Raw genomic sequence first — 121,896 nt, 5'->3', positions numbered from 1 at the left:
TTAAATATATATATATATATGTAAATGTAAATTTTTTTTTTTATATACTTTTAATCTTCCTTCAAACTAACTTACAAACTAACTTCCTAACTTACAATTGGGGCTCAAAGAATTTCTGTAGAGTAAATTATGCATACCCATACAGTTTTTAGGATGGTGGTGTACTAATGCAGCAGACAATCAAGTTGCCTGTTAGTACTTTGTACAGTGTTTTATTTTTTATATTTTGATTTGATTGTATATACTGTTCAAATGCAAACTGTCTTTTTGCATGACCTTTGGGGGTCAGAGTGCAGGTTCAACCATTGTACAGCACTCATAGAGAAATTTTTAGGTTCAGGACCTTACTCAAGGGCCCAGAAGAGTAGGATCCTTTCTGGCAGTAACAAGATTTGAACCAGCAACCTTCCAGATACCAGCACATGGTCACTACTTGGCTCATTTTTAATATAATTAAAATTACTTGCTTCTGAAGAGGTGCTGGGTCTCTTTGGAGTGCTCCTTCCATAAATCTCCTGCAGAAAGAGTTACAGTTTCAGTCAAATGCTCTCTGGTGTGTACTTGGGTTTCATTTTTTTAAATGTGAAGTAATTAATTTTTCTTTATATATACTTTATTCACTGTAATGAAATTTTCAAAAAATGAATGGGTTTCAATGTAATAAGTATTATTTTTTTTATTACATGAAGGATACATTTTACCAATTTTGTAATCATTTTACACTGGTACAGAATATACCGCCCTGTGAAATTAACCCATAGGAATAAGAAAATAAAAAAGAGATCTCAATATCTTTTTAAGTTTCTTCTAGACAACATTGACGTCACAACAAAATAAAATGAAGACATTTTCTTTTGTCTTATGTTTCTCAGATTTTTCTTGTGAGAAAAAATATCCCGGTATTCTCACCAGTGTCTTCTCTTGAGTTTCATCAGAGATCTCAGCAAAGTCACACAATGGGCTCAGATTCGCCAAGTAGTGCCTTGACATTTTATTTTGCAGTTTGAAAGTATTTGCATTGTGTAGTCAGTAAGAGTTGGTGAAATGTATGAACAGTTGTTTGTGGTAAAAAAACACTTCACTATGATTACAAAACTGTAGTCCTTGCTTTTGAATACTGTAATACTATTAGTTACTCAGCTTTATTTAGTTGTGCTCCAATTAGATTACACTCATTGTAGAAGAAAAGGCACATAGTATGGCATAATGGTTAAGACTTAAATTCCTGAGGCTATAGGTTCAAATCCCACTACTGTCACCACAATGTAACCCTGAGTGAGTCACTTCACCTGCCTGTGCTCAAGTAGGAAGGAAGAACAACAGAAATGTGACTGATTGTATCTTGAGTGCTGTAAGTCACCTTGGATACAGACATCAGTCCAATTATAAGTGAGTAGTATGACATCTTGAAAGAGATTAAAATAAGACTACATAATAATCTTATAAAAAGCTTTTCAAACTGAATTCATAACTCCTTTTACTAAAGTTGTATCTCATGCTCATGTCTCATTTTTTTCTAAAATTCTTTTTTCATAAGGAATTTTAGAAGATAAACATCTGTGATAAACTTGATTCTTAAATTAAACATAAATAAGAATCTCTTTTAAGTCTCATCAGCCATCAATAATTAACCTTTGATTAGTAAAAAGTTCCTATAGGAATTTACAATTAAAAAGGTGAAGTTGCCCAGTGATGAACTATTGGTCAATCAGGGGTTGATTTCGGGTTTCCCCTGGCCTCCTGTGGCTTTAACTTGAATTAAGCAGACTTAAAAACAGATTGTTGGATGGAATTGGACATGGACAGGATATTTATACGCCTTCTCCAGGACACTTCAGCTTCAATATTCTTTGAGGTCTGTTTTGTATGTCTGCAGAATGACCTGTTTATGAAATTATTAGAGAGGATGTTTTGATTTGCATACAGTTTTGGTAATCTGACATTTAAATTAGTTTCTTTGGTGATTTTGTAATTGCTCATAACTAAGTTTTTGGAGTTTTAAAAGTTCTATTGGCATAGACAACAATGAATGTTGCTGTATAAAGAGTAATGCAGGTAATTGCTTGCACATCAGTAAAATCTATTCTATTTTATGCTCCTGATTCACATCACCGTGGAGGTGGAGTGCATTTTTTAAACATGTGACTTGCTGCATATTTTTCAGACAAAGACACACTAAAAAGCACCACCATGAATATTACTGCATTTTCTCCACCGGACTGCCCTTTTCTGCTTCTTGATTCCTGCACATGACAGCTTGCGTCATGGAGTCTTTAATGCCAATATTGTCATTCTCAGTGCAAAATGGGCATCACTGTATGTACTACCAGAAAAACCACAATGCATATATGAGGGTGTAATAAGAGTATAAGTTTAATGTCACTGTGCTCTGTACAAAAATTATTTTATAAATCCACTCACATGTACAGGGCAGGCCAAAGTTAACATTTAGAATTGCTAGGCAAGCATTTGAAGAGAGAAGGTACAGCTATGAAAATGGGCATTGTACTATTTTTGTATGTTAGAGATGAAATGTGAATCCTCTCCTTCCCTTGTTTGGAACCTAAGAAAGGGCCAGCATGTGGAGAAACCAGTATAAAATACTTGGACAGCAGCCAAATACCTCGAAGCCGACGGATGGATGGGTGATATCGTCACCCGTCCTGAAAAACGAAATGCATCTCCGAAACATTTCTAGACTTCTTCCTGTTCTTATGCAACACAATACTGAAGTATTGGTTAATGCCCGAGTCAACCACAAAAACGTATCCATCGCTTACATCTTCTTCGAAATTCTGCTACCAGGATAATAACCTGCTGTTCTAAACACCCTTCACCCTCTGCAGTTCGCATACCAGGAGAAGGTGGGAGCGGAGGATGCCATCATCTATATGCTTCACCGATCCCTCTCCCACCTGGACAGAGGCAGTGGTGCTGTAAGAATTATGTTTTTGGACTTCTCTAGCGCCTTCAACACCATCCAACCTCTGCTCCTTAGAGACAAGCTGACAGAGATGGGAGTAGATTCACACCTGGTGGCATGGATTGTGGACTATCTTACAGACAGACCTCAGTATGTGCGTCTTGGGAACTGCAGGTCTGACATTGTGGTCAGCAACACAGGAGCGCCGCAGGGGACTGTACTTTCTCCGGTCCTGTTCAATCTATATACATCAGACTTCCAATACGACTCGGAGTCCTGCCATGTACAAACGTTCGCTGATGACACTGCTACTGTGGGCTGCATCAGGAGTGGACAGGAGGAGGAGTACAGAAAGTTAATCAAAGACTTTGTTAAATGGTGCGACTCAAACCACTTACACCTCAACACCAGCAAGACCAAGGAGCTGGTGGTGGATTTTAGGAGGCCCAGGCCCCTCATGGACCCCGTGATCATCAGAGGTGACTGTGCAGAGGGTGCAGACCTTTAAATATCTGGGAGTGCAGCTAGATGACAAATTGGACTGGACTGCCAATACTGATGCTCTATGTAAGAAAAGTCAGAGCAGACTATACTTTCTGAGAAGGTTGGCATCCTTCAACATCTGCAGTAAGATGCTGCAGATGTTCTACCAGACGGTTGTGGCGAGTGCCCTCTTCTACGCGGTGGTGTGCTGGGGTGGCAGCATAAAGATGAAAGACGCCTCATGCCTGGACAAACTTGTTAAGAAGGCAGGCTCTATTGTAGGATTAAAATTGGACAGTTTAACATCTGTGGCAGAGCGACGGGCACTAAGCAAACTCCTGTCAATCATGAGGAATCCACTGCATCCACTTAACAGTGTCATCTCCAAACAGAGGAGTAGCTTCAGTGACAGACTTTTGTCACCGTCCTGCTCCACTGACAGACTGAGGAGATCGTTCCTCCCCCACACTATGCGACTCTTCAATTCCACCCGGGGGAGTAAATGCTAACATTAATTTTATTTTTATTTTTTTCAGTTTTATTACTATTTAATTTAATATTGTTTCTTTGTATCAGTATACTGCTGCTGGATTATGTGAATTTCCCCTTGGGATTAATAAAGTATCTATCTATCTATCTATCTATCTATCTATCTATCTATCTATCTATCTAAATCCACTGAACATATTACACCTACTCTCACTCAACTTTACTGGCTCCCTGTTAACTACAGAATACAATACAAAATACTGCTCTGAACATTTAAAGCGCCCTCCTATCTCACTGATCTCCTACAGACTGACAGTCGTCTCGCTCACTCTGATTCTCATCTGCAGCTCTACTTTCTGTAGCACACACCAGACTCTGTGCTATGGGAGCTCGAGCGTCTCTCCTAGTGTTCCTCAACTCCGGAATTCTCTTCCCTCTCATATACGTCAGCTCGATTCAATAACATATTTTAAAACTGCCCTCAAAACTTATCTTTTCAAACTGTTATACCAATTGTGAATTTTGCAATGTTACTGCCAGTTATCTTTGTTTGTTTGCTAATTAGTGCTTTTTGATTCATCATTCCCTTCTTTTAATTTTACTAATGTTGTTTAATTTTATTATATAAAAAGGGTGTACTGGCCTCAAAAAAATTAAAACCAGACCAGGATTTCACTGATATACCTTAGAAACAGGCCTCATCCAATACAGCCTGGCCCAAAACACAAAAGGAAGGCTTTAATTCCTGAACATCCCCCAAAATGGGTCTCAGGCTTAGCAGTTTAAAATATACTTTACATGTTTAAAAAATACACAAAAATACCCATCAAGGGAAAGAATAAACTTAAAATATCTTGCTCGAAAAAGACAAACAAAATAATGTTCCGTAAGTTTAAAGAATTAAATAATGAAGGAAGTACATAAAAGGCAAAGCAAGGAATAAGGCTGGTGCCTTGTCAAGATGCTGAGCTGGCCTTTCCATCTTGATTTCTTTTACAGTTATGGCAGTTGCCCTATATATATGTAATGAACTCCTATCAAGAATTGTTTCATGTCCAGTGCTCCCAGTATAGAGCCCAAAGTCTGTTCACAATGTAGGATAAAACAGTCTATGGATGTATCGCTACAGTAGTGTTGTAAAGTTTGTGAACGATAGGGGGCGCCCTCGCTCCCTTGAACCCCTGTCCACGACTCCAGACACCAGGTAAAAGTCCTCAAGTTGACTTTATTTTCTTGCCACAGTGTACAAAGCACACTCTCCTCCACAATACTCATTAACAACAATAATACAACAATAAACCAATCCTCCAGCTCCCAGACGCGTTGCCACCCTTCCACCCAGCTCAGCTCGTTGTCTGGGAGTTCCCACAGTCCTTTTATACCTCCTGACCCGGAAGTGTTTCTGCCCAATAGTCCACAAGTCCTTTTCCCTTCCGGGTCAGGGTAAATCGTCCCTTTCTTCAACCCGGAAGTCCGTCGCTCTTCCTGTGACGAACCTCCGGGTCACAGGGGCAAAAGCCCTCGGTCCTCCCTGCAGCTCCCTCCTGTGGCCCCCACGGCATCCAGCAGGGCTTTGCATAAAAACTCCAATGTCCATGATGCCCTGCTGGTCTTCTGGGGACCTCCTCGCTGCAAGGAGGGCTCCACCTGGCGGCTTGGGGTATTGGCGGGATAAATGGCCGCCATCCATTACAGTATTCCCCAGCGACAATTATTATTCGGGCGCCCTGCCCCGAGAGGGAAGTCTTCCTCCAAGAGGACGTCCTGGTTGAGCCTTGATTAAACGAACATCTTGGTCCCTGGAGAACCTAGGGGGAATATTATTCCAAATTGACCTCTTGTCCCCCTCTCTCCAAGGACAGTTCCGCCAAATATGGCCCAACCTTCGCACCCGTAACATTGCCTCTGTCCTCCTGGCATTCTTCCCCGGGACTGAAAACAATAAGGAACTGTTAGGTCCGCCCCTTTTGCTGGGAGAGAACCCCCTGCCGCCTCTACTGGTGCTTTGACTTTTTCTGTCTCTTTTCTTTCTTGTCAGGAGACCCCCATTTTATCTTAGAGCCCTCCTGTTTAATCTGGGGCTTATATACAGTCTGGGTCTCTCTATTACAAGAAGAGAGCCCTTTACTGTCTGCCCCTCTTGATTTATAAATTACGGCGGCGTCTTCAGGGCTGCCTCGCTCCGGAGTCAGCACTGTCTAGCTGCCCCGGATCGATTAGCCCTTCCGCCGACCACTCGGTTAACGCATCGACCTCTCTTGTAGGGTACGCCGTGTATTGGCACCCGATACTTATTAAACGCGGGCCCGGATCACACCGCGTCCCTCTATTATATACGATACGGGTCTCGCTCACCTGTATCGCCGCATCATTCATTACGGGAGGCTCCTCACCAAATCGCCGCACGTAGGCCCTCACCTTCTCCAACGGCTCTCTGGCTGCCGCTCCCAAATCCCCGACGATCTTTTCAATGGTCGTCAGGACCTGTAAGATACTCGCCACGGGCTCGATTAGTTTTTCGAGCTCCCGTAAGTCTATATAATTATTAATTTCGACCGGCAGAACACTCACTTACTCGTTCGTGTTACCTGCCGACCGGGAGCCAATGAGCACGCCCGCTTCAGGCACGTGCTCTGACGGTCGCGGAGGCTTCTGGGACTTGGAGTTCTCGGAGGGTCGAGTTGCCTTCTTCGGCAAACTGCGGTCTGTCTTTAATACTTTAGCGACATCCCGATCAGCTACTTCCCGACCCTCCTTACCTTCTTGTGGTTTGAGCGATGCCTCGCTCGCCTCCCCCTTCCCCTTCGGAAAGACCAAGTCCGTTTCTTCGGGCTTGAAGGTGCAAACAGCAGGACGCGGAGCTCCTCCTTCCCAGATGCACCGGGTTTGCTACCGTGTCCCTCGTCGGCTGCCATCATGCGGAAGTCGATTTCTAGGTGCTCTGGCTTCGACAAGAGAAGGCCGTCGTCTTCGGGGCAGTCTCCTTTTCCCCTCGGAGCCTCCAGGTGGTCATCTCCAAGGTACATGCACGGGACAAGGTGAGAAACAATAAAAGGATTTTTAAAGTCGTTCCCGGCACGTACCTTAGAGGGATCGTTGCTTCCTGGAGGTTTCTCCGGACTTGTAAGGCCTCTCCTTAACTCCTCCCGAGCGTCGGCCATTGCACCTACGGCACTCCCGCTGGCGTTGTCGCTTTGCTTGCCCTTCTTCTTTCCCATTTTGGACTCGGTTTTTTCGGGTTTTGGCGATGCTGTAGTGATTCCTGATTCCGCAGTCTTCTCGGGGTTCGTTTCCCACAGAAATTTTTGATTCAGGTCCTCTGCAAATGACGCTAGAGTATCCTGCCGACTACGCCACTGTGAACGATAGGGGGCGCCCGCTCCCTTGAACCCCTGTCCACGACTCCAGACACCAGGTAAAAGTCCTCAAGTTGACTTTATTTTCTTGCCACAGTGTACAAAGCACACTCTCCTCCACAATACTCATTAACAACAATAATACAACAATAAACCAATCCTCCAGCTCCCAGACGCGTTGCCACCCTTCCACCCAGCTCAGCTCGTTGTCTGGGAGTTCCCACAGTCCTTTTATACCTCCTGACCCGGAAGTGTTTCTGCCCAATAGTCCACAAGTCCTTTTCCTTCCGGGTCAGGGTAAATCGTCCCTTTCTTCAACCCGGAAGTCCGTCGCTCTTCCTGTGACGAACCTCCGGGTCACAGGGCACGAAAAAGCCCTCGGTCCTCCCTGCAGCTCCCTCCTGTGGCCCCCACGGCATCCAGCAGGGCTTTGCATAAAAACTCCAATGTCCATGATGCCCTGCTGGTCTTCTGGGGACCTCCTCGCTGCAAGGAGGGCTCCACCTGGCGGCTTGGGGGTATTGGCCGGGATAAATGGCCGGCCATCCATTACAAGTTAAATTGACAGTAGATGGCAGCATATCATCTTTTAAAATACCATTCACAGAGAAAGCTGTAGTGTTATATAATACACATAGAGATTATTTGCTAGATTTTATTAAAAAGAATGAGACATAATATTGAATAGCATTAACATTTTATTTCATATACAATGGCAAGGAAACTGCAGAATAACCATTATTTCTTAAGCTTAATTTAATAACACAATTCCTACTTAAAAAATGTCTATGCAACCTTCCTGCAAATAAAAACTAAAAGATAATAAATCAACCCTTCTTGCAGGTTCACTGCAAGGAAGAGTTGAGTATATGAAAACGTTTGTGGTGAGAAATGTCAATACCACCATAATACAGAAAATTTGTATAGAAACGCAAAATAGACATACACACATCCACACAACCACAAACACTGAATACTGTATGTTAAATGTTTATGCAGAAATAAGTGGGATACACATGGTTTAGAAAAAAATGATCAATAGTCTCTTCTGTGTCCACAAATTAGTTTTATGACATTCTTCTGTATATACTATAAAAAAAGCTACATAACAGAGGCAGAAATACAAAAATTAAGACCATCATTCATATGTTTTCTACTTAATGATTTTCAAAGTGTTTCCCAATTACAAAAAAAAATGGACTCATTAAAATAATTCATAATAATATTATCATTCAGACATTCCGTCATCAATAAAAATAAAAAGCAAAAATGCAGGTGTTGATGTTTTCTTGCATTAAAAAGAGATGCTCAAGCTCTTCATAGCTCATCTCCTTCAGTCACCTGGATGAAAAGAGTATAAGGTTTGGTGAAATGTTCTGTAGATAGAGGTCTTCTTACTATTAACTGGGACTGCCACCAAGTGTTCCGGGGAACGAAATGAGCCTCCCATGGCAGCTTCCCGGATTCAGTACCAAAGGGGCATCCCAGCCAGGCATGGGCCCTGGCCATCCGTCACACTACCTAGAATTGGCCTCACCCCAGGCAGACTGACATTGTAACCGACAATGAGGAACTAACTTCCAAAGTTCAAACAAACTCCTTTATGTCCCAAATTCTAAACAATGCACAAAAATGTTCTTCTAGGGTAAGGAACCATAAAACTATAGGATAGGAATAACAAGTACAGAGCAGAATGTTTATAAATGTGAATTTGATATAAATAGGTGATAAAAATGCTAATAAAAGGCAAAAAGGATTTACCTACAAGGTAACCTACGGCAAACAAGTCTCAATACTCAATTCAAATGCGAGTCTCCACAAAACAAGCAAAGAATTCAGAAACCAGAAAAATGAACACTTAATGTTGTGATATGGAGTGATATGTGATATGGTGTCTCTGGCATGGTGAAAAGGTGTGAGACCCCAAAAATCATCAAAAAGCAAGGTAGGACCTTCATTAGCCAGCCCAGAATAGGTTAATTCCTGACCAGTTTGTTCCCAACAACTACCTACAGGCTTCAGCCTAACCAGGCCTACAATGGGCAAACTGGTTTTCGATGTTCAAAATCGTAAAAAAGCTACAAAAAATATAAAAAATGCCATACAAGTGAGAGAACCATCAAACTCTGGCTTATAGAGATAAATCTGAAAGTAGATAACTCAAATTATTTATCACCAAATAGAAAAATAAATATAATAAATGCTCAACAAAGGCAGAAGAAAATCCTACCGCAAACAAGTCCAAATTCCACAAATCCAAAAGCAAAACTAAAGTCGCAAAAATAAGTCATAAAAACAGTAAATCCAAATTACATTGCATACATATAAAACAGATTCCAACTAAACTCAATGAACCACTGCTGAGATCCTCTTCTCTGTTTTAATATTTAGACAGAGTGAGATCTCAGAAGGAGCAATATCAGGATAGTCCCTGCCTCATTGGGGTACCATACATAGAACACAAAGGAACAGCATATAAATAACAAATAGTACACAAACCTACAGAAGTAACATAAAACATTAAAAAATAACAATTACAAATTAATAAACAAAAAAATTATACAACAAATAAATACATGTTAGGGAAAAAGACACAACACTTACAAGAGATGCACTCAGTGAAATGACAAAGAACTGATGAAGGATCCGCTCTCAGCATTCAAATTTAAAGGCTGCAGGCAGTGTACGTTCTAAAGATATGTATGTCAGATTGATCATTGTGTCTAAATTGGCCTTAAGTGGGTGAGTGTGGGTGAGTATACCCTGAGATGGACTGGTGCCTCCTCCAAGGCAAGTTCTGACTGTGTTCCTACTCACTTTAAAGAGTAACATAATGTATAGCTGGAAGTAATATTTCACACATGTATGTACTTAATTCCAGAAAATGTTGTGGATAAATGCACTGATCATGAAACTTACAGCAGCTATATGACTCACAAAAGTAGCAGCCCAATATGACTGTTAAAATGTTATCTATCTTAATATGCAACACTCTTAAGGCATTTACATTTTAACTTGATGTATTTGATTTAAAAACCACAGACTTCAAAAGGAGAAACCAAAAAGGAAATAAGCAAGAGGGAACCCAGGGAAACCAGAGCAGATGCTTGCTGCTAGTTGCTGACAGTTAAATTTGAAATCTGAAGAGGCATTCTTTTTCTTTATATGTATCACAAATAAATAACTTTTCCTTCCTGTTCACGACCAAAGAACAAAATATGTAGATTAAAGGCTTACACTAGAAATCTCATTGGTCAGAATTTAGAGGCGGGAGGAGACAACAGCAGTCCTCTGAAAAATTTAAAAACAGGAAATGAGTCGCTCACTCCAAAACAGATGTAGGAACTCAGGTGTACATGACTGTACCAGTGAAGAAGATAAATATGTATTGGTTCTTCAGTGTTGTACTCTTTTCTCCTTCTCCCAAATGATGTGTGAGGTATAATGTTCCTTTCATTTTACATCTTCCCCAGTTGAAAAGGTATTGAAATTGAATGGGTCATCCTCAGCAACAGCCTCCTGGAGAGTTCATAGAACTTCCTAAAATATGCCCTGAGCTTCCACCCCATCCCACTGTGCCATTTCCAAATCACCTCCCTCACAGGATGGCTTTGGGCAACCAACCTTTATGAAACTCATATTGATTAAAGGTTATCCCATTCTTACCTTGTTGGAATGTAAAAGCAAAACTGGAGTACTCAGAGAAAAAAGATGTGTATAAAGGGAGAACATGCAAACTCCACACTGGCAGGAAGAGTTTAACTCGAAGACTCTGAACTTGTAAAGGCAGCAGTGCTGACCACTGCACCCCTATGTTGTGGCATTACTCTAAGCTAAAATATAAATATTGAATATATAAAGACATTAACATGATCTGTACTGTTAATGAGTGTTATTAATCAGTTATTACAAGTTAAATAGAACTTAACTTGTAAACAGTTAAAGTAATTATCCAATGAAGGAAAGGTTGGCTTATACCCTACCGAGAGGAGCATTAAATGTCGACATGAGTTCTGTGTAAGAATGTGGTTTTCATTAGATGAACAGGCTTTTTTCAAACTGGTCCCTAAATATGTTGAAGTTTGTTAAATAACAATTATGGGATTAAAGTCATTTTTGTCACATGCATTGCCTTCCTTTTTAACAATACTAGGTTTTACCTGCTTTGAACTGGTAGGGACTAGTAATGCACAGAGGACACAAAAATGTATTCTCTATGAATGTGCCCTGAAAGAGATTTGCTTTAAATTTTATTTAAGTAATTAACAGAAGTGTCCGAGTCTAAGGGGTGGCAATAGGAGGGGCTTTTTACATCATATACATATGCCTGACTGCAGAAGTTATTATGGAGTGACTTAGAAACTAGACTCCAGGTGGAGATTAAAAGTTCCTCCTAGCCAGACCTCCAGTGAGTTTGAAGTCAGGAAGCGAACAGGACAAAAGTTCAAATGGCAGGTGGAAGTAAGGACAGAGAGATATGGCAAGGCGAGGAAGAAGTGCTTAAAGTGGACTGCCTACCCCTCTAACTGTAAGGCCTTGAGAAGAATTACTGTTGTTTCTTTTTGTCATTTCATGTATTATTTCCCTCACTTGTATTTTTTTATTTTAATGTATATTTTTTATATATTTTGGCCTCTCTAGCATTTATTCTGTATTCAGAAAAACCTTAAAAGCACTCCTTATTTTCTATGCCTTGTTGTATATTTCATAAATACGATTTTTTTTAACCCTACTCAACCCCAAGCAAAGTATGGATGAATGGCTAATGTCATCCTAACACCATTGAAATGACTGCACAATTTTAATAAAAATCTAAAGCTTTTAATAATAATAATAATACATTTTATTTATATAGCGCCTTTTTAGGAATATGACATTTCATACCGTTGATCTCTTTCTTATTGGCGTAGTCTTCTACATCAACATCATCATAAAATATCTCCAGCTTTAGCTGCTCCTCTGAACTTGGAGATTTGAGGAGCTCCACATCGTCATACCCCGCTGTAACCATCTCTTCTACAAAGAAACCACAAAAAAAAAATCTTCTGAAATAATCGTAGATGCAGGGAGAGTAATGATCCATTTAAATTTAAACACTTGCATAAAAGGAGAGATTATTAAAAGTGATGTTTTTTTGGCAATGGAGGCAATAACCAAACTCAATAAAAAATTCAAGATTATGGACCAGTTATCTTTTATTCTTAATGAGTTTATAATTCAGGGACAAAACCTGAAGTAAATGGTACCTATTAAGGTGGAGGAAAAAATGTAAGGGTTGATTCTTTGAGTAATTGATCCTAAACATCTACTGAGTCTAAAAACAGGATGTTCTTTAATAGTGTTAATCAGCTAAATTCGCCAAAGCAGTTTTTGCAGTGAATATGCCGTACTTGCTGTTGACCTTGTTCGTTGAATATTTTCCTAGAAATTCATAGTGTGACTGGCTTAGATGAACATGACATGTATGATGCCATGACCCTATTAGCACTCCAGCCTTTGTTTCTTAGTGCAGAATTGAGTTGTCAGCAACATAACATCACCAAAACCAAGGAACTGGTTTTTGACTTTTGCCCCATCAAAGAGCCTCTATGTCTGGTCACTATCTATGGTGTGGATATAGAGGTCGTGCTCTCCTACAAGTACATCAATGACAGGTTGGACTGGTCTCATATTACAGTGGAATTCAATAAGAAATAGCAGAGCAGTCTCTTTTTTTAGGAGACCATGTTCCTTTAATGTGGATAGTGACATCCTTCACATCTTGCAGAATTATGTGACTACCTTTGTAAAAGATATATCAGCAAAGATGACACATGATGATCCCAAATACATCACCACACATCAAGATGTTCACAAGAAATTCCTGACAAAGTGAAAAGTTTAGCATAGTTGAGTCAATGTCCTAACTGGGAATATACAACATGTTCTGAAAAGGAAGCTGAAGGGCGAGACTACTTTAAAACAAACAAAAAAATGAAAAAAAATAAATTATCAGAAGAAAAGTCTTGGTAAAGCTTCACGAAAGAAGGAACCAAGCATTGAATGACATCAAAGGTTTGCATGCATGATAAACTTACAGCATGAAAAGTTTCAGCAAGAAAACACTAACATTTATAGTACTTTAATTTTACTTTAACTAAAATTTCTTCTGCTCACCTGGAATATGGAAAAAATGTTATGATTATTAATACTATAACAATAATAATGTAATCATGTAATGCAGAAATACCAAAAGAAAATCTGAAATTTGCCATCAAACAGATATTTTTATTTCAAAGCCAAAATGCTTGTGGGTATAAAGTCAAACCAAAATTGTGAAGGTATATTTCAATTTCCAACAGGACAATTTTGGTCTAGTTGAAGCAGACATTACTAGAGTATTTACGGCCTTCCAAGTAATATTCATCACATTTAGAAAGATTTCATTTCATACCATTCTCCTCTTTATCATTGACGTAGTCCTGTGTTTCAGTGTCATCATAGTTTGTGTCCAAATCTGGTTGTTCCTTTGTCGTCTTTTTCTCAGGTATTTCGACATTTTTATACTCTGTTGTTGAAACATCATCTAAAAACAAGAACAAAGAAAGCAGTATTGTAAAATGACAATATTTGTGGTATAATATATATTAATTAATATAGTAAGCCCTGTGATGGACCAATACTATACTGTGAGGAGGTGAATTAGGACCAGAAGGATAAGCATAGTCAGATTTAACTGATCATCTGTCTGTCTCATTATTGTATGCTTACACGGTAATGAAAAAAAACTATTTTGGGTTCTGAACCCAAAACATCAAGTCAGGTAAAATGAAGGCAGAAAAATGTGTTCAGTTAGGAGCGGCAATTGGTTAGTAACTATCAAAATGGCTGATACAAAAGCCTGTAGCCACCATGGACCTTGTGGAGTTTAGTATAAGGTTATATGGCAAACATTTACACAGAAATGGATGGCTGTTATGCTTTTAAGCATAAAGTGACACATGTCAACACAAAGACATTTTTTTTGCCGACATTTAGTAGAAACAAAAAGTTTAACTACTAAACTGTGATCATGAATTGCGATTTAAAGGATTATAGGGCCGTTTTTGTCATATGTACAAAGTGCAGTTAACGTCGTACTTGCATGTGCTAATCAACACGCAACACCTTGCCAGTCTCCAGCACCGTGATTAATATCTACAACAACATTACTTTGGAATCTCCATCTTCCTTACCTGAAAAGTCTCAGAACACAGTTTATAGTATAGCCTGTTCTGATTATTAACTTTATCCTTTGTAATTTTTTATTGTTTTTCTCTTAATTAAAGATTACTTATTTTCTGTGTTGAGATTAATGAAATACATAAAAGCAAACAACATTAGCAGGCAACTGTGGCTCAGAAGTTTCCCCACATTAGGCTATGCAAGCTGTAGGCTAATCAAATATGGCAAAAAAAAAACTTTGGCATATAATCATCCTAATTTTTGAAACAAAGCTACTACCTCATACATAAATCACATAAACCACACTATGCGACTCTTCAATTCCACATGGGGGGGTAAACGTTAATATTATACAAAATTATTGTCTGTCTGTTATACCTTCATTGTTATCACTTTTTAATTTAATATTGTTCTTTATCAGTATGCTGCTGCTGGAGTATGTGAATGTCCCCTTGGGATTAATAAAGTATCTATCTGTCAATCTATCTATCTATCTATCTATCTATCTATCTATCTATCTATCTATCTATCTATCTATCTATCCATCTATCAAATCAGACTTTCAGATTCATATTACAGCGGATACTTAAGACCAGCTATTTATTCTTGTTTCTAAATGATGACTGTTTAAGCCATACATTACTTTAAAAAATAAAAACCTTTCATAAATTAAATGTTTTACCATATTTGAGATTCAGTTCCTCCACAGGTAAAGTAGTTTTATCAAATAAACTTTCTATCACCGTATGAAGAGATTAAAGGTTTATACTTACTTAAGGAATCATACTTTTCATCCAAGTTAACATTTGCCTTCTGCTCTATTTCTTCATACACAGCCTCATAGTTTTTGCCATATTCTGTGTAGAAACAACCAATTAATAAATTGAATGAATTTTTATCTCCTAAACTGTGTCTATTCCCTTTTTCTGTAAAGTCCTACCTTGTTTCTTGGCATTGGCACGTACTTTGATGAACAGGGCAGAGGACACAGCACATAAACATACACCTAAAATCAGGCAAGTCACTCCAAAGGGGAGCAGCCATTTATTCTGATCACCTAAAAAATAAGACCAGAGAATCACTTTCAGCATAGTCTTCTTCCATCACTTCTAAACTTTTATTTCATATTAAAACCTTAAAAACTAAAAATCCATCCATTCATTTTCCAACCCGCTATATCCTAACTACAGGGTCACGGGGGTCTGCTGATGAATAAGTGCCTTCTTATTGTGAAGAAATTTTTAATGATTGCATATTGCTCAAAAAAATCATTTTTTTTTTTTGTTTTTTCATTGACTTCAGTCAATGGTTTGAGAATGCAGTTATATTTGTATGTTTTTCTGTTTATATTTCAATCTTATGCTTTCTGCTCATGTTGCATTTCTCTTAATCACGTGCAATGAGTTATTTAAAATAAAATGTACCATTTCACTTTTTTCTTGTGAAGGTTGGCTTTCAAAACTCTTTTGACAACTTCAGTTGATTTAAAACCCTGCAACTAAATCTCCTCAGATGTGCAAAAGCCAGCACACAACATCTTTTCTTTACAATTCTCAGAAAGTACTTGAGACTCTTTTTCCTTTCTTTTATACAAAGTATAGGGAAAGTATTGGAATCGTCCAAAAATTAGATGTCGAGATTTTGATGACTCTTAACGTTTTAGACCTCCCTGACTTTCTTGTATGCGAAGTATAGGAAAAGTACTGGAATCCTCTAAAAATTCAATTTCAAGATTTTGATGAATCTCGACATTTTAGACCTCCCTGAGACTGAAATTACCATTTGTGGAATTATGTCTGTGTGTCTGTGTGTGAGTAAACATGATAACTTGAGTGCGCTTTCACGTAGGTCAACAAAATTTGGCATACAAGTATTAGGTACAAAATGTAGATTTCTATCAGTTTTTGGGCTATTTCCGCTAAAGGATGTGGTATACTCAATTTTATTTTTTCTATTCATGCAGCTCCAGAGTCCGATTTATTCAACTTTACTTTTATAATAATTGTTACATATATTATAAATTGGATTTGATTTGCTGTTGATGATTCTTTAATGTACATAATATAAAAATATAATCATTGTCTTGTGGTTTACTCCTCAAATATCCATCCCCATATCTGAGTATACGAGAAAGTCGAGGGGAGACCACTTCAAATTTTTTGACCTGATTTTAACACCTCCTCTTACTCAAGGTGCCCTGGGCATCAAATCTATCACCCAAACCGGTTTTACACTGACGGACCATCTCAACCTGTTGGTCCACCGATTACCTTAACTTTTAGAATGGATGACATTTGGCTTATTTTATTGGTTTTGAACAAACAAAGCATCTTAAATGCAGCTGAAAATCCATTAAAGTCAAAAATGGGTCAATCCAACCAAAGAACATGGCTCGATCGAAAACAACACTTACATTATTCTAAACGTCCAAATACATGATAATGTTTAAGCCAATAGAAAAACTTGTTTTATGTATTTAAAGAATGCCAGTTATTTTAAATAACTGTTTTTGCAATGATGCAAAATAAAACTATATTTATTTATCCTACCATATATTAATTGGGAGATGTGTAAGAAAAGTCACAAAGTTTCATTGTGAATTGTGAATTGTTTTTGCCTTTGTAAAGTTAGGGAGTTTTATTAAAAGTTTTCACATTTCTGAGTTAAAAGAGTTACTTTTTCATGATGCTTACTTACATACTGTACTGTAGGTGGTAAATAAACAAAATAATATAAATGAAGAGTCAAATCTATTAAAGTCTATGGTGGGCCAAAACTGACCCAAAAACATAGCAAAGTTAAAATTTTTCAGAAGCTGTAAAAATGATGAGATGTTTACCTTTTATAGTAATCATTGAAGAAAAGTCATAATGTTTCATCCTATATAAATAACCTTTAGAGCGCTTTCACCAATTTCATACACAACCTTGTGAAAAGCGACCCGAAGATATTGTAGGGGTTAAGCAGACTGGATGGAGGTGCACTGCCAGCAAATGGAGAGGAATTATTGTTTAAAATGCTCTTTGCTTTGTCCTCAGCTCCAGTCAGCTCTAGTTATCATTAGTTTATTATTAATCCAGTGGTTAGCCATTTATAAAACCAAATGTAGAATGTATTTTAAGGCAGTGAATGTCTTACCTTTTGACCATATAAATGATAATGATGTATTTCAACCTTCTTTAACCTATGCAATACTTCAGTAATGCAAGTAATTTAGGATTGTGGCATTCAGAGATCATTCAGAGGTTCAAAGACCTCAGTATTCATCATGTATTTGCATGTTTTGAACTATTATGATTGCTAGTTAGTTACATAATACAATCTAATTCAACATATGCCATGCACACCATAATTCAACTAAAATACATTTAATTGTTCACACATATCTCGTTTGAAATGTACCCAAGACATCATCCAACCTGTGAATGATTTCATTCAGCGCCTGTGTTGCTAAGTCACATTTCTTGAGAATGTCCTACATTTAAATTATTTTTTGTGTAAAAATATCTACATATGTCTAAGATAGCATTGATTTGAAATCATTCCTAACACCTCATCAGCAATATTTGGAGTAAGGCCAGATGGAACAGAAGAAAAAAAAAAATTGTCTATACTATACCATACCACTTGCACCAAGACTTATTTTGCTCATCTGGAAAAATTCTTATTCTCTGTTCTTCCACTACTGTCCATGATCCATGTTACTGAAATTTATTTCGTATTTAGAACAGTATTTTTTTTCCTGGGCTTTCTAGTACTAATCTGTTATTTATTGATATATTTATTCATTATTATCTAATACTTATTAGTTTCTGTGAAGTGTTGCTTTATGTGACTTATTTGACAAGCATCTATAAAGAAATTATTATAAGTGAGTTGCAGGGTTGGCCATTTCCGGTCCTGGAGAGCTGCAGTGGCTGCAGGTTTTTATTCCAACCATTTTCTTAATTAGTGACTAGTTTTTGCTACTAATTTACTTCATTTAATGTATTTGCTATTTAAAACTCAGACTCTGTAAATCAGGGGTGAGCAGTGTTGGTCCTGGAGGGCCGCAATGACTTCAGGTTTTGCGTTCCAAGCCAATTGCTTCATGAGTAATCCTTCATTGCTATTGAAGCACTTTTTGCTCAAGTTAAATGTTTCTGGTTCATTTTAGTTGTCTGGCCTGTTAGGATTTTGAACCCTTAACTGCTTATTTTAGTCTTAAACATCAGTATTCATTGTTTCAACTGCTCCCAATTAGTAATATGATGCAAATGACAAAATAACCAGCAGTTCTACATCTAGCTTGCCTCCATTACCACCCATGTGTATTCATCATTCACTGTTTGGTTTAATTAGGTCCTCGGTAGGAAACTGAAGGGAAAGTGAAGAACTGAAAATGACTCATCCATTTTAGGCTTCAGATCACTTGGATGATACATATATCATTAAAAAGGGAAAAAATCTATGATTTAAGAATGAACCGACATGGTAGAGTGATAACACTAACAAGCCATGAAATTAAATAAGATCTGTTATTGGTGAGGATTGGCTTCTTATTAATCAACTGGAAAAAAAAAACCTGCAGCCATTGTGGCTATCCAGGATCAGAGCAGGCCACCCCTGGCCTAGACACTGACCATGAGTTCTTTCCTCTAGGTAATTTGGTTTTCTATCTAATCAGAAAGACATGTTTTAAGTTATTTGGCCACTCTAACCAGCCCTTTTAAGAGTGAGCATAAGTCTACGCATGACTGTGCCCAATAATGGACTGCCACCCTAACAGGTCTTCCTGGTCTTGCATCTGATGCTGCCAGGATAGTCTCAGGAATCTATAACACTGATTAATGGGTTAGGTGATGTATTATTATTGTTGTGATTATTTTTATTATTGTTCAGACTTTGCTCATTAAAATGACACGGCTCTCAGCAAGTGTTCTGTGGATCTGGGCTCAGTTCCTGGCTCTGTCAATGTCTATGTCGGCCTGGAATGAGTGAATATAGATATGTCTGCCCTATGATAAGCTGGAGTCCCATTCAGGACTGGTTCCTGTTTTGTGCATAATGCAACCAGCAAAGTTTCCAGCACTTTACTATCCTATAATGGAAAAAAGTGGTTTGGGGTAATAGATGGTCTGGTGGAATTTTCCAAATTCCAGTTTATTTGCAAATAAGGAAAATGCTTCTATGCCAGCATGAAGTCTTCTTAGTGGCATATCATAATTTGCTAAATAAACCAATAAGAAACAGAACTCACCAGTGCACATTTCAAATTGTGCAGAAGCTGTCATGGTGGATCTTTCAGGTGAAGCTGTTGTGGGAGGTCTTTCAGTAGCAGCTTTGCAAATAAAACAGAAAAATTAAAGTTATACACATTGGCTGTTTAGAGGGTGAGATTTTTGTGTTCACAAGATATACTGGATACCCAAGCCATAAAGCGGCATTAGCCACTTTTAAATTTGAAAAAGCTGAACACCACATTGTTAGGTAAGGAGCTGTTTGCTGCCATATCACATCTGGGCCAGAAAATCAAAAATACATTGCTGCTGCACTGTATACGCCTGCTAGAATAGATTTTTTTATTTAATATATAATAATCATTTACAATCAATTACAAGTATTCTGTATATATAAAATCTCAAAAAAATTAAATGAACGCTTTAAAAACACATCAGATCTCAATGGGAAAAAGAATCATGCTGGATATCTCTACTGATATGGACTGGGTAATGTATTAGGAATGAAAGGATGGCACATCGTTTGATGGAATGAAAAGCACGAAAACCAAAGTGAAAAAATGATGCGGCAGGCTAGTCCATTTTGCTGAAATGTCATTGCAGCAACTCCAAATCGTTCTCAGTAGTTTGTATGCCCCACCCCCCTACGCTTGTATGCATGCCTGACAACATCAGCGGGGCATGCTGCTAATGAGACGGACGGATGGTGTCCTGGGGGATCTCCTCCCAGATCTGGACCAGGGAATCACTGAGCTCCTGGACAGTCTGAGATGCAACCTGGCGGCGTCAGATGGACCAAAACATAATGTCCCAGAGGTGTTCTATTGGATTTAGGTCAGGTGAGTGTGGGGGCCAGTCAATGGTATCAGTTCCTTCATCCTCCAGGAACTGCCTGCATACTCTCACCACATGAGGCCGGGCATTGTCATGCACCAGGAGGAACCCACTGCACCAGCATAGGGTCTGACAATGGGTCCAAGGATTTCATCCTGATACCTAATGGCAGTCAAGGTGCCGTTGTCTGGCCTGTAGAGAGGTCTGGATATGCCTCCCCAGACCATCACTGACCCACCACCAAACCGAATAATGTTACAGGCAGCATAATGTTCTCCACGGCTTCTCTAGACCCTTTCACATCTGTCACATATGCTCAGGGTGAACCTGCCCTCATCTGTGAAAAGCACAGGATGCCAGGGGTGGACCTGCCAGTTCTGGTATTCTATGGCAAATGCCATTCAAGCTCTGCGGTGCCGGGCAGTGAACACAGGGCCTACTAGAGGACGTCGGGCCCTCAGGTCACCGTCATGAAGTCTGTTTCTAATTGTTTGGTCACAGACATTCACACCAGTAGCCTGCTGGAGGTCATTTTGTAAGGCTCTGGCAGTGTTCCTCCTTGCCCAAAGGAGCAGATACTAGTCCTGTTGATGGGTTAAGGACCTTCTATGAGGGGCCCTGTCCAGCTCTCCTAAAGTAACTGCCTGTCTCCTTAAATCTCCTCCATGCCCTTGAGACTGTGCTGGGAAATGCAGCAAACCTTCTGGCAATGACACGTATTGATGTGCCATCCTGGAGAAGTTGGACTTCCTTTGCAACCTTTGTATGGTCCAGGTATCGCATGATGCTACCAGTAATGCAACTGACCATAGCCAAATGCAAAACTAGTGAAAAAACAATCAGAAAAGATGAGGAGGGTAAAATGTCAGTGGCCTCCCTCTGTTAAACCATTCCTGTTTTGGGGGTCGTCTCATTGTTGCCCCTCTAGTGCACCTATTGTTAATTTCATTAACACCAAAGCAGCTGAAACTGATTAACAACCATCTCTGCTACTTATCTGACCAGATCAATATCCCAGAAATTTCATTGACTTGATGCTACATTCTGATTAAAAAGTATTCCTTTAATTATTTCAGCAGTATATATTTATATAACATCCAATAACAGAATGAATTATTAGCATAACTGAAAGGAATAAATGTAACTTGAAGCTTAAACACATGATGTCACTGCCTCATCTTTGAGAAGCCACCAACATAATTTTCCAAGGTTAGAATGAGGTTAATGAGTAACAAATCCCCCTCCAGAAAGCAGGGGTAAGCTGATGGGAAAACCCATACACCACCCTCCTATGAAGGGGTGCTAAGATAAATAGGACAATCTGCACATCACCCCTCTTAATGAAGCAGTGCTCAGAATTATGGAAAAATCGACAATAGTCAAAAATTTTTACTGGTGACCTTAGTTGATTGGTAGAAATGATAAAGTTCTGCATGTTAAGAGTCAGATGACATGATGTATTAGGCAAGGTGATGGTAATTAGAAAAACATGTAAAAGCAGACCCCTCCTTGAGCCGTCACCTTATCGTGGTGGAGGGGTTTGCGTGTCCCAATGATCCTAGGAGCTATGTTGTCCGGGGCTTTATGCCTGGTAGAACCACCAAGGCAAACTGGTCCTAGGTGAGGGATGAGACAAGAACGGTTCCAAACCTCCAATGAAGAATAAAACTGTGGACGACGTTTTCCCTTGCCGGACGCTGGTCACGGGCCCCCTCTGGAGCCAGGCCTGGAGGTGGGGCTCGATGGCGGCGCCTGGTGGCGGGCCTGCACCCATGGGGCTCGGCGGGCACAGCCGAAGAGGTAACATGGGTCCTCCTCCCATGGGCTCACCACCTATGGGAGGGGCCAAGGAGGTTGGGTGCAGTGTGAGTTGGGTGGTGGCGAGGCGGGACCTTGGCGGTCTGATCCTCGGCTACAGAAACTGGCTCTTGGGACGTGGAATGTCACCTCTCTGAAGGGGAAGGAGCCTGAGCTAGTGCGCGAGGTTGAGAGGTTCGGCTAGATATAGTCGGACTCACCTCGACGCACAGCTGGGACTCTGGAACCAATCTCCTTGAGAGGGGCTGGACTCTCTACCACTCTGGAGTTTCCCCTGGTGAGAGGCGCCGAGCAGGTGTGGGCATACTTATTGCCCCGACTTGGAGCCTGTGCATTGGGGTTTACCCGGTGGGCGAGAGGGTGGCCTCCCTCCGCCTTCGGGTGGGGAAGGGTCCTGACTGTTGTTTGTGCGTATCGCCGAACAGCAGTTTGGAGTATCCACCCTTTTGGAGTCTCTGGAGGGTGCTAGAGGGCATACCTTCTGGGGATTCCCTCGTTTTGCTGGGAGACTTCAATGCTCCGTGGGCAATGACAGTGAGACCTGGAAGGCGTGATTGGGAGGAATGGCCCCGATCTGAACCCGGCGGTGTTTTGTTATTGGACTTCTGTGCTCGCCACGGATTGTCCATAACGAACACCATGTTCAAGCATAAGGGTGTTCATATGTGCACTTGGCACCAGGACACCCTAGGCCTCAGGTCGATGATCGACTTTGTGGGTGTCGTGGACTTGCGGCCATATGTCTTGGACACTTCGGGTGAGAGAGGGGCGAGCTGTCAACTGATCACCACCTGGTGGTGAGTTGGCTTCGATGGTGGGGAAGATGCCGGTCAGACCTGGTAGGCCCAAAGCGTGTTGTGAGGGTCTGCTGGGAGCGGCTGGCAGAGTCCCCTGTCAGAAGTAGCTTCAACTCCCACCTCGGCAGAACTTCAACCCGCCCCGAGGGAGGTGGGGACATTGAGTCGAATGGGCCATGTTCCGTGCCTCTATTGTTGAGGCGGCTGACCGGAGCTGTGGCCATAAGGTGGTCGGTGCCTGTCACGGCGGCAATCCCCAAACCCGTTGGTGGACACGGCGGTGAGGGATGCCGTCAAGCTGAAGAAGGAGTCCTATAGGACTTTTTGTCCTGTGGGTCTCTGGAGGCAGCTGATAGGTACCGGCAGGCCAAGCGGAATGTGGCTTGGTTGTTGCTGAGGCAAAATTCGGGCATGGGAGGAGTTTGAGAGGCCATGGAGAGCGACTTTGGACGGCCGAGGAGATTCTGGTCCACCGTCCGGCGTCTCAGGAGGGAAGCAGTGCAGTGTCAACACTGTATATGGTGGGGATGGTGGGCTGCTGACCTCGACTCCGGACGTTGTGGGTCGGTGGGGGAGTACCGAAGACCTCCTCAATCCCACTAACATGCCTTCCAATGAGGAAGCAGAGCCTGGGGACTCTGAGGTGGGCTCTCCCATCTCTGGGACTGAAGTCACCGAGGTGGTCAAAAACTCCTTGGTGGCAGGGCCCGGGGTGGATGAGATACCGGAGTTCCTTAAGGCTCTGGATGTTGTAGGACTGTCTTGGTTGACACGTCTCTGCAACATCGCATGGACATCGAGGACAGTGCCTCTGGATTGGCAGACGGGGTGGTGGTCCCCTCTTTAAAAGGGGACGGAGGGTGTGTTCCAACTATAGAGGGATCACACTCCTCAGCCTCCCTGGAAAAGTCTATTCGGGGGTTCTGGAGAGGAGGGTCCGTCGGATAGTGAACCTCGGATTCAGGAGGAACAGTGTGGTTTTAGTCCTGGTCGCGGAACAGTGGACCAGCTCTACACCCTTAGCAGGATCCTGGAGGGTGCATGGGAGTTTGCCCAACCAGTCTACATGTGTTTTGTGGACTTGGAAAAGGCATTCGACCGTGTCCCTCGGGAATCCTGTGGGGGTGCTCGGGAGTATGGGGTACGGACCCCTGATAAGAGCTGTTAGGTCCCTGTACAACCAGTGTCAGAGCTTGGTCCGCATTGCCGGCAGTAAGTCGAGCCCGTTTCCAGTGAGAGTTGGACTCCGCCAGGGCTGCCCTTTGTCACCGATTCTGTTCATAACTTTTATGGACAGAATTTCTAGAGTGCAGCCAGGGTGTTGAAGGGGTCGGTTTGGTGGACTCAGGATTGGGTCACTGCTTTTGCAGATGATGTTGTCCTGTTTGCTTCATCAGGCCGTGATCTTCAGCTCTCTCTGGATCGGTTCGCAGCTGAGTGTGAAGCGGCTGGGATGAGAATCAGCACCTCCAAATCCGAGACCATGGTCCTCAGCCGGAAAAGGGTGGAGTGCCCTCTCAGGGTTGGGGGGAGATCCTGCCCCAAGTGGAGGAGTTCAAGTATCTCGGGGTCTTGTTCACGAGTGAGGGAAGAATGGATCGTGAGATTGACAGGCGGATCGGTGCAGCATCCGCAGTGATGCGGGCTCTGCATCGGTCTGTCGTGGTGAAAAAAGAGCTGAGCCGTAAGGCAAAGCTCTCAATTTACCAGTCGATCTACGTTCCTACCCTCACCTATGGTCATGAGCTATGGGTAGTGACCGAAAGAACGAGATCGCGAATACAAGCGGCTGAAATGAGTTTCCTTCGCAGGGTGTCTGGGCTTTCCCTTAAAGATAGGGTGAGAAGCTCAGTCATCCGGGAGGGGCTCAGAGTAGAGCTGCTGCTCCTCCGCATCGAGAGGAGTCAGATGAGGTGGCTCGGGCATCTGATCAGGATGCCTCCTGGACGCCTCCTTTGTGAGGTGTTCCGGCACGTCCAACGGGAGGAGGCCCGGGGAAGACCCAGGACACGCTGGAGGGACTATGTCTCCCGGCTGGCCTGGGAGCGCTGGGATTCTCCGGAAGAGCTGGAAGAAGTGGCCGGGGAGAGGGAAGTCTGGGCTTCTCTACTTATGCTGCTACCCCCGCGACCCGACCTTGGATAAGCGGAAGAGGATGGATGGATGGATGGATATAAAAGCAGATGACTGCACTGAAACATCTGTGTAACTGCCTGCTTTGATGGTAGTTTTTTCTATGACACTACAAAATTTAGAATACTGCTCACTGTGAAAGGTTCTAGAAACTAGGCTTTTTGTTCAATGGGCATGCTCACCTGAACATCGGATCCTTGCCTCTTCACCATTTTGGCACCTATTTTCTCCCCATGGCAGTGAGGGGCACTGCCATACGGCAAGTTCGTGTCCATAACAGGTCACTCCATCCAGCCATTTTACTTTGTTACTTGCTTCATCATATTTACCCTCTTCCAGTAAACCGCTGTCTCCACATCTCAGTTGCTGACAGATAATGTTGATTGTGACTGAATCCATTCCATTAGAGCAAACATCTCCCCACGTTCCATTGTAGAAGACCTCCAGTTTCCCAGCACAAACATACTCAGCACTAACAAGGCGAAGGTCCTTGAATTCTGTCACATGATTAAAATATACCAAGAAATATTCTTATCCATCTGGCAGCTCTTAATTCCCATTTAAGACTACATGCACCACCTGATGATTGAATTCTTACCTGAGCAAACAACACCAGCATCTTCTTTGTGCTCATAGTTGTTTTCTCGCCAGCCAATTGAAGGGCACTTCCATAAGGCCAACTCATCTCCTCTGCATTTTACTTCATCCAGCCACACTGGTCCAGAACCTTTTCCAAATTCTGCAGAGACAGCAGTGCGAACTGCGTTGCCACATCCCAGCTGTCTACACACAACCTGTGCATCAGTCAAATCCCAGGAATTACTGCCGACTGTCCCCCAGGTGGCGTTGTAGTACACTTCTACTCTTCCAGTGCACTGGCTGCTGTGACCGGCCAGCCTGACTTTGGTGTGTTCTAGCAGATAAGGAAAGAAGCAGAATTAAGGTGCCAGGATTTAGTCTATTTTTGCAAATTTACTTAAAAAGTGATGACTAAAGCCTGATGATACAAGCATGTTGTATTTACAAATAAAACAAAAAGAGTAATCAGGTGATTTTTTTAACTTTGCTTATTAAACTATGTCAATACAGCTACAGTACCTGAGCAGAAAACTCCTACACTGTCACTGATGTTGAATAGTTCAGACATAACAGAAACATAGCAGTTCTGTAAGGACAATTCATCTCCAGCACAATTAATGTCAGTTAATATGACTGATCCTCTCCCAGAAATGTATCTGGAGATGCTCTGTGGTTTAACTGCCTGACCACAATTTAGCTGAGCACAGACCACACTGGCATCCTGCAAATCCCATTCAGAATCCAAAATCTGTCTCCAGGTGCCATTCAGCATCACCTGCACTGTGCCCTCACAGCGGCTTTCTCCACCTTTCAGCTGAAGCTGCCAGTCAGCATCTGGAATCAGAATACAATCATTTAAAACAAGCATTGGCATTCTGGCATTGATTTTTAAAGTAGTGAACTTAATCCATGTGTTTGTAATACTCAAAAATTAATTAACATAAAATGTAAAATAAACACATTTTGTTTGGATTGAACATAAGAATCCAAGGTGTTTGTTTTGCATACAGTTTAGTAAATCATACCTGAGCAGATGATACTGGCATCATTACTGTGATCACAAGATGCTTTGTCCCAAGACACCGTACACTCCCCCAAGCGTGACTCATTCCCATTACACTGAAAACTGTCTCTCCAGATGGGGCCCTTCCCTTCCCCAAAATGTGCTCGTGAGGGAGTTGATACAGCTGCCCCACAGTAAAGATGCTTGCAGATCACATCTGCGGTTTGCAGGTCTAGGTTCTTGTCACAGAGTGTTCCCCAGGTGTTATCATATAAGATTTCTACTCGTCCTGAACACCTTGAGGCACCGCCCACCAAGCGAGGGCCACCCTTTCCTGCAGTAAAAGGGAGCAAAACAGAGATATATGTAATTTTATTTGGTTTATTTGATAGACTCCTATGCCCCAATTTATATCTCAAAGACAAAGGACATCATATTCTACTTAAAATTAGATGAGGTCAAATTTTATCTATGAAAAGGTTAGAATTAGGCAAAATATCATTAAGGGTTGTTTTGTCTTGGTAGAGTAATATATTACTCTACTTTCCCCTTTTGTATTATTAATATGTAGCCTTTGTCAGCATGCCTCAAATCTCACAGACTTACCACTGTTTATAAGGTACTGTACCATATAACTTCTCTCCACCTTCCCTTCTTCATCTATAACCTCAGGCAATTAGGTGTAGTAAAGGACAAGCAGGAGTAAGTTACACTTTAAATAATGTATTATTGATAATATTCATAAATAACAATATGCAAAGTACATTAGAATTTTGGCAACCATACAACCTGATAAATGTTGATGTGTAGTTTCAGGCGGTACACAGACTTGTTTGTTACTTAAAATGTCTCTAGCTAAGTCCTCATTTTTGGTCAGCTCTCTTCAGACCAGACCGCATGCCTGTCTCAATATGGCTGCCGAACTGTGCTCTTCATTGTGTTGTCCTTTTTAGTTCATGGTGTATGAGATGGTCTTTCACCCGATATTTGTAAGAAAAATAGGGCGGGGTAAAGCAAGCAAATTTATAGAATTTCTGTCCAACCCCTACAGCCAATAGGGCATCATGATACTTAAAGGCTTCTGATACAAGCCAATTCCAAACAGCCATACTTCAGACCAATGGGGCAGAGAATACCTTCATACCTTCCCCCATGAGGCTTGCCAACTAGGCAGTCTGGCTTTCCTGTGGGGGTTGATTGAGATAGCCCTGCAGAGAAACATTTGCCAAACTTGTTTGAGGCATTTCAACCCAGTTGTAAAATTCACTATCCTGACTTAGTCCTAGGGGGTAAACATGAATGCTCACTAATGAAATACTAATATTACATTGCTTTGCCTAAGTTACAACATATTTATCAACCTGTTTGCAAAATTTTACACCACAATAAGGGTGTACTAAAATAAATAGGCTGGGCCTCTTTTAAGCTTATGATGTGTCAACATATACATATAGTGCCCACCATAATTTTGTGACCCTGTAGTTAGGATATAGCAGGTTGGATAATGGATGGATGGATGCACATTGCGGACTTCAGTTTAAACGCATTTGCATGCATCATGGTCAAACAATTGGTGCAGCAGGTGTTTTTTAAATGTTGTATTGTGATGGTGTAGTGAAGTATAGTTTGTAGTTTTTAATTTAGCTTTTAATTTAATGGTAAGTCTACATTTGGCCACAGGCTCATTGTAGTGAACAAAAAATGAATCTGCAAGTACAAGTAGCTGTTTTTTTCCAGATTGAGGAGCAAGTCAGGTTGGGGAGCATGCACTGGTACAGTGTGTTGCCGCACCCACTACACGATGAAACAACTCGGGATCCTGGTTTGCAACCCCCCAGGCTGACACGCGTTCCAGTCCCACCCTCCAGAAATAACCCTCTATCTGCCACAGTCAGGTGTTACGTGGGCCACCCCTTGGCCTGGTCCAACCATTTGGGTCCCCAACAATGAGGATCTTACGAGCTGGATCACCCGCGGGGAAACGCGCCACATGGCCGTAGTGCCATAACTGATGCTCCCTCATAATGCAGGTAATGTGCACCATTCGAGACTCCATGAGCAACCACTCATTCGACCCAAAGTCAAACCAATGGTGCCCAAGGATTTTCTGGAGACACACAGTACCAAAGGAGTCCAGTCCTTATCTCAGGTCACTGGATAGCATCCATGTCTCGCACCCATATAGCAAGACAGGAAGCTCCAGGAGTAAAGATTTGGACCTTTGTCCTTTTGCATAGATATTGGGAGCGCCACACACCCCTTTCCACTGACCACATGACCCCCCCATGCTCTCCCAATCCGTCTACTGACTTCATAGGAAGAGTCACCAAAGACATGAATGTCACTGCCAAGGTAAATAAACCTCTCGACAAGGTCAACACTCTCTCCTCAAACAGACACACTGCTGATGGCTGTGCCCAAGAGGTCATTAAAGGCCTGGATCTTGGTTTTTATTTTGGACACTCTTAAGCCCAGACACCCAGACTTTCGCACAGTCTCTCGAGCACCCCGATCAGAGCCTCCATTGACTCTGCAAGGATTACGGCATCGTCAGCAAAGTCAAGATCTATGAATATTTCTTCACCAACAGATACCCCACAGCCGCTGGACCTCACGACCTTGCCCAACATCCAGTCCATACAAGCATTAAACAGAGTAGGATCAATATATTCGCGTTTGCGCTCCATGAGAACCCTCAGTGCCAGGATGCAGTCAATGGTAGACTTCTTAGGTGTAAAACCAAACTTTTCCGGTTGCTGGTAGGTGAGCAAGTGATCACAGATCCTATTGAGGACAACAGCAACAACATTTATTTATATAGCACATTTTCATACAAAAAATGTATCTAGGACAACCCTAGCAAGGACCTTACCCGGCACTGACAGCAGTGTTATCCCCCTGTAGTTGTTGCAATCCAGGTGATCACCCTTCCCTTTCCAGATAGGGACGACAAATCCCATTTTCCAGTCAGTTGGGATGATGCCAGTCTCCCAAATGGAAGCAAAGATTGCTTGCAATGCCAGGAGGACAGCCTTACCACCACAGCCTGGAGAAGTTCACCCTAGATACCACAGATCCCTGCAGCCTAAACCAGCTGGTTCACCACCTGTTTCATCCGTAAGGACCACTCCATCAGCCCCCCTGACTGCGACTGATTGAGGAGCCTGCTGAGTTATTTTGAGCATGTATGTACAATGCCTCCTTAGAGCCTTCATTAGGAGATGTAAAAGGCACAGGTCACATACAGAAGACTGAGGAGCAGACCCAGGACACACTGGAAGAATTATATCTCTGGATTGTTCTGGAAACATGTGATGACTCTCTAAGAGAGCCTGTTGGGAATAGGAAGGCCTGGTCAGCTCATTTCTAAGTGTTGCTACCATGATCCTCACCAGAAAAAGCACAATGAAAAGGATAAAGATGATGATGAAGATGATAGTGATTTTTAAATTGAACATATTCAAGAGTCTAATCTTTTCAATGGTTAACTTTAAGTCTGCTTGGCTGGAAGCAAATGACTCTACTGGAACAACAGTTTTTATTTATTCCAGGAATAAGAGAAAACTTAATGAATTTAGATCAACCATCAGGGAAAACTAGCTTAGGTTACAGCCACACTACTACGTTTTCATTTAAAGACAATATTTTTAAATGAAAACAATCTCTGCCCATACTAGTGTTTTCACATTGTTTCCTGAAGTATTGCCATCTACACTAAAACAAGTGAAAACACATATGACATAAAACAGTCACCTACACTGGGCATGCACACAAAATCTTTGAGGGGACTGTGCAGTTAAAAATTCAGAGCACCATGAAATTTAGATTCCCTTTTGTTTTATGTGTTCTCAAAATTATAAGCACATGTAGGACTTTTATAGTCATTCACAGCATAGAAAAAGACATTTATTAAAGGAAACTCAGTGAATTGCCCCGTGTCATGTTAATCTGTTAAGTACAGCTGAAAATAACGGTCTTCTGAACTGGTGATGGTCATCTGAGCCCAGAGCGGATCAGCGAGCGGAAGCACAGAGCGGATCAGCGAGCGGAAGCACAGAGCGGATCAGCGAGCGGAAGCACAGAGCGGATCAGCGAGCGGAAGCACAGAGCGGATCAGCGAGCGGAAGCACAGAGCAGTGGCGTCTCCCACAGGCACGTAGCCCTTCGCAAGCACCCGAGCAAGTTCATCTGAGGTAAAGCCGGCAGCTGACCAGTAGAAATAACCGGCAGTGAGAAATTAAAGTCGATCGCTCAGCGGGTGGTGGAAACTTAAAGCGCGGCGGTGATTCAGCTGAACACGGAAAGCGCGAAGCACCTATAAAACGCAAAGATGACTTCAACATTTAATGTAAGTTCTATCTGCTCTCTGCCCATCGAGGGCACGTTTATATGTTGTGTGTCCTGCAGTATGTACAGCTCAGGTTTTCCGGCCGACAGTGCAGATAGCTTCACCTGCCAAAAGTGTTTAGTTAATTTAGAGTTGGTCGGGAAAATACGCGAATTGGAGGACCGCGTTAGGAATCTGATAGCGATTAGACAAACCGAAAATTGGATTGACTCAGTTTGTTTAGACAATTCGGCTGCTTCTGATTCGGCTTCAGTCTCTCCAGGTCCCACTGTAGTCAGTGCGGCGAAATCAGCAGCACCAATTCAGCCACAGGGCGAGTGGGTAACAGTAAGACGGGGGTCTAAGAATCCAGATTGTAGTCCCCCGGCACCCAGATCACCAATTCGGACCCAGAACAGATTCTCAGCTCTCCGCGCTGTGGAAACTGAGAATAATAAAGTGCTCATAATTGGCGATTCCATAGTGCGGAATGTTAGAATTCCAAACTATGTTAAACCAGCAGTTAATGTTAAGTGCCTTGCAGGGGCCAAGATTTCTGGCATAAAGGCCGCATTGGACCGTGTTGCGACGATGAAGTATCTACCTTATTGCTGCATGTCGGCACTAATGATATTTATTTACAGCAATCTGAGGTATTAAAGCGAACTTCATCTCTCTATGCACCAAAGCTAAAACAAAATGTCGGAATTTAATTGTATCTGGTCCCTTACCAAGATTATATAGAGGGATGTGATTTATAGCAGATTGCATTCCCTTCACTGCTGGCTAGAAACCTGGTGTGCAAATAAAAGCATAGCATTTGTGAACAATTGGGATGATTTTTGGGAAAGGCCTGGATTTTTCAGAAGAGATGGTCTTCATCCTAACTGGAGGGATCTTATGTATTATCCCAAAATATGGCAGCAAAACTGCCTGGTTGACTGATTAGAGCACCATCCAGGCCGCAGTCATGTGATCTTAAATCACAGGCTGTTGTTTATCCCACCTGTTATTTTCCTGAAGCTGTTACCCATAATCCCTGTTGTGGGGCATCCAGTAAATTTAGTCTTGATACAAACCATAAATTAATTGATAACCAAAAATAAGGTGTATAATTAGACCAAGGGATAAAACCAGACACTCCACCAGGGGCATCTGTAATAGAAATTTAATTCAAATTAAAACAAAAATATATCAGCAGTTCAGAAAGAACCATGCAGTTTTAAATGCTGTTTATTGAACATTCGCTCTCTTGGCACTAAAGCTGTTTTGGTAAATGATATATATTAAGTACAAAATCTGATCTGTGTCTTCTTACTGAAACCTGGCTTAGTAAATGTGACACTGTTCCTCTAGCTGAGGCGTCACCAGATGGATACTCGTTCCTTCATAAGTCTAGAGAGGAGGAGGCCTTGGAATAATTCATTGTAACAAAATGCAAATCACTCCTAAAAATTTAGGCAACTTTACATCCTTTGAGGCATTCATTTTAAATATTAAAACAGATTCCAACACAATTATAGTGCTAGTCTACAGACCACCAGGGCCATATTCATTGTTCATGACTGAATTTAGCAACCTTCTGTCTGATTTGGCTATAAATTATGATCACGTAGTTCTGATGGGGATTTTAATGTACACATTGATGTGGAAACTGACACTTTTAGCAAATGTTTTACTTATTTGTTAAATTCAGTAGGATTTTGTCAGATTGTCAAAGGTCCAACTCATAATCATAACCATACATTAGATTTAATTATAACTTACAAAGTTGAAATTCAAAATTTAAATATTACTCCATTAAATGTAGTTATTTCCGATCACTTCTTAATTACATTTGATTTAGTTCTGCCCATGCCAGCACTCCAGATTAAAACAAAGACAGTGACATCTAGATTGTAATTCTGCTTCAAAATTTATAGATACCTTGAGTAAGTCGAGTGTAATTGTGGAAAACCATTTAGATCAGTTAACATCAAATGTAAACGTGGAAAACAATTTAGATCAGCTAACATCACATTATAATGTGACCTTGAGAGATGCTCTGGACACAGTGGCTCCCCTAAAACAAAAGTGATCAAAGCACATAGAAACTCTCCCTGGTTTAATGAAAATACTCGAGCTCTTAAATTAGAGTGTCGAAAACTGGAGCGCAGATGGAGAACAACAAAGCTACATGTCTTTCAAATTGCATGGACAGAGAGTGTTAATAAATATAAAAAAGCCCTCTTTAAAGCTCGCTCAGAATACTATTCTACATTAATAGATAGCAATAATAAAAATCCTAGGGTACTTTTAGAGCAGTGGCTAAATTAACAAATGGGAATTCAGATCAACAGTGCAAAATACCAACAGATATTAGCAGTACAGACTTTATGAACTTCTTCAATGAGAAAATTAAAAATATAAGATCCCAGATCTCAGCATCACAGTACAAACCAAATACTAGCTTAGCAGACCCTGCTCACATTGCATTCAGCACTTTAATAATTTTAATCCTGTAACTGAGCAGGAAGTCGTAACTTTAATTACTAAAATGAAGCCCACTACTTGTTCCCTAGATCCAGTGCCAACAAAACTAGTAAAAGTGCAATGGATGTTCTTGCAGCCTATTCTAAACATTATCAATAGTTCATTACTGCATGGCACCGTACCTGATGCACTAAAAGTGTCAGTCATTAAACCTTTACTTAAAAAGTCAGACCTAGACCCACACATACTAAATAACTATAGGCCTATTTCAAATTTACCATTTCTCTCTAAAATACTAGAAAAGTAGTCGCCAGTCAGCTTCAGTCACACCTTACGCATTACAATTTATTTGAGAAATTCCAGTCTGGCTTTCGCACTGGTCATAGTACAGAAACGGCACTAACACGGGTTGTAAATGACATTCTGATATCCTCTGATGAAGGAAATTCCACTGTAATTATGTTGTTGGACTTAAGTGCAGCATTTGACACCATTGACCATTCTATTTTACTGCACAGGCTAGAAAACGATGTTGGGCTTACAGGCCCGTGCTCGCTTGGTTCAGTTCTTATTTATCAAATCGATTCCAGTATGTACAGAAATGTGCTGACAGGACTCCATCATTATACACAGAAGTTCAATATGGTGTCCTGCAGGGCTCAGTACTGGGACCTTTACTGTTTTCACTTTACATGCTTCCACTGGGATCTCTCATTAGGAAACATAATGTTAATTTTCACTGTATGCAGATGACACCCAGTTATACCTTTCATTTAAATCAAATGAAGTTTCTCCGATGTTGTCTTTAATTAGTTGTGTTAGTGAATTAAAGGAATGGATGAATGAGAACTACTTGTCTTTAAATACAGATAAAACAGAGATGTTAATTGTTGGAGGGAATGACGCTGATCACAGCAATATTTTGTCATCATTTAACTCAGTTGGAATCCCAATTAATTTTACTGAATCAGCCCGCAATCTAGGAGTTATCTTTGACTCTAGCATGTCATTTAAAGCACATATTACAAAGATGTCCAAAACATGTTTTTCCATCTTAAAAATGTTAGGAAATTAAGGCGCTTTCTAAATAAACAGGATTGTGAGAAATTAATTCATGCATTTATCTCTAGTAGGATTGACTACTGCAATGCGGTGTTCACTGGCTGTTCAAACTGTTCTCTATACAGCCTCCAGTTAATCCAAAATGCGCTGCAAGAATTATTACAAGAACAAGAAAATATGAACACATAACCCAGTTCTTAAATCTTTACACTGGCTCCCAGTTAAGTTTAGGGCAGATTTCAAAATCCTCCTTTTAACATATAAAGCATTAAATGGCCAAGGTCCGCTTACTTGTCTGAACTTATCATGACTTACAAACCTGAGCACATTAAGATCTCAAGATGCCGGTCTGCTTAGGATTCCAAGGATTAATAAAATAACAGTGGGAGGTCGAGCTTTTAGTTACAGGGCCCCTAAACTGTGGAATGGTCTTCCTGCTTCCATAAGAGATGCCCCCTCGGTCTCAGCCTTTAAATCCCGGCTGAAGACTCACTACTTCAGTTTAGCATATCCTGACTAGAGCTGCTGATTAACTGTACATACTGCATCTCTGTTGTTAGTCATTAGCACTAAACATAAGTAACATGATAATTATATTTGAATACTAACCCTCACCTATTCTGTTTCTTTCTCGGTACCCAAATGTGGCATTGGTGCCACGCCCACCTGCCAAGTTGTTTGCCTGCCTATGGTAAAGTCATCCCTGATGGAGGATCACAGGAATCATGGGAAAGAGGGGTCCTTTCATCGGCAGCAATGTTTCAGCCGTGGCATGGCCAAATGGGAAGGCAGCTAGATGGATGAGGTCTCCAGGACTCTAAAAATATCCAAACCTAATTATGTCATATCATCTACTGTTAAACCGTACTTCTAAAATTTTTATTATTATGCTGTCTTAAGGAATTGTTCTGTTCTGTGTATTGTATTGTATTGACCCCCTACTTTTGACACCCACTGCACGCCCAACCTACCTGGGAAAGGGGTCTCTCTTTGAACTGCCTTTCCCAAGGTTTCTTCCATTTTCCCTACAAGGTTTTTTGGGAGTTTTTACTTGTCTTCTCAGAGAGTCAAGGCTGGGGGGCTGTCAAGATGCAGGGCCTGTTAAAGCCCATTGCGGCACTTCCTGTGTGATTTTGGGCTATACAAAAATAAACTGTATTGTATTGTATTGTATCTTGTCATTAAATAAAAACACCGCACATGTTAAAGAGACATTTTTAAAAAAAAAAAGTAGTTAGCTCTATGATAACATGAGTGCTTGCCATCTATCGAAATTTTCAGATGACTCATTTATCATTGGCTGCATTAATAATGGAGATGTGTCAGAGTACAGGAAGGTTCTGGGGGAAAGACAAAAGAGCGGGAGATGGACTTCCGGTATACCAAGAAGAAACCACACACCATTTAGGAGTAGGATGTGGAAATGGTACAGAGCTACAAGTACCTGAGGGTTCACATAAACAACAAACTGGACTGGTATGGCCACACAGTGGAGCTGGACAGAGCAAACTAGGCTTCCTAAGGTGTATGCAGCAAGCAGCTGGTAATTTTCTGGCAGTCCATAGTAGCCAGTGTGGTGTTCTACACTGCAGTCTTGGGGGGAAGTAACCTGAATACAAAAGAAGAACAATGCCTGAACAAACTTATCGAGAAAGACTGGTCTCTCACAGGGCAAACCCTGGACACACTGGAAGCTGTTGTGGAAAAGAGGATGGTGGCAAATTTGGATTCCATCATGAAAAATCCCATCCATCCTCTCCAGGAAGTGCTCTCTTGGAACACGTTTAGCCATAAGCTCATTCTTTAACGGTGTGCTAAGAAGAACCTCGGGGGCTTTTCTGCTAACTGCTATCAGGAAATCAATGCTTCCACCCGATGTACTCATTTATTTATTTAATTGGGGGTTCCCCGACCCCCACAGCCTGCACTACACGCCAGCCACCTCACGTCTATGCCGCGCACGTTGTGAAGAGGGGGGCTGAAAGCAGCCCAAGGAGACGCGGTTGCTCCTCCTAAACCCCCTCTTAAACGGTGATACAATGGGAAACAAATACAGGTTTTTTTTACCTCCTCTTTGCTCGATCAGCTGCTGGCTTACTGCTGCTGCCGTGCCACCTGACCTGCATCTCGCACAGCACTTTAAACATTTAAAAGCCTGTACAGCAGCAGTCCTACTCTTTGTCTTTTATTTCCAGTGTAATTAAATCTTTTGGCACAAAGTCTCGTCTTGCAGGACATGAGTTCCTGATATTTTTTAGTTCAGAATTTAAAAACAGAATAAGAATCTGAAAATCTAACAACATCACATTAAAGTTCAGTAAATTCTGAATAGAGTGATACCAAACATATATGTGTAGGTTTTAAAATAAGCTTGATTTAAAGTGTGACAAAAAAACATGACATAAAAAGTCACATAAAATCGTTGCAGAAAATCGTTGCACTTTTAGGATTAGAATTTTATATAGAGAGAGCAGATTTATTTATTTAGCGATATGCTTGTTTTTTTATGTTTCTGCTCCTGCATGCATTTGCATATCTCCTTGGGATTAATAAAGTTTATCTAAACAAATCTAATCTAATTATTTTGGTTAAGATCTGGATGAGTAAATAAACTCACACAAAATCATTTCCATTATTTCCATCTAAACTTTTTTTTCATGTAGTAATAAATGTAGAGAGGTTTGCTGCCACTGCTTTCTGTACTAGTTGCTCTAATTTGCTCACAATGTTATAACTCTATTTTTACATCGTTTTATTTTATCTCAACAGTAATGTGCAGTTTATCAAATAATTAAATAAGTCCTAAATTTCAATTCTTATTTACTGTGTAATGCCACACCTCTACCTTTTTAATTTGACCTTTTAATCTTTGCATTTTTATTCAGTCCACTCTCTTGAATTTAATTAGGTTTTGTTGATTGCTATAATTTCATATTGATGCAGTTGTCTTTATAATACTGAAGTTAGGTAAAATTTGAAAATAATTATATATGTTCCTTATCACATTTGCCTACCTGAGCAGATCACTCCAGCATCTCTTCTATGGGTGCAGTTTACAGCCTTGGGTGGTGACTGAGGACAGTCATAGAGTATGGATTCATTACCCTTACATTCAAATTGTCGGTCCCATACAGGTCCACTTCCTTCATCATAAACTCCTGTCGAGGTGGCCACTGCAACTCCACACTGAAGCTGATGACAGACCACATTGGCATCCTCCATGTCCAAGTTAGAATCACAAAATGTCCCCCAGGTCTCTCCAAACTGTACCTCCACACGGCCAGAGCAGGGGTCCTTATCGCCAAACAGTCTTGGCTTAATGTGAGCTGGTAATAATAAAATATATTTTTCATTGTTTTCCCTTTTGAACAAGTCAATTTGTTTTATAAATGTGTAGAGCTACTCAGCGTTTAATCACTCATAGTACATAATATCATTATTTACATTAATAAATTATATTTAACTTGATATATTACAGTAGAGAGCTCAAGAAATTACTTACCAGAGCAGACCATTCCAGCAGATTCATATTTGGGATCTTCAGTTGGTTTATTTTTAAGAATGATGGCAGTAAAGCACTGCCACAGAAATGACTCATTACCATTGCAGTGAAAAGGGTAATACCAAGGGTCTACACTTTTTATTCCAAAGTAAGCTTCCTTTTTAATTGAAACAAGTGATCCACATCCAATGTGCGTGCACACAACGTTGGCCATTGAAACACCCATTATATTATCAATCATAGATCCTTGAAGTACAGAACTTCTTAGAAACATTTGCCCTGCACAAGGACTTCCCCCATTTTCTAATGATATATTAAGAGCACCTGAGAAAGAAAGAAAGAAAGAAAGAAAGAAAGAAAGAAAGAAAGAAAGAAAGAAAGAAATACTATTAATAATATAACAGCACAATCTAGCACAGGATTGCAGAGATTATCCAGCTATAGACACAATGAAAGAAATGGCCCTGGAAAAGGTGCCAAAATCTCACAGAACACCAGGAATAATTCTTTAAAATAAACAATGCTGTGTTTCAGGACTTGTGCTTATGTAACATAATTGAAAGGATGCTATTTGAGTGTTGCTTTGTTATTCCAAGATAAAGATATTTGCATGTCATTGTGAATGTGCATCCATTTAGTGTATCCATGAAATATTAAGTGTTCTGCTTGTGACTAGTGATAAACAAAACAAGTTTCATTTCAAATACAATTTTATGAAATTAATGGTATTATGTGTTTTGCATTAAAAGCATAAAAAGCTTCCATTGCCCCCAAAGCCCCAAATAAACCACAATGTTTTAGCCCTTAAAGGGTTGTTTGGGTCAGTAGCGTTCTGTGAGCACTCTGTTGGCATAAGAAGAAGTTATTCCAAAGAGCACACTAGCAGGGGAAGCAGACATCATATGAGGCCATGCACATGGTTCTATTTGCTTATTTTTATGTTAATTTATATTTTTCAATGCATGGCCTCCATTGAGTCCTGCGTACACCCACTGACCCCATACCACAACTGAGATGTGATCCAGTGTATGCCTTGTGACAATTACATTTAAAGACACATTGACATGTGTCTTGTGTAATGTATAATTTCCTAGTGCAGATTTTCTTTTTCAAAGTTCTGTGAAAGAAAATGTAATTACCTTGCAATCCCATTAAATGTATATTGTTCACATTAAGATTTTTAATAAATACTGTAATTGAAAAATACCTTTGCATATAACTGCTGTGTCCATCATGTGATCACAGTCATGCTGACCCCAAGGATCTGAAGGACATTCCCACAAAAAGGTCTCGTTTCCAGAGCAGCGAACTCTGTCCTTCAAGATGGGCAAGTCAATAGGAGGTATGTGAAACCTAGTAAGGGTTTCTGCTTCTCCACAGTTCATTTGCTTGCAGATGAGATGAGCTTCTCTCATTCCCAATCCAGTAAAGCAAACTGTCCCCCACTGACCTCTGTAATAAATTTCCACTCTTCCTGTGCAGGTACTTACAAAGGACATAAATCGCATTTTGATGTCTCCTGTTAACACATAGTTTAATTACATTATTGCAAAAACAGTTATTTGAAATGACGGGCATTCTTTAAATACATAAAACAAGTTTTTGTACTGGTTTAAACATTATCATGTATTTGGATGTTGAGAACAATGGAAAAGTTGTTTTTATAGATACAGTAGATAGATAGATAGATAATTATTCCCTAAAGGGATAATAAAACTTTAATATTATAATAAACAACAATCAAAATCACACATAAAAATCTTATTGCTTGCATAATAAGGAGGCTGCTGTCGATTGCTGGCTTATCAGTGGAAGTAAGATGTAGTCAGACTTGTCCAGTTATACCACAGGTTTACATTTAAAGGAACTGGCATTTGATGGATGCATTGCTATTTTTGGTCATATTTGTGTAATATTAAATAACTGTGATAATCATTTTATAACAATAAAGCTAAACCTAAAATTGTAACAAGCTAAACAAAAATACCCAATTATTCATCTGTCTGTTTTCAAATCAGCTTAATCTAATATCACAATAATTGGGGTGAAAAGAATTTACGTGTCAGTTTATTGCAAGTGTCTGCAGAGAACATGACACCTTAACTAAATGTATATGAAAGGTTAATACCCATCAAATGTGCCTAAAACAAAAATCAGTATGTGAATGTCAATTTTTAAATGGTGATTAAATGCATTGTTTACCCTTGTAAGAATTCTGTGGTATGGTATGAGAAATGTTTTGTAAGACCAAGGGGACTATTCACAAAAAATAGAACAGAAATAGAATAGAAATAGAACGTTTTTGGTAAAGCTTTTCATAATTTAAAAAATAAATTACTCCTACTTTTTGATTTGCCTCATATTTTAAAAAATATTAGGAACAGCATTCAACATGGTCAGTGATGTGCAAAAGAGGAAAGTTTTAATTTCAAATAGTTTCTTGAAACTGGTCTTAAAATGAATTTATAATTGCAAAATGTGAAGCTCACTACAAAGAGTTTTTAGGGGGGGAGTTTAAAGTTTTTGGGATAGAAAACATGGAATATTAATTCAGTGGCGGCACAGTGATGCAGTGGGTAGCGCTGCTGCCTCACAGTTAGGTGACCCAGGTTCGCTCCCCAAGTCCTCCCTATGTGGAGTTTGCATGTTTTCCCCGTGTCTGCTTGGGTTTCCTCCGGGTGCTCCGGTTTCCTAACACAGTCCAAAGACATGTAGATTAGGTGCATTGGCGATTCTAAATTGTCCCTAGTGTGTGCTTGGTGTGTGTGTGTGTGTGTGCCCTGCGGTGGGCTGGTGCCCTGCCCAGGGTTTGTTTCCTGCCTTGTGCCCTGTGTTGGCTGGGATTGGCTCCAGCAGACCCCTTTGACCCTGTAGTTAGGATATAGTGGGTTGGTTAATGAATGGATGGATAGATAGTAGATAGTAGATTTTTCATTTGCAGGATAAACAGTAATTATACTTTTACCTTTGTCTTCTGATGGTTGCTTATCTTTTGTAGAGTCTAAAAAAAGAAAACACTATTTTTTATTAATAAGAAATGATTGCTTAAGAACAAAAGTGTTGTCTTGATTTGAGAAATAAAACATTTTAGGAGAAATTCATCAGCCATCTTAGTGTGCATATATCATGTTTATTTGACAAGCTCCATGTAGTAGAAATGGAATCACTTTGATGTGAAAATCTAGAAATTATGTTTTTGTTCCTTTGCATTCAAAGGTTTTCTCCTCTAAATGTAAATGCATACTGGATTTCATATTTAAAGTATATCTTGGTTACACTTGTGTAACAAGGCTTAATAAGGGCTTATTACTACACCTCCACAGACATTAGTGCTAGAAGCCTCTCAGACTACAGCCATATGCAAAACTCAGCATGATTGTTACTCATTCTTGCTTCCTGAAAAGAAGTTAGGAGGGGAGCAATAGAATCTGAAATGGAGATGGCACATAAAATATTTAGAGGAGATTAGTAGTACATTGGTTTGTTAAACATGCACGGAGAAAAACTGTGGAAGACAACTGTAGTAGGGGAGAATGCAATGGTCCTCATATAGTATGGAATTTCATCTAAAATAAAATAATAGGCATTCACTTCAGCAGAGTGACATGTACACCTAATTTTAAAAAGAATGCCCTGAAAGATTTATGATACAAAAGATATAAATTAAAAATTGAACAACTTGCCTGATGCTGCCGTCTCATCACTGCAAATAAATTTCAACACCACTGCAGCCACTCCAAGATGTAAATAAATGTAGAATCGAGTTCACTTACCCATAAATCATCTTCTGTGATGACACATTTCACTACACTAGATTAACCCGAGGGACAGGGGTAAGGGGTAAATCATGTGACATTGAACCCAGAATCATGTTTAGAGACAAGCCAAAGAAATAAGGAAAATAAATGAAAAATATAAATAGAAACAGCAAACAGGAAAAGAGGAAAGACTGATGGTGTTTGACTTAATATTTTGATTTTTGTCATTTATAACTAAATCAGGACCAACCCAAGGTTTAATCTCTCCAGGGAGTTTTTGGTTTTATTTCCTTTGCAGTAATGTTACTGGACAGATATTGTTAAGTTCCAGGGGTGGGTGATACATGCAAATTTATATATCTTGATATTTACATACTTTTGGACGGTAGCAGTATATCATGGAATTGACTTTAAATATTCCTTCTGGTTTAATTATATCAAGAGTACTGGAGTCCTTTTTAAATATGAATTGAAATAAGATTTATTTTTATTGTCTTTGAACAGCCATGTAAACCACAATGAAACAAATCAAACTAAGAACAAATTTGCCCAATATTGAATGCTGTTTAGAATGAAACCTGTCAGCCAGCAGAGCAATTATGTCTTGAATAAAAAGCCTACGATGTGACCCCTTGCAAGTAATGCATTCACACAACTTGGAATGCAAAGCCAGCATCCAAGTATGCCAAATGTCTGAGAGATGCACACAGCTAGTACCAATCTTACGTGGGGAAAGGAGAACACACAAGATGGCACATTGTGGAATGAATAAACTGTGCACAGCACTGAAGAGCACAGCACACATCAAATTGATGATGGCTGTGTACTTTGTATTCCAAGGTGTGTGATTACATTACAATGCACAGCACTGTATACCCAACAATGTATGCAAAGCAAGAATAAACAATCCGCTTTTTTGCTTTTGTACACACCTGCGGTAATACCAAGTGTGTGTGATTCAATTCGTCTGGCAACATTTCAATATAACTGTACTAAAATATTTTTTTTTTCTAAAAAAATCCTCATTTGTTTCCAAGTACCTCGTTCCACCAGTCCTTCCATATTTACAAAGAAAGCCCACTGTTCATTCTGGTATTTGCATACATGATTGGTTCTACCAAGTCTGTGGAAGCAGCTTGCTGCAGCCACAATGTGCCACCTCACATGTTCTCCTTTCCCCATAACAAATTGATGCTGGCAGTGTGTTTTGTGATGTGTACAGTTGAGTTTATATAATTATGTATATCATTTATATAAATTTCGATAATTGTTTTAGCTAAATGAAATAACTGGAGTACATATAGTTTTCAGATTAGCGCATTACCTTTTTTATTACATGTACTGAAAAAATATAAGTGGTTATAAGTGGTATTTTTACTGTGATAATTGTATACTTGTTTGGAGGAGAGTGAGACAGCAATTTATATTTAGGTAGCACCATAAATGTGAGAGTGTGAAATTGACTCGATACATGCACAACCATTTCAGTATAGTTGTACAGAAATCAAATTTGTTTTTTTAAAAGGCACGTCATTCATGGCCAAGTACCACATTCCTTCTGCCAATTCATTTTCACAGACACAGTTCTCTGTTCATTCGCTCTGTGCTGTGTTGTTTTAGAAGGTAATGGAAAGCCCACTACTCACCATGCCACTGCAACACGTTGGTCAGTTTTGCGACAAGTAACAAAGGCGGTTTCCCGATGTGCTAAATCATGCTAAAAACAATAAATGAAAATTCCTCCTGGTTTACAAATTTTAATCAGTCATTTCATTGTGTGTTTATATGTGTATTTATTATGTAATTAGTATTTTATAAAGTTTGTAATTGCTCTGAGCCTGCACTTAGTGAAGAGTGCTATATAAAACTAAACCAAACTGAACTATGGTGAGAGTGAGTCAGGATGAATGCATTGTTTTTTATTATTTAGAGGTTGTCCCCTTCACCAAGGAAACAGGCAGTAATATGGCTCCACTTATAAGGTGACAACTTTCATTCAAAGCTACGAGGAACATTTGGACTTATTCAAAAAAGCCTCCCCTGTGTTGCTCATTCAGCAGGTTAACATTTTAATTAAGTCATTTCATGGAAAGTAACTTTTAGCTACTTAGTGCTTGCTTACATCCTAAAATACAAATGCACATGGTAATATAGCAAACCAAATTTTGCACAAAGCCACTTTTTATATACATCTTTGCAAATAAATTTCCATTCAGCAGCTTCACCAAATATGCAGGTAAAAATAAAGGCATGATTGAAAAAGGGCTTGCCTGCACAAATGACACCTGCATCCCAGATATGCTGACACAACATTTGATCCCGAGTTCTTGAGTCACACTCTCCGAGCTCAGTCTCATTCCCATGACACTTCACACCAGTGAGCAATCTGTCGTCAGGGAGATTTTGTGGATGAATATGATGAGGTGCAGAAACTGCAGTGCCACAGCCCAGCTGATGGCAGACCACCTCAGCATCAGGCAGGTCCCAGGAGTAGCTGCACACATGGCCCCACCGACCATCATGGAAGATCTGGACTCTTCCAGCACATCGAGTGCTTCCTTCCAGTCGGACCTGAAGGGCAGCTTAAAAAGGTCAAGAAGAAGAAGAAAAAATAATTTAGAGTATATAGCACCTTCTAAATAATTATAATGAATAGCCAGAGAATCAAACATAAATAGGCAAGCAGAGGGTAGTGCTACCAGCTCCTGGATCCATCATTCTAGGTTTTGTTATGCTGTGTCCAGATGTTGCCTGTGTGGAGTTTGCACATTCTTTCCCTGTGTCTCTGTTTTTCTTCCCATTTAATTAAAAAATGTGCAGGTTTGGTTACATTTCAATTTCAAATTGGCCCTTTGAATGTGTGTGTGTGAATGGGCCACGTAGTGAACATGTGTCCTGTCCAGTGTTTTTTTCCTGCCTTATGACCAGTGCTGTTGAGATATGCTCACACATCCAGCAGCCCAGTTATACTCTGTAGATTCTACAATAAAATATAAATAATAAGAGTAATAAAAATCAACACCCGAAAGCGGATAGTAGATGTCAAGTGGTATATGTGTACCAAATTTCAGGTCAATATATCAAATTGTTTGTGATCTACAGGTGATTTAAAATCATGGACAGACAAACGGATAGGCACGGTAGCGTATTATATAACAAAGATTAATAATTTTTAATATATGACAAATCAGCTATTTCTGGATATTGCATTTAGAGAAGTGAATGGCAATATGACAAATAGAAAGACTATACTGATGATTCCTAATCTAAAGGTTTGTACTTTAAATTAGCCGAAAACACCCAAAATGCAGCTCTTATCTTAATTGTCAGATTTAATCAAGACCTGCATTTTACACTTTTAACTAATACACCATTTTTTTGGCTTGGGACATAGAGTCGGAATGGACTGATTGAGGCAGCTGCAAGGAGCAGTGACAAAATGTTGTTAGTGCCCATCATGGTGACAACCTTAGCATCCATTGGTGGCCACCAGCAGTAAGGAAAGCTGTTAAAGTCAAGTTAAAGAAAAAAGGCTTCCATTAAGTGTTCAAGTTCAGATTTATTGTCACATGTTCAATGATTTGCAAATATTACTACCTTGATACCACTGGAATGTTCTACTCCCAAATATAATTTATAAATAAAATGAAATAGGTACAGCATTGTGTAACATCACACACACTGCAGCCTCCATGCGATAGGCCAGATAGGCCAAAAAGGTAGCAGCTACAATGTTGGTTGAAGTAGTGGCCTGTGTGTGACTGGATCTTGGTGATGCTACACAAGATGACTTTCAAACATCCCCAAAGAGGTTCTCACAAACTGTTTGACAACTGATTAGAGATGTCACAAGCATTGGTCGTGGTTGGGTCCACCCCAGTTGCTGAAGGTGTCATGGTGGATTGAAAACACTGGAAATAGTCCCAGGTGTTTTAGCTAATATACCTTTCAAATGTTATGTGTGATTTCAAAATATAAGACAAAAGGATATGTTCTAAGTACCAGGGGATAACTCTCATCAACCTCTCTGGGAAAGTCTATGCTGGAGTACCGGAACAGCAGCTTCCTCTAATAACTCAGGAGGAATGATAATTTTCCACCATGTGTCAGGAATAGTAGACCACCTTTTTGTTCTTGCCGAGGTATGTAAAGAGTACTGGGAGCTTCCTAATTCTTTGTACATGTGCCTAGTAGACTTGGAAAAAACGTTTAACCATTTAACACAGGATATCCTCTGGAAATTGCTACAGGAGATTTTGGTGCCACTGCTGCAAGCCATTTGTTTCCTGTATTTGCAGAGCAAAATATGTGCTCACAAATATTTGGCATTTAGTCAAGTGCATTCAGTGTGGCTGCTGGACACTAACAAGGGATCTTCTTATCTCTTCTTGTGTTCTTCATTTTCACTGAAAGGTTATCAAGATTCTGGATAGATTTGGACAGTATCCAGTCTGGGAACCTAAACGGTTGTATATCTACTCTTTGCGGATGCTGTTGTCCTCTTGACTGTGTGTACTGTGGTGGTGGGGTTGGAATAAGAATTACCACCTCCACATATTTTCTTTTTAATAATTCCCATAATGTGAGATAGTCCTAAACTAAGATGACATTGGGAAAAGAAATAGTGATTAGTTTATAATCATTTATATTCTTTTTAAAGCCGTGTTTATTTGGAGTAACCGTACATTGGGTTAAGCTCACCACCAATAAACATAACATGATTTCCTATACTACATTGTTAGCACATTGGCTAATTTTTCTATGCTGTAAGAATTTTAAAGCACCCTGGGAGCATTTTATCTTATATCAGGGATTCACAAACCTTTTTTAAATCAAGTTCCAACACCAAAAAATGTTGTATCATCCATTTCTGAATATAAATCTTATGCTTCAACATCGAACATGAGCTTGGATCTTGGTTACTGCTAAAAGTACTCACACAGCATAAGATCAGATAGTAGTAGAGCAAATGCCGAACTACAGCAGACTGGTGACACACATTTGATCAAATGGTGTGTAATATCCCTTGGAATTCACAACCTTTCTTTTTGGTGTACTGACAACACCCAATCTAGGTGTTGAAATGTTTTGAAGTGCGACAATTTTTTCTACTGTCCTCTTTCTAGGGATAACCAAAGGTAGGACTTTTATAAACCATCCCCTTACACCCCCAAATTGGATCTGGGGAATTTTAACAAATAACTACATACAGTATATATATGTATATGGTTGCAAGACATAGACACTCTCCAGTGACTTGAGACGAAGACTGGACTCCTTTGGTATTGTGTCTCTCCGGAAAATCCTTGGGTACCATTGGTTTGACTTTGTGTCGAATGAGTGGTTGGTGATGGAGTCCATTAAGTGTTCAAGATCAGAGGGCATTGTGAGGGAGCTTCAGTTATGGCACTACGGCCATGTGGCGCGTTTCCCCAAGGGTGATCCAGCTCAGGGGATCCTCATTGTTAGGGACCCGAGTGGCTGGACCAGGCCAAGACGTCATCCACGTAACACCTGGATGCGACAGATAGAGGGTCATTTCCAGAAGGTGGGACTGGACTGTGTGTCTGCCTGAGGGGTTGCACACCATGATCCCAAGTTGTTTCGTCGTGTAGTGGATGCAGCAACGTACTGTACCAGTGCATGCTCCCCAACCTAATTTGTATGTTTGGGTTTGTCAATTTTTTTCTTTTTTTTTCATTCAGTTATTTTAATGAAAGATCAGGATTATTTAAAGATATAAATGGAAAACCTAAAATGTCCTTCATTTTAATGTATAACATATATATAAGTTCAGATAAGAAGAAATTAACTCATACGTTGCATGCAAATTAAAGTAAAACAAACTAAAATAACTAGAAGTTAAGTACACCAAAAAAGTTGACCAAAACCAAAAAAATTGACTGGACCTGAGAGAAATAGAGAGACATGCTGTGCAGACTCGTTCCACGGGGGTGGTTTGGGCCAAGGAGATGGTGAGAAAGACAGTACTGGCCTCTTAAAATGCGTGGTTTCTGACAGTCTAGATCATGGCATGGATCACCTCAAAAAGATGGGGAGCTGTTACTGCAGACCTCATGTGACTGCTGGGTGACTTGGAATTGGCACGGGTCGGGGTGCAGCCCTGCAGTAGGATCACAATGAGATGAAGCAGTGGAAATAAAAAGAATGTCGAGCATAGAGACTCAGGTTTGGCTGCCGTGTAACCAACAGTCATTTTAAGGAGAACTTAAAACGTTATTTGTTTATGTATTTGTTTCCTCAAGTATCACCTGATAGCTTCTAATGTACTATGCTGAGTGAGAACTGCACCTTTAGTCAATAAATTGAATGATAGAGGATTAATGTCATGCAGAAATTGAAGAACATTTTGAGTTATGTTTATTTAAAATCTACATGAAGTAATTTAAAGACCATTTTAAAAACGTACCTTTTTTTAATAGTGTCAGACGTGCCAAGACGGCCTCAGCCTTCCTAAGGACGGGCTAGCATTGCCCCCCATTTGAAAGTCATCGTCTTATATTAACTAAAACTGGAACTAAATACCTTTCTTTGTGTGAAACTGTGTAGAACTTCTTCAGAGTCTGGCAAGAAGTCATTAATGTAATTTAAAAACAATCAATTTTTTAATAACTTCAAAGTTATGTTAGTGTTTTTGTTGCACATAATGTGGCGCTTAAATGTAATTATTCTTTATTTCAAGTTCTTGAAAAAGACTAAGACGGTTTTATATTGGATGGATGAATGGATATTTGGAATTATTTGTAAAAGACGTATTGCAGCTTGGCTGAGTGTTTTTAAATGCTCTTTATAACAATACCTTATACAGAAATAATGATATTCTTCGGGTTTTTTTTTAGAAATCTGTGTATTTTTAGATAATTAAAGTTAAATTAAACCATTTTGTAAAGTAGTATTAATGAAAAACAGACAAAATAATGTCAATACATCAAGTTATTTTCTTAATGTGTTTTATTATGGGCTACGTGAACACATACCAGCAGTCAGTATGGACCAACTCTGCAGAAGTAAAAAGGCTATCAGAAAGAAAAGCACAATATAAAAAGTATGTTCTTTAAGTTCTATTTGTCAGTAATCCATAATATCTTTCACCAAATGTTTTATGAAAAAAAGAAAACATTTTTTTTTTAACTTTACGTCTTTGAATTTTTTTGCACTCAGCAGTAATAAACCAATAAATACAATTGTCAAGAAAATATTTTATTTAAACTTATTTAAACATATTTTAAACTACTTGTAGGTTTAACATAATCTCTCCTTTAAAATCTAAAGTGGGACAAGATCTGGATTGTCCTTCTGCTTCTCTGCAAGCTATTTAAGTTGCAGCTATTTGTTCATATCAAAAAATATCTCAAAATAGTACGCCTTGTTTAAGACCCAATCAATGGAGATAATTTAGTCATATATTTTTGTAGACTATTTTATTTAATTCCAACAATAAAATGCTTCCAAATGGATAATAAAATGAACAACTCCTTCATACTACATTTAACAAAATATATCAAAATTAGAAAGAAAAACTGTAAACTCACAAGTCTACTCATTAATGCAGTCTCTTGCTTTTTTTTTTTAAATAATTCCCCATTCATTATAGATGTTTAGTTGCATTCTTAATTATACCTTAGGGCTCACACTCAGTATAATTTAGTTAACAGATCAATTTAAAAATTAATTTTAGTTTCTGAAAAGTCTACTTTAATTTTGAGCATGTTTGCTGGACCATCTTAACATTTGCTTTAAAAAGTCTGTATTAAACTCATTATATCGATTTGTAATATAAGGATAATAACTCTAATGTGAATTTCCCTTTGGGATTAATAAAGTATCTATCTATCTATCTATCTATCTAATATGTGAATTTCTAAAAAAGGTAAAATGACATGTATTTAATATTATTACCGAACAAGTGCCAGATACTTTAAAAATTTAATTCTTCACAAATGGTAAAATCCTTAGTCCCCTACAGCACTGCACATTGATTAACAAGAGGGAAAGTGTTATATTATCTCAAACTGGAAAAAGATTAAATTCACTTAACACTAGAATTACCAGAGCCTACGAGAAAACTTCTAAATCCAGCCCACCTTAAATCCGTTTGCACCTCTCCATCAGCGTCTTTTGTCCTGTAAATGTGCAGATTAAGACAAGCAGCCAGCTATTCCATCCCCACCGTCGCAGAACATTCACTAAGTTTTCCCAGCTCATGCCTTGTTTGATTAACTGGGAGTGAGTGAACTGCTAGAGTTTTAGAGTGGAAATAATAGATCATTATTTGGAACACATGCATTTCATGTGTGTTCCGTTTCTACAGTAATCTGTAAGTGGGGTAAGCTAAGACATTTTATCTTATATGGCAGCTTCTACTGACATTGTGTGGATACCACACCACTTATCCTAGAAGCAGATGCAAAGACTGCTTTTTAATTTACTCATCATTTCTTGGAATAAGGAATGGTATTGACTGGTTGACTATTTTTAGTTATGTAATCTCAAAATAAATATATATTTATGTAATACTTTCAAAAGGTTTAAAAAGATACACTCAAAAAACAACAGCAGGGAAAAAAGGAAAACAATTTTTTATAGTTATATTGTACTATGCCTTTATCATATTTTATTAAGTGATAAGTTTGTGCGTTATGAAATATATTGCAGTAAGAGAGTACTTTGATGTTTGAAAAAAAAATACTTAATTCTTGAGATAAACACCTGTATATAGTCATTTTAAAAAATATTCATCACTAAATTGAAGATTTTTACCAGCATAACAAATTTAAATTAGAAATATTTGTCATCAAATATTAAAAGTATGTGAAGGTATTGTGCCAAACTGCAAAATTTTCTTCAAACTATTACATTTTTTAGCAAATTACTTACATTTTAGGTTAACAATGGACCAAAGAGTATTCTGGCAGAACTGGGGGCAAGACAAGAATGAATACACGGATTGAACTTCAGTGTACCACATTGTACATTCATGAAGAGTGTACACCCATCAGTACAGGACAGAACATCTGTTATATATGTGTATAGCGTAGATGTATCTGCTTGAATACATATAATGTACATATCCTGTGCATATGTACATAATCATGGACAGGCAAGTATATTATACTCGCCATATGTAACATAACATTCACAGACCCGCTTTAGTCCAGTTGAGTGTCGCAGAGAGCCAGAACCTGTCCTGATAGAACGAGGAGCAAGGCAGGGGCCAGCCCAGCATCTGCATATTATTATGAAAATATATAGTTAAATAAAAAAATATAATGAAAAGCAACAAAAACACAAAACATTAACTGTAGTTGTAAATTCTTGTATTAGATACACCATCATAAACAAATGTACAGTATGTTTGCCTGCAGTTTTTTTGTACTATTATAAAAAGAAAATGAGCATGATAATATACTAAGTGTTTTAGAATGTAAAAAAGTCTACTTCTAGATTTTGTCTGTCCTAGGACTTCCAGCTGCATGACAGGTTCTTTGTGATGTATGAAAGTGCAAACACACCACAGTCCATGCACAGCCATTCTTGATTATTGTATTCCAAAAATTTAAATAAAATATACTTATAAATGTTAAATATATATATATATATAATATATATATAAATATATCTAAATAAAAACACATACAAATAAATGTAAAAAAAATAATATATATACTGTATATAAAACATTAGTATAATTTGAAAGCCATTTTTCTCACGCACTCACATTGGACTAATTTGCAGTCATTAATGAACATAACAAACAAGTGAGAGTGCATATAGTACATGTGTTTGGATATGAAACTGTAATATACACAACATAAAACTACACGCTCACACATATATATACTGTGTATGTATGTGTATACACATAGTTGTACAGCTTTTACATTAAAAAGTCAGTTTAAGAATGTCCTTTATATACATGTTGCTGAAAATTAATTGTTCCCTTAATCTTTGAGAGACAAATTTATAGTCAAGCACACATGTCTTGATTTTTCTTAATGCTTAAAAACAAAGCAATACAACTTTCTGTATTTTATAAATAGTTTCACGCTGGCTCTTTTTGAAAGAGGAACAATCCAGTCAAATGTGGCATTAAGAGAAGGTAATTTTTATTTTATAAGCTTTACTGTAATTCTATCAATGAGAAAGCTGCTGAGCATAATTGAAAATAATTACATCTGTCATTTTTTTGTAAACAAAAGAAAATTACAATCTGTAAAATTTTTCTCTACAGTTGAAATGAACTGAATGGCATATGTTATCCACGTTTATCACAGGAATTTTGCTAGTCCATTAATCTCAAAGTATAATTTAAGTCATTTTAAACCCAAAGCTTTCAGTTATTCCCATTAAAGTTAATAGCAATTGCATACTTACAACTCATGTGAAGGACACACACAAAGATAGTCCAGAAAGCCAATATTCGGTACATACTTGCACCCCAAGAACCTTCACACACTATGATGACTGACAGACTGTAGTAACCGGAGTAAATTGGAGGATGAAATATAATAATTTTGCACATGCTCTTTTACTTTGCTACCATGTTTGGTACTACTATAAGATTTTTTTTAGCCAATTACAAGAAGACTATCCACAAATCGCCATATATGTACAAGAAGGAACGACAAACAGTTGAAGATGCAAGAACATAAATTTCTGATTATCTCTGATTATGAGGCACAGAGGTAAAAAAATAGAAACCGCAAAGTATAAAATAGATCTTGTACAGTTGAGATCTTGGGTCAGCAGCAATTGTGGTTAGTAATAAAAAGAACATGGAAAACTAATACTTTGTAAAAATATAATTCAGACCAACATTTTTACATGTACAATTACAAAGAGGACCTTTTGACTATTCAACAAACCAAAAAATTTTCATTTATTGTATGGCTTGGGTTGTGAAAACGTGTTGTAACTGAAGCAAAGTCTTATTAAAACCTCACCAATATCTTATCTTCATTGATGCATTAAAAAGTTCCATTTAATTGTCCGCAATACTTCAAGCTCCACTTTGCTCTTTACATTTTGCTTACAGTAGACAGATATGCATGTCAAAAAAACATCATAATAGAGTGAGGAATTACTTCAGTGAATACTTGGTAACTTTAAGCTCTGCAGAGTGGGAAGCACCTGCTCTGACAACCACCAGGATGAGATGAATTGAGATAGCAGAACCATGAATTTCTTGGTAGAACACAATGTCGGTAATTATAACGGCCCTCGTTTTAGATAAGTGTAGAGCAGACTCTGTAAAATAAGGCTGATTGCTTCGGACTGTATTTTCACCCTGGAAACTCTGGGTCTTTGTTCTCAGTCTATAGTGGCAGCTTACTTTTTAAAAACAGTCTCCAACTCCCTGATGAGATGGATTACTGTTGAATATTCTGTAGGCCATTGTGTCATGGCCTAGTAGTGACCCGTTCTTAACCACAGGCAGTGTGATAATCAACAGAATCTTTCACTACTATTTATTAAAATTGTTTCTAACACATGGACATCCACACTTGCAGTACTGCATTCTGTTCAGTTTATTTTATTACTTCTTGCTATAGTTTTAAATAGTGTTTTCTCAAAGGCATGTTGTACAAGTATATTGCACATTTCTTTTATCTTCATTAACTCTCTTTTCATTTTTTTATTAATATGAGAACAAGTAGTGAAGAATTTCGAAGTACTGAATACATATGGTAAAACAAGAAAGCTTGAACTTAACTAGAATTGTCATGAAAATGAATAGAGCCTGTTGTTTCCATGTGGATTTCAATTAGCTGAACTGTACAATTCTGGAAAGACACCACTTTGCAGTGTCATTTGGTTTTTTCATTACTCCTGCTACATTCAAGCAATGGATGGTGTGTACCATAACCATCATTCATAGCAAAATGCTTGTATGCATTTGGATGATATTAGCAGCTAATTTTAGAATGGTTCTTCACAACCTCAAGTTCTGAAACAAGTGCAGCCTCTGCAAGTGTGACCTGTCCTGAAGAAGTAGGAACCTGCTCTTCCTGTATTTTGTCAGGAATTCTGTCCCCAGGCACTTTAACCACATACAGGTTGTACTTGAGCCATCTGTGAGCTTGATGGGAGTGTCAGTGAAAGATGGAGCCTGATACAGGATTTTCACTGTAGAATTGCACAATCTGCCTTTGTGAAAGTCTTTGTTCTGGTGTTTTGCATTTTGACTCATATTGTTTTCCAGGTCTGCCTCTGCATTTAAGGCTACTCTAGGCAACGGTGTAAACAGTGCCCCAAAAACATATATATATATACTAGCTGTGTAAGCCCATGCTGTAAAACGTCCAGGGTCATAGAAACTATTGAAATCGTCAGAAAAAAAAAAATTAATGTAGAGATGTCAGGTAATTGAAAGGAACTACTCTGGGTGTCTCTCTCTCCTAGGAGGTTTCGTTTTGCCGATGTGCTCGCATCGTTAGTGCATTAGCAGCTAAGCAACTTTGTCTTTCTTCTGAGGTTTTGTCTTGCCAACGTGCTTGCATCGCTTGTGCATTAGCAGTGGGAGGAAAAGTAAAAGGGATACCGCTTTGCCGATGTTAGTGGCTAAGAGACTTTGTCTTTCTTCTGAGGTCTTGTTTTGCTGATGTGCTTGTCTTGCTTGTGTTATTAGCGGCTAAGTGAGTTTTCTGTTTCCTCTGAGGTAGAACCCTTACCCCGACTCCACCTCTCACTACTGGGCCAGACAGACACACACACTTCCAGGCATAGACGTTTATATATATATATATATATATATATACAGTGAGCCCTCGTTTATCACGGTTAATCCGTTCCAGACTCTACCGTGATAAATGAATTATCGCAAAGTAGGATTCTTTATTTATAAATCGAATTTTTTCGCAGTTAGAGTATAGAAAACCTGTTTACGACCTTCTAAATACGTTTTTTAACATTATTAGAGCCCTCTAGACATGAAATAACACCCTTTAGTCACAATTACACTCGTATTACCCAATATATTAGACAAAATAAGAGAAAATAAGACACATTAGACGTTACAAATATATTACTAGCAAAATACCAACGCTTCGCAGCGGCGAAGTACTGCCTTAAAATATTTATTAAGAAGAAAATTAAACCTTTTTAAACTGAGGGAAAATATGCCAATAATTATTTGTTAAGGATCTCCTTGTAAACCACATTGTCAGTTCAGCCCTCTGGTTGTAATATGACCAAGCTGTGCGCTGAGCTTACTCTTGAGCATGTAACTTACAGTTGGCCATGTGAACAGTAATCTTGTCTCAAATCTCACAGCTTGAATTGCTGATGTCATAATCGGTTTGAATTTCATGGTTTGTTCCAATTACGAAAGTATTTGCAGGACTTGTGTTGAAGGGACATTCGGCATCTGTCAAGTGTTGTAAGCATACGACCGGTTTCATCGATAACTTCACATCCAGCTTTTGAGAGTTTAAACATTCATAAACATCAAAGTGTCCACTACTGAAATCGTCACCAGTGAATCTAAGATGTTTAAGAGGCATTGAAGGTTGTTGAAAGGTGTAAAATATTTGGCCATTTCGGTGCACTTGAAAGCGACAACCGAACAATTCAGCGGCAGCCATCAACTCACATGCAGAACCATAGGTGAAGGGCTTAAGCATTTCATTCTTATAGTGCTCCTGTGTAGTATAATTACCTCCTGTACCGTCATCAGTCCACACCTTGAACCTGTCCCAGTCATTCAATACATAAGACACAATGTTCCTCCGGATATCAAGAGTGAGCCTGATATGGCCGTGCAATATGTAACACAGAAAATGGAAAAGGCAGGGGCCATCTCTGGGAATGGAAACCACTCGGTAAGTGAGAGTTCTTTGATCAATGGTGATCACCTCGATAGACATGTTAATGGGGGTACGGTTGGAATGATAAAGGAAATGGGTACCTGAACAATGTAAAGTAAGTCTAAAATACCTACACAATAACTATAATCGTAATAAATGAACAATAAAACAGCGGAGAAGCCGTGGATTAAATAAAAGGCTGTAGTTATCAGCAGGGAGACGTGAATCCCGTGGCGAAGCAAGGAAGGGAATGTAGAGACTGGAGTGACGGACGGCCTTATATAGGCAGGCAGCCAACAACGTGGGAGGCGTTGGGATCCAACGCCGCCTCACACGGTGACCGAGCTGCAGGCTATGGACGATATATATGTACGTAAGTAGGATTCAGTTAGCGTTGGGAACCCGCGTACCAAATTTCTTGAAGATGGGCCCATAAGTAACAGACTGTTGAAAACTTCAATATGGCGGCTGACAGTGGCATCATACTACCAAAATAAGTACCAAATTTCAGCCTTCTACCTACACGGGAAGTTGGAGAATTAGTGACGTTGGAAAGTTCAATATGGTGGCTGACAGTGGCGTCATACCACCGAAATAAGTACGTACATTGGTTTCGGTTAGCGCAGGGAAGCCGCCTACCACATTTCGTGAAGATGGGGCCATGAATAAGAAAGTTCAACATGGCGGACATTGTTGACCGTTATGACCATTACATGTAGAATTTCAAAATGAAACCTGCTTAACCTTTGTAAGTAAGCTGTAAGGAATGAGCCTGCCAAATTTCAGCCTTCTACCTACACGGGAAGTTGGAGAATTAGTGATGTTTGTAAAATTCAATATGGAGGCTGACAGTGGCGTCATACCACCGAAATAAGTACGTACATCGGTTTTGGTTAGCACAGGGAAGCCACCTACCAAATTTCGTGAATTTGTGTGCGCTCCATGTGTACATCAGGCATGTAAGTGTAGGGAATGAGAACTTCAAAGTGCCCATTCATATCATCTTCCAAAAACCTAAGTTTTTTTTTTATCCCCTCAAGTGCCTGTCCAAAGTCGTACAATGTCAGCCCGAATATGTACCGCTAAAGACGGAGATTAATGCACTAAATAAGCTATAGATGAGAATAAGCAAGCACCATCTCCCCTGATATTTACTACGTGGTGAGGCATTTGTACTCCGTCAACATTAATTATTTCCAGAGACATAATTTTGTCTATTTTTCCAGCGCATCGCGCACAAAAGCAAGGGAACGATGAGAGCACCAGAACTCTACTCACATGGCGTCACTTCGTACCTCAAGCTGCAAGTAGTAAATCTGTAAAAAGCGGAATACTGCTACGCTTTGCACTCACGGGACAGAAGGACAATCCTGAACGCTTTTATATAGTAGATTATTGTACTGTACATTTAATTGCACGCAACCACTAACCTATGAAGGCACGACGTCAGTAGGAGAGTCTTCAGAGGTGGTGCAGTATCTTCAGCAGGTGCGTTGTTGTCTTCAGTGAAGAAGTACTAGGAGTAGGCAGTGGGTGTCTGGGTGCGTGGCTGAAGAACATCTTGATAGGCAGTTGCTGGCGCTGTCTTTTCATATGCGTGAGGAGGCTTTTGTAGGATATTGCCATCTTTAATCATATCCAAGAGTTTCACCTTCTCCTGGATAGTAAGCATCTTCCTCCGGCGCTTAGTTTTATTGTCAGAAAACTTAGAAAAAGCAGCACGTTTAGGAGCCGTCGTAGGGCTTAGATAAAAATTCTCAGAAAGCGTGTATGAGAAAAAAATCGCCATAGAGTGAAGCCGCGAAGCCACTCTTTGCTCTGATTACTTTTTTACTCTCTCTTGGCATTCTCTCGATGAGCTTCAACAGGTAGTCATAGGTAGTCACCTGAAATGGTTTTCACTTCACAGATGACTACCTGTTGAAGCTCATCGAGAGAATGTCAAGAGAGAGTAAAAAAAGTAATCGGAGCAAAGAGTGGCTATTTTGAAGAAACTAGAATATAAAACATGTTTTCAGTTATTTCACCTTTTTTTGTTAAGTACATAACTCCACATGTGTTCATTCATAGTTTTGATGCCTTCAGTGAGAATCTACCAATGTAAATGGTCATGAAAATAAGAAAACACATTGAATGAGAAGGTGTGTCCAATCTTTTGGCCTGTACTGTATATATATACATATATATCCTTATTCATACAGTATATGGGGCCTCAGCATCGCGAGGGCATTGTCATAAGCATTTTTGGATGTGGTGATAAATATATATTATATTGAAGAATTGCTGATCCCCCTTGGTGTTTCGGACAAGAAGATATACAGTATGCATATTACATCAAATAATGGGGACCTTGCTGGTTTATAAGTCAGGGTTTAGATGTAATGTTTAGAAAGAATGCTGAACCCCTCCCAGACTATGCCACCGTAGGCGACTGCCTGCTTTGCGTAAATGGTACAGCCGGATTCTTCATGGCTTTTGACCTTTCCCATGCTTTTGCTTTTGCCACACTTATATGACACATTTTCTTGCATGTCAGCATCACATACTTTGTTAATAAATTATTCATACACTATAATATATTATAGGTTGTCAGGCCTCTTATTCTATGAAATTGTCCTGATGTGCACACCAGTGTTCTGGCTGTATGCCACGCTTTATAGGGTGCTGTATCACACTTCTGTCCAATTCTGAGACAAAAATGGAAATAGATGAAAGGATGAGTGGTGTTATCGCCTCACATTAGGAAGCTGTTACACATTATGTTTTAGTGTGACACTTTAGAATGCATAGATACATTTACAAACCTCTTTAATGTAGTTCAAGATCATCAGGCAGCTGGAACATCTGGCTTAAGAAATGAACCAACTATTCATGGTTCATACGGTTTATATCAGTAGAACACATACAAACACAGCCTCACACATCCATAATGAATACATTTAAATCACCCTAGCAAATACAACTTTGGGATAAGCAAGAAAACTGTACAGAAAAACCAATGAAACACAGTAGTAAATATTAATCCTTCACAATGTCAATGCACCAAAATAGCTAGAGGGAGAGCCATAAGCTTATTTGAATGTGGTCCTTATGTACTAATTACCCATAAATAATGATAACTTGATTTACTCATCAGTTGCTATTCTAAAATGTCAAAAAATGTAAACTATAAGTAGTGAAACAATCTACAAAGTGTTTTTGGCAATTTCATTTTATATTGCATACAGACTACATATTTTACCAACCATGTGGTAATAGAATACATTTAAAAATATTTGATATCTCTTGCCCTAGGTCTACCTTCAGTCCTCTGTATCTGCCTCTCTCAATCACAGTCCAATAAGTCTGCTTCTCAGTCTCTGACATTTTGTGGAGCCTTGTTCGCCTCCTGTCCACTTAAACACTTCCCTTTCTCTGAAGGTGACTGTCAGCATGCCTCCTTCATCTTTACTTTTCCTCATCTGTTTCACACTCTCACTTCCTCTTTTGATTGTGACATCAAAGCTTCACTGACCAATCACACCAAAGCTAAACTGACCAATCGTATTGCTTAGAGGAGCTGGACATTCACAGAAACCTTATTGTTTTATTATATAGTAGATAGCAGATACAAAAAAACAGAAGCAGAGGCAGTAGGATATGAATTGTTATTATTTAATTGTATCTAAAAATAGATGTTACAAATTATTTGCTTTAACCAGAACCAAATATTCGCCTGCTTTATATAAGCCTATCTGCTTTTCCTGTATCCTGCACAGGTGTTACCTGCAGATCTGTGCAGCAGCCAGCTGATTATAACTGTACTACCCACAAAGTAACATTTACAGTTTATAAAAAACACTTTAAAGGCTTTAAATTGTAATATCGGTAATAAGATATTTTTACATTTTATTGAATAAGTTTCACTTCAAATACATCTCAAACAGAAAAATAAATGAATGGAAAGCAAAGTCAAATTTAAGTGCTAATTACTTACAGAGTGCATAACTTGAATTTTAACATTAGGCTCAGGTTCTGATTTTTTTGCCTCTGTACATATATTTACATGGTCACGTGAAAAAGCAAATACACACCATGGAAATTGTTGACTTTATCAACATATCAGGACAGACAAACATTAGATGTTCATGCTAACAGTGCCTACGAAAAATGATCTACTTGAACAAATGATACATAAAATTGACCTGATGTATTCATTCTCATAATTTAAATGAACAAAAATGCAGATTTGCAATGTGGGAAAAGGAAAATACTCCTCTACATTTATCACCGCATCATATTCATATAATTAAAATCAGGAGTTCCAGATGACATGCCAATGATTAGACCTCCTTATTGAGCATGTAGATGGACCCTCTTTAATTTACTCCACATATCTCGAGGGTCTGGTGGTCTCTTTGCTATTGACATGTGCGGTGTCATCATGCCAAGAATAAAAGAGCTCTCTAAGACCCTCAGAAAGAAGGTTGTGAATACCTATGAGGAAAGGGATTTAAAAAGATTCTTAAAAAACATTTTAAACATCTTTTCAAAGCAGCATTCATTTCAGCTCTTGTATGAAACTGCATCAAATGTGCTCTGGTTTACCTTTAGGATCCAATGTGCCCCTTTTTCATGGCATATCAGTCACCACTGTTTTACTTACAAAAAAACTCACATCTAAGGTATTCATAGATAAAGCACTTTATTTACTTAATTTTAAGGCTACAAAAACATAATTCAATATATCTAGCTTGTGGTACAAACGTAACACAGGCAAAATGAGAAAAAAATGAATGAAATTAAATGAAACTGAAAAAATCCTTGACTGATCTTGTTATACAATACGATTGATAGACTGAATTTGTGCAGTTATAGCAACTGGAAAGTCAAGTGTCGCCTACAAAATCACACTTTTGGGTAAAGACCCTATGCTTTACAGTAATCCCCCGCCTATTGCAGAAGTTACATTCCAGACCCATCAGCGATACGTGAAAATCCGCGATATAGAAAGACCATATACTGTAAATAAACTTTTTTTATAGTTTAAGCTTTAAAATACCCCTCCCACACGCTTTAAACACATGTAAACTTATTAAAACACATGTAGGGCTAAGATATATATATGAGGTGGCACAGTGGCACAGTGGGTAGCGCCGCTGCCTCGCAGTTAGGAGACCCAGGTTCACTTCCCATGTCCTCCCTGTATGGAGTTTGCATGTTGTCTGCGTGGGTTTCCTCCCACAGTCCAAAGACATGCAGGTTAGGTGCATTGGTGATTCTAAATTGTCCCGTGTGTGTGCTTGGTGTGTTGTGTGTGTGCATGTGGTGGGCTGGTGCCCTGCTTGGGGTTTGTTTCCTGTCTTGCGCCCTATGTTGGCTGGGATTGGCTCCAGCAGACCCCCGTGACCCTGTAGTTAGGAGATAGTGGGTTGGATGATGGATGGATATATATATATATATATATATATATATATACAGTACACATATACTGTATATATATGTGTTTTTATGCATATTTTCAAAGTATATCAAATTTTTTATTTTATATACAATCAATCTTCCTTGAAACATACTTCCTAACTTATAATTGGGGCTCAAAGAATTGCTGTACAGTAAATTATGCATATTCTTACAGTTTTGACAGTGGTGGTGTACTAATGCAGCAGAGAGTCAAGTTGTCTGTTAGTATTTTGTACAGTGTTTTATTTTTCATATTTTGATTTGATTTGATATACTTCATTAATCTCTGAGGGGAAACTGTCTTTTGCATGACCTTTGGGGGTCAGAGTGCAGGTTCAACCATTGTACAGCACCCGCAGAGCAATTTTCAGGTTAAGGGCCTTACTCAAGGGCCCAGAAGAGTAAGACCCCATCTGGCACTAACAGGATTTGAACTGGCAACCTACCAGATAACAGCACATAGCCACTACTCTGCTCATTTCTAATATAATTAAAATTTTATATTGTTTATGAATGTATTACTTCATATAAAATGTCACCATTTACTGACTTAGGTTAAAAACATGTTCTGAAGTCAACCTGAAAACATACAGTCTCAGGGGTTGAGCTGAATCAGAACTTTTTGTGTTACTGAAGCTCAAGTAATGCAGTTTGTATCTGACTGAAAGTAGAAGGCAGGGAAGCCATAAAAAATATGATGCATTAGTGAGCTCCAAATTTCTATTATGTTGGACTGCATTCACAGACTCTGATGTTAACATTCATTAGGTACTTTTTAACCTCATTTAGTCTCATTTTCATTTTAAAAACTACCTCTGTTGCATTTTGACAGAGACAAACTTAAAAAAGGACTATGTAATGATCCTAAAGACCTTCAGTTTCCTAACATCTTTAACTAACAAAATAAAGACAAATGAAAAGTAGACAGTCTTCAGGAATTTCAGCATCTTTCTTGCTTGTGAAGAGGTGCTGGGTCTCTTCGGGGTGCTCCTTCCATAAATCTCCTGCAGAAAGAGTTACAGTTTCAGTCAAATGCTTCCTAGTGTGTACTGGTACTTGGGTTTAATTTATTTAATGTGAAGTAATTAATTTTTCTTTATATATACATTATGCATTGTAATGAAAAGTGCAAAAAATTAATGGGTTTCAATGTAAGAAGTAATTTATTTTTATTATATGAAAGATAAGTTTTACCAATTTTGTAATCATTTTACACTGGTACACAATATACTGCCCTATGAAGTTAACTCATAGGAATAAGAAAATCAGACAAGAGTTCTCCTTAATATCTTGTCTCCTTGACAACAATGAGATCACAAAGAAATAATATGGAGACATTTTCTTTTGTCTCATGTTTCTCAAATTATTCTCCTGAGAAAAAATATCCCGGTATTCTCACCAATGTCTTCTCTCGAGTTTCAGCAGAGATCTCAGCAAAGTCACACAATGGGCTCAGATTCTCCAAGTAGTGTCTTGACATTTTATTTTGCAATTTGAAAGTATTTGCATTGTGTGCTCAGTAATAGTTAGTGAAATGAAGTTGTTTGTGGTAATACAACACTTTATTATGATTATAAAACTGTACTCTTTGCTTCTGAATACTGCAATAATAATAATAATACATTTTATTTAATAGGCACTTTTCTTAACACTCAAGGACACCTTCCAATGAAATTAAACAATATTAATAAAATACAAACAAAGTGAATGATAAAATCAAAAAGCAATAAGGTACAGAGGTAGTAGCAAACATACAAAGATAACAGGCAGTAACAGTGTTAAGTCATAGTTGGTATGCCAGTTTGAAAAGATAAGTTTTGATGGCAGTTTTAAAATGTGTTATTGAGTCCAGTTAATGGATATGAGATGGAAGAGTTGAGGAGCACAAGGAGAGAACACTTGAGCTTCCATAGAACAGAGTTTGATGTGTGGTACAGAAAGTAGAGCTGCAGATGAGGATTTAAATTAGCGAGAGGGACTGTAAGTCTGTAGGAGATCAATAAGATAGGGAGGAGTGCGGTTGTGGAGAGATTTAAATGTTATGAGCGGTATTTTGTGTTGTATTATGTAGTTAACAGGGAGCCAGTGCAGTTGGGAGAGAATAGGTGTAATATGTTCAGTGGATTTAGAACAGATTATTATCCTAGGAGCAGAATTTTGAAGAAGTTCAAAGTGATGGATAAGATTTTGTAGGATGCCAGATAGATTAGCATTACAGTAATCTACACGTGAGGTGACAAAGGGCATTAACCAGTAATTCAGTACTGTGTTGTGTAAGAACAGGTCATGCCTCTTCAAGAACAGGTCTAGAAATTTTTCGGAGATAGACGAAAGCAGTCCGAGAAACATTACTTATATGGAAAGAAAGGGTACTGTCTAGAATGATGCCCAGGCTCTTAACCTGGGAAGAGATGTTTGTGTTAATATTGTTAATTAAAATACAATAGTTACTCAAATTTATTTACTGTAGCTGTGCGCCAATAAGCTCATACTCATTGTATAAGAAAAGGCAGGTAGTGTGGCATAGTGGTTCAAACTATGGACTTCTGTTCCTGAGGTTATGGGTTCAGATCCCACTACTGCCACCTCAATGTGACCCTGAGCAAGTCACTTCACCTGCCTGTGCTCCAATTAAAAGAACAAAAGAAATGTGACTGATTGTATCTTGAATGTTATAAGTTGCCTTGGATAAGAGCATCAGTCCAATAATAAGAAAATAGTATGAAGTCTTGAAAGATATGGAAGAAGATGATCTGCTGTGGCAACCCCTAACGGGAGCAGCCAGAAGAAGATGAAGTCTTGAAAGAGATTTAAACAAGACTAGAAAGTGATCTTATAAAATTCTTTTCAAACTGAATTGACTTTTACTAAAGTTGTATCTCATGCTCATTTCTCCTTTTTGTCTAAAGTTATTTCTCATAAGGAATTTTAGAAGATAAACATCTATGATAAATGCGATTCTTAAATTAAGCATAAATGAGTCTCTTTGAAGTCTCATTAGCCATCAATGATTAACCTATGAGCAGAAAAAAATTACAATTAAAAAGGTGAAGTTGCCCAATGCAACCTGACTAAAAACTTTAAATCATAACCAGGGATCTGCCTTTGTGACTTTTAAACAAACATATTTTTCTGTTTTTTTACATTTTTCTGTTTTTTTTTTGTTCTCCAGATGCCCTGATCTTCTTTTCGACATTCCCTTCGATGGCCTAGTAAAGTGTGTTTATGGAGCAAGGACAGTCATTTACTGTACCTTCAGCCAGCTGTAAGTGCAGTCTTTACATCATAAAGGAGGGATTTCATGCATGAAGGCACAAGATTTTTCATTTTTTAATAATTTATTTCAAAACCTGAGTGCTTTAGAAATTTAAGTGAGGGAACATTCCTTGTGAGCAAGTTAGAAATAATATTTTTTTAAATATGGTAAGGTGCATTGGCGATTCTGAATTGTCCCTAGTGTAGTGTATGCTTGGTGTGTGTGTGTGCCCTGCCGTGGGCTGGCGCGCTGCCCAGTGTTTGTTTCCTGCCTTGCACCCTGTGTTGGCTGGGATTGGCTCCAGCAGACCCTCGTGACCCTGTAGTTAGGCTATATTGGGTTGGATTATGGATGGATGGATGGATGGATATATGGTTTATAATGTCACAGGCAAAGCTGATTTAGGTTAAAAGTCAATAACTCTTCTGGAGCATCCTAAATCTGATATTATCAGATCATTGCGTTTCCAGGTTGTATAAATTATTGGATCATTTTCGGTGTTATCTTGTATTTCGATGATCATTGCTATATTAGTTCATATCATATCCTCTGAGGTTTTAAACTGTGGGCATTTGATGTAACAGAATAAAAGGTCATTGAAAAGAGCACTTCTTTATCTACTCTGTGCACTCAAAACCCTTACTTAACATCTTATTCTGATGGTATTTCAGGTTTTGCAAATAAACTTTTGTCTTTGACTTTTTTTTGTCATGTAGAAATATTTGCTCATGTTTTTGATTTCCAAGTTTTGACCCTTTTTGCTGTTTTATATCCAGCTCCTGGTTCTTTGACCAAAACATGTCCTCAGCATTGTTGGTATGACACATCTTGCATTTAAACATTGATTCACAATAGTAACAGGGCTCTTTTTAGCAAAAAGCTCTTTTGTACTGTCAATATGATAACACCAGGCCAGAGCAAAAATGTATTTGGGATTTTTCTTTAATGGTGGTGTCTCACAACCTCTTCTCCAGACCAGGATACAGGAATGCAAATCCAGGACATCGACTCTGCTCAGGCAGCAAAAAAGGAAAGTTTATCCAACAAAAGAATTCCATTTAACCCAACTGACAATGCAGTCACTTGAGCATTGATGCACTTTTAGACAGTACGCTTCTCATTTAACCTTGAGACTTTTGACAGGCAAAGGGCAATTTGTGATTCTGAATGAAGCAAATCTTTAAAATAAAATTATGAATATATAAATTGCAACAATGTCTTGAGCTGTGCTGTGCAATGAGATACGCTTCAGGTAACATCACTTTAACAGCAATGGAATTTCCTACCTTTCACTCATTTCATAATGGTGTAGTTCTCTACCCCAGTGTCATCATATTCTATCTCTGGCTTTAGCTGGTCTTCTAGCTTAGCAGGAACAAAGGGCTCCACATTGTTATATTCTACAAAACAGGAAAGAAATAAGATAAAAGTTCATAGAGTTAGATGCTATCTAGAAGAGTTCCTCTAAATGTAGTTCAATGGAGACAAACCAAACCTGCAGTAAGTGACTATAAAGAGCACATATCTGGGCTGAACTACCATTTTATTTAGTTTATGAAGTTTCCTTGCACGTTCAGCCCAAACATTGTTTAACACTAAATATTAAAAAAAAAAAGAACTGACGAGAAAAATCGCTTTTCAAAATGGTGTAACTCAGCAAGTTAACTCGGATAGGATTCTGATAGGACACGATAGGATATTTGTATGAGAAAACTGAAAACTAAAATAAATGTAAGGGTCAGTAAAAACATTCTAGAGAAATAAAGACAGTACCAAAGGAGTTAAAGTACATTTTTTAAATTTTATTTATGTAATTTGCAATTTTAAAGCCTATTTTGTATCATAGCTTTGCTGAAAAGACTTCCGCACCAATATTTTATTTACATTTACTGTTACTATGGTACTGTCATTGTGCCATTCTGAGTATTTGTTTTTCTTTGAGTGTCACCAGTTTCTTTTGTTTGTTTGTATGGGCTCCGCCACTTTGACACTCTGATGCTACATTATGTGAGCGGGAGGGACAGGACAACATTTTAAGCAAACAGATTGGGAAAGAAAGACAAAGTCACTGGACTGGGAAAAAGGATAGTTGTGAGTCGGTTAATAGGTTTTGGTTATCAGCCTAATGAATGTCATTAGCTTACTACAGAGACAATTCCACTTTTTTTGCCTAGGAAAGACCAACCTTCTTCACTTGCTTAAAAAACAGTACAAAATGCCACATTTTACATCTTACTTAAACATCATTGAGGTCAGGTGCAATATTAAATAACAGGTCTTGACATACTGAATGCTGGGATGCGAAACATTACTTTACTGGAGCAGAAGGAGCAGAGCTTAAGTGGAAAGTGAAGAGACAGAAGTTAGCGACTCACTTCTCTGTACCTCATTGGCCTTGTTACCAAACCTTTATCAGTAGATTTGTGTTTTTCCCATTCTAGTGTTAACATACAGAGCTTTATGCCATTTTGGTAAGTGGATGAAAGGGTCACCTTAAAGCTGCTAGTCAGGTTACCAGCAGTTTGAAAGAAATGGAATGAGTTTTAACTTTTCAGATCTAAGGGTCACAGTCTTCTCACAGTCTCTTACTCTCTGCATCTGAATGTAAAAGCAGCTGCCCCAGATGGAAATCTGTAAGGACTTTGGGGTATGAAAGTGGAGGAGATTCTAAAATTGGCCAACAGGTTGATGCATAAATGTCATTATAGCAGACATTTTATTAAGAGTTGTGCTGAAGTGAATTACTTAGATAAGGTACTTGATTTACTAGTCATTCTAAATCTCTTCACTTTGAAGATTGTCATGAACTGTGGTCAGTGACTAAAAGAACAATACCACAGATGTAAGAAGCTGATACCAGGCTTGAGATGAAGGTTGCAGAAATCGCTCTCCATGACAATTTTAGGAACCTGACAATCAGGGAAGGACCTCAGACTAGAGTCAGTGCTCCTGTGGATGAAGAAGAGTCGGGTGTAATCAGGCCCGTCGCGACAAGGCAGGCAGACCAAGCAATTGCTTTGGGCCCCGAGCTGGCCTGGGGCCCCAAGACAACGACTGGTTAAGAATAAAATGCAGCGACAAACTGTGTGAGCGCCCCATTGATAGTGAATGCAGTAAAGTGCAATGACACTGTTATCGGGATCCCCCTCAAGGGGGCCCCCCTCGCTGACAGCAGCCAGCCAACCACGCGATCTCTGCTGCCGGCAAAATACAAAACTTCCTCGGCAGTCATGAAGCGGAATTATGCTTCAGGAAGCCAAAAAAGAAAGAAGAGAAAGGAAGAGGAGGATAAGAAAAAACAAGACAGTGGTAAGTGATAAATTACACACATAAAATAGCTCTACTTGTCTTGTACAAATGGTGCAATTTTGCAGCAGGTAGGCTAGCAGAAATATGTTTATGTATCATACATAAATGACATGACATTGCTATAGCTTTGTAATAGGTTTTGATGAAAGTGGCATAGCATGCTATACTAACTGTTCCACTGTGATAATCTATTTAGGAAAACCACACAATAAATTCTGTGCATCAAACATTAGCTTGGGATGTTTTTAAGCATTGGTAGTCGACTCACAGCACTACTAATAATTAGTAAACATTTAATTATAATTTCATTGTTTGTTAACAGTAAAAAGTTTATTTATATAGCACATTTCATACACAATGGCAATTCAAAGTGCATTACATAGAAGAAAATTAAATAACAAAAAGAAATAAGAATAATTGAAACAGTTTAGAAAAATAAAATAAAATACAGTACAGTTGGACGAACAGCTGCACAGTGCTCATTCAGTAAATTCATAGCTAAAGACTAAAGATTAATTAACTGTCTATTTACCTTCTGTTAATGATTGTTTATTTGTACAGTGGTGTTTTTTGCAAATGTTCAATTGTTGAAAATGTTCAAATTTTATGCACTTTATATGCAACAGCAGTATTTGCACTGTAAACCTTTTTTATTTATATAAAGTGTGAGTGAATTTAAACTGTATGACTATGCTGTGGTTCCTTTGCGTGCGTGCGGGGGGCCTCCATGTCCATTTTGCTTGGGGCCCCCAAATTCCTTCAAACTGCCCTGGGTGTAATGGTTTTAGAATCTAGGGGCTGATGGTCTCTGTGCACTCTCAGCGTAAACTGTATTATTAAGGCACTCTATGACTGTCTGGGAATTCCTCACAAGAAACCGCTGACAGCTAATGGGAGAAGAGAACTCTCGAGAGGCCTTCTCACCTTGTTACCACTATGAACTCCAACACAACAAGCAAATGGAAAATAAGAATTAGAGCACAGTGAGGTTTTTAGGTCACTTTGTAAAACATGTTGACGCTCCGCAAAAACATTGTTAGATAAGACATATTGGCATTAGATGGATATATGAGTAAATAGGACTTCAAATCATGCTAACCAATACCAAAGAGATTAAATTTCATACCATTCTTATTTTCTGTATTAATGTAGTCCTTCGCTGCAGTGTCATCATATTCTGTCTCCAATTGTAGCTGCTCTTCTGTCAATGTTTCATCAGAGGAGTCCACATATTCATACCCTGAATTAGAAATTCCTAAAAAAATGAACAGAAGCAAAGTATAAGATTTGGTGTTTCTTTCTACTTTCATAAATTCTGTTATAGAAGCCACTTAATTTAGTTAAGGGATACAGAGACAGGACCCATACCACTAGGGATTTGAAACTGTTATGAAGTAGCGCTGACCACTGTGCCACCTTATATGTAAGTGCAAAGAAGCTTAAAAGGCAAGCAAATTAAAAAATTGTTTCAAGAGAATAATGTGTAGTATACTGTGGCTTATGACCTATAAAATATGATCCTTAAAATATGATTTGAACCATAAAGTAAAATTATATATTACCTTCCAGAGCAAACTCTGAAGGCTAACTGTGCATATGCCCTTCTACCTTAGTACAGAGTAATTAAAATTGTTAAGGCTAAGCAGACCAAAAAGGTGGGATAGGTCAGAGGTAAATGACACATAAACAACACACTCAGAGGTAAATGACAGTTTCTGTGAGGAGGAACAAGAGTCAGTGTCAAATGGAAACTCTGCCATAAACACTTTATCATTATATCTTTCTTACGCTAAAGAAAAAGTGATAAAAACAAAATTGACTGACCTTTGCATTACTCTACAAGGACATCGTCTTTTGTTACATTTTGCATGTTCGATTTCTCTCGATCTTTTGACTTTCGTATGAGTTTTAGCTTTTACTTGACTTTTGTGTTTTGACAGTTTTTTTACCAAACAATGACTTGGCTTAGAAATAATGATTTTGCTACCAGGTGGACGATAACACATTTCTACTTTATATTTCATTGCTCTCCTGACTACTCACAGCTGCCTTAAGGCATAGAATCTGGATCTGGTTTCCTTCATGACTTTGTGTGTGAAGTTTTTTTTATTTGATTCTAGAGTCTATGTATGGTCTCAGTTGTAGTTTTTTGGAGAATCATTCCTGAGTGATTTTAGGAGCATTCTCCAGAGCACAAATAAATCAATGTTCACCTGACTGATTGAGGGGTTTCTACATTGACCCTAGCTATTGTGTGTGTGTGTGTGTGTGTGTGTGTGTGTTCACCCTGCAATGGACTGACGTCCTGTCCAAGGACTGTTCCTGCCTTTCGCCATATGTTTGCTGGGGAACCTGCAACCATGTTCAGGATGAAGTAGGTTTAGAAAATAGATGGATGAATGGATACATTTTGTGTTAAGTGCACATACTTTCCTCCAATCACATAACTGCTAAGTACTTAATAATGTAAAGCCAAGCAGATCTGTGAGATCAGAGATAAAAAGCAGCATGTAAAATGGCAAGCAGCAGAGTCCAAAGCATAAAGCTGCCAACAGCTAGTAAAAGGCACATTGTTACACGCACAAAGTTTCTTTACATAGCTTTGTAAATTCTTGAATTTAATTAATAGATATTAGATTAGTGTAATTAGACAAGCAGCTTATATCTTTTGACCATGATAAGTAAAAACAGAACCAGGTTAATTTTTACATATTTAACAAAGCATGCTCAAGACTTTAGCTATGGAAATATTGGAGGTGATCAATTCAATAGCTTAGAAGAGTTAAGAGCTAAGAGTCTGATGGTATAAAATACAAATACTGTACATATGCCTGTAGTGCTCTTTGTCCAATGTGGATGCATATGAACCACATATACAAGTGAAAAAAAATAGAATATTAGGTAAGTGTGCCAATGTCACCTAAATATCACACACTGCTTTTTTATTATTATTATTACCACAATTCTTTTGAGTTCACCTGTTTGTTGTCTGGTACAAATCTTGTAATCGATATTTAACCCAATTCCTAATGTCCAAATGACTGTAAATTTTGCACACTTACTCACTTCCAATGACAATACATGAATCAATAATCTGTTTCACTAATTGATCCATGTTAATTAAGAAATTAAACTTTCATATGAAGAATAGTTAAATATTTCACCAATAGATGGCGCTACTAACAGATAGAAATATTAAAGGAAGTGTTAAAATATTGATTACAAAATTATACTAAAAGAATCCCAAGACTAAGCAGACCCCAAAAGTTGATGGATATATATATATATATATATATATATATATATATATATATATATATATATATATATATATATATATAAGTGTACTAAAAAGTACAAAATAATTAAATTCTCTAAAAAGTACATCTTATACATTACACGTAAAATAAAAGCACGGGCGCTTTTCATCAATCAATAAAATCTTAGCAAAAGCTCTTCTTTTGGCTAATCGCTGCATCCTGCCCTACAGTATACTGTATTGTTTTGGACTGTTTGGTGATTAACTAACTGCTGTTACGTTTTTCTTGTTCCACTTTGATGTCATCATATTTCTCGTCTTCCTGTAGGTCACATTTCTCATCACCCTCATAATCTTCATCTTGGTAGAGTTGATCTTTATATATTTTTCTGTTTCCAGAATTGTTGTCATGTCTTTTGTTTCCTGTCATTGACAGAAGGAAAAAGAAAAGATTATGTCATTATTGAAACTTAGCAATTACTGCACCAAACATTTACATTATTATCTAATTGAAGATTATGATAGGTCTAACAAGCTCACTGCTTTTCAAATGGCTTGACTACAGTGATTTAGAATTTGCTCAGGGTGAGGCTCCTCTTTCAGCTGCTTGTCATCCTTGACAGAGCAGTGCTGGGACTCGAACCCTGGGCCGTGAGATTACAAAACAACCTTCTCAGCCAGGAGCTCTAATGCTAGGACTGTTTGTGATGCTCCATCAGTGGCCATGTTCAAATCACTCATACAATACAACTGGCACACAGATTGTCAGTTTACTCCCTTGTACTGTCTACTGATGTTTAGTTGCATAGTTTAAATTTTCAATGTTTGTTCCCCCCGTTGCAGAAATGTTTTTAATACTGTATTCTGCTAGTTTGTTAATGAAAGATTGATATTATCCACTGTTTGATGTCTATTTTGTATAATCAGTTTCAGCGATGTCGGTGTAGTTTTTTGTAAGTAAATGACTGTCATCAGGCACATTTTTAAAAATTTTTAAATTTAACTGAAGAGATCCTGCTATCAACGCAGATCTGAGCACTGGATGCTCTAAACCTACTTTCAGACAAGCTGTGAAGGTAGAAAGAATGTAAATGATCTGTCAGCTACCTACATCTAATGTGTACTTCCATGTAATAGACTCAGAGGAACATAAAGTCCATCCATCCATCCATCCATTTCCTAACCCGCTGAATCCGAACACAGGGTCACGGAGGTCTGCTGGAGCCAATCCCAGCCAACACAGGGCACAAGGCAGGAACCAATCCTGGGCAGGGTGCCAACCCACCGCAGTACACACACAAACACACCCACACACCAAGCACACACTAGGGCCAATTTAGAACCACCTAACCTGCCTGTCTGTGGATTGTGGGAGGAAACCCACGCAGACACGGAGAGAACATACAAACTCCACGCAGGGAGGACCTGGGAAGCAAACCCAGGTCTCCTAACTGCGAGGCAGCAGCGCTACCAACATAAAGTCAGATATTTTAAATATTCCTGTATCCACCTGGTAGCACTGTGATCACAGCTGCCTAAAGAGATCCACTATGCCCTCTGGTTCCAAAATGGGAAGGGTGGAGTTCCAGCGTAAAGATAAAAGTTACAAGCTCATCCAATGATGGAAGAGGCAAAGATCCAAAGTGAAGATAAAAGTAACCTGGAAAGGACCTGCTCTGACTCCAATATAGTGAAAAATGATCAATTGCTTTTATGAAAGTTATATGAACTGTTACATCTGATATTGAGTTATGATGAGTGCAGGTACAGCGACATTTTGGGTACTGCAGAGAAATGTCTTAAACTTCATATTTCGGATGCTAGTATCATGATGGACAGAAAAAAGCAGGAGGGGGACTCGAGATTTCTGTGAATGTGTAAGGGTGAAAAAGGGAGCACAGAACAATTAAAATTAATATATGTGATCAAAATATTGAAATGCCGACTGAATTCGTCCTTCTTACTTCCCAAGGAGATAAGTAACATCATGCTGGGCAACTTAACAACAGAAATCATTCACTCTGTACCAGTATCTTAAGGATGAATCATTATGAATGCTGGTACTTTTACTTTGTTGTTATTTCTAAGTCACAAATTCAGTGTTGTCTTTTATTACTTTTGAAAAGAGAAACTCGTTCACTGGCTTCTGTCATTTTAATAAATTACATAGTGGTCAGCATCTTTATCCCTTTGCTGGTAAGTTTTGTACTTATTTTTACATTCCACTTATGTTTTGGACATTGTCATGTGATAATTCCCCACTGCCCATGATTATGAGATAGAATGCAATTTAAGACAAGTAAATAATAGTGCTTTGTCTTTCCAAATGTCACTTGTGTAGCGTGCGGCCAGGGCCCTTGCCTGACTGGGACGCTTCCTAACTGGGAGGACCGGGGGAGCAAGCATGACAAGAGCGTTACCTCCCCCAGGATGCTAGATGGCAACCCTCCTGAGTTGCAATGGCACCATGGACTCCCACAGGGCTTCATGGGAGTTAGAGTTTGGTGCAGCCCTGTTGGGATCTGCCGGTGCCACCAGGGGGTGCTGTAGCAGAAGCTGCTGAGCTCTTATGGGCAGTCCTTCTGCCACACTCAGAAGTGCTGCCGGAACTGAGTCATCAAGCACCTGGAGCATTTCCGGGTGGGCTATAAAAGGAACCAGCAGCCAATACTTGGGAGCCAGAGTTGGGAGGAGGAAGATGAAGCTTAACCGGAGTAGTGGAGGAGAAAAGGAAGCGAGAAGGAAGAGAATTGGTTTGTATTTGTGCTTGGACTGTGTTGTGGGCTCGTGGGAACAGGGAAGACGTTCTCCACAAGTGAAGAAAAATAAAAGCTTGTGCTTTTATAAGTGTTGCCTCCTGTGTCTGTCTGTGTCGGGCTGGGTGGCCTGCACGCCCGCTAGTGGTTCTGTCACACTTGCTTTAGTAATACTTTAATAAAAGTCTCTTCTATTTAAAACATTTTTATTTTTAACATGTCCACCTAAGTTAGTAAAACAGAAAACATCTTCTAGTATATCGTGTTAATTTTATCAAGCCGTATTTCCTCATATACAATATGAAGCATAGACACCTACTTACTTGAAAATTCTATGTTTTCAGGCACTTCTGGATTCAGCTTCTGCTCAATTTCTTCATATACAACCTCATAATCCTTATTATGATCTGCACAGAAATATGTTGGTTATTGTTGTAGTACTTTTTTTATTTTGGCATGACTGCTTAAAATGTATTCTGTAAAAGCTGATTCCTCTGCTGCATGTGCAGTTCAAGTTCAAGCACTTTACTGTCATTGTGAAACACAACAAAATTACTTTTTGTGACAGCCCCAAGGTGCATTTAAAGAAAAGTCAAATAATTCTAAGTATGTCGTATACAGTGTTAAGTGATCAACTAACCAGAGCAAATTATTATTACTCAAAGTACAGCAGTATAAATTGCTATTGCACCTGTTAATGTATAGTATATTACATATTATATATTGTAATACATTAGTATATTGCACATTACCAATATAGCGTATTGCACATGTTCAATTAAAAATGATCTTAGACTGAGGATTCAGAGTGCAGAAAGTTTATGGCAGAATGGAAAAAGCTCTTTTTTAGTCTGTTTGTGTGTAAACGGATTGACCTAAAGGGTCTTCCTGACAGGAGGAGCTCAAACAAAGAATTTCCAGGATGAGTTTTGTCCTTGAGAATGTTTTTGGCCCTTCTCACACAGCGAGTCTTATACAAGAGTTCAAGTGATGGCAGTTCTGTCCGAATAATGGCCTCTGCTGTTTATACGACCCGCTGCAGGGCTTCTTTAGCAGCCTTGGTGCAGTTGTTGTACCAGGCCATCATGCACTTAGTCAAGATGCTCTCCATAGTGCATCTATAGAAATTAACCAGCAGCTTCTGGGGGTGGTCAGCTCTCCTTATCTTCCTGAGAAAACAGAGGTGTTGTTGTGTTTTGCCTATTATAGCCAAGTTGTTGTCAGCCCAGGACAGGTCCTCTGAGATGGTGACTCCTAGAAACTTAAACTGGAAACACTCTCCACAGCATCTGCATTGATTGCTATCAGACTGTGATTTGTCTTTTTAATGGTCCTAAAGTCCTGAATAACTTCTTTGGTCTTTTTGGTATTTAAGACCAGGTTGTTGGTGTTGCACCATGCTGTCAGATTCTGAACCTCCTCCCTATATGCAGTTTCATTGTTGTCTGTTACAAGCCCAATGACAGTCGTATCATCCGCAAATTTAACAATAATGTTTGATTGGTGGATGGGTTGACAGTCATGGATGAAGAGTGCATAGAGAAGGGGACTTAGTACACATCCTTGCAGCACACCAGTGCTCAGGGTAAGGGTAGAGGATGTGTGTTTGCCCACCCTTACAGACGGGGGGTGGTTGGTGAGAAAATCCAGTAACCAGTTGCATATGGATGGAGCAAGTCCTAGTACATAGACTTTTTTGATCAGCTGGTTAGGTAAGATGGTATTAAATGCAGAGCTGTAGTCAGTGAAGAGCATCCTAACATAGGTGTTGGGCTTTTCCAGGTGCGAGAGGGCAGCATGTAGAGCCACACAGATGGCGTCCTCAGTTGATCTGTTTGACTAATAAGCAAACTGGTGTTGGTCTAGATCAGCTGGGATGGAGGCTTTGATGTGGGTGATTACCAGTCGTTCAAAGCTCTTTGCAATGACAGGGATGACAGTGACTGGTCGATAGTCATTAAGACAAGGTTATCCTCGGTTTTTGAGAACACGTACAATGGTTGTGGATTTCAGGCACAAGGGGACTACACCTGAGGAGAGAGAGGGGTTAAATATGTGTGTAAATACCTCCGCTAATTGATCAGGGCAGGCCTGGAGCACACGTCCTTGCACATTATCAGGACATGCCGCCTTTCTTGTACTGATGTTTTTGAGTGTGTGTCATGTGTGTGTACGCCTACAGGCTGTGAGTCTCCGGTCAGCTCGAAGCTGACTGAAGGCTGGTTATTGTCCTTGTCAAACCATGCAAAGAAACTGTTAAGTTCCTGTGCTAGGTTGGCATTGTTATTGGCCAGTGTGTATTGCACATCATTTTTCTTTTTGTAATTGGATGCCTTGCCACATCTGCTGTGAGTTTGAGTTGCTGTCAAAGTCCTCCTCAATACGTTGTTTGTACATTAGTTTAGCAGACTTGACTAACTAAACTAAACTAATGTACAGTACATACAGTATTATATTTAGGTTCCTGTATTCTTTGTGTTAATTCAAAAATAAGTAACACGTTTATTGATGGGACTTTCTCATCATCCTGCCATACAGATGTTCTTTGTGCAAATTGCGCTGAATTGTAGAACGATGTACAGATACACCATCTGTAGCGAGATGTTCTTGCAGGTCTTTGGAGGTGATCTGTGGGTTGTCTGTAACCATGCTCACAATCCTGCTCATATGCCGCTCCTGTATTTTTCTTGGCCTGCCAGACCTGCTGGGTTTAACAGCAACTGTGTGCGTTTCCTGATTCCATTCCTTACAGTTGAAACTGACAGTTTAAACCTCTGAGATAGCTTTTTGTTGCCTTCCCCTAAACCAGGATACTGAACAATCTTTGTTTTCAGATCTTTGGAGAGTTGCTTTGAGGATCCCATGCTGTCTGTCACCCTTCAGAGGAGAGTCAAAGGGAAGCACAACTTGCAATTGACCACCTTAAATACCTTTTCTCATGATTGGACACACCAGTCTATGAAGTTCAAGGCTTAACGAGCTAATCCAACCAATTTGGTGTTGCAAGTAATCAGCATTGAGCAGTGACAGGCATTCAAATCAGCAAAATTACAAGGGGACACAAATTTTTGCACAGCCAGTTTTTCACATTTGATTTAATTTCATACAACTAAATACTGCGTCACTAAAAATCTTTTTTCGGAAAATACCCAGTACAGTACTCACATGTTCCTAGGAAATGAAAGACATACCACCGTTAGCTTTTTTGTTGAAAGTAGAGTAAATTGAGGTTTAAAGAAGACTTATAGCCACAGGGGTAACATTATAGCTTAAATTTGGAAATAAAAACAGATGATCCGCATCTAAAATTACCACAAATAATGTCACATTTTATAAAACTGTACCTTTTTGTTTGATAATGGCTTGTGCTTTGATGAGAAGAACAGTGGACAAGACACACAGGCATATGCCCAGAGTCAAGCAAGTAGCACCAAATGCAGGAAGCCATCTGTTCTGCGTGCCTGAAATGGAGAAAGGGAGTCAAATTTAACATAATGTTTTAGTCAGGCTAATTCTGGACACAATTTTATGAACTGTCCAGGATGAAAGCTTTCTTAATAACACCAAATGACTTGCTCAAATCATCCCAATTTCATACTTAATTCAGGTATTCCAATTTTCTCCAGCACATCTAAGATGAGCAGGTGAATTAAACTGACACTGTAACTTTACATTTTCCCAGTGTTATGGATTGAGGTTGTATGAATGCATGTGTGCTAAAAGCTGCCCCATTTAGAGTTGTTTCTCATCTTATACCTTTTGCTGTCAGGATCGACTTAGACCTAAAAATGGTTACTAAAATTGAATGAATAGCTGGTCCACACAGAATGTTTTTCAATAAATATTTTTTCTGTCATTTGCTCATGTTAATTCTCTAAAACATAACAAACTTGATCAATAGAAGGTTTGGGAGAGAAATCTGCATTGGGTTTTCTAAAAAAGAGTTAAGAGTCAGCTCAATTTCCTGGGACAGTCCAGGTCCTTGTGTGTGGCCAGAACATTTCTGCATGTCTGTGGCCTGATGGCACAATAGTATGAGAAAAAGACATGCTAACAGTTTTAAAGATTTAATCAGTATAATGTTAAATATTAGATTGACATTTATGAATGTATTAGTGACTTAATGAAAAAATAGCTTTCTTTAAACAAGTTATTGTAAACTCTCCAAAGTTTTAGGAATGCTATCACTGCTAAAAACTTTTTGTTAAGTGCTGATTTGGAGATTTTAAATGGTGGTAGGGGTGTTGGAGGCGTTCATCAATCTACTTGTAACCAATTTTACAAGGACTTTCAATAAGCCATCTCTCCAGGAAGGGACAAGTAAACCTTTGAAAGTGACCAGCCAGCCTCAGGTGAAAGGGCAACAAGTTTACACTAGGGATGTGAGTGGGGTCTTGATGAAGAAAGGGCTGGTATGAAGTAAGGAGTCGGATTATTCCATTTGTCATTGGAGAACTGGGTTGTGGCTAATGAAGCAGGAAAGTCATTCTGTACTATGGCACTCCATTGCTGTATTTCGTGTGACAGGAAACCAAAAAATTAGGTTTAGTTTGCTCTCTCTGCCTCTGTACATTTCCCTCTGCCAAGAGGAAGGGAAGACCACCTTGGTCAAATTCAAATGCCATGCAGGAGCCAAGATCAAGATCAAGCAACCTGGTAGGAACTAATTATTGCCTAAATTGTATTAATATTATTTTGCCAACACTCACACTTGAATTTTGCTTACATTTTGGGTTTTTCATCTATAATGTAGTAGTAAGGTGTTGTAATGTGTTAGCCATTATGGATGCAATGAAAAGTGAAGAAAATGTCAGCTGTTATGGGCTAACTGAACAGATTACAATATGCAAGCATTTGTGGAAGCACAGGCCCTCCTTCAGGCAGTACACTTTGATACAACTAGCCTGAAAAATCTCTTTGGAGGTACAATAATTCATCCATCCATCCATATTCCAACCCGTTATATCCTAACTACAGGGTCATGGGGGTCTGCTGGAGCCAATCCCAGCCAGCACAGGGCGCAAGGCAGGAAACAAACCCCAGGCAGGGCGCCAGCCCACCGCAGGGTACAATAATTGTCTTCTGAAAATAACAATTAATTAAAAAGATCTAACCTTCCTAAATGATAACCACCTTACAATATCTTTCCCACAGTTTCATTATTTCTTTAAGATTGCCATGAATAACAGATTTAATCAGCTTTTGCTGTATTGAACTTTCCAAGACTATTTATGGTTGCCCTACTTTCTAATATAATTAAAGTAGCTTTTAGAGTACATACTGTGGCAGAAGGCAGGGGTTCAGACCCAAACAGGACACCTGGAAGGACCGGGAGGCAATATATACGTCCCCTAGACCACAAGGGGACAACTGCCCTGGATAGTGAAGGGACCACAGGGGGACGGAGTTGTGGAGGCTCAATAGAGCCCAGGAGATCTGCACTTCCACCACACCTGGGCAGGTGGAGGAAGGACCTTCCAGGGAAGCCCGGAGTGCTTCTGGGTGCTCATGCGGCACTTCCGCCACACCAGGAAGTGCCGCCAAAAGAACATCAGCAAGCACCTGGAGCTTATCTGGGTGATTATAAAAGGGGCCGCCTTCCTACAGTCGGAGAGCCGGAGTCAGGTGGAAGAAGGCAACGCTCGGGAGTGAGGAGGAAAGACGGCCCAAGAAGGACCACTGAGAGGCCCAGAAATTCAAGGGTGCTTGGTGCTGGAGCACTGTGTGTGTGCGGGACTTGTGTTTAGGGACACTTGTGTAAATAAACGTGTGTGTTTTAGAAATGCTGGTGTCCGTCTAGTTCTGTCCAGGCTGTCTTCTCACAATACATACATACAAATTTAGACTTTTGTTTGATTTTGTTTTTCCTTGTCTTCTTAGAGAGTCAAGGCTGGGGGGCTGTCAAGAGGTAGGGCCTGTTAAAGCCCAGTGCGGCACTTCCTGTGTGATTTTGGGCTATACAAAAATAAACTGTATTGTATTGTATTTATTTATTTATTTAGTTTTGGTATTAAGCCACGAGTGAACCAGCAACTAATCTCCAAGTGGCTATAAAATAATACCGACCTACTAACTTGATACATTTATTGATGTAACGAGGACTTACCAGAGCACTCTTCTGTTACTGGAGCAGCTGTCATTGAAACCATTTTTTTAGTACTGCCTATGAAAGCAGAAAGCAGAAATGTTAGACAGCAAAGGGCACAAATGTGCACATGCACACATTGTATTCATTCCATAAATTCTATAATTGATGTTACTCAGGAATATTTTAACACCTATTCATCTTCAAGTTTAACCTCTGTCCATTTCAGGATAACAGGGTTAGAGCCTGTTCTAGTGGTTTCGGAAGTAAGGCAGGATTCAATCCTGAATGGGGGTCCAGCCTATCGCAGACGCCTGACAGCATGGTCACATGACATCATCAGCGCTACCCTATAAAGGATCATATTATGTACAATTTTGGTATCTGTGTTTGAATAAATGTAAAAGTCTTAAAATTCAATTCTCTGTATTTTCTTTCTCAGTTTACTGACTTAGTTTGTGTCTTAAGGTTTTTGATTCTTGTCTCACATCTCTGGCTGTACGTCTTTATGGCAGTATTTTATGGTTTTGATCGTGGCGCATTCTCCATTTTGTTTCTATTTCATGTTCTGAACCCAAATTAAATATACACTGTGCTTCAGCAGAACAGGAGGAGATCTATTTTATAAGAAAAGCAGACATGGTACATTTTTCATGTAAAATATTACTCTTTACCAAAACATATGTTGTGTAATTATTTCAATGCATAATAACAATATTCTAGAACTTCAGTTAAATGCCAATGTAGCTGGAAACTGAAGAATCAAACAACACTTTGAATGGTATTTATCATCAACTGACACTATTTAAAAAGCAAAGGAAGAGAAAGAATTCTTGCTTTTACGTGTAGAAGATTTTTTTTCTTTGAGAAAAGGGACAAATTGAGTTTTAAACCATTTGAGATGAAAACTAATATCTGGTATACAGGTTAATGTGATTTAGTAATGCATAATATCATATTTTACAATGCAGGAAAGCTTTCTATGCCAGTCCTTTGCTCAGGCATATTTACAACTTACCAGATCAAGATAAGATTTCTGTATGCAGGTAGTTCAGGCTAAAATTCCAAAGCAGGAATTGACTGTCTAGGCCAGCTAGCCTGAGAGATACAGGTTGTTATGGCATTAAGACTGGTGTAAAAGGGAGAGCTAGGCACATCATCCCCCTCGAGGAGGAAAAGCATGAGCTGTTGTGGGGCTGAGTCTATCTGAGCTGAATCACTGACCACCAGAGCCACCTACCCCCACTCTGCAACAGGTCTGTCAAGAGCCATTAGAGCTGAATAAATAAGGCCTGCAAAATGATGCAGTTGCTTTCTGTCTCTGCCATTTTCCATCCTGAGAAGAGGCCATCTCTGCTGCCCATGCTGGATCAAGGGCCATGCCATATCAAATCAAACAAGAGATTAATCTAAACATAGAGAAACACCTGGAAACCCTATGTATGAGGAATTGATTAGTATTCAGGTTGCACAGCTATTATTGTCACACTCAAAGTTTTAATTTGCTTACCCACCGCAGGACACACACAAACACCAAGCACACACTATGGCCAATTTAGAATCGCCAATCCACCTAACCTGCATGTCTTTGAAGAAGCAAACCCAGGTCTCCTAACTGCGAGGCAGCAGCGCTACCACTGCACCACCGTGCCGCCCTTGTGCAGAATTGGAATCTTAATTTATTCTATTGTATGAATAACTCTGTAACTTTTCTCCAACCTGTTCTTGTACTCCAGCTAGTTACCTGGGCTTATAGACATTAAAGAAAAAGGGGCATTTTGAACTACAGTTCATGCAGGTTCACGCTGTAGAACATCTGCATGATCATACCTTATCTGACAGAGTATACAGCACAACCTCTGTTCTGTTCTCTTGTCACATCTGGACTACTGAAACTCACTTCTGGCATGAGCACCCGCATGTGCAATCAAGCCTCTACAGATGGTCCAGAATGCATCTGTCCATCTTGTATTTAACTAGCCGATATGGGCTAATGTCCCTCTTCTCTTCAGGTCGATACATTGGCTCCCTGTAGAAGAATGCATCAATTTCACATCCCTGATGCTTACCTACAGAGTAGTCAATGGGTCAGCAATTGAGCATATGGAAACACTGGTGAAGTGCTAAGCTCCTTCTCACCCACCAGCAGGTCTGCCAGTGAACAGTGTCTGGTGATGGTGCCTCTCTGCTATCAAGCCACTGATAAGACAATTAATGATGTCTGTAAGCAATATAACTGATAAATGTTTGCTAACTAAGTGTCACCAGTCATGACCTAATTCTTGTTTATTTGAAGTAAACAGGTTGACTTTGATTGATGGAATGGCAATAGTGGGGAGGTGATTTCCAAGCGACAAAAAACTGGAGACTGCTTTAGTATAGTATATACTAAATATAGTACTGTATAATATTAACAATAAGAGCAGCGCACTACTGAAAATGGCAAATATAGGAGGCAGTGGGGATCAAACCAGTGGTCCCTTGCTTACAAGTCAGCAAATCTTACCACTACGCCACAGAAGCTGTATTTTTCTTGACCTTTTGTGAAAGTGTTTATTTGATCATTGGACTTCAGGCTTCACACATTCTATAGGTTATGCCTACATTTTTTTAACATTTATTACTAATATATGAAAAAGTTTCTGTTTTAACAATGTGTTTACACAGATTATAGTAGAAACTGAACACACATGAAATGCATGTGCTCCGAATAACGATCTATTATTTCCACTCTAAAACTCCAGCAGTTCACTCACTCCCAGATAATCAAACAAGGCATGAGCTGGGAGAACTTAGTGAACGTTCTGCGATGGTGGGGGATGGAATAGCCGGTTGCTTGCTGCTTGTCTTAATCAGCACACGTACAGGACAAAAGATGCTAGCGGAGAGGTGCGAACGGATTTAAGGTGGGCTGGATTTAAGTTTTCTCGTAGGCTCTGGTAATTCTAGTTTTAACTGGAATTCAGAACTTAAAGTTCTAGATCAGCATTAATGCTGTTAAGGACCTCCTTTTATTAAATTTAAATATTGTGGCTTATTTTCTTCCAAAATAAGAAAGCACGAGCCACAAAAGAAGTCCAAAGTAAAAAAAGCAGTGAGACAAATGACAGGATAGAACATGCAAACTTCCCACAAACAGTAACCAAATCTTGAATTCAAACCCAGGAACTGTTGAACAGTAGCCTTAAATGATATGATTTAAGAGCATGCTCACCTGAACACTTTATGACTGCTTCCTCACCATCCTGGCAGTTATTTTCTCCCCATGGTGAGGAGGGGCACTCCCACAGGACTGACTCATATCCATGACATGTCACACCATCTAGCCATTTTACTCTCCTGCCTTTTCCATCATATTTATCCTCCTCCAGAAAGCCACTGTCACCACAACCCAGCTGGTTACAAATAACACTGATAGTGGTGGAATCAATTCCATTGGTGCAAACATCTCCCCATGTTCCATTAAAAAAGACTTCCAACTTTCCAGCACAGTCATACTGTTCACTGACTAAGCGGAGGTTCTTAAACTCTGCAAAAATGATTAAGAAACAAAAAAAAAAAAATAAAAAAAACAAATATCATGTATGCTTCTCATTCAAAGTTGAATTTTAAATTCTGGACAAAAATGCATATAAAACACAAAGATCACATTTTAGACTTTTAGACCGTAATTTGCACATATACTTTAAGAAACTAATTAACAAACAAAAGGGAAAATTAATTAATTTGAGCTGCCTTGCATCTAGTGCTTCCAGAATTGGTTAATGCTGGTTCGTCAACTGAATTAAGTTTGTTCATCATGTGATTGTTGAATTACTGGAAACACTTTAGTTTAGGTACTGTGCAAAAATGCACCTATTACTCATTTAATATTATGAATGGGGGAGATATCACCGGAGGCAGGAGGAGAGAAGGAAGGTAAAGAGAGTGGAACTGAGGGTAGGAATTTTGAATGTTGGCAGTATGACTGGTAAGGGGAGAGAGTTAGCAGATATGATGGAGAGAAGGAAGGCTGATATATTGTGTGTGAAAGAGACTAAATGGAAGGGGAGTAAGGCCAGGTGGATCGGAGGTGGATTCAAATTGTTCTATCATGGTGTGGATAGGAGGAGAAATGGGGTCGGGGTTATTCTGAAGGAACAGTATGTCAGGAGTGTTTTAGAGGTGAAAAAAGTGCATATGCCCCACAACTTGGGTATACTTTGGATGAGAAATAAGATTTCTTGAGTGAGTTGGATGAAGTGATGAACAGTGTACCCAAGGGACAGAAAGTGGTGATTGGAACAGATTTCAATGGACATGTTGGTGAAAGGAACAGAGGAGACAAGGAGGTGATGGGTCGGTATGGTGTCAAGGAGAGGAATGAAGAAGGTCAGATGATATGGATTTTGCTAAAAGGATGGACATGGCTGTAGTGAATACGTATTTTAAGAAGATGGAGGAACATAGGGTGACGTACAAGAGTGGAGGAAGATGCAGTAGATTACATCCTATTCAGAAAAGTCAGTCTGAAGGAGATTGAAGACTGCAAAGTGGTGGCAGGGGAAAGTGTATTTAAAGCCGCAAAGGATGGTGGTCTGTAGGATGACGTTGGAGATTAAGAAGTTGAAAAGAGTGAGGGCAGAACCAAGAATCAAATGGTGGAAGTTGAAAAAGGAATACTGGAAGGTTGAGTTTAGGGTTGGAGGGCAACAGGCACTGGATGGCAGTGAAGAGTTACCAGACGTTTGAGCAACTACAGCAGATGTAGTAAGGGTGACAGCAAGAAGGGTACTTGGCATGACATCTGGACAGAGGAAGGAGGAAAAGGAAACCTGGTGGTGAAATGAGGAAATACAGGAGAGTATCCAGAGGAAGAGGATGGTGAAGAAGAAAGTGGGATAGTCAGAGAGATGCAGAAAATAGACAAGAGTACAAGAATATAAGGCGCAAGGTGAAGAGAGAGGTGGTGAAGACTAAAGAAAAGGCGTATGATGAGTTGTATGAGAGGTTGGACACTAAGGAGGGAGATAAGCTAGATTGGCTAGACAGAGGGACTGAGCTGGGAAAGATGTGCAGCAGGTAAGGGTGATAAAGGATAAAGATGAAAACGTACAAACAAACGAGGAGAGTGTGTTGAGCAGATGGAAATAGTACTTTGAGAGGCTGATGAATGAAGAGAATGAGAGAGAGAGAAGGTTGGATGATGTGGAGATTGTGAATCAGGAAGTGCAACGGATTGGCAGGGAGGAAGTAAGGACAGCTATGAAGAGGATGAAAAATGGAAAGGCCGTTGGTCCAGATGACATACTTGTGGAAGCATGGAGGTGTTTAGGAGAGATGGCAGTGGAGTTTGTAACCAGATTGTTTGATGGAATCTTGGAAAGTGAGAGGATGCCTGAGGAGTGGAGAAGTGTACTGGTGCCGATATTTAAGAATAAGGGGGATGTGCAAGACTGCAGTAACCACAGGGGGATAAAATTGATGAGCCACAGCATGAAGTTATGGGAAAGAGTAGTGGAAGCTCGGTTAAGAAGTGAGGTGATGATTAGTGAGCAGCGGTATGGTTTCATGCCAAGAAAGAGCAAATGCGATGTTTGCTCTGAGGATGTTGATGGAGAAGTAAGAGAAGTATAGAGAGTATAGAGAAGGCCAGAAGGAGCTCCATTGCGTCTTTGTGGACCTCGAGAAAGCATATGACAGGGTGCCTCGAGAGGAGCTGTGGTATTGTATGAGGAAGTCAGAATTGGCAGAGAAGTACATATGAGTTGTACAGGATATGTATGAGGGAAGTGTGACAGTAGTGAGATCTGCGGAAGGAGTGACGGATGCATTCAAGGTGGAGGAGGGATTACATAAAGGATTGGCTCTGAGCCCTTTCTTCTTTGTAATGGTGATGGACAGGTTGATAGATGAGATTAGACAGGAGTCCCCATTGACTAGGATGTTTGGTGAAGACATTGTGATCTGTAGCGATAGTAGGGTGCAGGTTGAGAAGACCCTGGAGAGGTGGAGATATGCTCTAGAGAGGAAAGGAATGAAGGTCAGTAGGAACAAAACAGAATATATATGTTTGAATGAGAGGGAGGTCAATGGAATGGTTAGGATGCAGGGAGTGGAGCTGGCGAAGGTGGATGTGGTTAAATACTTGGGATCAACAGTACAGAGTAATGGGGATTGTGGAAGAGAGGTGAAAAAGAGAATGCAGGCAGGGTGGACTGGGTGGAGAAGATGATAAGCCTTGAAGAGGCACAAAAACATTACCTGAGCACACAACTCCAGCATCTCGTCTGTGAAGACATTTGCTTTCTCCCCAGTCAGCAGATGGACAGTCCCAAAGGGTGAAGTCATAATTGTGGCAATTTACATCATCCAGCCACACCGGTCCAGAGCCTTCCCCAAATTCAGCTAAGACAGTGGCACGAACTGCAGTTCCGCATCCCAGCTGTCTGCACACAATTTGTGCATCGACCAGGTCCCATGACTTATCACAGACCGTTCCCCAGATGGCCCTATGGTATACTTCTACTCTCCCTGCACACTGGCTGCTCAGACCTGCCAGACGGACTCTGTGGTGCTCTAAGAGATGCAGCAGAAAGGAAAAGAACATTATAAAGGTTATAGGAACTTAGAATATTTAGCTTTTCGGCATGTGACTGACACTGACAACTTCTTCACTGCAAGTATAAATCAGTGTCTAAAAGAGCAAGTGTCTGACAAACAAGGACCCACCTGAACAAAGCACTCCAATACTGCCACTAATATTCACACTTTCAGACATAATCGAATGAGAGCAGTCCTGTAGAGACGATTCATTTCCTGCACAATTGATGTCAGTAAGTAGGACCCTGCCTCTTTCAGACATGTATCTTGAGGATTTTTGTGCTTCTATTGCATGTCCACAGTTTAGCTGAGTGCAGACCACACTAGCATCTTCTAAATCCCAGTCAGAATCCAAAAACTTGACCCAGGTACCATTAAGCATCACTTGTACCACACCATCACAATGACTTCCTCCATCTGTTAGTTGCAGGTGCCATTCAGCATCTAGGATCAGTAAAAAATAAATCAGACATGTATTTTTCCTAAATTCTTTGAAATGAAGTCAAGGATATCCTCTGTAGAGTAATATGGCGTGTAACTTGCCACCTTTACACCTAGCAGTGCTGAAATTCTGTTTAGCACCAATGTCACGTTGTATGCAGGAAATAAACAATCATACCTGAGCAGATAATACTGGCATCACAACTGTGATCACAAGATGCTTTATCCCAGGACACTTTGCACTTTCTCAAGTCTGACTCACTTCCATTACAAAGAAAACTTCTTTTCCAGACTGGACCTGTTCCTCTTCCAAAATGTGCTCCTGACGGAATCGAAACAGCTGTTCCGCAGTGAAGGTGTCTACAGATTACATGAGCCGTGTGCAGGTCCAAGTGTTTGTCACAGAGGGTACCCCAAATGTTTCCATATAAGACTTCTACTCTTCCAGAACATCTTGAAGCCCCGTCTACCAAACGTGGGCCTCCTCTACCTGCGTAATATGAATACAAAATATATAAAAAAAGAAGCACCTGCTATTTTGGCATGGCATGAATCCAAAAGTGATTTTAAAATTGGACTGGTGAATATGTCTATCCATTATATGATCATGCTTTATAATTTAAAAAATAAATGTCACACTTGAGTAAAGAAAGAAAAAAATATAAGGACATGCACACTCAGGTTACTCATTGTTTCTTTTTTTCCATCAGTCATTTTAATCACTCTCTATCTTTTATGTTATAGAAAATAAAATTCAAAATTCTCTGTTAGTCCAAGCAAATTGAAGAATGTGAAACTAGCGGGATTCAAATTTGCTGACGATGCCCGTTTTTCTTGCCGTTTAATATCAATCAGTACATTAAAGCATATGAGCTTATGGACTATCTTTAAGAGTTTTGTATATATTTCTTTTGGCTTTTTGAAATATTCAAATTATTAGATCAATATGTTTTTATTTCCTTCATGTCAATGCCAGATTAAGAGTTCCATCGGCCCAAGGATGTTGAAACTCAAAAGGGCCCCTCTCATCTGACTACCTGTGAATTTCCCCTTGGGATTAATAAAGTATCTATCTATGTATCTATCGTACCTACCCACCAGTCACACACTGTGACCACCAGAGCATCAAAGTGCCGCGATACCAACAACAACAACATTTATTTATATAGCACATTTTGATACAAAAAAACTTTACATAATGAAGAATAGAAAAATAAAAGACACTGTAAGAAAATAAAATAAGTCGACATTAATTAATACCAGACCCAACTGAACAACAAATAGTTCCAAGTTCAATTAAACAGTATGTTATTAACAAGAGCAGCAGTTTCAGGCTTTAATCCACCAAACAATCATCAAATAGCACACCAATATCTTCTATTTCCTACCTGACCTTCTCCTCAAGAATCATCTAACTGTCTCCCAACTCTGGCTCCTTGATGCAATGAGATGGCTCCCTTTTATCTTGAAACCTGGAGTGCTTCTGGGATTGAGACGTTAACCTGCAGAAGCACTGCCTGTGTCACATAGAAGCCGCATGGAATCCGCAAGCTCCTCTTCTATGGCACCAGAGCACCCAAGTACCAGTAAAGGGTTTGCCACTCCTGACTCCAACTCCCAGACAACCCTGCAGGTGTCTGAATTGGCAACCAGTCAGATGAATGCTGCCACCTCTCATACCAGGGGATAAATTGTCCATAAAATGACATTTGTCCATGTCATTACTTGTTCCTGATACCAAATGGGTCTCTGCTTGGCCAGGCTTTGATTCTGCTCCAATGGTCCTTCTATTATGTCGACCTGGCCAGGTAAGCAATGGCCCTCTACTCCCCTCAGGATGGCAGACCATCTTCTATGGTACTTATAACACATATACATTATGAACATCTTCTGTGTTAATGAGATACAGGGATTCAGATTGAAAGAAAAACGTATATCAAGTCATCGTCACCTTTTTTTTGTTCATTTGTGTATTACAATGAATGTAACAAACTAATTGAGTGCAACAACACATCTGTTTGAAATCAACTTTCTTCCGATAATGCAAATCAATCATCAATTAAACACTGTCTTGTTCCAATTATTGGCTAAAAGATAGCATTTAACACATACTTGAACTTAAAAACAATACATTTGGGTTTGGTGTTGTTAGGTGCATCTTATCTCCTGCAGTGATCTGATTGTCTTCCAAATTGTTGCTCATATCAGTGATGGTGTTTCCCGACTGCACACTGATGTTAAAGCTGCTGGAAGCAGCAATACAAGCAGTTCCCTGACTATCTACAAGGTCAGGTTCATTAGTCTCAACTGCAGTATACAGTCATATGAAAATGTTTGGGAACCTTTCTCAGCCTGCATAATAATTGACTCTACTTTCAACAAAAAAGATAACAGTGGTATGTCTTTCATTTCCTAGGAACATCTGAGTACTCGGTGTTATTCGAACAAAGATTTTTAGTGAAGAAGTAATTAGTTGTATGAAATTAAATCAAATGTGAAAAACTGGCTGTGCAAAAATGTGGGTCCCCTTGTAATTTTGCTGATTTGAATGCCTGTCACTGCTTAATGCTGATTATTTGCAACACCAAATTGGCTGGATTAGCTCGTTAAGCCTTGAACTTCATAGACAGGGGTGTCCAATCATGAGGTATTTAAGGTGGTCAATTGCAAGTTGTGCTTCCTTCCCTTTGACTCTCCTCTGAAGAGTGACAGACAGCATGGAATCCTCAAAGCAACTCTCAAAAGATCTGAAAACAAAGATTGTTCAGTCTTGTGGTTTAGGGGAAGGCTACAAAAAGCTATCTCAGAGGTTTAAAATGTCAGTTTCAACTGTAAGGAATGGAATCAGGAAATAAAAGGCCACAGGCACAGTTGCTGTTAAACCCAGCAGGTCTGGCAGGCCAAGAAAAATACAGGAGTGGCATATGTGCAGGATTGTGAGAATGGTTACAGACAACTCACAGATCACCTCCAAAGACCTGCAAGAACATCTCGCTGCAGATGGTGTATCTGTACATCGTTCTACAATTCAGCGCAATTTGCACAAAGAACATCTGTATGGCAGGGTAATGAGAAAGAAGCCCTTTCTGCACTCACGCCACAAACAGAGTCACTTGTATGCAAATGCTCATTTAGATAAGCCAGATTCATTTTGGAACAAAGTGCTTTGGACTGATGAGACAAAAATTGAGTTATTTGGTCATAACAAAAAGTGCTTTGCATGGCAGAAGAAGAACACCACATTACAAGAAAAACACCAGCTACCTACCTACTACCTACCTACAAATTTGGTGGCGGTTCCATCATGCTGTGTGACTGTGTTGCTAGTTCAGGGACTGGGACCCTTGTTAAAAATTGAGGGTCGGATGAATTAAACTCAATATCAACAAATTCGTCAAGATAATGTTCAAGCATCAGTCACAAAGTTGAAGTTACGCAGGGGTTGGATTTCCAACAAGACAATGACCCAAAACACAGTTCGAAATCTACAAAGGCATTCATGCAGAGGGAGAAGTACAATGTTCTGGAATGGCCATCAGAGTCCCCTGACTTGAATATCATCCAAAATCTATGGGATGATTCGAAGCAGGCTGTCCATGCTCGGCAGCCAAAGTTGCTACTTTGAAAGCTCAGCCAATGATAAACAAAAATCCAAAAAATTAAGAGGGGTTCCCACACTTTTTCATATGACAACAACAACAACAACATTTATTTATATAGCACATTTTCATACAAAAAAATGTAGCTCAAAATGCTTTACAAAATGAAGAATAGAAAAATAGAAGACACAATAACAAATAAAAATAAGTCAACATTAATTAACATAGAATAAGTAAGGTCCGATGGCCAGGGTGGACAGAAAAAACAAAAAAAAAAAAAAACTCCAGAGGCTGGAGAAAAAAAATAAAATTAATAAAAAAATATGACTGCAAATGACTGTTCAAATTGTCATTTTGGTTTAATTAATTTTTTAAGCTGCAAATTTCAGACATAGTTTGCAGTAAAACAGCATAGTTTGTGTAGTTTCATTTCTGCTGCACCACTTGTTCCTCATTTTGTATAACATGTCATGTGGACTTTTTCTTTTTTTGTAGCATGTGTCATGCATGCACATCTTAATTTTTGCCTACTGGGCTCATCTGAGGTAAGCATTATCACTCCAGGACATGAGAGGGAGCCGTCGTAGATAGTAACATTTCCCTTTTTATACAATGATATAGTTTAAAACCTGCCTTGTTAAGTTTGCCGACTTAATATTTTCATAACATGCTTAATAAATGAACAACAAATGCTGCAACAAAAACTTAACAGAAAGAGAATCAAGTCTGGCTGCATACGTACAGAGCCAGACTCCTCTGAAGCTGCTTTTGCCTGCAGGACAGTAGCATCGTCTTACAGAAATAATTACAGCATATTTAACACAAAGGTATTTTTAGATAATAAATTGTGCCCTGAAGATAGGCATGGTTGACAGCAGTTTACGACACAGATACTTGCATTATCAGATAAGACGAGACTTGGGAAGGTTTGTTCTACATTCATCAAGACTGGGAAGACTGAAGATGACCTCACAATTTAATATCAAATTTAATTGAATATCAATTTCAAATTAGTATCAATATCAGCTCTTATCTTAAATTTATTGTGAATATTACTGTAAGACAAGGCTAGGTTCCTGTGGCTTTAGAAGCCATAGTTGATTTTTATATTTTTATTGAGTTTTATAGCAACATTTGCTGAGCAGGTCTTGTTGCTGTGTTTAGTGAAAATATTATGTCATCATACTTAACAAGGCTAGTTTCAACTTTAATATTGTGTGATGTAAATATTATAGTATAATTGTGATATTGTACTTTTGGATATTGGCTGATTAAATGTGCAGCAATATAGTTCTGAGGAGATTTGTGCGATGGTACAATTATAGTGAGAAGCCAAGCAAAATGAGCCCTTTTAATGGCTAACTAAAAAGATTACAATATGCAAGCTTTCAAGGCAACTCAGGCCCCTTCTTCAGGCAAGCTGTAATATATTGTGTTATTTAAGTTGTACACTCATTAATATATGATATTAGTTGTTTTTTTTAGTGAAATGTTGCCATATTTATTTATTTATGCTCAGCATCCATATCTGTCCTTATATCTGCATGTTGCCCTGTGCCAAGATTCAGTACTGTGGCTGGAGCAGCAGCCAGACCTGCCTTAAAAATTAAGAAATACTCAGATAACATAATTTGGATCAGATCTTAACTATTGATGTACTGATGGAAGGATGCTGAAACTGAACAACATTTTAAGTGAACAGCACAGTGAACAAAATAAGTTTTGCAGTGACCTCATAATAAATTAGTGAGCACAATGCAGAAATCTATGAAACAGAGCAAAAATAACGTGTGCAGAATGTGATTAGTATTAGACAGGAATTAGAATATCAAATGGTGCCTGCCCTGTAAAATGGAAGAGCATTAAGTTTAAGATCAGGGAAAAACAAGCATAAACCTCTATTTAAAATACCAAAACCTGCAAATCCTTAGTCATTAGAGAAACAAGAAGAATCAGATGTTTTGATAGATTGGTTTAACTGATTTCATATGTTCTGAAGATAATACTCAGGGTGCTGCTCAGAAAATTACAGAAATGAAAGACATAGATATAAATCATTTAAAAAGTATTAAGAAAAAGGTTTAGTTTGTAAACAAAATAATGGATGGTATCAGGATTTTTACGAGAGAAGTTTAAAGTTTAATAAGATGCTGCTCAAACAATTTAAAACAATTGGGACCAGAGCACAGCTGAAGTCCAGATAGACAGAAGAAACATTTCTAGATGAAAGATAAATCAGAGAACAAGGCAAAAATAGTTAGTGCAGAAGAGAAAGGAATCATGACTTGTGAAAACCAAATAAGGCACAAAACATCATTTTAACTGTTAATGTTGAACTAAGAAATTATAATTTTTGAATCAATCGTGGATATCAGATTAGTAGTAAATGTAGAATGTGAGCTAAAGAAGAATAACATATGTGTACAGGGTCATGTAAGTAGTGACTACAAAGACTGATGAATGTAAAATAAAAAAAAAGAAGAATCCAACTAAAAACAATAAAAAACAAAACAAAATAATAAAGGGCTGCACGGTGGCACAAAGGTAGCGCTGCTGCCTCACAGTTAGGAGACTCAGGTTCACTTCTTGGGTCCTCCCTGTGTGGAGTTTGCATGTTCTCCCTGTGTCTGCGTGGGTTTCCTCTCACAGTCCAAAGACATGCAGGTTAGGTGCATTGGCGATCCTAAATTGTCCCTAATGTGTGCTTTTTGTGTGTGTGTGCGCTGCAGTGGGCTGGCACCCTGCCCAGGGTTTATTTCCTGCCTTAGGCCCGGTGTTGGCTTGGATTGGCTCCAGCAGACCCCCGTGACCCTGTGTTAGGATATAGCGGGTTGGATGATGGATGGATGGATGGACAAAATAATAAAAATGAAACCAATCTGTAGATGTTAATAAGACTAACAAACACACCTTAGAAGTGGCAAAACAATAACACAAACATAATGTACAAATATGACTGCTGTAGATCAAATACGTGTTTGTGCACAGTCTAGTAAATAAAGCTTGATAAAAAAAAAATCAGATGAAGGGCAGAATAGGAGCATTGAGCAAAGAATGAAAATGTCTTGAAATGTCTTCACCCTACCTTTTAAAAGAATACTAGTAATAAAACAAGTTGATTGAATGAATACTGCTTCAGTGGTCACTAAAAAATAGATGTTGCATATGTTTACACATGATATTTTATATTCTACATACCTGAACAGATAATTGACATGTCACTGCTGTCACTGCAGTTTTCAGCCAGGGGTTGTGATTGAGGGCAGTCAAACAAAATGGACTCATTGCCCATGCATTCAAACTGTCGATTCCAAGCAGGTCCAGTCCCTTTCCCATAAAGAGCCCCTACAGCAGTTGCCACTGCCACCCCACACTGAAGCTCATGACAGACAACATTGGCATCCTTGATGTCCCAGCTGGAGTCGCAAATTGTCCCCCAGGTCTCTCCAAACTGCACCTCTACACGGCCGGAACAGGGGTCCTCACTGCTGACCAATCTTGGCTGTAAGTGAGCTACAAATTGAATGATAATTGATTTTACTATTTTCTACAGTTTAGCATTTTGCAAGGTACTAAATGTTTCTGACGCTAGAACAATATGTGCGTTTCAAGGAAAGACGATCTCATTCCAATGTCACCAGTTTCTGTTAAAGGAAAGTTTTAAAAGCAAAACTCAGCTGAGATTTAAAGACCCCCAAAAGTAACACTGTAATTTTATTCACACTGCCCTGAATTACTGGATTGTAGTAGTAACTTTACATACACTGGACTTATGAAACTTTGAATAAATGTATTTTGTGACAAATTAAAATGTAAAATATTTTTGAGTTCTGCCATCATTTAAAGTAACAGTTTAAAATAACAATTTAAATTAATATAATGATACTATACTATAAAAAGAAACTTTCTATCATATTTCCATTACACAGTGTTGAGGGACACTCTTATATTTCCATTGCATGATTAGGATATTTGCAATCGATGGATAGATAGATCTTTATTTGTCTCCAGGTGTAAATTTTCTTATATAATATTTATTATTTGTAATATATTTTACTTATGTAAAATATTCTTAATACACCTAATAATGCATATACTTAATGCACAGTTAAAAATTATTTTAAATCTTACCAGAACACACCATTCCTGCAAAATTACTCTGAATGTCCTCAAAAAATTCAGCACTAGGGTAAAGTTTGGAAGAACACTGCCAGATAAATGATTCATTTCCCACACAATGAACTGGGATAGTCCAAAGACCAGCAGTCGTTTCTCCAAAGTAAGCCTCTCTTTTGACTGAGACAGCTGATCCACAACCAAGCTGCCTGCACAAAACGTCCGCCAATGGACTGTTAATTAATTCATCAGGAAATGTACTTTTCCCACTGTTAGCTGTAATTTGCATTCTGCCAGCACAGGGACTTCCTCCATTCTCAAGTGATATATTGACAGCACCTTAAAACAGAAGTAAGTTTTTTTGGTTTTATTATAAACATATATACATTTGTTTATACATAGTAATAACTGTAATAAAAAAATCATGTCAAGTAAGCAAAAGCCTGTCAAAGCACAATAAAAAAGAAAAAAATACCATAAATGTTGTTTTACATTAATTTGATATATAAATGCTTATAATGCAAATATTCAGATAAACCTGAAATAAATTAGAACCAATCTTATCTTCTTGACTGTTCACAACAAGCTTTCTGTTGATTGTAACATACTGTATTTAAGAAATTTTGATGGGGCTACTCCTTCAACCCAGAATTCTAGAATCAAGAGGCATTAGCAATAAGCACTGCACTCACATTGTGACTAGTAATTCATTGTCTGCTTATTTTTAAATCTTTTCATAAAACTGGTAACCTTCTACAGTTACACAAACTTATTCAAACCAATCAGTCAATTTACACATTGGAAGAACATACAAACTCTATACAGTTTCTAACATGTCTAACAATCAAAAATGAGTCCCTGTGCCGCTGCCTTACCAGGCTGATACAGCCATACAAAGCAAAGTTTTTAAAATCAAATATGTACGTATAACGTGATTTTGGTTAACTGTATAAATTGCATGCTACGTGCCTGCTTAAGCTCTCACTGCTCGTAGAAGACAAAAGCACATACTTTCAAAGTTTTATTGGCAGTATACAGGAAATATTTTGCAAAATAACACCATTTTCCATCCATTATCCAATCTTATTGTTTTGCCACTTCTAAGGTGTCTTTGTTAGTCTTATTAACATCTACAGTTGGGTTTAATTTTTATTATTTATTCCATCCATCCATCCATCATCCAACCCGCTATATCCTAACTACAGGGCCACAGGGGTCTGCTGGAGTCAATCCCAGCTAACACAGGGCGCAAGGCAGGAAACAAACCCCAGGCAAGGCACCAGCCCACCACAGTAACACCATTTTATTTTATTTTATTTTTTTATTCTTTTTTTTATTGGTCAGAAAAAGCTTCTGCTGCCCTCCCCAAATTTTAAAATGATTTAACGGTAATAGCTACAACAACAACATTTATTTATAAAGCACATTTTCATACAATTGATGTAGCTCAAAGTGCTTTACAGGATGAAGAAAGAAAAAATATGAAAATAAAATTAGGCAATACTAAATAACAAAGAATAAAGTGAGGTCCTGTGGTGGACTGGCGCCCTGCCCGGGGTTTGTTTCCTGCCTTGCGCCCTGTGTTGGCTGGGATTGGCTCCAGCAGACCCCCGTGACCCTGTGTTAGGATATAGTGGGTTGGATGATGGATGGATGGATGGAATAAATAATAAAAATTAAACCCAACTGTAGATATTAATAAGACTAACAAAGACACCTTAGAAGTGGCAAAACAATAAGACAAACATAATGTACAAATATGACTGCTGTAGATCAAATACGTGTAGACGTGCACAGTCTAGTAAATAAAGCTTGATAAAAAAAAATCAAATGAAGGGCAGAATAGGAGCATTGAGCAAAGGATGAAAATGTCTTGAAATGTCTTCAACCTACTTTTGAAAAGAATACTAGTAATAAAACAAGTTGATTGAATGAATACTGCTTTCAATGGTCACTAAAAAATAGATGTTGCATATGTTTACACATGATATTTTATATTCTACATACCTGAACAGATAATTGACATGTCACTGCTGTCACTGCAGTTTTCAGCCAGGGGTTGTGATTGAGGGCAGTCAAACAAAATGGACTCATTGCCCATGCATTCAAACTGTCGATTCCAAGCAGGTCCAGTCCCTTTCCCATAAAGAGCCTCTACAGCAGTTGCCTGACTGACTGACTGACTGACTAAAATAAGGTCCGATGGCCAGGGGGAGAATAAAAACAAACAAAAAACTCCAGATGGCTGGAGAAAGAAGAAAAAAAAATCCGCAGGGGTTCCGAGGCCACAAGACCACCCAGCACTAGGCATTCTACCTAACATGAATGATCTCAATAAGTCCTCATGGGTTTTGATCTTTGCACTTTGATCCAGACACTAAGAAACTGAACAATTTTTCTTAAGCTCTTTTAGTCTAAATTGGATGCTTAGGTAATACTATATATTAATAATAGCAGTTAATTTTGAACATAATTTTATTGCAACTACCAAGCTAGTAAGTTAGTGATAAATGGGGCTGATGTTGCAAATGAATGCTATTCAGAACACGAGCTGAGCATGTTAGCTAAAGAATAAAAGAAAAGAAAAAACATTTACAGGTAGTGTTATCATAAACTGGAGAGGGCATTCATGTAATATAACTGTTGCTTGTTTTCTCATTTTCATTCTAAACACTGGACAGTATTTGAAACAATTCATGCTCACTTAATCTAACTGGCAAATCCCTCATGATTTTACTTATCCAGCTACTTAACAGGATCTTCTAGTCAGTATATTTATGAGCACCACTTCTTTAATGTTTGTTCAAAGTCACAGTTGGTTTTGCTGACACTCTGGCACCACTGAGTCAGCAGACTGACCTCTTATCTGTAACCTGTCTTGTCGTTGTTGGTAATGCCTATAATGGTGATATCATCAGCACATTTAATAATGAAGTTGGAGTTTTGGCCACAGAGTCAGAGGTGAACAAGGAGTAGAGAAGGGGACTCAGCACACTACTCTGTGGCATGCTTGTGCTGAGACGTAGTGTGGATGACGTGATGCTGTCAGTCTGCAGATGTTCACGTCAGAAAGAAAATGGCAGAAAGTGAATAAAATAAATTTGTATTTTCAAGTCTAATGGGAATGAGGGTGACAGAAATGTAACAAAGTGCATTTTTTTATTTCCAAATGCACTCATGTAAAATGGGGAAGTACCGTGGCGAAACAATATTCTAAATGCATTACAACCCACCTCTACTAACAGAGACCAGGAATAAGTAAATAAAGAATTTTCTAACTTCATTTTTACTTTGGATGGAATGTGTCAATTTTAGTATCTTTATTTCATTATTTATAGATAGGGGAATTAAAAAAAAAGCAAGTGTTATTTCACTTAGTTTCCAACTCTACTTCCCTCATGTACAGTATATAACCATAAAGATATACTTTGTATTATAGAATTGTAATCAATAATTTTAATCAATACATGATATAATTTTACAATTTAATACTAGTGTATACTTATATGAAGTTATAACAATGAATTGTTACACATAGGGATAATAATTGAATGTACCTACAGGGTTAACTAAATGTTGCTTCAAGCCTAGGCTTTTGCTTCATTTTAGAATTTTTTTTATTTTATTTATAGGGCACTTTACATCAGCAGTAAATCTCAAAGTGCTACATAAAAAGTTTAAACAAAGGCAAAGCAAGATAAAAACAGAGATAAAAGAACAATAATTATAGCATTCTTGTTAATAAGCTTTCCTAAATGTAAAAGTCTTTAGCTGTTTTTAAAACAGCCCACAATCTGCTGTGTTCTCTTTTGCTCTCTGGTAGGGAATTCCAGAGCCGTGGAGCAGCGGCGGCAAAAGCTCAGTCACCCATTGTATGAAGTTTGGTCACATGGGGGCGAAGGCGGTGGGTATTTGCAAAAAGGAGGTTTCTTGCAGTGGACTGTAGTATAAGGAGTTTCTTAAGGTATTGTGGAGCATTTCCATTAATACACAGGTGAGTAAACAGTTTATATTTAATATGGAGGTGAATAGGGAGCCAATGAAGGGACCGAAGGATTGGTGAAATGTGTTCATATTTCCGCTCCCTCATCAGGATTCTTGCAGCACTATTTTGAATTTGTTGGAGCTTTTGAAGGCTCTTGCTGGGGATTCCGATGAGGCGTGAATTACAATAATCCAGTTTCGATGAGACAAAGGCATGAACCAGCTTTTCAACATCACAGATGGAGAGGTAGGGACGGAGTTTGGCTGTGTTTCGAAGATAAAAGAGTGTAATTTTACAAAGGTGATGGACATTTGTATCAAATGACAGATGGGAGTCTAACTTGACACCCAGATTTGTAACAGAAGGGGAGAGGGTAATGGTATGGCGAGAAAAGGAAATACAATTTACAGATGAACAAAGTTGATGGGGGGTGCCAATTAAAATAGCTTCAGTTTTAGTGCTGTTCAGCTTAAGGAAGTTCTTGGACATCCAGGCCTCAATCTCATTCAAGCAGGAGGAAAGAGTTGATGGAGGTGTAAAAGAAGTCGAATCCAGTCTCACATAAATCTGCGTATCATTACAATAGCAATGGAATGAAACTGCATGCTTGCGGATGATGTGACCTGGGGTAGCATATAGATATTAAAAAAGGGTCGGCCCAAGGACTGATCCTTGTGGAACCAGGTGACAGTGTGGGAATGAGATTTAGCATCCCCCAAGGTCACATACTCAACCCTATTTGTAAGATAGAGCTCGAACAACTCCAAAGCAATGCCAGAATGTCCAATTATATAGTGAAGATGATAAAGGAGAACATTATGATCTACCGTATCTAGGGATGGGAATCGAAGACCGGTTCTTGTTGAGAACCGGTTCCCACTGTTTCAATTCCTTGGAATTGTTTGCCATTTTTGCAAACGATTCCCCTATCGATTCCAGTCGCCTCGAATGACATCACCACGTTGCGTAGCATCATTTACCCAGCAGGAAACATGGCACCTCTAAGCGGCACAAACGCTCAAAAGTTTGGTTATACTTTCCGAGAAAGGATGACAACAGGGCAACTTGCAATACCTGCAAAGTAGATATTTCATCAAAGGGAGGAAACACTACGAATATGCAAAAGCATTTCCTCACAAAATACACGATAACCTTAAATGAATGTCATGTTTTTGATCCGCTCTGGACTAGTGAATCTCAACCCAGTTGCAGCGGTAACGTTTGCACGTCCTCTCCCGTTAATATGGCAGGTAACTAATCAACTAACATTGCATATTATGTTAGCGCGATTTGCCTTATTGCAAAACCTGCTATTACTGTGCATTGCATTTAGATGACCATGACGAGAGAGACAGACAGAGTCTGGCTGGCTCAGATGCTGGCAGTTCTCGCTGCAGTCTACTGGTAGCTTCTCCTTTCACAGAGTGTGTGCAGGCATCCTCCACCCCATCTGAGAGGGTGTTCTCCACAGCTGGAGAGACCATAAGTCCAGAAAAATCACGTATCCTTCCTGAAAAAGCAGATACAGTATGCTTATATTTCTGCAAAAGAATTGTTAATTCTCCATAGTTGATGGTTGCAGAATTGCACAGTGCACAGTTCCATTGGACTTGAGGTGATTGTATTTGTCGCTGGCTGATGTAGTTTTATTTTTGAGTGCTCAGCTCATATATACTTTTAAATAGGAGAGTGTAAATGTTACTGGACATTCTTGTGTAATTGCCACAGAATAATTTATGTTATACTTTGTTATTGCTACAGAAGAATATTTATTTTATTATTATTTTACATTTACAAATTTTTTTCTGGGGACCCCATGGCACCCCATTGAGGAGCCGTAGGCTGTGTATCTCTTAAGATCTCACTGTTGGGTTTGTAAGGTCATGCTACTCCTAAATTTCTATCTTGTTCAAAGATAAGATATAAAACAAAGTTCTAAGCTAATTGACCTGTGTGTTCTCCTTTTTTAAAAATAAGAATCGATAGGAGAATCGATAAAGAATCGAATTGTTAAACAGAATCAAAAATGGAATCGGAATCGTGAAAATCTTATCAATTCCCATCCCTAACCGTATCAAATGCAGCTGTGACATCCAGAAGGATAAGGAGTGATGAAGAGCCCTGGTCAGTGGCTATCAGGAGGTCATTGGTGACTCTGAGCAGGGCTGTCTCTGTACTGTGAGAAGTTCGGAAACCACATTGAAATTTTTCAAACAGATTGAATTTTTTGAGGTGATCCAGAAGCTGATGAGCCAAGATATTTGCTAAGATTAAAATGAAGTATTTGAGTAACAAACAACCTTCTATAAAGCAGAAATAAACTAATGGCAAAGCCCAAACACCCCTCCTATGAAGCGGTGCTAAAATCAATAGAAGGGACCAAAGATTATGCCTATTTACAAGGCAATATTCAAATTAATGGCAGAGTCAAAAGGAGTCAGAAAGTACTGGTGGCATTCACTGACTAGATGGAGCTCTACACATTATGGATATTAAGAGTCAAATGACGTGATGTATTAGATGAGGTAATGTAACAGAAAAATATAAAGACAGATAAATTGTTTTATTGATTGCTCATTCCATGGACTGAGACATTTGTGCATACCTGTGTACAAATAAAGAATTGTTCTGCCTTTTCATCTGGTCTCCGTGAATGGCTTCTTTGAAAACAGAGGAAAGTTTTTCTACTATGGTATATAATTGTATACAAAATTGTACATATACACATGTTGCATTCTATGTATACTTTCTTGTGCTTGTTGGTGTTGTATTATTGTTAGCTTTTCCAAGGAAATGCAAGTAAGTATTTCATTGTACTACCATACAGTATGTACGCTGTGCACTATGCACACATGACAATGAACATGACTTTAATTATTTAAAACATTGATAATTTGCTCAACAAGCATTGAAAGTACTACATGAGTAAAGCTGAAAACTCAAATCATCTATATATATAATTCACTAAGGCAAGACAACCATGGAAAGCACACTGGAAGGGGCGTGGATTCACTAAGCCGCGGACAAGTGAGACACCTATGGCGCACGCAGGAAGGAGCCACGCCCACCAACTCCAAGACCATTGGATACGACGACAACTCACAGAGCCACGCCCTCCAACTTGGACGCGATGACACAGAAAAACCGGCGTCATTTATATTCGTCTGTCGTAGAGGTCACATGCAGCTCAGACCCTCGTTGACTGTTCATAGAGGCATGTTTCTCGCGGAGGTGAATCGCCATATGCAGCGTGTAAAACGGTTTGCGAGGGGTATCCCATGGGATCCTTAAAACATTCCTTTACAACTGAAATTAAAACACAATGAGCAGTCTTTAAAAAAATGAGTTTTCGGTTACGACGCACGACCGCATGCACCATAGCAAACTGTTTTACACGCTACATACAGCAATTCACATCCGCGACAAACATGCGTCTTCTTAGATGCTCCTGCACTTTGTACACACCCCCCTCCCACCTTGCTACTACCGTGGTCGGGTGTCTTGGTGGATTATATATAGAAACGCAGCCAAAACCGCACAGAGCAATGAAAAGTCTACGTGAGTCACAGGTGCATCTGGACTGTACAAAGACGACAACGACTCCAGTGACGAATTGGAGGTGGGCACATGAGCAGGCAGTGCATACTGAACGAGAAATCATCAAACTAGCATGACGGAGGGAGTGGAATGGACGTCTTTCTCCTCTCCTCCCGTTCCACCCTCCGCGCCTGAGCACCGCATGGACGATTGTGTGTTGGTTCGTTCTGTGCATTGTTACAATGTTGCTTTTTTTGCTGATTTATTGCATTACCGATTTATCAAATGTTAATTTTCTCCCTGTGCTTAAAAATTATTTAAAAACCGGCCTGATTATGCGTATGGGTACGCCGCGGGTTGGCTAGTAATAAATGATATAAAATACACATTTAAATAAGTAAAAGCAATTATCATTATACAGTATATACCAACTTTAGTTCTGCATTTAGAGGCATAGAGAAATACCAAACAACACAATATCTATACTTATTGTAGTGCATTGTGGTAAACATCTGTTTTGTTTAATGAAACCTAAATATGCATTTTCAGTATGTCAGTGAACCGCTTTTGTTAATACATCTCTGTACAAGTACTAATTACAAGCAGGCAGCTTTCACAAAAACTACCAATCTTAAGAATTTTATCCAGTTAACTAATTTAAATACAGTACCAGGCTGGCTCATTTCAGTATCACGCTAACATTATGACTACTCTTTCATTGAGTCAACCTATTCCAATACTGGGTCAGATGATCAGCAGCCCATCAGCAACCAACACTAGACACACCATATACACCTACACTCATTCATTTCAGGCTAGTCAGCCTAAAGGGAACATATTTTGTATGTTGGAAGAAACTGGAGAATGCAGAAAGGTCAAAAGAAAAATGTGCTACCTTTAGCTAGACAATGCCTAGACTGAGATTTAAACCTAGGATTATAGAGTCTTAATATTTAACATGAACATTTATTGAGGATTCAAATAATTCTGTTCAAAACATTATTAGAAGAATAATGTACCTAGTTTAACATACCTTTACATATAATTGTGGCTGCCATACTGTGATCACATTCATGTTGGCCCCAGGGATTAGAAGGACATTCCCATAAGAAGGTTTCATTCCCTGAGCAGTGGACATTATCCAGCCAGATGGGAGCATCACCAGAGGGTATACGCATTTGAGGAACAGTTTCTGCTTCTCCACACCCCGTTTGCTTACACACAAGTTGTACTTCTTCTATTCTCCAGTTAGTTGAACAAACTGTTCCCCATTGACCTTTGTAATAGACATCTACTCTTCCTGCACAAGCAATATTAAGGGTAGTAATTTGTAATTTTTTTTCATCTGTCAAACAGACAACAATTGGACCAAAAGAGCAGTTAATTTTCATCCACGTGAGTTTAAACACATGGTAAACAATTTCTTCATGAGTTAAACATTTGTTTTGTTATGTTTACTAATACAAGTTTTTTAAATCTTTTAATTGATGCATTTCATCACATCACTTAACTTGACTTTCAGGACACTCATCCTATTCTAGTGAGGGAAGTGAAAGCAATATCCTAAATTGGACAGAACAGACCATTCTATTCTTTTAAACTATTACCAGCTCCTTCTGAGGAATTTGTGCACAATCCCAAGATATAATCAATAATTGTATCAAGGAGGTGCCCTCTTGGAAACTTCTCAGTAGACATTTTAACTGCAGTATAAATAGAAACCCTGTGCAGGAACCTCATTTCAGTCACTTGTGCTCAGGGTTTCTCCTAAAATGGATTATTTACCACACTACACCCTCAGAACTTTGTGGTGTCTAGGGAATCTATTCCCGGACGGGTTTATCCATTCCCGGGAATTCGGGAATCCCGTATGTCATTCCCGGGATGACATAGTGCACGGGCATCTCACATGTGAACAGTTTTAGAACGACCGACACTTATTTTCAATAAAAACTACTGTAGTATGTTGACAAAAATAAAAGACTAACATTTATCTAAAAGGAGTTCATGCTGTCATATAAGTACATGTATCTAGTTCAGGGGTGTCCAATGCGTCGATCGCGATCGACTGGTAGGTCGTGTGGCATTCAAATTTTTTTTTTTAAACGTTAGTCTATCATATATCCCCCCCTATGGCATTTGCCACTTGATTGACATACAGGCCAGTCTGAGATCTCTTCTCTTCTAAGACACCGGTAATCCCGCACGCACGATCAAACGCGCGAGCTACTGCAAAACTCCGGCTGTGATCTAATTAGCCTTCAAATTTATATCGACTAAAGAAGGAATTAAAAAAAAAATGTTTGGGGAGGTTATGGGCTTTATGTGGAATTAGAAGAGGATTTTTTTCTCCCACAATGTCACAATCGAAGTGCGTTTGTCTGATCTGTTAATCTATCTTTGCTATTCTAAAGAAGGAAAATGTGGAAATGCACTTTTGAACTGTTCATAAAAAATACGAAACTGACGTCCTTCTGAAAAGCGATCTGAGAAAGAAAAAAGAGAGGGAACTAAAATCGCAGTTAATCGGACAGCCGTTATTTTTCACTCGGCTGAATTCAAAAGCTCCTTGACTGCATTACTCGGCTCTACTTATTTATGCGAGTCAGCCTTTTCTCACATGAAGATTATTAAGTCCAAATACTGTAGTGACCATAAATGTATTGAATTGTGCCATAAAGGTTATTCAGTTATGCAAGGTACAACAACATATATTTTATGTATAAAGTGTACTTAGTATATATATATATATATATATATTTAAATGTGAACTGTGGGCATCCCTGATCTAGTTGCGGTAATTAGAGCGTAGGAAGCATAACTACTCCAGCGTGCGATCGTCCAGGTGAGAGAGTACTTCGTGCAGAGTACGCAAGCTGCTGAGAAAGCACGCATTGCCTCCACTGAAGTAGGCAGCACAGTCATCAGATACAGATACACTTGTTCTAAACAATGCCCGCGCTTGCAGTTGCTGTGAAACACCGCCATTTCAGCTGTTACTGATACATCCTTTCTTGTCATCATTCTGTGATGGCAAGTTTCTTGGCACAGATAATGCGGATGCAACAGACTGACACATTGCAATTTCAAATTGCTGTTCAAAGCTGTTCTCAGACAGACGTCAATGAAGTCTTCAGTTTTCAACTACAACTCTGTTATTTCTTGATTGATTTTTACACTTTTACACGCTATATAAGCGAACTTGGCCATTCCCGGTTTCCCGGGAATTACAGCAGTTTCATTCTGGGGAATGCGGGAATGAAAAATGTCCGGGAATCCCTAGTGGTGTCCTCTGTCACCTGTTCAGTTTGACCCTAAGGCTCCAGAAAGTGCCACTGCTGTGGAAAACATCCTGCATTGTAACTGTTCCAAAGAAAGCAGGTGCCTCTTTACCTTATGACTACAGACCAGTGGCCCTTACATCTCATATCATGAAGGCCTTTGATAGGTTGGCCATTGACTATACGAGTCCTCTTTTAGTAGACCACCATGACCCACTGCAGTTTGCTTGATAGACAAACATTAAAGTAGACTATGTAATTATCTATCTGCTCCACAAGGCTGAACAAAGCTGGCAGCACCGTAAGGGTTATATGGTTTGATTTCTTCAGACCCTTCATAACATTCCAGCCATCTTCTGTAAAGGAATAACCTCAGAGATATGCAGGAGGATGAGCTTATGGTATCCTGCGTAATGGACTATTTTTCAAGCAGACACCATGTGTGAGACTCTTCATAATAACTATTCACAGTGGCTCCAAAATCCGTACTGACCCCTACTCTCTCTTCTGTTTCTTTTTCCGTTTTCTTTGTGGTGGCCTGCGCCACCACCACCTACTCAAAGCATCATGATGCACCAACATTGATGGACTGAAAGCCAGAAGTCTCCGTGACCATCATCATCAGGTCCTTCCATGAAAACCATAAATACAAAGAGGACTGTTTGACTTATGTTAGGTAGATTGCCCAGAGGGGACTGGGTGGTCTCGTGGTCTGGAACCCCTACAGATTTTATTTTTTTCTCCAGCTTTTGGAGTTTTTTTTTTTTTTTCTGTCCACCCTGGCCATCGGACCTTACTTATTCTATGTTAATTAATGTTGACCTATGTTTATTTTTTATTGTGTCTTCTATTTTTCTATTCATTTTGTAAAGCACTTCGAGCTACATTTTTTTAAATAAAAATGTGCTATATAAATAAATGTTGATTGATTGATTGAAAGACTATGTTTCTAATACAGATGTGAGCAACTCTGGAGCACAGTAAGAAACAGTCTTGTCTCCTTTTCTCTTCACTCTGTACACCACTGACTGTAAGTATAACATCAGGTCATGGCACTGGCAGAAATTCTCAGCTGATTCTGCACTTAGGGAGAGTATTGATAAAGGGGATGAGACAGAAGAGAGGAGTCAGGGGGATAACTTTGTTTAACATCAGCAAAAATAAGGAACTGGTTATTGACTTTCAGCGCACCACAAAGCCTCAATGTCTGGTCACTATTAAGGGAGTGTATATACACGATAGAGGTGGTGCAGTCTCCCAGGTACTTGTATGCTGTGGTGTGCTGCACTAGTAACATCACTTCAAGAAATTTCTACTCAATCAGCAAACTAATTAAAAGGGTGAGCTCTGTTATGGGACACATTCTGGTGCAGCTGGAGGTAGTTGTGAAGGAAAGGATGAAGACAAAATGGAGTGCCAGTATGAACAATGCTGCACATCGTCTCTCTGTGACACACTAACACTGAGGACTTTCAGTCAATGAATTATTCAACAGAATTGGGTCAGGAAACTGGGGCTCCTTTATAACAACAGCAAAATGTCTACCTAATGCATAACAGAGGTTTTCTTTCTTTTATTTACTTTTTTAGTTATTCTGGTGTGTGTTCAGACCAATGTGTGTGTTATCTGTCTATCTATCTATCTATCTATCTATCTATCTATCTATCTATCTATCTATCTATCTATCTATCTTTCTGAAAATATTGGCTCTTAAATGGAACTTTACTGGGTTGTGTGGTTCCTTGTGGAACCATTTCTTGACAAAGAACCATTTCATGCTGAGAAAAGCTCTTTACATATGATTTTTTTTTTTTTAGCTTTTCAAAGATTCCTAAAATGTAGACAAAACAGAAATCTTGAATGTATCATAGGCTACAACGAGTCCTTTTAAAACATGATTTCACAAATCTTGTACCATCTATTCATGGTTATTAATGGAGCAGATTATGCAACTAAACAAAGGTTGTTTTTTTTTTGTTTTGTTTTGTTTTTTTCTGGCACTTTCTTGTGGATAGTTCTTTACGCAACCAAAAACGGTTCCCCTATGGTATCGCTCTGAAGAACCACTCTGACATCTTTATACATATGTACTGTATATAAAATATATTGATACATTATTATGACTGCTAATGTTTACCTGTGTCATCCATATTTTTTTCTTGAGTAGATTCTAAGAGAAAGAAAAAATAAACAAACATTTATTTCAATGTACAGTACAAGCATGCAGCACTTTACATAAGACAAGAATAACTTTCAACTGAACTTCAACTTTATTGTCATATGTGCTCAGTACATTGAAAATGTTATTGTGTGAGTCCTGAAGCAATCAACAAGAGCACACAACAACAGACAAGAAAAAACAACAATAAACAAAAACACCTCAGGTGCAAAACAAGTACGCAAACAAACTGAGTAAATATGTTAATGTTGCATACTTGCGCAAATAACACCTCCATCCCATTCATGCTGACAAGGCCGCTCCTCCTGGGTTGCTGCCTCACACTGACTCAGCTCAGTTTCATTCCCTCTGCACTTTACTCCAGTCAGCACTCGGTCTTCAGGAAGAGACTCAAGGTGTATAAGATGAGGAGCAGAAATGGCAGATCCACAGTCCAGCTGCTTACACACCACCTCTGCATCTGGCAGGTCCCAGGCGTAGCTGCACACGTGGCCCCACTGACCATTAAAGAGGACTTCAACTCTACCGGCACAAGAACTGCTTCCATTCACTCGGACCTGAAGAGTATCTTAAAGAGACAAAACCGGCAAATTTACATTTTAGTGCTCAATAAATTCTAAAAGAAACTAAATAAATCAGTAAAAAATAGATGAAGGCATTGTAATTTGAGTGTAAATATCCATTAATTCATATTGTGAACTTGCATTTTCAGTTACAGTGAGAGCAAGGTGGAGTCTATGCCAGCTACTTTGGATTTAATGCAGGAAGAAACTGTAGATGTGTTCATAATTACAAAGTTGGATTCAGTGGCCGAGTGCCAGAATAAGCCGTATGCATCTATTAAGGCATTCGATTAATTAGATGTTTTGTTTAAGGCAAAAGTGTATCACAGATGTTAGTGCTACTGGCTCACACGTACCATACTTTTAATTATATTACATCAGTTCAGAGTCACCAATTAACTTCATATTCATGCCTCTGGAATATTAATTTACTAGCGATCGAATCGGGCTACAAATTCTACGTTTGTGAAATCCATACTTTCTCTGCAAAGAATTATTTGATTTTTTTAAGTCCTTGAAACAATTTTGTTATCATGGCACTGATTTGTGCTTAAAATGGACCCTTTCGGCCGATGTAATGAAGAGCTTCCTGTTTAATCGGGGCTGCGACATGTGAACTCTGCTCTTCGGCGCACCTCACTTGATTTTTTCCGGCAAACAAATTTTCAAAACAAACCGTATTTTACGACTCTAATCAGAGTCGGAGTAATAATTATGTTGGCATGGTCATTTTAGATCTGAGATTGGCTAAAATTTAAACAATGACCGTTGTTAATACCCAGCCGTCATTACTGAGTTTGCCAATAAATGTCAGAAGAATGGATGCCAAAACCAAACTGCCCAAAGATAGATTTCAACGTACCAAGCAAATGGTGATACGCTGTAAATTACTTACGGCTCTGGAGATGTCGAAGGATTTAAGTCAGACGACGATGTTAGTCGTGGAAAGTACGCCCCACCAAACCAATGTTCCAAAAACCAACAGAACTTACCGTTATCTGCTTGAACCAACACCGACTTACTATACTCGGCCGTCCAGCGGCGTCACTGAAGCATTCGAACATTCTTAGCCAATCATGCCATACTGTGTCCGCGTTTGCCACGTTATGTTCTAACTACAGAGGCAGAGTCCCATTGCATGGTTCTAACTTGTATTGAGTCGCGGTATTGATGCGAAAACCATACATACAGGGTATTGAAGCAAATACCATACAAATGGGGTATTGATGCGAACACCATACATATGGATAGTATCAAATTATATATAAGGATTATTATATCTTTTTGTCCTTTACTGCATTGTAATTGACTTCCTGTCCCTTTTAAAATATTATTTTCCAAAACTTCAAAATGATAGCTTACTTTCCTTTTATTCATATACACCATCCTTAATTCTGTACACATTCAAAGATCATAGACAAACATGCAATTTATGTCCTGTGTATGAAAAGTAAATAAGCAAGTTACAAAATAATAATAATAAAAAAAAATCTACTTGTCTTTTCCAGTCCAGTGTATGCAAATACCGCTATTGTGAGGGACATGTGAAAGCAAGACAAGGATTAAGACCACCATGGGTGCCAGGGTGTCAAAGCTCAAAAAGCCTCATCATTACACCATTAGGTATATTCAAAAAATCACAAATAATTATGAAAATCACATATGTCAATAATAAATCAGATACAGGGATTAAGGTAGAAAAACTCCAAAACGTTATATTGGTTGTTAATTTTTGCTCATTAGTGTATTACAAAGAATGTAATAAATGATCTGAAGAGTGCAGCATCAGGAAATCAACTCCCTTCTGACAGCTCATTTAATAGTATTAATTAGATATGTTTAAAAGGATTATCCCACTTTGTGGAAAAAAAAGATATGTAACTGGCCATGTTGGGTTTGCAAATTTACACAAAGTAAACATTCACATTACCAGATTGAAGTGACTCAAATACAATATTTTGCCTTAATGTGACACAGACCTGGAGGGCTGTGTGGACACAGATATCTGATCTGTTCAAATGGGGCATTTTTATAGGTGGTCCTAGATTATTTACATATTTGATTTGTGGCCATGCAACATGAAGTTAGATCATCCATCCATTTTCCAACCCGCTGAATCCGAACACAGGGTCACAGGGGTCTGCTGGAGCCAGTTGGCACGGACCAATCCCGGGCAGGGTGTCAACCCACCACAGGACACACACAAACACAACCACACACCAAGGCCAATTTAGAATCGCCAATCCACCTTAGCTGCATGTCTTTGGACTGTGGGAGGAAACCGGAGTGCCCAGAGAAAACCCACACAGACACGGGGAGAACATGCAAACTGCACGCAGGGAGGACCCCGGAAGCGAACCCGGGTCTCCTAACTGCGAGGCAGCAGCGCTAACATTGCGCCACCATGCTGCCGAAGTCATATCAGAATTCATGTTTTTTTTTTGTTTCTTTTTTTTTAGCATGGCCTGAGCAGCGCTGTCATTAGCAAGCGCCAACAACGTGGCAGAGCAACAATGGAGGAGAGGTGCAGCTGTGACAATAATTACGGCCCACCATTGCTGGCTCCCTTCTCATACCCACATATCTCCTGGTGCAGCATTGCCATCAATAAATGACGTTTTTTGTTGTTGCTGGCGCAGATGACTCATGAACAAATGTACTAAAGTGTGCATGCAAGCTGTTTTGCAGGGCAGATTCATTACATTTAGATTACAGGCAGATTTCTGGGGACCCCCTGTACTGTTTTTTTTTTTTGTTTGTTCCAACCAGCTTCTGATTTTAAAGTTGGTTCCTAATGGTATTTCCAGTTCCTGTTTCTGACAATACAGAAATGACAAAACTAAGTAATTAATTATTAGAATGCACGAAGCATGTATGTTAGTTATATGGGGATAATTTAATGTTTTGTTTTAGCCTGGTTTTTAAGGTTTTTCATCATTGTTTTCATCCTGCTTTTCCAGGTGTTCTGATCATTTAATCCATTATTTACTATTGAACAGATTCTATAGTGGGTCTGTACTTGTAGCGTTTCAGCACTTGGTATCATTTGCCCAGGTGTCCACTCTGCCCATTGTTACTTGTTTTTATTAAGATATAATTAAGTGAGCAAACTATACAGAAAAAAAGACAACTTCATTGGAAAACAACAAAAGAGAGTTAATTATTTAAGCTATGACAAAAATAAAGTATTTCTAAATGTCTTAAAATGTAACATTGCACTGCTGTACCTTTTCCGAATGCAGAATAGATAGATAGATAGATAGATAGATAGATAGATAGATAGATAGATAGATAGATACTTTATTAATCCCCAACGGGAAATTCACATACTCCAGAAGCAGCATACTGATAAAAACAACAAAAACAATATTAATTAAAGAGTGATAAAAATGCAGTGCAAGTTAAAAAATGCAAGGTGGAGAGTGCGAGGCGGGTGTAACAGTCTATAATCTTGTATAATGTTAACGTTTACCCCCTCGGGTGGAATTGTATAGTGTAGTGTGGTGGAGGAACGATCTCCTCAGTCAGTCAGTGGAGCAGGACGGTGACAGCAGTCTGTCTCTGAAGCTGCTCCTCTGTCTGGAGATGATCCTGTTCAGGGGATGCAGTGGATTCTCCATGACTGACAGGAGCCTGCTCAGCGCCCGTCGCTCTGCCACAGATGTCAAACTGTCCAGCTCCTTGCCTACAATAGAGCCTGCCTTCATCACCAGTTTGCCCAGGCGTGAGGCGTCACCCTCTTCTTTATGCTGTCTCCCCAGCACACCACCCCATAGAAGAGGGTGATCGCCACAACCGTCTGATAGAACATCTGCAACATCTTATTTCTGACAAGACAAGAACAAAAAAGACCAGCTAATTAAATGAGATCAATTTGAGGTAAAATGACCTGTTGATTGAAAAGCTGGTTGAAATAACCTGCAGCATCATGGAATCTCCCGTACTGAGGTTGAGAACTGTTGAATACAGGACACTTGAACTTATCAACGTGAACAGCTAAGATTGGCAGATCCGATCTGAGCAAAACAATCAGAATGAACAGTGAGGTTTGAAATGTGTCTGGAGGCGAGTGTAAAGAAAATCTTTTGTTTGGATTTGGCACTGTTTAGTCTATCGCAGTGTCATACCTCCTGCAGTGGCCTCACTGCGCTCCATATTGTCACTTATGTCTATGCTGATGTTACAGAATGCCACAGAATCTGTTTGCACATTGATATGAAGTTTTTTCCTGATCTGATTATCAGAATGATCGGTCTCATTAGTCTAAACTTCAGTATTTAAAGACTTGTTCAAAGTGCTTGTTCAAATGATCTTATTTTTAATTTTTTTTAATGCCAGTTATAGTTTTCACAAAGCAATATCTTTTGCTTCTTCATTTCAAACAGCCACCCCTTTAGACTCTTTTCTCTAATCTCATAAAACTGACCTAACAGACACCTACTATGATTTTGTCCCATCAACCTTATAAACTGATCAATACTCATTTTTTCTTTTATTTAGGTCTGATTAGATCGGTTTATAATGAGACTTGAAGTGGGTTTGAGTGTGTGCTGAATAGCAGACTGTTGTGGGATTCTGTGCTATTGGTGAAAACATACACCTTTCCTGTTATTGGTTTAGTTTTTTGTTTTTCGGTAAGACCCCTACGCCCATTTGCGATCAGAGCTCCAGGGTGTGCACCCAAGTTACCCTGACAGCAGATCTGGCTGAATATGAAAGCCTTTCAGAACTTTAATGGTTTTGATTTATTTTGAGATAGTAATGGAAATAAATGGCTATCTGTATGAACAAATTTAAACGTACTTTCAGGATGAGATGCTTGTAAAGTAAAAAGGTGTCCTTGAAACATTTGGCAAATATTCTACTAATTCACAATGTGAGTACAAAGCAGCAGGCTAATATGTTCATTGTCATCAGTTTGATGCTTTGAATTGCCTTAAAAAGTATCGAAAGTGGCATTAATATTTATTTCTTCAGCCATCCATCCATTCTGCATTTGTTTCTGCTTCCTTTCAGTCGCTGCACAGATTAATTGCAGCCACATCGGCCTTGAACTTGATTAAGTACACCTGTTATTGGAAGAATTCATTATTTTCTTATCACCTGCATAATGTATGTAATATAGTTATTCTTGCATAATATACTTTATACTATTTCACCTGTGTTTTTTTCCAGAATATCAAATTTACAATTTATTTTTCATAACTACTATTGTTTAAATCAGTGAAGTTTATTCCTGGAGCTGCCTGTTGTTACAGTATTTTTTTACAAGTGTCACAATGAGTCATTTTTACCTTTAACTGATCCCATTGTTTATTTAGCTGTTATTTTTATTTTTGCATTCAGAAAAGTGAATTAGTGTTTAGTGTTAAATTTACATTTATAAGAAATTAAGAAATATTCCTATTTGTGTCTTATCTTTGATATCTTATCCTGTCATTTTTTCAATTTAAATTTTCCTAAGGACTCTGCCCTCTAAGTTGTATCCGAACTGTCAATGACTAGCAGTGGAGTTCAGTGACACTGCAGCTACTTTAATGCACTTGACCAGCAAGGTAAAAAACAAAATACTAAAAATAAAAAACAAATTCTTATACCCTAAATTCCTGTTTCATTTAGTAAAAGCTTACCATAACATAGTTGCTCATAGAGTCCCAAATGACGCACATGACCTGCATTGTGAGGGAGCGTCAGTTACGGCACTGCGGCCATGTGGCGTGTTTCCCTGAGGGTGATCCAGCTCGTAAGATCCTCATTGTTGGGGACATGAGTGGCTGGACCAGGCCAAGGGGTCGCCCATGTAGCAGATGGTAATTTCTGGAGGTTGGGACTGGACCGCATGCCTGTGTGGGGTGTTGTCAACCGGTATCCCGAGTTATTTTGCCGTGTAGTCGGTGTGGCAACGCATAGTACCAGTGCATGCTCCCCAACTTGAGTTGACTTTACTTACCATAACTAAAGGTGCCGGTCATAAAATTAGAATATCATGACAAAGTTGATTTATTTCAGTAATTCCATTCAAAAAGTGAAACTTGTATATTTACATTACTTGTATATACATTACACACAGACTGATGTATTTCAAATGTTTATTTCTTTTAATTTTGATGATTATAACTGACAACTAATGAAAGACCCAAATTCAGTATCTCAGAAAATTAGAATATTGTGAAAAGGTTCAATATTGAAGACACCTGGTGCCACACTCTAATCAGCTAATTAACTCAAAACACCTGCAAAAGCCTTTAAATGGTCTCTCGGTCTCGTTCTGTAGGCTACACAATCATGGGGAAGACTGCTGACTTGACAGTTGTCCAAAAGACGACCATTGACACCTTGCACAAGGAGGGCAAGACACAAAAGGTCATTGCTAAAGAGGCTGGCTGTTCACAGAGCTCTGTGTCCAAGCACATTAATAGAGAGGTGAAGGGAAGGACAAGATGTGGTAGAAAAAAGTGTACAAGCAATAAGGATAACCGCACCCTGGAGAGGATTGTGAAATAAAACCCATTGAAAACTGTGGGGGAGATTCACAAAGAGTGGACTGCAGGTGGAGTCAGTGCTTCAAGAACCTCCACACACAGACGTATGCAAGACATGGGTTTCAGCTGTCGCATTCCTTGTGTCAAGCCACTCTTGAACACGAGACAGCGTCAGAAGCGTCTCGACTGGACTGCTGCTGAGTGGTCCAAAGTTATGTTCTCTGATGAAAGTAAATTTTGCATTTCCTTTGGAAATCAAGGTCCCAGAGTCTGGAGGAAGAGAGGAGAGGCACAGAATCCACGTTGCTTGAGGTCCAGCGTAAAGTTTCCACAGTCAGTGATGGTTTGGGGTGCCATGTCATCTGCTGGTGTTGGTCCATTGTGTTTTCTGAGGTCCAAGGTCAACGCAGCCGTCTACCAGGAAGTTTTAGAGCACTTCATGCTTCCTGCTGCTGACGAACTTTATGGAGATGCAGATTTCATTTTCCAACAGGACCTGGCACCTGCACAAAGTGCCAAAGCTACCAGTACCTGGTTTAAGGACCATGGTATCCCTATTCTTGATTGGCTGGTAAACTCGCCTGACCTTAACCCCATAGAAAATCTATGGGGTATTTTGAAGAGGAAGATGCAATACGCCAGACCCAACAATTCAGAAGAGCTGAAGGCCACTATCAGAGCAACATGGGCTCTCATAACACCTGAGCAGTGCCACAGACTGATCGACTCCATGCCACGCCACATTGCTGCAGTAATCCAGGCCAAAGGAGCCCCAACTAAATATCGAGTGCTGTACATGCTCATACTTTTCATGTTCATACAGTACCTTTCAGTTGGCCAACATTTTCTAAAAATCCTTTTTTTGCATTGGTCTTAATTTATATTCTAATTTTCCGAGATACTGAATTTGGGACTTTCATTAATCATCAAAATTAAAAGAAATAAACATTTGAAATACATCAGTCTGTGTGTAATGAATGAACCTAATATACAAGTTTCACTTTTTGAATGGAATTACTGAAATAAATCAACTTTGTCATGATATTCTAATTTTATGACCGGCACCTGTAGTTTATAAATTCTTGAGAGATATAAAAAACACAAACTCTGAAGTACCAGCTTGCTTATTTAAATTAGGAGTCCAATTAAAAAAAGAAATTGGTTGGGACAAAAACTTTCAGCTACTGGGACCTCCAGCACTAAACCTGAGGGAGGCTAGTTTATAGTGTAATTGAATAAAATTGGATAAAATCCAAGCATATCCAGAAAAACCTTATGGCCCGGAAAATTTACTAAAATCTAAAATAAAATGGTGTGATTCCATCACAGAGGCATCATATAAATAGCGTTGAACTTTGTATAGTGTGACAAGGCTTTTACTAAATATGAACTTATTGAAAAATGTGTCTTAGGGTGTAGTGAATCTCTTACCACTGATTTTCAAAGTAAAGACAATATCATTGGTCACATGGCTGGCTCTAGGCATAGGCCAAGTAGGCACCAGTCTAGGAACACCATGTCTAATGGTGCTTCAAATCTCCATGGGTGACCCCTTCCCTGCTTGTCAAATTCATATCTGGCAAGGGTTGCTATATGTTCATGTTTTCCACATATTTAAGTTAGTTATAAAACCATTTCATGGATAAAAATATCAATTTGGCAATGTACATTTTTCTGAACTATTTTGCAAATGAGTCATCGAACCCAAACCGAGACATCACACTCTAAAACCCCTCTTCCACCGGTCTACCAATGTCATTGAAACACCAAGGGGTTCTCCCTTACACTGCTATTATATTCATAAAACATTGCTCTCAAAAATACCAGAAAATAAAAACTGGTGTCTGCTTATTACTCACGTTGCTCCATCAATGGTCAGGAAGGTGAAGGGTTTTTACAGCGTTACTGAAAAAAAACACTGGGGTACACAACTTTTCTGCATATCCTGGCATTCTCCATCAACAACAATCATGTTGCAGACTGAAAAAAGTAAATCTGAACGTGGTCATGGAAAAGATAGTTAGGATTGTAAATTACATATGAGGACAGTCATTAAAGCACCAACAGTTTTGGTATTTAGCAGAAGAATTACAATCTTATACTACTACTACTGCTTCAATGGTTAGCCTGGGGAATATTTTACTAAGGTTCTGATTTGCTTCCAGTAATTCAACAGTTTATTCCAGCGTTTCTCAACCTTTAAGTATTTGCGACCCGAGTTTTCATAACAGTTTTAATCACGCCCCTCTAATGTTTGAATTGAAAGGAGCCTACTAATACCAATTTGTTCTTTTTTAATTAATGATATATCATAGATGCATATTTTATTATACCTACTTAACTTTTATCAACATTTATCTAACGCTATATTTATTTTTCTAGTATCAGAATTTACTTTAAGTTAATTTGTTTTGGTTTCAATAGATGCATTTTTCATATTATCGATTCTTATTTTCTTTTTTCACATCTTCACGCCAGCCCCCCAATTCGCCCCACAGTTTGAGAACCACTGGTTTATTCTACAGAGAGAGCACCGTGATCTAGCATATGTCCGTGATGAAACTGATACTGCTTTTCAAAATCAAGTTAGAAGGAAACATGAATGTTCTCCCTGGTCATATTAGTAGTATTTTGGCCTTTCAGGAAAAGCCACTTCTCTATCCACAACATTTTTAATCTTTTAATGGCTGCGTTGGTCAGCTGTAAAGCACTGCTTTCCTCCCAATGGAGTTCACCAAATATCTTGCTGAACTTTCAAGTGAGGGAATTGTGAATTTAATGGTAGTTTTAATGACCTAAAACCACTAATCTCAATGAATAATGATTAATGACAAGTAACTTGTATTTCATCGCTCACACACAGGTTTGATGTTTCCAAAGCTAGATTTGAAAATGAAATAATTGATTTGTAGAAAAACTGCATTTGCAACAAAAGAAGAATCAATCATAATATCTGGATGTTTTATGTGTCGGGACGAGAATATGATGCTGTTCTAACTTGCACAAAAAAATGTAGCCAATTGGTTTTCAGTTTTTACTGGTCACTGTCAAGGTGTCCACATCTGCCAGTGTCTGCATGGGTTTTTTCTCAAGATAATGTGGTCGAGACAAAGAGCAGTTCAATAGACCGTCTATGACGAATAAAAAATTTGGACGGTGTTTTCCCTGGCCATTCTGGAGCCAGGCCTGGAGGTGGGGCTCGATGGCGAGCGCCTGGTGGCCAGGCCTGCACCCATGGGTCCCCCTTCTCATGGGCTCACCAGCTATGGGAGGGGCCAAGGAGGTCAGGTGCAGTGTGAGTTGGGTGGTGCCCGATGGCGGTCCGATCCTCGGCTACAGAAGCTGGCTCTTGGGACGTGGAATGTCACCACTCTGGAAGGGAAGGAGCCTGAGCTAGTGCGTGAGGTCGAGAGGTCGAGAGATATAGTCGGGCTCACCTCAACACACAGCTTGGACTCTGGAACCAATCTCCTTGAGAGGGGCTGGACTCTCTACCACTCTGGAGTTGCCACCGGTGAGAGGTGCCAAACGGGTGTGGGCATACTTATTGCCCCCCAACTTGGAGCCTGTACATTGGGATTTACCCCGGTGGATGAGAGGGTAGCCTCCCTTCGGGTGGGGGGACAGGTCCTGACTGTTGTTTGTGCGTATGCGCCGAACAGCAGTTTGGAGTACCCACCCTTTTTGGAGTCCCTGGAGGGGGTGCTAGAGGGCATTACTTCTGGGGACTCCATCGTACTACTGGAAGACTTCATTGCTCACGTGGGCAATGACAGTGAGACCTGGAAGGAATGAATGATTGGGAGGAATTAGCCCCCCCGATCTGAACCCGAGCTGTGTTTTGTAATTGGACTTCTGTGCTCGCCACGGATTGTCCATAACGAACACCATGTTCAAGCATAAGGGTGTTCATATGTGCACTTGGCACCAGGACACCCTAGGCCTCAGGTCGATGATCGACTTTGTGGTCGTGTCGCCGGACTTCCGGCCACATGTCTTGGACACGCAGGTGAAGAGAGGGGCGGAGCTGTCAAATGATCACCACCTGGTGGTGAGTTGGCTTCGATGGTGGGGGAGGATGCCGGTCAGGACTGATAGGCCCAAACGTGTTGTGAGGGTCTGCTGGGAACGGCTGCCAGAGTCTCCTGTCAGAAGTAGCTTCAACCCCCACCTCTGGCAGAACTTCGACCACGTCCCGAGGGAGGTGGGGGACGTTGAGTCCGAATGGGCCATGTTCCGTGCCTCTATTGTTGAGGCGGCTGACCGGAGCTGTGGCCATAAAGTGGTCAGTACCTGTCGTCGCGGCAATCCCCGAACCCATTGGTGGACACCGGCGGTGAGGGATGCCGTCAAGCTGAAGAAGGAGTCCTACCGCACCATTTTGTCCTGTGGGACTCTGGAGGCAGCAAATAGGAACCGACAGGCCAAGCGGAATGCGGCTTCAGTTGTTGCTGAGGAAAAAACTCGGGCATGGGAGGAGTTTGGAGAGGCCATGGAGAACGACTTTCAGATGGCTTCGAGGAGATTCTGGTCCACCGTCCGGTGTCTCAGGAGGGGGAAGCAGTGCAGTGTCAACACTGTATATGGTGGGGATGGTGCGCTGCTGACCTCGACTCGGACGCTAGGGTCGGTGGGGGAAGTACTTCGAAGACCTCCTCAATCCCACTAACATGCCTTCCAATGAGAAAGCAGAGCCTGGGGACTCTGAGTTGGGCTCCCCCATCTCTGGGGCTGAGGTCACTGAGGTGGTTAAAAAACTCCTTGGTGGCAGGGCCCCGGGGGTGGATGAGATACGCCCACAGTTCCTTAAGGCTCTGGATGTTGTAGGACTGTCTTGGTTGACACGTCTCTGGACTGGCAGACCCAGGTGGTGGTTCCCCTCTTTAAAAAGGGGGACCGGAGGGTGTGTTCCAACTACAGCTGGATCACACTCCTCAGCCTCCCTGGAAAAGTCTATTTGGGGGATCTGGAGAGGAGGGTCTGTCGGATAGTCGAACCTCGGATTCAGGAGGAACAGTGTGGTTTTCATCCTGGTTGCGGAACAGTGGACCAGCTCTACACCCTTAGCAGAATCCTGGAGGGTGCATGGGAGTTTGCCCAACCAGTCTATATGTGTTTTGTGGACTTGGAAAAGGCATTCAACTGTGTCCCTCGGGGAATCCTGTGGTGGGTGCTCCGGGAGTATGGGGTAACAGACCCCCTGATAAGAGCTGTTCGATCACTGTACAACCGTTGTCAGAGCTTGGTCCACATTGCCGGCAGTAAGTCGAGCCAGGGCTGCCCTTTGTCACCGATTTTGTTCATAACTTTTATGGACAGAATTTCTAGGCGCAGCCAGGGTGTTGAGGGGTCCAGTTTGGTGGTCTCAGGATTGGGTCACTGGTTTTTGCAGATGATGTTGTCCTGTTTGCTTCATCAGGCCATGACCTTCAGCTCTCTCTGAATTGGTTCGCAGCTGAGTGTGAAGCGGCTGGGATGCCAATCAGCACCTCCAAATCCGAGACCATGGTCCTCAGCCGGAAAAGGGTGGAGTGCCCTCTCAGGGTTGGGGGAGAGATCCTGCCCCAAGTGGAGGAGTTCAAGTATCTTGGGGTCTTGTTCATGAGTGAGGGAAGATTGGAGCATGAGATCGACAGGAGGATCGGTGTGGCGTCCGCAGTGATGCGGGCTCTGCATCGGTCTGTTGTGGTGAAAAAGGAGCTGAGCCGTAAGGCAAAGCTCTCAGTTTACCAGTCAATCTACGTTCCTACCCTCACCTATGGTCATGAGCTATGGGTAGTGACCGAAAGAACGAGATCCCAAATATAAGCGGCTGAAATGAGTTTTCTCCGCAGGGTGTCTGGGCTTTCCCTTAAAGATAGGGTGAGAAACTCAGTCATCCGGGAGGGGCTCAGAGTAGAGCCGCTGCTCCTCCGCATGGAGAGGAGTCAGATGAGGTGGCTCGGCCATCTGATCAGGATGCCTCCTGGACGCCTCCCTGGTGAGGTGTTCCAGGTACGTCCAGCCGGGAGGAGGCCCCGGGGAAGACAGGACATGCAGGAGGGACTATGTCTCCCGGCTGGCCTGGGAACACCTCGGGATTCTCCCGAAAGAGCTAGAAGAAGTGTCCGGGGAGAGGGAAGTCTGGGCCTCTCTGCTCAAGCTGCTGCCCCCACAACCTCGGATAAGCGGAAGAGGATGGATGGATGGATGGATGGATGGATGGATGGAATTTCTACCACAAGCCATTTCTGTAAGATATCAAATTCAGTGAAAGGCACAGTTTTGAATAGAATTGTTGATTTTTTTATTACAGTTGTCTCATGGGATAAGTATGTTCATGTTTCATTTTTCATGTTTGGATATCATTAAAAGAATATTTTAAGCTGAAAAAAGGCAGTCTTTCCAAATTTATAATGCTAGTTAAAGTGAAAAGCATTTCATAATCAGAAAGCATTTGACAAGGTGCCGCATGAGAGGTTGGGCATCAAACTAAAAGAAGTGGCAGTTAAGGGTGATGCTTGTAGATGGTTGCAGAATTGGCATAGACACAGGAAGCAGAGGGTGATGGTGCGAGGAACCTTTTCAGAATTGGCCAATGTTAAGAGTAGTGTCCACAGGGGTCAGTGCTAGGACCACTGCTATTTTATATATAAATGATTTAGATAGGAATATAAGTAACAAGCTGGTTAAGTTTGCAAACGATACCAATATAAGTGGATTAGCAGATAATTTGGAATCTTTTATATCATTACAGAAGGACTTGGATAGCTTGGGCAGATTTGTGGCAGATGAAATTTAATGTCAGTAAATTAAATTATTAGTATTATACATAGGAAGTAAAAATGTTTGGTTTGAATACACAATGGGTGGTCTGAAAATCAAGAGTACACCTTATGAGAAGGATTTAGGAGTCATAGTGGACTCCAAGCTATTGACTTCCCGACAGTGTTCAGAAGCCATTAAGAAGGCTAACAGAATGTTAGGATATATTGCGCCTTGATGTGTGGAGTACAAGTACAACCTTTAGAACTCACTGGTGAGGCTTCATCTGGAGTCCTGTGTACAGTTTTAATCTCCAGGCTACAAAAAGGACATAGAAAAAGTCCAGAGAAGAGCAACTAGGCTGATTCCAGGGTTACAGGGGATGAGTTATGAGGAACGATTAAAAGAGCTGAGCCTTTACAGTTTAAGCAGAAGAAGATTAAGAGGTGACATGACTGAAGTGTTTAAAATTATGAAGGGAACTAGTCCAGTGGGT

The 121,896-nt window shown here is 39.4% G+C and overlaps 1 protein-coding gene across 1 annotated transcript; it reads right to left on the bottom strand.

Annotated features, from left to right (window-relative positions):
• Positions 1–7,990: 7,990 nt before the first annotated feature.
• LOC120529925 (deleted in malignant brain tumors 1 protein-like) lies at positions 7,991–112,329 on the bottom strand. The gene is made up of 33 exons (XM_039754133.1): positions 112,302–112,329; positions 107,868–108,179; positions 107,570–107,602; positions 103,185–103,451; positions 99,972–100,124; positions 94,645–94,968; positions 93,712–94,026; positions 87,093–87,404; positions 86,603–86,917; positions 86,135–86,449; positions 83,106–83,420; positions 79,913–79,969; positions 77,151–77,267; positions 74,130–74,213; positions 71,330–71,473; positions 68,918–69,046; positions 65,777–65,882; positions 52,354–52,451; positions 44,229–44,540; positions 41,166–41,201; positions 39,408–39,719; positions 38,201–38,524; positions 37,713–38,024; positions 26,860–27,171; positions 26,354–26,668; positions 25,854–26,168; positions 25,438–25,752; positions 19,694–19,774; positions 15,395–15,511; positions 15,228–15,311; positions 13,685–13,816; positions 12,136–12,267; positions 7,991–8,592 (listed from the first exon to the last, which is right to left on the bottom strand). The coding sequence occupies exons 1-33, from the start codon at positions 112,327–112,329 to the stop codon at positions 8,585–8,587; spliced, it is 6,531 nt and encodes a 2,176-aa protein (XP_039610067.1). The 3' UTR covers positions 7,991–8,584.
• Positions 112,330–121,896: the final 9,567 nt, after the last annotated feature.

Source organism: Polypterus senegalus, chromosome 5 (genome assembly GCF_016835505.1).
Source record: "Polypterus senegalus isolate Bchr_013 chromosome 5, ASM1683550v1, whole genome shotgun sequence".
Lineage (NCBI taxonomy): Eukaryota > Metazoa > Chordata > Cladistia > Polypteriformes > Polypteridae > Polypterus > Polypterus senegalus.
This window is presented reverse-complemented; position numbering and strand designations above follow the sequence as displayed.

Coding starts and splice junctions, on each gene's coding strand:
- LOC120529925 (XM_039754133.1), bottom strand. CDS start 112,329: ATGGAGCGCAGTGAGGCCACTGCAGGAG. Junction 26,169..26,353: donor TGTAGGAGTTTTCTGCTCAG/GTACTGTAGCTG, acceptor CTTATCTGCTAG/AACACACCAAAGTCAGGCTG. Junction 25,753..25,853: donor TGCTGGTGTTGTTTGCTCAG/GTAAGAATTCAA, acceptor ATCATGTGACAG/AATTCAAGGACCTTCGCCTT.